The following is a 121896-nucleotide window of genomic DNA, read 5'->3' on the forward strand; positions in this document are numbered from 1 at the left end:
AAGAGCAGATTGATCAGAGCAGTGGCCCTCAACCTTTTCAGACTCGAGGCACCCCTGGTTGGAGTCAGGGCACCCCTTGAAAATGCAAGCTCTTAACTTTCACTTGTTTTTTGACTACAGAAAAATAACGGAGCCATTCTTTCACTGCAAGGAGCTCAGAAAGTCCACAGCAGGTGGAATGCTTTTATCCCTATGTATTCCTATTGGAAATCTCTGGATTTATCAGGCAAATCATGTGTGCTCACCTAATGGCACTAACACTGTGTGGTCCCCTGGGGAGGCTTTCAGGGTACCCCAGGGTGCCAGCATTACCCTGGTTGAGAATCACTGGTCCAGAGCTTGAAACCCGCGGGTCCTGTCCTGGCCGGCTCTCTGCCCAGTGCAATGCAGAAAAAGCATGCGGCAGCACCCAGCTCTTGTGTCGCTTGCGTTATTACTCACGGCACAATACTTACTTCTCACCCCATGTGGCACTAGAAGACACGAGCCCTGCACGCTTTGTTCTGTACTGTTAGCACCAGTTCAAACCAATGAGTCACTGCTGCGAGCCCGGGCTGCCGTTCAGCTGCTTGCAGTGAAAACTGGCTCGCTGGACTAGACAGCGAGCTGCAGGGAGGAGGCGGGGGCATGTCTCGCTTTTGGCGTAAACGGAGAGCATGAGTCACGGCAGGGGAGCCAGGCTCACAGTCCTCGCCGCGCCTCGGGATGTGCTGCCTGAAGGCCTGCTCTTCTCTGCTGGGGACCCAGAGCTGCGCCCTGCGCGTGCCGCGCGAGCGGTGCCCGGGAGCGCGAGCGGCCAGAAGAGCTGCCCTGTAGCCGGGCTCCAACTAATGCAACACCCTCGTTTCTCTTTCTTTTCCGTTCCACAGCAGGGCCTTTTTAAAACTGCAGCTCCCCTTTGCACAGGCTCCGTCTAGCAAGTCCTGCAGACATTGGGAGTTGCTTCCACACCCGGGCCCAGTTGCCCTAGGTCCCAGACGGTGGCACAGGCTGAGAAAAGCTCAAATACTCTTGAAACGTAAAAAGCCGCAGCCTTTCCCAGTGCTCGGCGCCGGAAACCCCCGTGTCTGACTTATACCTAGTTATAGACACAGGAGCCTAATGTCGTTACAAGATGCCAGCCTTTCTTTGTCCAGGTGCCTTTACACCCTCAGACATCACCTAGCCATGCAGTGTTGCCAACTCTTATGATTTTTGGCGTTGTCCTTGAAGTCTGTGCTTCAGGAATATGAAAAATGTAGCTCTTTCTTTTATTTATATTTATATATACACACAGATAAGAGAGCTAAGTTTTCCGAGGTTAAAAACACCAAAAATCATGAGTTCTGGCAACACTGGACATGGGCCATGTCCCAACTTTACATGCTGCCTTCCCTTGCCACCACCCCGCACGTACACCGCAGCTGCCGCATAGTCAGCTGATGGTGATGCCCACTCGCATCGGCCTGACACTTGGGCGTGGGAAGCGGGATCTCTCAGCTGGGAACTGTGCTGGGGTTTTTTTGCAGAAGTCACAAGCAGCTTCCTCTTTCCTTTCTTTCTGGATGGAGGCAACTTGCTGCACGGCTGCACCGGTCTTTGGAAAACAAAATCGCCCTCTACGCTGTCGCGCAGTGCCCAGCCCCACGGCGCATGGCGAAGTTTCGTGCAGGAAAACCAAGATTTCTCGGGATTACTGTTTGCTGACTCTTGTTGAGTCAAATCCTCGCCTCACCGAGCGCGATGGCTGAGTAAGATCACTGGTGCCTGGCCCTGTCATGACGCATGTTCTGGCCCTACCTTTCTATGATTTTATTAGTCTAAAATGGCTTGGAAAGGATGCTCTTGCCATGAGCCAGGGGTTGGATGAGATGAATCCTCAGGGCCCTGGCCAGCGTGAGGTTTTTATGATGCTTTGTTGGACCTAGATGCCATTCACCTTCCCGCAGGGAGGCAAAGCTGATGGTGGGTGAGGTGTGAAATGACTGAGAGGAAGGCAAATAGGAGCTTGATTTCCAAACACCAGACTCCCTTCTCCCAGGAAAAGCCCCCTATAACTGCTGTTTGGCGAGTCAAGGGGGCTCGGCTGGGTTAACTCAGCTCTGCTAGCTCCCCGCAGACTTCCGCTTGCTAGTGGCTGGAGGACGTTTCCCTGCGCGATGTTCTCCTTGCCTGAAAGATTAACATCTAGTGCTGGAGCCTGACCCCACAGAGCTTGGCCCTGGAAGTCCCGGGTGAGCACAGGTTGTAGGACTGCGCCCTGGTGAGTCACTTTCCTGCTAATGCTGTTGCGGAAGGCAAATGTGTCGGTGTTTCCCGGGGTGTTCCCTTCCTTATTTGCTGTGGAAGTGAAGCTGTTCCTTATTGCCCCGCAATTCTGCTCTAACACAACCCACAACAGACGATCGCATCACCGCTGCCCCTCCGTATCCAAAGACCGTTTTGCTCGCTCGCGGTTCAGTCGTTGATACGCCGCGCCCATCAGGGCCAACGGACACGATTCTCTTACCTGCTTCCATTCAGTGAGTGCAGACTGCAAAATGGGGGGCAGGAACCTGCAGCCCTTAGCAAGGCAGACATCACCTGGTTTTGGCTTGGTCACAACTAGGGAGTTGAAAACGGACAGATCCTGATTGCACGTGACTGCCAGGCGGGCACACAGGGCAAGTGGTATCTTGCTCTTTGCCAGAGACTGTGAAGGGCCGAATTTCACCCTCTCCCAGGGACCAAGGAGCAGTTTACCTCTCCCGAGAGTGCCGTTCAGGCCCTGAAGTTAGCAAGCGCATTCTGCATCTGCTTCTACTCTGGATCCATTTCAGAGAAAGCAAATGTACAAGGCCTTGTTTCTCAGCTTCCCGGTACCGTTTGGTGCTCAGGGAGGGACATAACGCAGCCCCAGTTGAGAGGGAAAAATAATAAAGTTGCGGCATAAACAATAAATCTACCTTAAGTTCCAGTTGTGCAATTGTACAGCAGGTGCTGTTGTCTGTCCGCTGCTACAGGCTCAGCCCCCTCTGTCTTCATGGCCAGCGCCCAGAGAACAATTTAGCTTTGTCTCTCTTTCTTTCATTAATACTGCATCAATATTGCACTCTGTTCTCCAGTGTTACCAGCTCGCCTGACTTTGCTGTGAATCTCACCATATTGCACGCTTTCCTTGAAGCGCCAGCTTGTGAAGTCATTCAAATATGTGAGATCTCAGCTTTAAAAAGAAAAAAAAATCCCATATATTTCTAGCCTTTGCAGCTACAGAGCAAAGCTTGGAAATGCAACCCCTAAAGGCTTAAAAGCCAAGAGCTAAATAAAAAGAAACCCAAAGCCCAAAATAAACAACTTCCATCCAAACATGTTGTTTTGACTCACAGAAAATTCAGGCTGGAAGGGAGCTCAGGAGTCGCATCCAGTCCACCCCCTGCTCAGAGCAGGACCAGCCCCAGCTGCATCGTCCCAGCCACGGCTTTGTCCACCCAGGTCTGCAAAACCTCCAAGGATGGAGAGTCCGCAGCCTCTCTGGGTGACCTGTCCCAGGGCTTCACCACTCTCCTAGGGAGAAAGTTTTTCCTAATATCCAACCTCAACTTCCCTTGCTGCAGCCTGAGCCCATTGCTCCTTGTCCTGTCGTCTGCCCTCACTAAGAACCATCCAGCTCCGTCCTCTTTGCAGCCCCCCGGCAGGGAGGTGAAGGCTGCTACTCAACCCCCCTCGGTCTTCTCTTCTGCAATCTCAATCAGCCCATTTCCCCCAGCCTCTCCTCACCAGTCCTGTCCCCCAGCCCCACAACCATTTTCACTGCCCTCCACTGGACTCTCCCCAACTTGTCCACATCCTTTGCCAAAAAAACCCCTCTGTGAATTCACATTTAGGTTTTGCAAAAATAAATCTTTCCAGAGAAGTCATGCCAGGATTCCCAAAAACTCAGGTAGAAACTATCGACATTTCCTTGCAGTGTTTGCAACTCACAAATCGCAGCTGCAACACAGCAGCCCAGCAGAAGTGCAATGGAGTAGAAATGGGCTAGGAACAAAAAAAGAAATTCAATCTATTATTTTTATTGCTCATAAAACACCCTCCCTAAATCTCCTAGGGACAAGTAGATGAATTAAATTTTAAAAATTAATTTAGGTTTAGGAAGCTAACATGGCGTTTGTAACGGGGCGTAGCTTTGCTTCTATGGAAGGTATGACTTTTAACCCACAATTTCCTTATAACAAAGCAACAATCGCTATCCTGGACGGTTCAGCTCTCTGTGAAAAATACAGCACTGACCTCACCAGTGTGAGACGGGGTACACCACCCCGCTGGGAGAGGCACTGCCGCCTACATGTACAGTGATGAGCCCACAAAGCTTGTTTTACATGGGGCAGAGACAGCAGCCGTAGGAAAGCTGATGGCCACTCACCTTTCTGAAGCCTCCAGCTTTCTCTTGGCAAATATTAAGAACATCCTTTGGCGTGTGGGGCCAACACACCTCCTGCCACGCTCTCCGTGTGCCTCCCACCCTCTTTTTCCCTGAAGGCCACTACAAGATTGCTCCCAGTGCCTTTACGTCGACCTAAAAGGGCACGGGGGATTTTTGCTTTATTTCAGGTAACATGTGAGTGACTCGGTTTCCCCACCCAGGTTTGGATGGCTACTGATACAGCACGAGGGGGTTCAGCCCTTTCCTGGGACGGGTCGTGAGTGGTGTGAGGCAGAGGCACGCTGGCTCTACCAGCAACGGTCCACAGGGGAACGGCATCACCTGGAAGATGTGACAACGAGCAGCAGCCAGGACATAGTGACCACCGGCCAAGGAGTGTGGCTGGAGATGGCGTCTGGCTGACCACCAGCCGCGGCCCTACCAGACTGCCGGCGGGGGCCGTGCCTATTAAAACAGCCTGGCTGGGACTTGACAGTCAATATCTGAGGCATGAAAAGATTGCAAAAGCAACCTGGCTTTCAGTGCAGGGGAGCTCGATCCACCGATCCAGCCAGCGTGACCGGGCCGAGCCGGGCAGCCTTAGTCTGCCATCCAGCCCGGCCAAGGTGCATCAGGGTTAATGCGTCAGGACCACGTTTCTCATTCATTCGACTGCACGTCATTCCCACTCAGGAGCCGAGACCTTTAATATGCTACGATGCCTCTTGGGAAGGGCAAAAAACATCTCCCTGAACCTGAGGCCGGAGAAGACTTTCCAGACAAGCGAATTGCCAGAGCTGTGAGTAATGTCCAGACAGCTGGGGACTCTCCCAGATTGTTCTTGTGAAAGGCAACACAACTGTCTGCGAAGTGAGAATCAGCCGTCTCATTAAGAGACACTTTAGCAGCCTTCCCGGCAAGGGAACAGGAGAGTGCAAAGCAGGACGATCTCCAGCAAGAACGAGTCCGCTCGGCACGCGGCCAGACAAGCGCCGGCCTCTTTGCAACACCCCTGCAACCTGGAGCCCGGCTAGCACACGCGTCCGTCACCCGACGGGCCACGTCGAGAAACCCCAGAGGCTGTTGTATGGGTTCTGCAACGCGGGGTTGTGAAACGTGTGGGCAGGGAAGATACCTTGGCGGACTTCTTCGGAGGTGTGTGCATGGGGGAATACCACCGCGACCGCTTAATTAGCGTGTTCGCATTGCACGGGCTTGCAAAGCAGCTCCAGGTCTCAGCTTGAAAACTGAGTTAATATTTTGCCAGTGAGGGACCCAAAGCAACGGCAGTCGTCAGTGGAGTTCTTGGGGCTTTCCACGCTAGCGAGGACAACAGAGTCCTCCTAGGTAATTGCAGAGGGGCTTTTAATAGTTTGCTTTGCCGTTTATGAACTGATTTGCCTGCCCTCCAGGGCGGGCAGTGAGGCAGGCAGACCCCCAGCTCCTCCGCTCCCTTGGCCCTTGCTCCGTTCTGCACCGCAGTAGCTTGCCCGCTTGGGAGCTTCAAAGGATTTCCTAACTGCACAATCTGGGAAGGACTGAACGCAGCCGCGGTGGAGCAAGCCAGCCCGTGGTAATCTGAGCCTGCTGCGCCCCCCTCCCCGGTCAGCTCCGGGTGCTCTGAATCCGGATTCCCGCGGGCGCCGAGATGCAGGCTGCAAACCGGAGGCGGGGGAGACAGGTCCACGCGTCCCGGGGGCCACGACGAAGGGCGAGTGCCAAGCAGCTGGGACACTGGCCTCCAGGGCTACTGCTCCCGCCCTGGGCCTCTGGCTGCCACCCACAGCCCCGGTGCACCTGGCATCCTTACTCACCCATCCCAATTTTGAGCCTTTCTAGCAGTCGCCAGGACTCAGCCACTTATTACGGCCTGCCCGCGAGCCCCCTCTGCTGCTCCCACATTTCCCAGTGGGTCTTTCAGACCTTCCTGAAGCCTCTTTATCTTGGAGAGAGGGGCCTGAACCCCTCCTAGGGGCACGGGCAGCGCTGACCTCCCCGCGCTGGGCCAGCTTTGAGCATCCCGCGCGTCATTTATACGGCAGGCCGACCGGCGGCCGGGGGCCCCACGTCAGCACCACGGGCCGGGCCTGGTCGCACGGCAGGCCACGTCCGCCGCGCCGGGGCTGCCACGGCGTTCCCACGCCTGTGCCCCGAAGCGTGCGCGACCGCACGCAGCCAGCCCGCAGGCCCTCTGCTCCCCACGTCCCCTGCTTTGTGCAGCCTTTTAAAATTCCACCAGGCTCGTCGCTCCCCGGCTGCCTCGTTTGGACGTCCTTTGAATGCCTCTTCATTTAATTTCCACGCCTCGCGCCACCAGAACGTCCTGATCGTTTAAACATGAGCTCTCCGCCGAGCGTGCCCGCTCGACACAGATCCCTGCGTGTTCCCCTGAAAGGAAATTATCCTTCATTATGCCGTGCTTTGTGGGGCGCGAGCGACGGACATTATGCCGCGAAGAAAAGCGGCTGCTCAAATAAGAATAACAGGGGGATAAAAGGCAATTAGCAGCTTCTCTGGGAGCGGGGTCCTCCGAGCCGCTTATGCGCCTGCTCCGAATCGCACCCGAGCCGTGCTTGGGGCGCCTCTGCGGTAGCGATGGAAACGGCGCGCCGGAGGCAAGCCGTGATGGCTGGAGCACAACCCCAGGACCAGACCTGGCTCTTCCAGTGGGGCAGACCCCCGAGAGGCCCGCAGCCTGAAACTTCGGGGCTCACAGCCCGGGTTTAAGTCCGAATCCTCGACTCCAGACTGAGCCGTCTGAGCCAAGAGAGTCGGGTCAGGTCCCACACCTGGCTGCGCGTGCCAGGCCTCGTGCATCTTATGGGGAACCCTTGCACAGTTGCCACCGCTGCAGGGAGCTGGGCGTGAGCCGGCGCGGTGCTACGGTGCGATGGATGTGACAAGGGCAGGTGGCTTCTCCGTCCTTCCCTTCCCGCTCACCACCTTCTGCCTGTCCTTTTACTTTCTCTCTCTGTCTTCCCCCGTCCTCCTCTGCTCCATCCCTCTTCTTCTTTGCTTCGCTGCCCAGTTGTGTCTATTGCCGGCAAACAGGATAATTGAATCCTAGCGACGTGGGGCTGGCAGGGACCTCCAGGGGTCACGTCTAGTCCAGCCCCCTGCTTGGGGCAGGGTCAGCTCTGTCCCAAAACAGACAAACCCGGCCGCTAAACCCTTTGCAAAACCGCACCAACCCCAATACAGCACCGGATATCACACCTGAACCTGCCACAGGAAAGCAGGGGGGCCACAGCAGCCATGCCTTGCTTTTTTAACATACATTCAGGAAAGGCAACCTCCCACCCCGCAGTCTGCACCAGTCTGACCATGGGGGAAAACTCCTTCTCAACCCCAAATCGGGCATCAGTCTGACCCTGGGTGCAGGGGCAAGACCCCTCGGCCAGGACCCTCCAGGTCTGAGTCCCGGCAGGAGCACGGGCACAGCCCCACTGAAATCCCCAGCCTGGGCTGAAGCCTCTTAGGGCCGCTTAGAAACCCCCTGACATGTAGCAGAAAAAGATGGAGGGCAACTAGAAAAAACACTCGTAGCGTATTCCGGCTGAAAGCTGCAGACGTTCAGACATGAGTACGTCCTCCGGTGTCACCGGGACTCATATTATAAGTTAAACATATGCATAAACATTTGTGCATGGTGGCAAGGTGCTAGCGTCAGCCATGCTGAAGTCCAGTGGTTTCCAGCAAGTCCGGGAAGTCTGGTTGGCACACAAGGGTGCCCGCTTCCAAAATCCAGGCACCCTGAGCTCTGATTTTGCAGTGTTAGGGCAGGCATCACCAGCTGGCACTGCTCTTTTTCTCAGCATGGAGCACTCTTTGAAGAAGCAATATTAGTTGCCATTTTGGCCCATGTTTTTTGCTGGATTCAAGTGGTAAGAGGGTCGAACCTAGGCTTCAGCTTGTCTGATCATGCCAAGTCTTGAGGCAAAGTCCCTCTCTTGGCACTGAGCTTTGATTGCAGGGAGAAGAGTTACCTGAAAGCACAGCCTGCATGCTGTTTGTGACCACCCCTGTTCCAGGACCGCTGCGTTTATTTGGAGCGAGCGGCATGACGAATAACGCCCCTGCTCTGTGTCACCGGTGCCTCCTTCCTGACCTGCAAGGCTCCAGCCATGCCATACTGCAGAGGCACACATACAGCGAGGGTGAAAGCACTAGAGAGGAGGAGGTTGCATGTCTGCAGGTACAAGACACCGTGGAGGAATTGCTCTTGTAACAGGAGTCCCTCTGCCTGGCCTGATGCTCTGCAGGGAGTTTCCCTGGCCGAGTCCGCAGGGATTTCTGCAGAGTGAAAGGAGACCGGGTCTTGGGAGAGGGAAGAGACTGGATGCTTCTGCTGCTACAAGGGGACCTGCCAGCCTCCGTGGGGAGAGGATGGGCGCGCGGGGATGCAGGCTGGGGCGGAGCGGAGCGTGCAGAGCAGAGAGCAGCTGGTCCGCTGCAGTGTGCAACGTTATCCTTGTTGGGAAGAGACGGCGCAGACGTGCCTGAAATGAAATCTTCAGCTCGCTGGCAGGGTCGGGGGGCAGGGAGCGGGCGCGGCGACGCAGTCGTGGGCTCGGGCTTCCTCCCTGGGAATGCTCAATTGCATCCGAGCTCAGGCCTTTCGCCTGCCAGCCTGCATCGCGCAGTGCTGGGGCGGGAGGGGGCCGGAGCCCACCCTGCCTCACTCGGGTGCTGCGCGGGGGGCTTCCTCTCCTTTGCTTTCCCGGGGCTTGCAGGCTGTGCTGAGGGCCACCCCGGAGAGTGACGCAGCAGCAGGAGAGGGGCCAGCAGCGTGGATGCAACTCTGGTGGGGACGGGGTGGTTCAGCTCACCCCCAGGGCCCGGCGGGCAGGCGGTAACCTCTCCCCGCACAGCGCAAGTGCCAGGTTTTGCCTGGCCGGGAGGGCTCCTGACACCGCCCGGCCCCTCGCTTAGCACAGAAAATGCAGAGGAGAGCGCGCTGCGCTGGGAAGCGGGGACACAGCCCTGAGCGCGCAGCCAGGTGAAGCCATGAAATGCAGCCGTGGCCTGCAGCGGGGCAGGGCGAGGGTCCCGCGAGGCGGCTGCGGCCTGCAGCCCCCGTGGCCGCAGCAGCGCGCTCGCAGCGGCCTAAGCACGCGCTTGGCTCGCTCCCAGCCCGTCACCGCTCCGTGGGCCGCGCGGCTCGGCAGGCAGCCCGGGGCTTCCAGATGGGCCGCGCGCCGTCAGCTGCGGATCCGGCGCGCCGGCGGGACGAGCGCGGAGGCTGCGTTGCACCGACGCCCGAGGGTAGCGAAGCGTCCCGGCACCGCCGTGCTCCCCTGCGCACGTCGAAATGCCGCGCTGGGTTTTCCTCGAAGGCTCAGAGAGAGCGAGCGGGGCTGCTGGGCACGCGGGAAAGCCTGGCTCCAACATCGACTTCGTTTTACAGAGGAGGGGCAGGGATAAAGGCTGCAAAGCCGCGTCCCAGGCTACGGCCTGCAAAGCCACCTGCCCAACAGGAGCGGTGGAGAGACATTTTGTTTGGGGCCATACCCGAAAGGCGGGTTTGCTCCACGAGATGAACTCCCCCCCGGCAAATGTTTTGTTTTGTGTTCGGGGTTTTGCTTCAGCCCGCTCAGGGGCTCGGTGTCGATCACTTGTGGGGTTTTGCATTGAACCCACTCGGTGTCGATCACTCGCTGGCTTTGAAGCGACACAAACGCCAGCGGTTCATTTTGAACGTCCAGAGGTGAGAGGCCGGCTCCGTTCCCAGACACCGGACATTGCTTTCCTGGCTGGGCGAGTCCCCGAGCTCCTCCCAGATTCACCGAGCGGCGAATGCGTGGCAGGGCGCCCTTTGGAGAAGGAGCGCTCCCCTGGACGAGACGAGACCGCAAGCAGAGCCGCCCGCAATGCCCTTGCCCAGCTGAGCTGGATCACAGCAGCACCTCCGTGCCCCGCCCCCTCCAGCTGAGCTGCTGCCCCTGTTTTCCCTGGTCCCTTCGTATCCCACGTGCAGGATGAGCAAGCAGCAGAAGCCTGGTGGGACTGGCGCGGAAGGATCCTCCGGCCGCGGCCGCGGTCTCTCCGAGCCACCGGGCTTTCAGGGGAGAGCCGCTCGGGCGCCGACCAGCCCGGCCTGGCGCAGACTCCCCCTTTCCCCCCAGCTTCTGAGTCACGCTCCCCTCCGGGCAGGGCTCGCTGGCAGCACGCGCGATTCACGGTCTCCGATTGTGACCCAGGGACGGGGTCGCTGCCAGCAGAAGAGGGAGGGCCGGGCTGGGGCTGCCGTCGGGCCCGGAGCCAGCAGCCAGCCGTGCAGCCCCCGCGCTTGGCACGGATCAAACCCTGCTGCGCCGGCTGCCAGGAGGTGAAGCGATGGGGAGTGGCTGGGGAGGGCTGGTTTTTTGTCGCCTTTTCCAGCTCCCGGGCACGCTGGGCGACAAGGAGGGGTCGGGCACAGGCAGAGAGCGTCCCCTTTGAAAGCATGGAGATCAGCAAAAGCCCCTTGCTCGCACCCAGCGGCGCTGCCCCTCGCCCTGGGGCGGGAAGCGCGGGACGTGGTGGCTGCCGGCCCTGGGAACAACGCAGGGCTGTGGAGGCCGCGGGCTCGGTGCAGATGCACGCGCCTGCACTCCTGTCCTTTGCACGCCCGGTCTTCGAGCGGCGACAGATCCTGGAAGGCGACAGCCCGAAGGGGCCGAGACACCCGGACCCGTCCCCTCTTTCCTCAGCCTGCTCAGACCTCCACGTGCCCGTTCTCACCACCCTGGGAGCCCTGCATGTGCCGTCGTGAAGGGGGACGCCTGTCTGGGCACCCCAGGCCCAGGACTAATGCAGCATCAGCCTTGTACGGCCTGGACCCCGGCAGGGCTGGGGATCTGGGATGCAAACACCCATCCCCCGAGCAGCTTGGAAACCCCTCAACAGCTCACGCTGAGATGGGGGAGAGCTGAGCGTGCCCTAGCAAGAGGGTGCCCGAGGGTCACAAGTGCACGCGCCGGCTGGTCCACCCCAGGGCTCGGCATTGCCTTCATCCCTACTCCAAACTCCCCCAAACAGCAGGAGCCGGGGATGGGGAGCAGGAAGGGCCTTTCCAGGCCCCGGGTGGTGTTTTCCTCCGGGCCGTGGGCGCCTGGGGAAGCCATTTTCCGAGGGATTTTACTGAGCTTGTGGCTTCATGAATGATTAACAGCGAGGGCGAGCAATGACTCACTGCATCGGCCGCTCCCAGCAGAAGCCGGCAGCCTGCAGCACAGGGGCAGGCAGCTGCCAGGCCGGCTCCGGCTCCTCCGTTTCTCGGGTAGCCGTGTCGGTGGCACTGAATCATTCACTTCCCCTTGACAAAAGCTGCTGGGACAGCCCGGTCCTTCCCCATTTTCACCCCCGCCATCTCCATCTGCTTTTGGCTGCGACGAGGTGCAGGGCTGCTCATCGTCTTGGCCTCGCACGGGGCACGAATTCACCTCTGCGGGCGCTGGCGGGGGGGAGACCTCGGGGCAGGGCTGTGCCGTGGAGTCGGTCCTCGCACGCAGAGCAGAAAGCAACGGGCCGACTCCTGCCATCAGGCTCCGCAGCCCCCGTCTCGGCTGTCGTGCCCTCCCTTTGCATCGCGGCGTGGACTGAAGGGAGTGCGCGAGCCCCTCGAGCAGCCTTATTAGACCGGGGAGTGCCAGCTCTGGCCTCTCACGCTTGTTTTACAGACAGATTAAAAAACGCAGTTTTTCCATTGCAAAGACAGACCACGGCTACTGATCCCTACGGAAAACCTCTGGGTTTCTCGTGAATCACGTCTGCATACCTGCCAGGGCCCCCCCGTCACCACCCGAGTCTGCAGAAGGCAGCCTTCCTGACTACCGAGGGCGCCTTCGAGCCCGGGGCTCGCTGCCGGAGACGCCTGGGTACCACCGCGCAAAGCAAAGCAGGTCGGGCCCGGGGGCACATCGACCCAGGGCCCCCTGCGACTCCGGCCGCCTTGTGCCTCCCTCCTGGCCCGCGTGTGCCGCAGCAGCTCTCCGTGCTTCCACGGCGCGCAGCGGCCCTGCTTCACCCCCGTCTCCCAGGCCAAGGGGCTGGCCAGGCACGAGTGCACGCCCAAGGCATCGCAAGCCCTGGCTCTGGCTCTTGCTCTCCCTAGCCCTGGTGCACGAGACTCTCTGCCACTACGCCCACCTTTTGCAAGGCGGACGCCGGCAGGAGGTCATTTCAGCCCAGGTCCCACGAGGCATCTCAGAGGAGGCAGGAGGGGAACGAGCTAAATGAATCCTGAACTTAAAAAGGAAACTCGATTATGCACCGTGGCCTTTCTGGGCTGATGCCTGCGGGGAACGAGCAAGCGTTCGATGGGGCGGACGGAGGTGGGTGGCAGCTCAGAGCCGGGCTCTCGCGGTCCTTTCCGCTAACCAGCTCTGGTGCTTGCAGAGCTCCTACAGACCCCCCGGAAAAGGAAACTCCGTCTAGGAAAGAGGACAGCAAGGGAGGGGGTGGCACGGAGGGTACATTTATACAGCACTTTCCCCCTTTCAATCACGGCTGCGCTGACAGGTCCCTTGGCGGGACCAGAGAGGAGCTGGAGACTGGCCACAGCAAACAGCAAAGGAAGTCTCAGGCTGCAGCGGGGAAGTCGAGGGTAGAGATTAGGCAAAACTTTCTCCCCGGGAGGGGGGCGAAGCACTGGACCAGGTTACCCGGAGAGGTGGTGCAGTCCCCATCCTTGGGGGTCGTTAAGCCCCGGCTAGACAAAGCCCTGGCTGGGATGATGCAGCTGGGGCTGGTGCTGCTCGGAGCAGGGGGTTGGACTACATGCAACCTCCTGAGCTCCCTTCAAACTTTCTATGATTTACATCCCCTTCCCAGGGTCCCAGCGCTCAGATACGGTCCCAGCCCCAGACAGACTGAGCCAGAGGCAGCAGCCGGGACGAGGCCAGGCGGGTGTGCCGAGCTCCGGGGTCACTGCTTGCCGGGCTCCACGTGAGCAGTCGATCCGGGGGGGTGGCCAGGGCACCCGTGGACCCGGGGACCGGGCCCTGCTGCTTGCCCTCCCATGCCCTGCCGAGTTCAGCACCAAAGGGAAGAGGGGCCTGAACGCAAGAGGCTCCGGCCAGACCCTGCAAGGCCTAACTAAATGCACTGCTACACCCCCTCTGCATCTGCCCTCCTCAGAGGGGTCCAGGCCCCCTGGGAGCTGTGGGCCATCTCTGCACTGCCCCCCGGCAGCTTTGGGATCCCCCCCATCCTCTCTGCAAAAGGGGAGCCCCCACAGCTGCTCTCCCGTGCACCCCAGAGCAGTGGCTGGGGCACCCCTAGGACGGCTTCATGCCCCGCCGGCAGGGTTGGTAGCATGCAGAGCCGGGGGGGCAAGGCAGGGCAGGCATCGACACGGGGTGGAGGGTGGGCTGGGCACGCAACCCTCAGGCTCCCTGGAGAAGAAGGCAGACTGGGTTTGCCCTCAGCGTCCCAGGGGAAGAGCAAAAAGGCAGGAGCAAAACTCCCCCTGCATCCTGCAGCCGGGGAGAGGCTGCGAGATGCTGCTGGGGACGTGCCCAGCCTGGGTCCCGTGGCACACGTGGCAGTAGCTGGACGAGGGAGGGGAGAGGGTGCTGCCATGAGCGACCCAGGGACCGGGCTGCAATGCAGCGGCTCACCTCTCCAGGGCTAGCGCTCCGGACCAGGCCCACCTCGGCCGCTTCAAGGGGGCAGAGGAGCAGGTTTCAGCAGGGCTGTCGCTGTCCGAACAACGCTTCCTTGGTCAGGAGGGTCCCAGGAGGCCTGGAAAACAGAGATCCCAGGCCAGGTGCCAGGAAAAATGATCAGGAGACAAGGCTTTGGGAGACAGCTTGTGGCACCCCTGCCAGGGGGGAAGGCCAGCCGGCCTGGGGCAGGACATCCTAGGGCATCCTTAGGGGTTGTGGGGCAGGTAAGGACTCCCGTCCGAGGCTTTAAACATCCTCCCAGGAGCCTGCAGTTAGACACGGCCCACCCCGCAGCACGGCTGGGGCCCAAACGGCAGCCTCGAGCCAATCTCTGCTCCAAGCCAGGGCTCTGCCCTTGCATAGCCAGCTCGAGCCTGGCGTCATGCCTCCGTGCTGGTGCCAAGCCCTTGCTAAGGTGGATGATGAAGCCAGGCTCTGGGGATGGCACCGGCTATGGGAAAGGCAGCAGATAATATTGAGGAGCTGATGATTTACATGCTCAGCGGGGCAAGGCAGAGACACCTCTGCAGAGCCTCGAGATTGCTGCATCCAGCACGGCGGCCGGCTGCCGCAGCAGCCACGGCAATGGTCTCCTCAGCCCTCAGCTACCACGGGCATCATTGGCGAGGCAGGATCTTGGGCCAGATGTGTGGGAAGAGAAAAAGTGGCCTATTTACCCAGCACGCAGGCCGCAGCAAATGGGCTCCTGGACCGCAGAGGCCTGTTCACAAGTAGATCTCCCTTGGACTTCCCCCCAAAGCTTCACCTGGCCTGGTGGATGCTAAGATGTCTGAACCACGGGTGGGGGAGACCCAGGGTGGTATCTTCGATCCTGCTCTTTTCCCTTGGAGTCCAGGGCAGACATGCATCAGCTAGGACCTTTCCAGCCAGGTTCCTTTGCAATTGCCCTCTCGCGTCCAAAAAATGCTTCTTCCAGCTCCACCCCATCGAGGCAGCGATGATCTTGCCATTGCCAAGCAGGGATGGATTGGCTACGTGGGGTCACGGAGACTGCACCACAGGAAACAGGCCAACAAGCCGTTGTCGCGGCAAGGAGCGCAATCAAACCGCCTGGCCTTCAAGTCCAGCGCGGGGCCATCTCCCTGCCGCCTTCCTGGTTTGAGGGGTCTGGCCCTGGTAGAGCCGGCATGGGTGCACAAAACTGCGGGGCACGCCGCCTTGCCTCCAGCAGCGTCCCCTTCGCCTGCTCCAGTCTGGGTTACACTTCCCCTGCCGGCGCGCAGGCAAGAGGTGCCCCCACTACCCCCCCGAGCTCAGACGGCACACGGGAGCCCGGGCTCGACTCCGGTTCTCCCAGGAAAGAGCACGACGCAAGCACGGCCTCTGTATCAGGTGCATTTAAGAACGGCGCGGCAGGCTAGCCTTTCCCCCCACGCCCAGCAAACAGGCTGGCCTCGCTCCCAGCCGCGGGTCTGCCCTGCTGTCCATGCGGGGTCGAAACCTTTGCGTCTCGGGCAGAGCTCCGTGGGAGGATTTTGCCAACCGAAACACGGGCCCCTGCGTTCACTCCCGCGGCGCTACCCGCCCTCTCGGAGAGGCTGCGGCTGCTCCAGCTTGCACATACCAGCTCCCTTGACTTCTGGCTTGGGAAACGCGAGAGATTTTTAGTTCTGTCACCAGATTAGTCGAGAGTCATTTATAGCCCAACTCATAAGTGGCCTGACACACAAAGGGAGCCAATTAACCTCCAGGAGTCAGCTGGTAAGAGGCCGAGGTAGAGAGAAAGTTATGTGATTTCTCTTGTGCCCGGCTGCCACTGTTTGTGCAGGCGGTGGCTCATTATCTGGGAGATGAAAGAGGAATGGGAACACGTTTCCCTTGGCATGGGGGCAGCGCTCCCTTTGCCGCTGGCGCGCTCGAGCAGCTGCCCGGCCGGCGCCAGGGGCTCGTCTACGTGGGCTCTGAGCAGCACGTCCCCCCACTGCTCCTTCATCCCGTGCAGCAAAGCAACAGAGGCGAGGAGCTGCACATGCTGTACCGTGGGCATGCATTTTGGGGCCGCCTCTTACCACGTGTCTGCCGCCCATTGCCCAACAGGACTCTCGACACCAGCCAGATGTGTCCCCCGTGCCCCGACCGCTGAGGGCATCTCTCTCATCCCCTATCCTATATATGCCAAGTGGCATTTTCCTCCGTGCCCCTTCTCCAGGGGCTGAGCTGGGATGCGGGCCAGCCTGCTGCATCCTGCACGGGTGCCTATGCAGAGCAGACGCACCACATCCCAGCAACTGGCCTGGCTGGCAACACACTCGGCTGCATAAGCATCAAGCGCAGGAGTGCTGGCTGTCCCGCGCCGCCTGCGGGACTCGTGAAACCCGCTGGTGACAGCCCCTCAGCTGGGCTGAACGGGCACGAAATCAACCGTCCAGTGGTGGATCCGGCCCTGGGAGAGCAGAGCAACCGAAACATTTGGGAGAAATGTTTCACCCAACCAGTGCTACTCACTTCTTGAGGTGACACGAATCCCCGGCTGCGGCTCCCTTCCCTCGGCGCTGTGATGCCAACAGGAATTGTGCGAGCTTCTCGGCCGTCATCCCAGCGGCAGGGTTTAAGGCTACTCCTTGCCCCTCTCCCTTCTGGCTGGTTTTGCAGATATCAAGTCTTGTTCCTCTTGAAGCCTGCGGCTTGTAGGTGGAGGGTTATCAAGCTGACCAAAGCTGATCACCGCTCATGGCAAGATGATTTCTGCAGGGTCCAGCTCATGGGTGTGAAGCTTCTGAGATGCTTTTCATCCCAGCAGGATCTAAAGGGACGTGGGGGGAGCTCGAGGTTGGCAGGATCTGTCCTCATCCAGGTCCCCAGCTGGGCTGGGCTTGGCTTGCACAGCAGCATTGATCATCACTGGCAGTCCCTCACAGTCCAGGATGATTGTCTCCCGTGATCGTCTTATCTGGGGATCTGGAGATGGCCGATGAGGCTGATCCGGGATCGACAGACTGCTGCAGCTCGGGCACGCGTTTCCGTGTGGGGTGGGCAGCTCTGGGCTTTTGACCTGGTCTGCGACACACTGCTTCTGCTTTTCTGTTGTCGTCGTGAGGTTTCAAAGCACTCTTGCTCCATTTGGGGCAGTCCCAGATGACTGTCACCCACACCTTCATGTCCCTGTTGAATTTTTTCAAGTTGGCCTTGAGGACATCTTGGAAGTGCTTCTGTGCCCTCCGCTTGTGCATGTACCTCGACTGAGCTGGGAGAATAAAACATGCTTTGGGAGCCTGGAGCCAGACATCTGGATGATGTGGCCGGCCCAGCGAAGTTGATGCCGGATGATCGTCGCCTTGATGCCTGTGGCATTCACTTGGAAGAGGACGCTACTCTCAGTGCAGTATTGACATCGGCTGTTCCTACACTGCAGGCAATAGGGGAAATGGGATACTGAGGTTTTAGCCAGGGAGGGGAAAGCCTTTTGCACAGTCACAATTGTCACACTTCCTGACTGTGCCAAGCTAAGACTTTCCCGAGGTGACAGTAATGTTGCTGCTCAGCTCCCATTTCAGCCCTGATGCTAGCAGCAGGGAAGAGCCCCAGGGCTTGCCTGCTGTTAAATTACCTAACACTTGTGCGCAAGGGGTTGCAGTGGTGGGGGGAAGGAGCTAAAAGTTCTCACGTTTCTGTGGCTCCCTTGCTACTGGTCCAGATCCACATCAGTCTGGATAAAAGGTGCAGGAAACAGCTGAAAAATCTACCTCCCTCCTGCAGACAGCGGCAGGACAAGTGCTAACCTCAGCCTTCCTTGTCCAAAACTTGCTTGGGGCTCATTCCAGTCCATCCAGTTGATGTGCAACTTAGACATGTACAGCTTGGTACTCCTTCTTCCTTAAACCAGGAGCTCTGAAGGAGGGTTCAGGTGCATGGAGTGAGATCTGATTTGCACTTTTTTCCTGATCTTCGGGGCTGAATCCATCTCAGCACCGCTCCCCGGAGTCCAAGGGTGTTCCTAGGAAGGAAGCGATGGTCTCCATCCAGTTGTGGACAGATGTTCGGACCACAACAGCCACCCCAACCGTTACACCCCCTGCCACCCTTCCATTTTTACTTTGCATCCAAGCAGCCAACAAGGGTTGAATGTGCATTGCCGCTGAGCGACTTTCTCACTCTTTAAGATTACCAGCAGCAACTTCAGGAGCACTGGCAAGAAATCCCCAGACGGAGATGGCTGGGCAAGGCCGGAGGTTAAGGGAGTGGGTCGCTGCCTGAGCTTCACCTGTGTTTTGGAGAGCAGGAGAAGTTCAGTAGCATCCAGCCAGGACCATGCGCTAGTTCAAGGACAATTCTGGACGACACGGAAAAGGCCTGTGTTACTACCCCGCACCATTCACGGGCTAAGGGATAAATTAATACACACATTCTTGTGCTACAAAAGGTGCAGTCATTTGAATCAAAATCAATTTATTCTTCATAGTAATCTTCCAATGCATAGTACTGATCGTCTCCCCAGTTACATCAGAAATTGGGTCAGAAAGAAACCAAGAAAAAAAAAATACAAAACCAAACATAACACACTATGTGTCTCAGAAGGTCTAAGGCACAAGAGAATCCAGCAGGCAGCATCTGGAAAGCTTTAATTTTATTTGTCTAAAATACAAATGTCTTTCTCGTGTCAGTAACTTCAATATGAGAGGCCTGATGCACCCAAGAAAAAGGATGCAGTAGCTACAGAATTCAAAATACTGAAGGTATTTTTCTGGAAAGAAATTTATTCTGTTGTTCTACGCATTAGATATAACATTGAATCAAATTTCAGTTCACTGTAATTTCTTTACATCAGAACCTTTAAAGATTGGGACTAATAAACTGGTACTTGAAAAGTCTTGAAAGGAAACTCCTATTAATGTGTAGACAGGGTCCATAAAAAACATAACCAAGAATTTTATACACTTTATTAAAAGATCAAAAAATAAACAATAACAATATAGAAGTAACATACTAAAATGAGTAGCATTATGCACAGTTCTAAAGCACATACAAGCACTACAGCAATATAATGTGGCAAAAAGAAAAATAAATTCAAAGCATACACCCTGTTGGTAGCAGTTGAGGGAATGAACTCTTGTGTTTTGGAGCTAAATTTTGCATTCGCCTAAGTCTGCCTGGATCTGTCGATATATTTTAATTTGTTACAATTCCACAGGGTTAACGGTGTTGTTGGTTTTTGACATCTAAAACTACTTCATGAAATTAAGTTGATATCTGTCTAGTATTTCCCTTATTTAATGTTTTACCAGAAATGTCTATGAAAATAAGAATGTGCTTCCAATATCTACTTTACACAGTATAGTAATATTAATGTTTTATTTAAATTAAAAATTGTCAATTTACGAGAACATTCTCTTCTCGATTTTAGTGATTGCCTAAAATACATTTCTCTATTTATTACAAAAACGGTGATCTATCGTCAGGCGGTATAAAGAATGGGTTTGGGGGGGGTGGGGGGGGAAGGTTGCCTGTTCTGTTTTCATGATTTAAAATGACGTTAAAAAAAAAAAGCTAATTCAAAAAAAAAATAAAAATCCCATCATCCAATCAAAGAATGGTCTTGTCATCCCCTCATCTGCTAGGATACAAAAGCCATGGCAACAAAATCATTTGGCTTCCACCACTATCAAATAGCATCTGTGTACAGTAATAAAGAACTGGAACCTTGTAATTCTGTGTCAGGTAATTCTCTCTGTTGTGTGTTTGGAAAAAATAACTTAGTTTTATTTAATAGTTGCGTTATTTTTGCATGTTTAAGCATCTCATTTGAGAGGCATATACAGTTTCTTTTTTGATGATGGAGAGTGTGACAGTAAAGATCACTAGCAAAGATTTCAGCGGTGCTGGTCGTGATGCCGGGGTCCGCTCTCATCCCAACAAAAAAGAGTTTCCCTGGCTGCAATTCATTTCAGATAGTGCAAATATCTTCCTTTAACCACCCCACAAATGAGAATGAGCTCAGTCGTACAAACAACAAGCAGTGCCCCCAGGGACACGCACTTCTGCCCGGAGCGCATGACCTAGGCGACGACCGTGCCCACAAAAGAGCCAGTCTCTCCCAAATGTTTTATCCTGGTGAGATATCCATGCCAGCCTGGCGTGGCTCCGAGCCCCGAGGCCCTCAAACCGCGGGGGACCTCACCTGCTTAGGGCTGGGCAGGTGCACGAGTCGCTTGGTGCACCGGGGTTGCACGAGGGCACCAGCTGGCCCAGCGACTCTCCGGCGGCCACGAGAGCCTCGAAGGCTGATCTGGCATTTCTTAGTCAGGCGAAGACCCCATCACTGCAGCCGCAGGAGGGAAGGTGCTTGCGGGGCAGAGGCAGAGGGAGAGCTATGAAAACTAATTGGGCATTGCTATGTGGCAGCACTGACTGGAGACGTTCGGGCTCAACGGGACCCAGCCATCTCATTTTGTGATTGGTGCTGCTCCTTGAAATGCTTTTGGGGGGGTTGATTTAGTCAGGTCTAATTAAAAACAGATGCCCTCCCACCGATACAATGAGCAGAGATCTCTCGGCAAGGAGAGGCCGAAGCATGTACATTCGGGTACTGTCCCCGGCCCCGAGAAGGGAACAAACAGGACGATGCTAGGGAGAGGCACCAAGACATTCCCCTCTGCTGGGGCCCAGCCACCGACTGCAGAAAAACAGCATTTCCAAGCACAAGCCTTCTACTGGCAATTGACTGTTTGACCTGGAAAACGATGCATTTGCTGCTCGCCACCGAAGGGCACAGGCAGCAGCCTCCCAGGTGGTGCAAGGCTTTTCTTTGAGCTCCTACCAGCAGGCTGAGCTGGGAGTGGGGTCCTGTTATGCTGACAGCCCGCTCCCCACCCCAGAGACATCAAGGGCAGCTTCGGTGCAGGCTTCCATTCAGCAGTACCTGCCGAGCCATCGGATTTCTGCACGCTTGGCCTTGATTAAGAATAATAGGGATGAAAAACACCAACCCAATCGGCAGGCAGCTGGCAACCTCTGCCCAGGCTCCTGGACACCGCCTCTCACTGCTGCTGCCCTGCAAGCACTTCTGCAAGGCGCCCTGGCATGTAGCAATGCCCAGCTGTACTGGGTTTTGATGGTGGCAATGACCAAAAGAGATTGGGGAGGAGAGATGGGGTGGGTGGTTTGGCACACCAAAGAACCTGTGCACAGGCAACTGCAAGTGGAGAAGAGTGGGATATAGAAAGGCCTCGTTTCCAGGACCCCCCTTGCCCACCTCTATGAGAGTCCATGGCTCGCGCTCATCCAGACCCTGCACAGACGGAAACCCAGACTGAGCCCCGGGGGGTCGGTCCCCCCGGGAACCTGCTGCACCTGCTGGGCTCTCAAGCGATTAGAGACAATTTCCTGTGCGTGCTCCAACTACCTTTCCCCCCACGGAGGCAGCTGAGAAGATGATGCCGAGCTGCCGTCCATGAGGACGGCACAGGGCATTGGCTCAGCCAAGGAACGGGGGACATTTTGCAGGAGCAGAGCTGCTCCGAGCTCAGGAGCACATATGGGGACTTCCCCTGCCTCTCCCTGAAGCCGTCAAAAGGCAGCGGGCCGACAGCAGGGCAGCAGCCAGCGTCCGTGGTCCCGCATTCAAACCCGGCAGGCAAACAGCGATCTGTCCACCCCCGGGCTGGCCTAGCCGGACTCCCGTCAGCATAACAGGACCCTTCCCCGCGATCAGCATCTCCTGCTCATTAGCACAAACACCAAGGCAGCTCCAACAGCAGAAGGCGAATGACCCGGTGCCGTCTCAGCGCTCGCCTTGCTGTGACCCACCGGTGCTCTCTCCGATTTCACACGCCGTGTGGATAAAAGCAGAGCAATCGGCTGCCCTTCGGTTCCCCACTCATTAAACACTTCCTGGGATGATACCTGCCTACGGCAGCTAAAACTGCATTGGCCAGAAAGGGGACTAAGTGCTAGCAGCAACGTACGGCCGCGGCCGCTTCGGAGAGGATGCGCACGCTTATCAGAGGCATGATCTGGAGCGCGTCTGAGAATGCAAGCTGATATCAAAGCAATTAAAAATCTTTGCTAGTGACCTTACTCATTAATTAAGTACTGTTTCCCATTTTCTGTGCTGCAGGTTGAAGCTGACCTGTTATCAGTCTGCTGTATAGTAAGCTATGGCAAACTACAAAGCTTTTACAACAGCAAAGCAACATCATGCTTTCAGATAAGTTTTATAGCAAAAAACTCCTCCTTTTTCAAAGCCTTAGTAATACCTATCTCTTTTACAAACTTTTCCTGTATTATTACAGACTTTTTATATTCAAAATAAGTTCCAAGGATTTCTTTCGTGGACTATGTACATAAGTGCAAAAAAGGTGTGTCTCACACATTCGTACACTAACTGAATCAGTTTAACTGCAGCATATTTGTATCTTCAACACTGTTACGGGGTCATTCCACAGTATTTTTCTTATGTACAGTTTTTGCTAATATAAATTAGTATTAAAATATCCATATGTTATTATTTAGCCCTGATTTTAACATAATCATGTGAGCATTCGATTTCAGAAGAAAAAAAAATTGCAGGCAGAGCTACAGGACTTAACCCAGTTAATTCTGAATACACACAATGCTAATAACATGAAATGAAATAAAGACCAGTTAATATATTGTAAATGCAGGCTGTTTTGTTTCAAAAGCTAAAATACTGTGGAATAACCCTAGCCACACAACAATTTCTACAAGCTATAAAACCTGACTCTAAATCCATGTGTTGTAAACTTCTTGACTGAAAAAGTGACATAAAGACACAAATTCAGCTTTCACATGGGACTTTGGGATTTTAAAAATATTCAATCATATCTTTATCTGACAGTATCGAACTGTACCTTTAACAAGCTCATACTGTTACACATCACTTTTAATTTACATGTGAAAATTTCACAAATAATGTATACAAAGGTAGCCATGTTGTAGTTTTGTTGCCATAGCAACAACAACTTAATATAATTAGTTAACAATGAATCTATCATTGTAGGAGTTACATACAAAGTTAATTTTGTTCTTAAACTGTAAACTATACAAACTAGTTATGGACTGTATTCTATACCTTATCATGCTTCAGTGTTGGTTTAGAATATAACTAAATGGGTTGAATACATGTATTAAAAATCTTAATCTTTCTCTAACTCTCCTTCAAAATTAAATTCATTAGTTACTAAAGATATCAAAAAAAGCAATAATGAAAACCTTAAAAACTAATGGTAAAGAAATGAAAATAGATGACATGAATTAACGCGTTGATGCCTTTTTAACAATGTGTCGTAACTATATTTACATTTGCATCAGGCTATCAACTAATTTTTTTTAAAGTTATTACAGTCTTTAACATACAGTATATACTCTAAGGCCTTCACCAGGCACATGGTAAAATCAGGTCAATATCAAACTAAATCCATTCAACAGGAATGGGAAATTAGATTTTCCTCATAAATTTCACCTTTTTTTTTTTTCTTTTTTTCAATTTTCATGTATGTGAAATGTACAAGGGATAAAAAAAATGAGGACTCCAGTTTCTCAATCATTCTGTGTACTCGCACATCCTACAGCCTGTGCTACTGCGTTGCGGAGGAATACGGGAGGGTGGGACCACGCTCGAGCAGATCCCCGCGCCTCCTCCCTCTGACCGGCTGCAACCGGCAACAGTCACGTATTCCCGTGCGTTGTTCTGTTATAAGCGTTTGTGCAGTGGAAGTCATTTTCACTGGACTCTACCTGGCGTCCTTGTAGCGGGCTGTCTGTCGAGAGCACCCCGCTACGGGAAGGGAGAGCGTCCCGCCAGCCACCTACGGAGCACGAAGGTCCTGTTTTTGCAGAGCGCCGACTCGGCCAGGCCGCGCCGTCCGTCCGTTCGTGAACACCCCGAGTGCAGCGCGACACGACACTTATGGCAAAGAGAAAAGTGCTTCAGAGCGTTCAGGAAGGGAGCGGAGCCGGCGGCTGGGGAGGTAACGATTTCTATCGCATCGCCGATGCAAAAATACAAAGTCAAAAATCATCAGCTAGAAATCTCCAACTCAAAAACATGGTTGATTGTGAAATCATGTTTCCAATTACTAAAAACACTATACTTAACAAAAATAATCTTAATAGTTTTATGAATCCATTTTATTTTAAATCCCTCTTTTATTGTCTGCTTATGTTACAGTTTAGTAGTAGTATTTTTTCTTCTTATTGAAACTACTAACAACCTTTTTTTTTTTTTTTGAAAATGATCCATCTCAGCTTTCATTTTCCCTCTGCATGACCCGTTTTATCCAAGTTTCAGCATTTCTTGCATATTGTTTGCATAAGGCTGAGAGAAATGGACAAAGAGAAATAACTTTGGATAAATAAAAAATATAGGTTCATGGAAAGTGGGAAGCTTATAAAAATGTCACTAAAATAATATTGATTTAAACAAACTTACATACATCTCTTGTCAAATAAAGGATGAAATCCATGCTTTCATGACATTTATTTAGAGTCACTAACGAGCTTGGTGACTTTGTAATAGAATGCATCTATTTAGGAAATTTATAGTCTGGCGACTGGTTTTCTTTCTTGAACAAAGAAAATTAGATCAAGTCATTGCACAACTAGTTTAAATAGTGCTACCTCAAAATGGCATTTTTGCCGAGATTGTTTTGAATTTGGTGAAGTTTTAGTGCTTCAAGCTTTTCTTTCCTTAAACTCATTTACAAATGAACTCTAAATTTGCCAGCAATATAAAAACTGTTGTGGCACCTAATATAACTACCCTGAACATCCCTCATTGGACCTCTTTACTAAAAAATAATCCTTAAATGTTTTTTTTTTTCTTTTCAGTGCTTTAAATGTGATGTGAAAACAGCTGTATTCTAGGTTTACATTCTATGTACATCTATGCCAGATGTTTAAGTAGTTAAATAAAATAGGAGGTTACATCAAAGTGTCAAGATATACAAAAATCCATTTAGCACTGAAAAAGTTCCAACCTCCTTTAACTCATAAAGCCATTCAAGCTTGAACGCATCCTTCCTGGCTTCAGAAGATCAGGTCTGTTCTTTGTTGAGGCACTGGCACATGTTGTGCAAAACCCATTTTGATACACAAATAATTTCAAACAGGAAGTACTCAAATCCACTTTTTCCACTAACAATGTTATGATTCTGGGAAACAGAAACTCGGTGGTTAAAAAGAACAGGTACGCCGTGGCCAAAAGACACAGGAGTGGCTTATTTCAGGCAATACTGTGTATGCTTCAAATGCTTAAATACATACGGACATGAGCAAATGTCAACACGTGAGGCTTAGCGGCTACCTTCCTCTGTCCCTCAAAATGAGAGACTGCGGGACCTGAACCTGTTCAGCCTTCACAAGCGAAGGCTGGGGGGGACCTGGTGACTGTCTATAAACTCACCGGGGGGACCAGAAGGGTTTGGGAGAGGCCTTGTTTCCCCAGCCCCCCCCGGCATAACAAGGAATAATGGCCACGAGTTGATGGAGAGGAGGTTTAGATTAGACATCCGTAAGAACTACTTCACGGTCCGGGCGGCTAGGATCTGGAACCAGCTTCCAAGGGAAGTGGTGCTGGCTCCTGCCCTGGGGGGCTTTAAGAGGAGGCTTGATGCCTACCTGCCTGGGATCATTTGAGCCCAGTTTTTTCTCCTGTCCAGGCGGGGGGTCGGACTTGAAGATCTACAAGGTCCCTTTGACCCGACTTCTATGATTCTATGAAAAACCCTGATCCAGAACCCGGTGCTGTAGATGGAGAGCTGCCGCGGACTCGGGACCTGGCCACCGGGCTCTCCACAGTCCGGGGGTGATAAGGAGCCCGTCAGGCTCCGCATGCCCCAGGTGGATGGCCACGCAGATGGTGGCCTGCAGAGAGGCACGTCAGCGGTCCCTAACATGCACCTGCACTGTGCCCCCTTTCTCATTCATGTTTGCAAACGTCTAATCAAGGGGACAGGGACGGGGCGGGGGAAAATCCACGACACAGATGGCAGGTGTCAAGACGAGGGTACAAGGCAGCTGTCAGCTCTTATAATGCTCTTGGACTGCCAGGGGAGTGCAGGGGGGCAGTCTGCAGACCCAGGATGGTGAAAGCCCGATCCTGGGATCTCTCAGCTCTGCTCCCCTCAGTGGAGCATGCCAGGGTGACTTTCTGCCAAGCCTTTACCCTCCCAAAATAAGGACAGGCTGCATCATCCTCCAAGGGGAAGCCCAAGCTCTGGCCTGCAGCATCCAACTTCTTAGAAAGCCAACTCACAACTCTCATCCTAAGCTTGGCATGGTCGCAGCAAGCCTATCACTGTCCTGGGGCTTCCCTCTTCTCATCTCACTGTCAAAGATTACTGGTTCCTTCTACTCGCTTCTTCTTGCGTTCCCTTAACCATTCTCCTCTCTGTCCTTGCTGCTTCCACGTTTCAGCTGATTCAGGCCAAGTCCATCTCTGGTGTCCCTCCACCGAGGTTGGTGAAGCTGTGCTAGAGATGAATTCAGCTCTCATCTCTCCCCATAGCCAAGCCACCACCTTTTCCTAGCAGTATGGGTAGTCAGCAACTCAGCAGCATGACGGCCCGTGCGGTGCAGGGGGTGGGGGGTAGGAAATCAGTAATTTTGCTCAGTTCAGTGGGGACCGGAGGTATCGGCAATTAGCCCTTGCTGTGTGACCAGTGTCGGTCTTGATCAAGCAGAGAGGTCTTCTGCTGATCCAGGGAAGGATATATATTTTTGGGTGGGGTTTGGAAAATCTGGGCATGGTGAAGTGATAGGCTTGGATTTTCCTTTTTTCTTCTTCTGTGCAAGTCTGTTTTAATGGTCTAGGGCTCTTGGGAAACAGCCCTGCCTCAAGGACACGTTACCGGCACATGCCGATGGAAAGCCGTGGAAAACATGCACAAAATTCGGGGCAGGGATTCTGCAGTACAGTTTTGCACGATGCCGTTTGTGGTCTCGCTTTCCACGGGCAGAGCCGGGGGCTTTTAATTTGCTTTTAATATCAGAAAATCAACATTTGCCGTCGCCAGCCTGGGTTTGCTGCGACTGGGGGAGGCGGGTCTGTGGGTGACTCAGGTGTTTGGTCCTTTTGGCTGGGAATGCAACTTCGCGTTCGTCCCGCTGTCTCCCATGTTTGCCTGGGGTTTTGACTGCACCATTGAAGTCGGGAGGAAGATTGTGCGGCACTTGCAGCTGCAGATGGCACTTGGCTGAGCAACAAAACTTCAGGCTTCCTTACTGTCCACAATCTGAGTACGTCTCCCCCTGTAGCTGATACGTAACTGCTATATTGAACATGTTTTTCTTCCTTTTCTGATCATCAAAGTTTCCTCTTCAGGAAACCAGAATCAGCTTGCTTGACTGGACCCCTGACCTGAGCTAAACCAACAGCTGTCCCTCCATAGCGCTGGAACAGAAAATTTTGGGGACTCTTTCCAAAGGCAAATTTTCACTTGTAAAAGGAGCCGTTTAAAATGAGCCACTTCAGTTAATTTAAAAAGCAGCCAAAATATAGAAAAGATCCTAACATTCTTGTGTCGTGTTTTTCAAGCACGTTATTCCTGTTTCCCACTATAACATTTTGTTTAAAAAAAACCCATAAAACCTACAGTATATGAAAACTTAAGACATAACAATAATGAAAAAAATGGTATTGAGTATACTTGATAATGATGTACACTTTAAAACAAATCAATAGACTATGATGTAAACAAAACAGTAAGATAACACTTTAAAAACGAGACAAACATTTATCCATCGATAGTATACAGTAAACCAACAGTCCACTGTGCAGATGCACTTATCATGATGGTAGTCATAAAATGATTAAATGTGTTAAAGTAATGTGTTATAAAAGTCTATTATAATTTTCTACTTGTATATCTCATATAACAGAGCGCTGTTTGTTAATTGTTTCTATAGTGCTTTTTTTTTCTTTTTTTTTTGACATTCCCATTGATCAGTTTTTGGTTAACATGTAGGCTGCAACAGGCTTACTGTAGAGGTGGTAGAGGACGAAAGGAGGGAAGAGGGGATATATACAGAAAGGCCATGTGCAGTTCCCCACTGAGAAGTCCTAGTACTCCGTAATTTTACTGTTCACAATTTCAACGTGGTCGGCTGGAGGAGGAACAAAAACAAGGAGTGAGAAACTGGAAATAAAAACACATCATGCTTTTTTGTTCTCTTTATAACTTCCACTGAGCTACGAAGACACGGTGCACACGCACTTTCTGCCAGTGTGGGGGGAAGACGCAATGTTTTGTTCGCTCGATGCTCTGATTGCAAGTGAAACGGCTAATACTTTGGGCTTTGTGCTTTCAACGGGCTCCATAAACGCTGACAAAATGATCTGCAGCCAAAGCCTGTGAAAGAGAGAGGGGGCTGACACGAGTCTTGTTTCAGAGATGAGGCGGTCGTGGGCGGGGGCTCCATTGTGCAAGCCATGCTAGTCTCCTACTGAATTTAATGAGCGCTGCGGATGCTTGGCAAATCTGGTTACAAGGGACATACCACAAACCAGGGAGGGAAGTCCGATGGGAGACAACATTAGAGTCAGGCCTGCTTTGAAAATCCCTCCCGGAAAGCTTTGGCCCTACAGCCTTGTGGTGCCTGCCTGACACGGAGCGTGGGCATACGGCCACCTCAGCAGGAGAAGCCTGTTTAGGTGCATCGGGTGCTTGGGTGAACTATCCTTCACATCCACCTACACTTCAGGGCAGTGTCACTTCCCAGACGGCATCCTTTGCAATGCTGGTGAATCCTACTTATCCAGCCACGCACAAAGCTGCAAGCGTTTCAGTGATCCCCTGCACTTCTCTGCTGGTGCACACTCACGACAGAGAGCCTTGCTTATTTGGTATTCAGGTTGTAGCTGCATTGGTCTAGAGGCAAAAGGAATCAAAATTCATGGACGAGATGATCTCTTTTACTAGACCCACTACACATTTGCAAACAAACTCTTGTATTTGTTTGCAAATATCTAGTTGGTCTAATAAAAGATATCGCCTCTTCCATGAGTTTTGATGTCTTTTGTTTATTTATGCTCCCCTCAAGCTGTGAGAGGCAGGGAGAGCTTTCCTGAGTAAGGATGGATCAAGAACCTGCTTCAGCCCTTCCCTGAAGCGAGGCCTGCGCTCAGTACTGCTCGGTACTGATGGCACAAGTCTGGGAACACTGAAAAATGAGCAAAAGGAAGCAAATTAAAAAAAAAAAAAAAAGGCATACTGAAAAAAAAAAAGAACGTTCAAATTAATGATAAGGATTTTGAGGAGGAGGTACAGTTCTCCCACAACGCAACTGAACTCGCACCAGGTGGGACCTGCCATATTGCACACGTGACTGTGTCGGGTGTTTCAAAACTGCGACTTGCAACATCGTCACTAAGGCGGAGATCGTGGCCACGAGGCAGGCGCTAACAGGGATGTGCAGACCTGATTAGCGAGCCATCCACATCTATGACTTAAAATCAGCAGAAATAAGGGGCATGAGTTCATGCCAGCTCTTTAAGAACGGGTTTCCAAATTCATTTCTAGCGCTTAGACAGAAGCATTTCCTTTAATATTTGACCTCAGCAAAATAATAATAAAAAAAAGGAATCGCGTATTGGCACATGAAACAACTTCCATCAGCCCAGTCTGTTGACCCCTTTCCTTTTTAATTAACTCAGCTATACTTTAAGTCTCTCGGTGTTATAAGCACAGTGGAGAACTGAAAACCCATTGGGATTTTCTCTCGTAAACATGTGCCAGTACATACAAGATGCAGAGAGTGAGAACAAGAGCTCCAACTGTGAAGCCATATCATGCAAATCCAGACAAAGGCCAGTGTCCTTCACTATTGCCCACAGCTTTCAGGCCAAACTTTATAGCAAATAAGAAGTTTTACAAAACCCCAAGACAGGCCAAGTCCTGGGCTGGGGTAAATTTGCCCAGCTGCACTGAAACCAGGAGAGCAAGGCTGGCTGACAGCACCTGACGATGCACGGTCCTGTTTACCCAAGTAAAGGAATTATGCCCCTAGCAGCAACCCAAAACTTACTTAGACTTTTTATCTGGCTCCTGCTGACAAAATACTCTCTCTTGAGCAGCACAGACCCCACAGCATAATTTTGGGGCTGTACTCTGGAATCTGCTAGGTCGTGGGGAACGGTTCAGTACAAGAGCGGCAGTGGGGACCGTGGGAGTTTCACACTGGAAAGCAGGCGTTTCAGACGATGCACAAACAACCGTTTACCATAAAACCTAGGCGCAGACCTTCCCCCTGCCCCTCAGCCACCCAACGAGTAGGTCGCAGCTGCCCACTGAGAAGACAAAGTGCCTTCCTACAAAGACATCAACAGCAGATATCAAAATGGAAAAAAAACTTACTGTTCTATTGGAAACTTCTACATCTGTGAGACAAACATGCTGCTGCTCAGTTCATCTACTGATAACTGGGATATCTATGGCAAAGAAAACAGATCCCATTAAAATGCTTCCCTGGGAACATTCCAGTCATTCTCCCCTCAGCGCTTGTTTAAGGTTAGTCAACGCACATAATCCCCGGGAAAGCAGGATTTTAGAGGGCGCGGACCATTCCCAGGATCTCTCTCGTTTTACAGGCATAAATAGCAATGCAGTCGCATCGTTACTGATGCCCGGTGATGTACATGGTGATTGTACTTGGGAGTCCAACTCCATACACTGTAAGGCAGAGAAATGCCCTGTAAATTGCCAGTTGGGAAGAAGGGGTATCCCTTTTGCAAGCCACGCGTAGCCATACAGTAACGCAGCTCCAGAGTGAGTGCTTCATGGTGACCGGTCCGTTATTAGCGGCCCGTTGCACCTGAAACTACAAAAAAGGCTGAGAACAAGCACAGCAATACCAACTGCAGGTAGCAAAGCATTTGCAACAGGCCAATTTGATCCCAGTCCTTCTTTAGGCAAAATTCCCATTGCTTCCCTTAAAACCACGTCTCCGCCTGAAGGGTGAAGACTCTAGGACTTGCCCTCTGAAATGATCAGGGTACTGTATGGCGATCAGTGTGTGGTGGAGGAAAGTGATACCCGCTTTTCCTGGGGGTGGCTCTGAACTCGAGCCCAGTGAGGCACTAAATAAAAATGCCGACATTATAATTGGAAAAACCCCCCACAACATTGCCCGAATCTCTACTCTGGCCTAATACGAAGAAGATTGTGGTTTATGAAATATCAGGAAGCATTCCTAGAATAAAGATTGTGTGTATACAGTTCAGGACTGGTGTGGAAGCAGCAATCATGGTTTAATACCTTGTGAGCAATGTTTTGGGCAGGATCGTACCTAGGCAAACATGCATGAAATCCTTCAAATTCATGGCACTGGCGAAACAGCACACGGATCGTATAAGCCGCATCGTCTATACGAACTATAGGCACTGAGTACTGGGGGGATGGATGATGCGCTCCTGGTTCAAAGAAGCCTGAACTCTGCCCCGCTTTATGCTAGGATCCAGGCTTGGTTTTTGCCTTCCGCTTTCCAGGACGTGCCAAAATACCGTGGGAAAGCGCGGTATTTCTGGCTGGGACGGAAAGCAGAACAGCCACCAATCTGGTATGTCTTTCTGTGCGAGTTTTTCAGCCCCGTTTTGCAAGACTCTGGAGGCTCGGAGAAGCCAGACGCCCTTCGCTGGACGTGAACTCGAACTCCGGATCACCCATCCCCGGGTGACTCGAGCGCCGCCCGGCGCGACGAGCCGATGCCCCCTCACCAATCCCAAAAGTATACGTGCTGCCTTGCCAGCAGCCCGATCCTGGGCAGGGTGGAGCGCCTTGCGGGAGACGCCGAGCGCCCTCCGCCCCTCGAGAAGACGGAGGGAGGCAGAGGGGCTCGGGGCCTGGCGCAAGGTGCTCTGCGCCATGCAGGATCCGGCCGCCGTACCGTTCGTCTAGCTCTGCACACGTGAAAGAAAGCTATTGAAAGGGCAAACCTGATTGGCCGTAGCTGTTGCAGCGAAGGGGACGCTGGTGGCAGGTGTTGTTGCTGCAGACACAGTGGTGGGCGTAGCACCGTGCATCATGGGCACTTTCAGTAGGGAACCATGGAAGCGACATACGGGAGGGTGGAGCGTTTATGTAACCATGGCAACATGTGGTGGATTTTTGGGGGCGTGGCAGGTATCACAGCAACAAGCCATGTGACATCGTCATGAAGGAGACACCGGGGCACAGCATGCAATCACAGTGCAAAGCAAGACAGCGTTGGAAAAAAAAAACCAAAAAAACAAAAAAACAAAAAAAAAAAGAAAAGAAAAGAAAAAAAGAAAAACGAGAGAAGGGGAGAAGCCAATTACAATTGTAATTAAGGAAAAAACTAAAACATTCTCAACACTTAGTACATTTATAAGCAGAACAATGATGTATTAGACTCCGAGGGCCAAATTTCCAAAGGGGGTGGGGTGGGGAGAGGGCAGGGTTTGCTAGCAAAAGCCCACATCAGCGTGCCCCCATGGGGAGTTAAGACACACGGCCAAGTGCACGGCCTTGGGTAGACCCACGTTGGCAAGCGCGCCCGCCCCCCCAGCTTTGGAAGTTTGCCCCCCAACTCATGACTTCAAAGTACATGGTGCACGCCGGAGCAAATCGCCCGACAAGACGTTGTCGTCACGGCACAGCGTTACAGCTACGACCCCCACTGGGTAACACGGCTAGCAGCGGCAACATCCCCGGGAAATGCGTTCTCTCGCCTCCTGACAACAAGGGCCTTCTCCTCAGTACAGTACAGAGTTGCTGGCACTGGGCATGCGTAACGGGTTGCCTGACGTACAAATTCACCATGTTTTCTTTTCTATGCAATGCTAGAGGATTTTGCAAAAATTCCCTCTGGGGTCAGGGCGGCCGGGGGCAGGGGTGCTGGAACAATAATAGTAATAATCAATTCCAAACGTTGACAATGCAACTAAACAGAACGAGTGCCAGAAACCATCTACGGACAACCGTGACACACAGTAGAGATGTGTCATCTTCCCGGCAGACTAGAGACGCTTGGCTTGGATACAAGGCAGCGGTTAGAAAAGGAAGCACTACCAACACATGCACTTGCATGCCAGGGGACAGCGCTCTGGAAGGGGAAGGGAGGTGCCCCACTCCTGAGGCCCCCGCGGAGAGGGGGCTTTACAAGGAGCATCCCTTGTGAGCGTCTGGGATGAGGAGAAGAGCGCGGGAGCCTTCTCCCCACTCCAGACGCGGTAGCATCAGCAGGAGTTTGAGGGGGTGCAGAACAGAGCCCTCTGTCCCAGTCCTAGCTTGGCCTGGGGATGCTCTGGGGGCCCAAAGTCCACTCAGAAAAGCATGCAGGAATTAGTCTCGAGAGCCACGAGGTCCTGATCCTGATCCTAGCTGTTGGCAGCCCCCCTATTCACAAGCAGCGAGCAGGCTCGTGTATAGGACTCGGTGTCATAATCTAGCAGCGTACCAGGCTCCATCCATTTTAGGATTCCAGCTTTCCTCTTCCCAACTGCAACTGGCACAGGAGAACTGGAATGCACTGGTCTAGCTTCCTCCCAGGAGGGAGCCCGCCTTTAACCTGCCCCGCTCAGCCCGCCTCCTGCAAACGGGGGACAGTGGGAACTCGGTCACGGGTTTCCAGAGCAGCGGCTGCCCCCGACTAGGCCCTGGGCACTTGGGATGTGTGCGGTTACCCACTGTTTTTGCACGCTTGTCCTGAGCCCCTCTTTTCTGCACGGGGTCCAGGCCTGCTGTGCTGCCCCCTCGGCACGGTTCTTGTTGCCTACAAAGCAGGCAGCTCATTTCCTCCACAGCAAAGCCAGGTTTTCAACTGGTGCAACGCAGCCTGACTCGGTGGCCTGCCCAGAGCCATGCCGACTTACAGCAGCTGAGGGGATGACCCTAAGGATCTCTCATGGTAGGATAATATGCCTGAAAAGGAGATTAGCCTTTTAAAGGATAAATGATCCTCAGAAGCATGACTAACATCCAGCTTGTAACAAGCTGCATGCCTGACATAAAAGAGCCAGGAAGCCTCCCACTGCTCTTCCCTTGTTCTGTGCGACTGAATTGGGTTGCAAAGATCCTTGCATGCAAGATCTTTGTCTCGGCAACAGAACGCACAAGGTGGGCACTTCTGGCTGGGGCTCGCTCTTGTTAGTCACATAAATCACTGCACTGCACAGAAATTAAAAGGACACAACCATTTTAGCCTTCAAGACACAGCGGATCATCAGTCACACCACTCAGCCACCCGAGTTCTCACGGACGCGCAGCAACTCGCTGTCTCTTTCAAGTTAGGAAAAGTTGAGAAGTTTGTGTAGAAAAACCTACCAACGCTTGCAGTGGGTGTCATGCACAGTACTGACCCTGCACACCATGCAGTGAAGCGTGGAAAGATGAACAAAAGGGATATTTCATTAGTGAAGCTTTAGTGTTAGAAATAACTTTAACTCAAAGCAGGTACTTTCTTTGCAGCATTCATTACCTTGCACATGCAAAACAGATTCTGCATATTGATACATCATTATTTTTAAACTGAGTTCTAAGGTCACAGCAAACCAAAATAATTCTTGGCTTCTTGGGCAGAGAATATGTTTCCCTCTCTACCCCCCACCAGCAGTTAATGAGGGGCTCCACTATGAGGAACAGAGCCAGATCGGATAATTTGGTATCAAGCAGGCTGATTTCTCTGCGTGGGAGGGTATCTCAGCTCAAGACATGCAAACCAATGGTGTCTGAGGCTGCGGTGTCACGACTGCAAGACCTGCGGGTCTGCTTGCCTTCGAACAAACTTTTCAAAAGGAATTTACTCAGCCAGCAGGTGTTGTGGTTTCCAAGTCTCTACTTGAAGCTGAAAGAGGCAGTTTGGTCTTGAAATAGTCCCCGTCGTGATACGATCTCAGACGTAAGCAACGGCCTTCCCCAAAGGAGACAACCATGCAACCGAACTGGGAAAAACTCCTTTTGAAGCAAACATTTCTCTGGCCTGCCCCCACCCTGAGACAGTCTGCCCTGAAGGGTGGAGAAGGGTCTTTGCAGCCCTGAGGGAACCTGCATTTCCCAGACTCACCTTTGGGGCAGGAGAAAACCATCCCGTTTATTTTGGGGTGGGTGGTTAGGTCTGTCCAGGCCAAGGCTGCAGCAAGTGGCAGCAGCCCCAATGCTACAAACAGGGGATTTGAGGGTGTGGAGTGGACAAAAGCTGGATTTACAGCTAGTCTGCATCGCTGCACAGATTTTGGTTCGTGCGTCCTCTGCAGAACAGGCATAAGCAGCCAGGCACAGCAAATGGGTTTCGGGATCCTCAGTCCTGGCTGAGGAGAGACCTCTTTAGGGTCTGACCACGCTGACCCCTCAGGAGGGGAAGCGCGTCCTTTGGCATCTACCGGAGCCATGCAGGGCACGCGCCTTCGCTCCGCCTGCGGGACATGAGCAGCGGCTGAATGGGAAGAATATGCCTCAGCGTGCACCGAATGGCGAACATTCATGGGATAACTACGCCCTCCTTTTGCCAGCACCTTTGGGGATGCATGAGCCAGGGGCTTGGCTCCTGGATGATGGGTTTTAGGTTCAACTGTCCTGCAGAGGACAAGATCTGGCTGCCAGGGTCTCTCTTGCCTCTGTTTGGCCACGGACATGATTGGGCCCGCTCTGCCTCAGCTGAAAAGGTGCTGACTCAGGGCAGGATTTCTGCTTATATTCCAGCAAATCTCATTTAACGAGCAAACGAGGCATTCAACATTAAAAAAAAAAATTAAAAACCAGGCAGCGATTTTTAAGCGATGCTTCAGCAAGGGAATAATGACATTGCCAGCAGTCTGCAGACTCCAGAAAATTCCTCAATCAGCCATCAATAATACCTACAATGCTGAGCAGATTTCCGTTTTTCATTTGACTGCCCTGAATACATGTTAATTGGCTAGTTAGGAATCCTCCCCCCGAGTCAATAGTCCTATTTGTGTCTGAATTACTGAACCGCATCTTTCAATTTTGCTCTGAGACCTGAAAGGCACAAGAAAAGCCTGGGAGTGAAATTGCTTTTAAAAAGCTTGGGCTATCACACCGGCAAGAGAGAAACATGTCTTTAAGGATGGGTGCAATTTGCATTTTATTAAAAACAAGCCGTTTCCTCTCTCAACGTCGTGGTGGCTGGAGCGTCTGGGTCACAGAGATGCAGTCACGAAGACCAGGCACCTGCTGCTTTAAAGAGGAGAGGCTCCTTCACCGTGGCAGGGCATAAAATATGTCAAAACATGCGCATGACAGCGCTACCCAAGAGTCAAGGAATTAATTTGGGATTAACCAATTGAACCATAACGAGGAGAAACAGGAAGCGTGAATTTGAGAAACAGGTGGGCTATTTCCTTAGTTTGATTACCCAAAGGGGGCAGGAAGCTTGAGAAGGTATCTTTAAAAGCAAGCAGCTCTGAATAGTTGCTGGTGACAAACATTAAGCGGGGACATGTCTACAGGAGCAGACCGCGCCGCTGCTTTGCACGTATCCTGAGACTGGCTCTTACAAGCCTGCTCCATAATTCTTATCTCCATATCAGAAAAGACACGAGAAGCAACAGGGAAATGCACCAAGAGACTTACCTGTCGGGATAAACGTAGGCTGTTGCAACTGCATGTTGGCTAGAGCCTGTTGGTAGTGGAAAACGCTCGGGTTAAAGACTGTGGTGGCACCATTGTTTTTTTCAAGTGCTGGCCTCTTTGGTAAAGGTTGAAGTGCACCAGGTGGCAGGGCCTGCGGACGAGGGAGTCATTAAAGGCGAGTAGCAAAACCAGGAAACCCAAGTTAGACAAAGCATGCAATAAATAATATGGAGTCAGGCCTGCCAATCACCTGCAACTGGGTCAACTTAGCAAGACAGGAAAGAGCAGCTAATCACGGTGAAGTCACAGGGTCACTAGATAAGCAGTTAGTAAAGACGGAAAGAGAGAGAGAGAGAGTCCAAAAAACAGGAGCGCTAGGAATACTATGGAGGCTTTTCAATAGCACCGATTTATGCGTGTCGGAAAAGGAAGGGGTTTCGTCTGGGCTGGGCCCAACAAAAAAAGCAGTGGCAGGCAACAAGCATTTTAAAAGCATCCGCTCGCAGCAGCAGAGTCGACTCTTTCAAATGAGAAGATCGGCAAAAGCAACGAATGCAACAGAAACCCCCCCCACGAGGTGCTTGCTAATGTTGCTCATTTAAAGACCTGCCTGCCTGCCTGGGCATCGGTGTGTTGGTACGTACGGTGACTAAATGGGACCTGCTCTCAGCTACAGGCACGAGATTACACACTTTTCTTCCTAGAGATACTGACCCATATAGCCAAGAGTGGGCCCATCTTTCTTCCAGCCTACAACAGCGTTACTCGCAGTAACCCAGACTTCCTCCTGCTGTGCAAGAAGACAGGAGTATTTCCAGATTTCTTGCTCTTTTGTTTCCAGGAGCAGATCTGGTATCTGCAGGGGTGGATCTTCCTACCCAGCAAACCTCCTCCTTTTGTTCGGTCAGACTGCTGGCGTCCCTAGACAGTCAAACCTGTTTCTTGATCAGCAGTGGGAGCAAGCTTTAACTGGGCTCTGTAACTTTTCTCGGGACGTTAATCATCCTTCGTAAAGCATGTCTCAACAGCCAAGCAGTCTGTCGAGCTCTGAGGAACGCTGCGAATGATTTGCAGCTCTCCGCTGTACCCATACGGAAATGGCATTCACTCTTTTTTTTAAATAAGGTGAAAAAGAAAAGATCCCTTTTAATTATGCTTTGCAATCCCCTCACTCGTAAGTGCCCCATGGACTGCAGTAGGATTTATACCTGCGGAGGGCATGCAGGATCATAGCTGCCTCGCTGTGTAAGGGGTCAGGTAGCAAAGCAGCGGCTGAGAAGTCGGGTTATCTGCTTCAACCGCTCCTCTGCCTTCAAATGAATGCCAGCAAAGGTTAGGCCACACAAGGAGCTTTAACTAATGAAGGGTTCACGCTACACACAGAGTACCCTTAGGGAAGTACGCATGGAAAGTAGCTTATAAAATGTCACGGATGGAAACGCACAATAGAGCTCCATTCAAAACTTGTAATACTTGGTCACTGTCAAGAAACAGGTTTCACTTCAGTTTTAAGCTGCTCTAGGAGACTGCTCATCTCAGAAATGTTAAGCGAGTTTCCTCCAGGCCGAATGCTACTGTATTGCATTTTGGTTTTGATCTAATCGATTGGAAAGAAACACTTCTACGTGCAAAACCTGCCCATTGATGCGCACGGCTCCCAGAGACGCTAGCACGTGCTGGGGACAGAGCCGCTCGTCTCCAGACGGTGCCTGCTCCGGTTGAGAGACCGGCAGCAATTATGCTTCGACCGGACTTTTCAAACGTGGGTTCTGACACTTCGGTGCCTAACTCCAAATGCGGAGAACCTAACGCAGCAGCCCGATTTCCAGAGACACTGCTGCCAATGGCTTCACGTTTTCACTAGTGGCTCTATCACAAGACAGCTTTCTTCCTGGAGCCCTGCTGCAACGCGCAGCACCTCTCTCACCCTTTCTTTGTAAACACGTCACTTTTTGTGTCCGTGCAAGGGGCCGCGCACCAGTGTGCTAGGCTGGCGTAGCTCTCCGCCTTTCAGAGGTGCCGCACCAGGGTGTGTTAGTCATGCACATCCATACACAGATCTCACTACAATGGAAACTCCCTTTCACTGATACTTCCAACCCCCAGAACAGGAAATAACTGGAGTGAATCACAGACAAGGAGGCTGGAAGGGAGCTCAGGAGGTCATATCTAGTCCAACCCCCTGCTCCAAGCAGGACCAGCCCCAACTGCATCATCCCAGCCATGGCTTTGTCCACCTGGGGCTTAAACACCTCCAAGGATGGAGACTGCACCACCTCCCTGGGGAGCCTGTCCTAGTGCTTCATCATCCTCATGAGAAAGTTTTTCCTAATATCCAACCTCAACTTCCCTTACTGCAGCCTGAGCCCATTGCTCCTTGTCCTGCCATCTGCCCCCACTGAGACCAGCCCAGCTCCGTCCTCTTTGCAGCCCCCTGCGGGGAGTCGAAGGCTGCTATCAAATCCCCCTCGGTTTTCTCTTCTCCAAACTAAATCAGCCCAGTTACCTCCGCCTCTCCTCATAAAGCAAAGCTTGCTGTGTGCCAGGCAGGGCATGTGGGCCACTACTGCTGTCCCCTTGGCAGCTAGTGGCTGTAAGGAGCAGGGAGGGCGTCCCTGCGGCACTGCTTATAGCTAGGCTGGATCCAAGCAGCACAGCAGGGGCAAGCAGAGGGGGTGGGAGAAGGGCTACGAGACCTCCTGTTGCAATGCCGGGCTCTTTACAAAGAGCAGGCCACATCCCAAGCAGCGCAGCAAGGAGCATTTCAGCATCCAGCGGCCATCCCGGCGCAATGCGAGAGTGAGAGCACTGAGCTGTGCGTGGTCGGTGTCTCCCCACCAACCGTGGGACACCTGCATCTGCCTCCACCTGTACCTGCATTAAATCTCCAGGGGAAGGGGAGCACGGGCAGGAGAAGCCTAGAGCCCTGACTCTTAGGTGCTAGAGGAGCGGGAATCCCTGTGCTGCTAAAAGCTGTGAACTAGAGAAGTAAAGAAAAACCGCAACCACAAACACTGTGGGCTCATTTGGCTGAATCCCCTCAGGCAGCTGCTTATTAACTCAAATCTCCAGATGGCAGGGGGCTTGGTGTGAGCTGCTGCTGTCCTAGCCCTCCCTGGCTTGCAGGTGGGAAAGAGAGCCTCCCTGCTGTCCCAGAGGTCCCTTTCCTGAGCACCCTGGAGGGCTGTTGGGCTGAACAAGGACTGTGACTTTGCTCCGAGGACAGCTGAAATTTGAGCGGACCCATCAGTGCATCCTGGCACGCGTGACACTGACCCCAGCCCCAGGCTTCAACCTTCCAAGGGGAATCTTTCACTCAGGCCTGAAACGCAGCCACTTCTGGGGTGAAACGTTGCTTTACCGGCACGTAGCAAGGCAGCAACAGCACATAGGTGAGTTTAACAGGCCACAGTTAAGAGACATGCTGACCAAATTGGAGCTCAGACGGACAAGTCGCTCAGGGCTGGGTCTCATGAGAAGTGGGACTAGGTCTTCAAGTCTCAAGGGCTCCCGACCTGGGTTTCTAATGATCGCTGCAAGGGGTTGCTTCTACCAGAACCCATTCTCCTGGCCTCGAGTGCCGATGCAGAGAGGACAGCATTGCCTCGGTGTCACGGCAGAGCTCGAGAGCCTCTGGGCACCTCCAGTGACGATCACGGCCGCAGGACATGCTGCTTTGCACAGACACAGGTGCTGTCATGCTGATAGGGAAAGTCAAGTCTGATGCTGCCTGTACTGTACCGCCACCCGCGGACTGCAAAGCTCGGGGACCGTGGCATGGCCCCGATACTGTGACTGTGTGCCCCTGACAGCTGTGTTAAGGGAGCTCCTTTAAACCCAAACTCCAAGTCTTTCAAAGCCCCTGAAAGGACCTTGCCCCCTAAAATTACACAACCACTGCTGGAGGACTCACTGCAGAGAGGGTTTAGGTAAACAGGCTCACATCCCAGCTACTAGAAAGGCTGAACAAACAGCTTTCGAGGGCAGTGACCTCAATACCTTCCCCCCACTGGGAAGGGGACCATGCGACTGGAGGCGAGGAACAACACACAGGGGGAAGAGGAGGACCAGTGCATGCTGTGAAGGGCCAGGGAGGTGCCTCCTGCCAGGGGGACTGAGTGGAGCGGCCCCTGTGGCAACAGGCTGAATGCATGCCCCGCGTGTCAAGCCCTGGGCTCTCTGTGCCCATCCTGCCCTCTCTCCTTGCAGCAGCTGGGTTTCTGGGACGCTGCGGGTCTCACCCACGGCCTGCTCTGGGAGATCTGGAAGGAACTTTTCTATTTGAGCCCCAAAATGGCAGAAGTCAGGCGAGTCTTTTTGCTGTTCTTGCAGCATTCTGGAAACACCATTAGGGAGACCGCAGCATGCAGCAGGCCTGGGAGTCTCCTGCTGCATCCTGAGCCTTGAGGACATTGGACATGGTGGATCCCCTCTGCCCCCCCACCCAGGGTCGGTTTGAGGAGCTTTTGCTCCAACTTGTGGGTCATACAGTGGGAGACCCACATAAACTCCTAGCATGTCCTGCTGGTAAAGTGTCAGCCTGCTGCTTAAGTGCACCTCTGTGCCGATGTGCCGTCAGCACGTGTGTGCACAGTTTGAAATCTGAGCTCTGTCAATCTGGATGGGATCCCTCCTTCCCAAGGGAAAGAGCAGCGGTTTGTGGGTTTCCTGTTTGTTTTGCTGGCCAGCTAGCATGGTCCTAGCCCAGCTCCAAAGGAGCGGTGCCTTTTACACTTGCTGCAGCACCGGCCTGGCGAGCGCAGGTGCAGTGGTGGCTATCACAGTGCCCCAGTGCGGGTGGCTGGCCGCTGCAAATTTTTGGAAATTCAAAACATGGTGGAAGTGATTTAAAAAAAAAACAAACCCCAACCAACCCACCCCTCTTTCTCACTGAATCATAGAAAATGAGGGTTGAAGGGAGCTCAGGAAGTCACATCTAGTCCAACCCCTGCTCCAAGCAGGACCAGCCCCAGCTACATCATCCCAGCCACGGCTTTGTCAAGCCAGGTCTTCAAAACCTCCAAGGATGGAGACTCCACCACCTCTGTGGGTAACCTGTTCCAGTGCTTTACTACCCTCCTCGTGAGAAAATTTGTCCTAATATCCAACCTCGACTTCTCTTACTGCAGCTTGAGCCCATTGCTCCTTGTCCTGTCGTCTGCCCCCACTGAGACCAGCCCAGCTCCATCCTCCTTGCAACCTTGCGCAGGGAGGTGAAGGCTGCTATCAAATCCCCCTCAGTCTTCTCTTATGCAGACTAAATCAGTCTCTCCTCATTGGTCATGTGCCCCAGCCCTTCCCACACTTATGCCAAAATGATCATCTTGCCGTACAAACTGTGCACAGAACAGAAGTGCCAAGAGGAAGCCATTGGCAATGCCCAGACAAGCCTCAGCTATTAGGGCTTCTAATGGAAAAGCAGCCGGACCCTGGACAACCGTGGTGCGAGCAGCGTCCCTGTCTTGTTCTATGAGATTCCTCCAACACCTCTGGCACGTTTCAGGCCTGAGGTGTGAAAGGCATCCAGCTAAGGCACCGCTGTCCACCGTGCCCCAGCTGCTGCTGTTTGAAAACAGGCTGATTAAAAACAGGGTGATAATTAAACAGCTCCCAATCGCATCTGGGCTTCCTGAAGAAAAGCTCAGCTCGTTAACAGTTTCCAAATGCCTGTGCAGGGAGATGTATCGCTTTGGCATGGACCGGCACGTCGGGAAAAATGGCATAACATTTCCGATCGCGATGGGCAGTCTCCTGATGCGTCAACACAAAACAACAAATGAGAAAAGCGTTCAGGCAGTCTAAGATGGTTACGTGCAAAGCAAGAAGGTGAAAGGTCCAAGTACCAGGTCAAAGGTTGCCTCGAGGGGTCGCTTCAGTGATCTGACAGCTGGCTGAGTCTTAATTAGCAGGCAGCGAGCACATGATGGCAATGGGCCAAAGGGGGATTTCAAGCATAACAACAAAAAACAGCAAGCAAAAGGTGCGTCAAAGGAGAGCAACATTGTGGAGAGGTGAAGAGAAAAAAAAAAAATGAATGCATTATACAACATATTAAAAAGACCAGGCATGCACAACACGGGGCGGTCGCTAGCATGAATTGGACTAGCTCTATTAGTCAGCTGGTTTATCTCAGGAAGCTTCGAGGCAAAAGAAATACCCTCATGGATGGTGGATTTAGCGTTTGATCTAAAATAATGGCACTGTGACTCACCACCTATCAGGCTATAAATACTTTAAGAACTAGCAGGTTTAGCAGGGGTTTTGCTATAAAAATAAAATAGCATTGGAATGCATTATTCAAGTATAAGTACCGGCTGGCTGGACCTCAAGCTGATTTCTGCATCTACTTAATACACATGAGTCCACAGCAAGGGAAGCATCCCTAATCCCACACCTGTTTGTGTGCTGTCCCAATCTGGAGACCAATAACCCCATTACACTCCCTTGATTTGAACGGGAAACCTCGTGTGGAGTCGGACCAGGCCAAGTGGGGTAAGCGTCCGCAAACTCAGGCCTTCCAGAGATACCTCCCTAACCTACTTAGTCTCGAGTGGATCCCAAATCTATGTGCCAAGGGATTATTAAGCTGATTTGTGTCGCACACGATTCCTGATGGAAGATCAGACCCCATTCTTCCCTTCTTAAAGCGTTTGACTCAACAGATGCAATAAATGCATCAAGCCTTGAGACGTTAATGAATAATATAAACTGTTTTGGTAGCCAGGGTGTTGCAACATGCAATCAATAAATATTTTAAACGTTCTAGTTAATGGCACACAAATAGGGTTAACTACATTTTTGACAGAAGCCAGGAGCATAAATAAAACACGCGCTGGCTTCAGTTAAGTATCAGTGTCCCAGGGAATTAGCGGAAAGTAAAACTTCATGTGTCATGAACGTGGGGGTTCTCCTTTCAGAAGGTTTCCCAAGACGTAGACTGAAGTAAAGCTGTTTCTTCCGACAACAACAGAAATAACATGAAGAAGCTGCTACTCCCTTCTCTTCTTGCAAATAAACTGTGCAGGCCAGAGAAACCCCGTAGCATCAATCAGTTCCTCATAAGCCTTTCCAGGTACGACTGATCCTACCAGAAGGATAGCTGCTTTATTTATATAACTAAGGGCACAGCATGAACATTGCTTGATGCCTGAAAGATTATTACGCCCAGTCTTTGTTTCATCTTGGATGGAAAACACCCGTCCTGCTTTCTGCAGGGAAAGCGATTTAGTAAAACCCCATCAGCCTTATACCGTGAGAATTTCTGAACTGGCAAGAGTCCAGCCCCTTTTGAAACATTCATTTTCCACACGGGAATTTACACAGCAGTAACTGTCCCAGGCCCCAATCAGCTCCTCCCTGCAACTCGGACTTGGCTGCCGTTTTAAATGCATTGAGGAAGGTGATGCCAACAGATGCGGTTCCACTAAGCCAATGGGGCTACATGCATTTGCACAAGCTGGCAATGATGGGAATCCCTTGACCTGCCTTCTGTCCTCTACCTGTAGCTGTGCTGATTTGGGGAGAAGTAACTGAGTTCAAAGGCACCTGGGAGGTGGCACTGTACATCTATCACCCGGGCTGGAGGTGCTCCTCACTTCACGGTCTGACCCCCAGAAAAGGCACAGGGCTGCTTGATTTTTCTAGACTCAGTAGGAGACATCTCGTCCCCACTGAAGTCGCTGGGCCATGATTTTACTCCTTGCGTTAGACTGGGTTGATTGCTAGCTATTTGGGATGATTGTAATTCATTCTTCCTGATGCTGTGTTAATCTCCGCTGTGTTTCACCCCAGAACATCCTGGCGGAAGAGCACGTGCTTTGTCATCTCGCCCCTAAACAATGAGATGTGATGCATCATTCAGTGCATCATGCCACAATGATTACAATGAAGGGGTGGAGAGATGGTATTCATACCACACACACTCTCAGCTCATCATTAAGCCTCTTCCAAATGCTTTGCACTGCTTTTCAACTTATTGCACAAATAAAACCTTTTAGCAATGGCTCTACGGTTCGATACGGTCAGTCATGCCCTTACCATTGCAGCTGCAGCTGTCTGGTTCACCTGGTGTTGAGCTGCTTTGATTTTGGCTTGCAGGTGTGCAGGGGGGTGAAAGTACTTGCATTTCTCCCTAGAGCATCGCCCTTTGATGTAATCCATGCAAACTGTAACAGTATTTTCATTTGTGTCTATCATTGCAATATCTATTGGGTGAGCGTAACGGCAATCGTTCTCACCACGTGTGCAATTTCCACGCTGAAACTCTCGGCAAACCTTAAAAGAAAGTCACATAATTGAGTACAACGGTTAGTTACCCTTCGCTCAGCATCTTTGTCGAAGGGCGTCAACAAAGTGGGACGCATGACAGTCATCGGAGCCTGGGTCCTGACCCTACTCAACCTTGCTCACATTCAGAAGCACTGGGGGTGGGCGACTCATGAGCAGGGGCTACTCAAAATCAGTCCCAACACAAGGTAGCTAAGAGCGCTAATGAATGCAATGGGAAGTATGGAGCAGTGTATGTGAACAATATAAAGCTTCCTGGGTGACACTTTAGCCCAGCAAAGCCACTGGCTGCAAGGGGCCAGTACTTCATCCCTCCCTGTGTGCTATGCTTTATATTAATGCCTCTGCCATTTTAACCTACTGAGGTCACAAGGTTTAAAACTTTGGGTTAAAAGATGCAGTCTCAAGCAACACGCTAAATGTGCCAAAAGCAAGGGCAGGGGGAAGGCTCTCTCCTGGGAATGGGCTGAACTCTGACCTGTGCGGTGCCTGATCCTAGCTCATCCTGACTTGACAACGCACTCTTTAAGCTGTTGCCAGAATCACCAGCTTGGTGACCCACTGACAAGGCCTTAAGCTCTGAGCAGGAAAACGTCAACAGCCGACAGCAATGTTTCCATCCGAAGGCCCTGGCACATGGCCTGAACTGAGAAGAATCGCAAGGGGATACGCCAGGCAGAAATCCAGCTGCCCTGTGGGCAGGTGGGATAAATCAGACCGGCAGAGTGTGGTGCAGGTTACATGCTCAGCGAGCAGAAGGCATGTAGCAGGCTGGAAAAGCAACCAACGGGTCAGTATACAGGCGCAAGGGCTTTGAAATTACAGCATCTTATGCTGGCATCCTGAGTGACATCTCCCCATCCCTGACGGCATGCCTGGATCAGCCCACATCCACCCTGGTTTCCTATGCCCTATTTCAGCCTACTCTCTAGGTCTCAAACAGTCACAGTGCATCTGCTAGGACTGCAGCTGACAGCTCCCCAACACTGCGTGCCTAGATAAGGACTGACCTCCCTAGGTTGTTGTTTGTTTTTTTTTCTAATTAGGAAAAGATTGCTTTTACACTCAACATGTTTATTTAGTGTTATACATCTCCACTATTCCCATCACCAGCCGGCCACCTCTCACCTCCTACTTCCCAGAACCCAAACCAAGACCTCAGGGAGCGTCTTTCCATGGGTTTCCAGGGGGCCAGGATCAGGTCCTGCTCGAGTTCAGGGTAGTAGCCATAGCTTCCTCCCTGATCACACTGTTATGGTGACACACGTCCAGCCTAACTCACTGGAAGGGAAGTTCTGCCTTGGGCTGCATCACCCATTTGGGTCTCAGGCTGCCACAGCTAATGTCTGCCGGTGTCTACCCGCCTCCCCACCATCAAACAGCATTATATCTGAGAGTCCAAATACCTCCAGTTTATCCGTACGCATCAGTTTCTGACCAGCAGAGCCTCCTGGCACTGTAACAGTAGGATTTCCGGACACCAGGACAGGCGTATTTGGTAAAAGCTCTGCAGGGACCAAGCCCATCCCAGGAGAAACATGACTTAGGTAGGGACTAAAAGCCATGGTGGGACTTGTTGCAAGCGATGGAGTCACAGGAAACGTAGTCTGTAGGTAAGGAAAAAAAAGACAAAAAAGGAGATAAAAAAGTGTTACCATGGTGCTCAGTGTTAGTTTTGGCCGGTGGAAGGCTAGTGCGTAACACCAAACGTGCCTTCAGACAGCGCGATTAGCAACACCGAGACGTTCTGCTCTGCACTTAATTCATTTATGGCCATTTTGCAGGGATCCATTCATTCCTACTGACTCACAGACACGTGACTCACTCTGACCACAAGGCATCTTGACTTGTAAGAACAACGCGTACCCATGACCTTTCTAAGTTTAATGACCTAATTAAGAAACCATGCTGGCAAAGACAGCAAAGCCACGTTAACCAGGCATCGCACCCCAGTGAATTCATCCTCTTTGGTGCATCCATCCTACACACTCAGGGGAGGACATGAGGAAACTGGTTTGCTGCCATGGCTAGACTGCTTCTGAACCCCAATCTAGCTCACTTAAATCTAGCATGGGCATCTCTACCCCATGCTGCATTGCCTCACTGACCGTGGGTGGCACTTCTGCCCCCAAGCCAGGACGAAGGCAGTGCACCAGAAGGCCGGCAGCAAGAGGCGATGGTTTTCTGTGCGAGATATGAAACAAAGGTCTTGGCTGCACTTGGCCATGAAAGACCCTACAGCAGTTTCTGGCCAGGGAAACTAGGTTGTTATCAAAAGTACCCAGGCCAGTTTCCATCTTGGGTATTTCTGTTCTGCCTACTTGGATGCTTGCAGCAATACCAGCAAGGATACCAGTCACTGCCTTCTTTATGCACACATCTAACGAGGGTGTAAAGCAGCTGCTTGCTGAATAGTTTGACCAAATTCAGTGGGATGATTTGCTTGCTTGCAGTTAAGCACTACTGTATTTTGCCCCAGAAACAGCTTCATTTTAGTAACAGTATTTTTGTGTCCGGTTCCTACACGGCGGTACCACGCCGTCTGGGGCACACTAAGGCAATGTTTCTGGGCTGAACTGCAGTGCTGCCATCCACCCTCCTGCTGTCTCAGCACTCGACACTGCTCCCGCAGCACATAGAAATTTCCTGCCATTATGTATGAATCATTTGGCCACAACCACGGGTCGTTACTAGCACGGATGCACTATGCACTTGTGCAGCCTTAAAACTCTCTCAGGACCATGCCAGCCCCTCCTCCATGCATAAAATAAAACAATCGATGTCAAAAGAATCTGCACTCAAATTGGGCCCTCAGCTGGCAACGGCCTTGGATTAGGGCCAGAGCTATGGCAGCGTGTAGCTTGTCACTGCCATCATTGGCATTATCCTTCTCCGTGTCTGTCTCCAGTGTAAAGTCGGGGTTGCAACAAAAGCCCTCTTTGCACAGTTGGAAATTTGCATTCCACTTCAGGCGGCTCGAATTCCCCGTTCAGCCGCAGAGATCGAGGCTGCTTGCAAAAGGATGCCAGAAATCACAGGGGTGCCTCCATCAGCAGATGTCTCCAGATTTATTTTTACACTCGCTCTCTCAGTCATGAAGGGGTCTGAAAGAAGCCGCACGCGTATGTTGTGCAACTTGCCAGCTCCTCCTATCACCACTCTCCCGGGCTAGGAAACACCTAGATGATTTGAACTGGAATAAATTATCTCCTCTCCTGCGCCCAGCCACACGGCGCCTATATTCTCAACCCAGCAGTCCCCGGAAAGATTGCAGCTCCCCATGGCGGGAGAGCATCTTCTCTGGGATGAAGGGGTTGAGTTCTCGTTCCCAAGCATGCCCTGCACTTCTCTCAAAAGGATCATATCCAGCGACCAAGTCAGGGAAGCAGCCCCCCTCGATCTGGCAGCACTGAATAATCCTCGCTCACCGAGAGGCGCTCCCAGTTTTCTCCCTGAGGGCCTCAGCATTGCTGGTGCCCAATCCAGGACCCGGTACGTCGATGGAAGAGTGGAGTTATTAAAAGCTCGAGCATGCAGCCCTTTATGAAATCACTCGCTTTCCCCGAGCACTTCCCTGGGGCTCCCAAGCACCATTACACCCTTTGTTGCTGGAAAAGCTCTTTAAAGTCTTAACATACTCAGCTTCCCCCACCCAAAGAGCTGTGCAGGTCAGCAGGAAGTCGGCAAGCATTGCAGCCTGCTCCTCGAGGCAAGCGCTAGCAATTAGACTGGCGTCTGCTGAACGGCTGTCATCATTTGCGTGGTCAAAGCTATTTTCAGAGGCTCAGAGCCTGGCTGGTTCTCACCACATTGGATGGGCACCTGCCACGAGCTGTCCGAGCTCGCCCGATGCACCCACTCCTGCATGGTGGCCCAAACTTCCCCGCCCGCTTGCGCGGTAGGATTAGGCTGCGCTCCAGGAGGTCCAGGGCTGGCCGAGCCGGCTCTACATCGTGGCCATGTCTTCACCACTTCCCAGTCAGCCTGGGGCCACTGTCAAGAAGCAAGCACTGCCCACTTGTTCCTGCTCTGCTTGGCAGATGGCATTTAGGCAGAGGAGCTTGCCTCAAGGGTCCTGAGCACAAAATCTCCCAAGGCAGAGAGTGGCACTGGGGCATGATCCCCTCCAGCCACTTCCTTGGTCTACTTGCTGACCCTGAGCGGGGACGTGATACCAGACATGTCTGGTGCCCTTCCCGGAGCCCTGGGAAATCTGACATCGAGGGAATACAGAAGTGGTGTCACGCCACCATGGATACATCCAGGACTTTAACAAGGGGAGGCGGAGAGGGTGAGATGCATCATCACACATAAAACAACACCTATTTTCCTCTGGTTAAAAATAAGCTACAAGCTTTACTAATGTGCTAGCAGTCTAGGGCTGTATTAGTCAGTTTAACTGAAGCAAAAACAAGCAGAACTTCATAGGAATGAGTTAAAAACAGCTGGCAGGGCTGTGAAATAGGAGCTCCATGACCAGGAGCAGCCAACAGACATCAGGTTGGCAGAACAAAGGTGAGCTTGATTGGCTGAGCATCAACACCAGTAAAAAGATGAGAGGGTTGTTCGCATGAGTGGAACGAAGAGGTAGATGACAATGAGCTGTGATGTTAATGGTCATTGCTGCCTGACTATGAATGCCCCCGCTCCTGCCATCTAGTGTTAAGCTTTGGGTGGAGCAGGAATCAAAGGGAGGTACAAGCGCATCCTCCTGGATCCTGCCCTGCCCAGCTGAGCTCATCTGGGCAGGAGCAACCTCCAAACACATGCACGTAGGAGGGAGGCCACAGCATGTGTGCCGGCTTGGCTCAGCCCTGGTCTCGAGGTTTTGCAGCTCTCTCCTCTGCCCGTGTCAGTTTGAAGCCCCGGTGCCACTTACTGAATGCAGCTGCTCTCCCCTGCCCTGCCCTGCCCTGCCCTGGGGTGCAGATTGAACCTCAGGAGTTTCATGCTTGCTTTTCTCCTGCTGCTCGCCTGGTGCCAGCTCTCCTCCAGCTGCTGGGAGCAAGCCACAGCCTCGGCTTCCAGCACAAATCCCAGCCACAGCCTCTCCTTCTCTGCAGCCCTCTGTGAGGCCTCTCTGTGGGCTGGCGACCAGAGCAGCTACTGACACTGCCAAGCCCACAGGGTTTGCAATACAAATAAGAAGGGGGGGCCTCAAAAATCAGCAGGATATCAATCCAGGAAAAGGCCATCAGGACCGACGGTGGTTTTTCTGGTTGCCGGCCCCGTCTCCCTGCCTTGCGCTGGGAACTCCCACTGATGGGAGGGGGCTGCTCCTTGCTGCGACACTTGGGTCCACTTTGGGATCCACCCCCAGCGACTTCACTGTATGCTGGTGATGCCAGATGGGAACTGCTACTTTGGTGGTACTAAACCCCAGACCCGTACTCTCCTCCCTGACCCCATCATCCAGGCACTGTCTTCATCCCCTGCAAAGCAGGGCAGGCCACAAGGCTATGTCCACAGTCCATTTTACCTACGTGCTATATCTTCTTATGTTCCTTCAGCACGCAGGCAGCTAGGCCCTGGTAAAACCTGCTGCCCCAAGGCCTAGGAGAGGGCAATTTTAGTGCAGGACATGGGGACAAAGCTCGGACTTTCCCAGTAACACTAATGGCAGCGGCACAGCGCAGCTCTCGAATGCACTCCCCTGCAGGTCTGGTCCAAACTCTTTAGCTTGGTTTAAAGCACAGGAAAAACCCTAACTTGCTCCTGAACTGGGTCCACTGATCAACGTGGCTTATAAAAGGGCTTGTGAGCACTCTGAGTGTGCAAGACAATACAGCCTATTTGGTTTGCAAGGGCTTTTGAGTTGAAGCTAAATGGGCTTCAAAACTAGTATATCCCCATAACAGCTCTGATATGCTGAGTCTTTTCCAGCCTGCCGGGGTATGGGATCTGCAGGGCTCTGGGCCTGGGAGATTCAGGGCCTGAAGGACTCCAAAACGCAAAGGAAACCTGGGAAGTTCTTTAGATGACAGCAACCAAAAGCAAAGGATGCCGAGATGATGCTGGAAGTAGACACGTGTCTTTCAAGGGAGCTCATTCCCTGCAGAACCCCTGGCACGTTCTGCAGCAATGCAGCTCGAGCTGCAGCCCCGGCCTCTGCAGATCTGTTTCCTTCTGCACAACTGGTCTGCGATCTTTCAAGTTTGGGGCTGTCTGTAATAAATGCAGCAGGTGCAGCCAGTAGGAGAAAGGCTAAAAATCTAAGGGAAACAGGTTACAGGCTGGTGGCAGGGCATTAGTGGCTGGCTGCAGTTAGCAAGATCAGGTCATTGATAATAAAAGCAATTACAAGAAAGGGATGGAGGAAAAAAAAAAGATGATCTGAAATAGCTGAAGTGGATGCAGCTAAGACAAGGTGGAGGCAGCACCCAGCTTCTTCACAACTGCTCAGCAAGGCAGTGAAAGGGAAGAGCGGCTGGGATTAGCAGCTAAGCAAACACGACAATGGAGGGGACCGCCTAAAATTCCTCAGTCTCTGGTTGAACAAAATCCACGCAACACAAGAGCAGGGCAAAACGAACAAGGCACTAGGCCGTGCGTGACGGCAGGGTGGGCAAGGTGGCTGGAAAGACCAGCAGCCCTGGAGAAATGGATGAACCGCGGGTGCTTGGATACCCCCAGGAACTGTACTTTACCCAGAAGGACCTGGGAAGGGAAGAGGGGGGCATGACTGGGACCAAAACAGCAGGACACAGATGCAGGGGACAGGGCGAGGAGTACAAGTGTAGCAGGCAGTGGGGTGCCTGGATGGAAAAGCAGCAGAAATGCACCCCCACCAAGATGCGAGCCCAGCCTGCAGGGCACTGCGGGCTCCATCTGCAGCAGCGGGGATCGGGCCCGTTCGAGATCAGGCGCTCCTTGCACGTTTCTCCACTTCGTGTAGCAAGTGGCCTGCTGCTACGGGACCCTCCCACGGCTACGCGTGGGCACGGGAGCATGGCAAACAGACGGCAAAGCTGATCGTCCCGGGGCTGAGCGTCTCTGCTTTGCCGGCTGCGCTTGGCGGGGAACTTTGATCTGTGCCGCGGCAAGGGCTGATTTTCTTAACAAATTGGGAGCTGTTTTGAATTTGCCTAATTAAAAACGTGCTCAGGCTGGCAAATCAATGCTGAAGGAGGGAGAAAATCAGAGGGGAGGGGAAAGCAGGAAGCCAGCAGGAGGTCATGATGAATGCAGCCCCAATGCCAGCTCCACCTGGGCCAAAAATGCTTGTTACTGCATTGCCTCTGGTCCTTATAAGGGAAGACCTTGAAAATAAGTGGGAACCCCAGTATGAAATGCAGACACACCTTTTGGTAGTGCTCAGACATGATGGTGCCACGGCCTCTGCAAGACAGAGGACCTGAAGGCAAATGGGTTGGGCTAGAAGGGGAACAGAGGCACCAAGAGGTGAGCTGCCTCACCCACGGCCATGCAGCACATCAGTGGCAGGGCATGGACGGGCACTGAAGCCAAGTGCCTGGACAGATCCCATGCTCTATCTCTTGGCCTTTCCCTTTACCAGAATTAACGCGGCCAGAGCTCAGAGAAGCACAGCTGGGCTTCTTCAGCCGACCGGGACTGCCCCAGACACCCGTCGGACGCCCGCTCTGTATTGCCAGGATGGTGCAAGCCAGGCTACGCCGGCTTTGACAAGACGCAAAGGCAAGCAGAAAGGATAGGACTGATAAGAAACAGGTGACAGTGTTAATTGGACCTGTCTGTCATATTGATCAGCCGCTGCCCCCATCTCCGCCAGATGCACACCTCCATTTGTAACAGAGATATCAATGTAGCCCCCGCGCCGCCTCCAAATGAAAACATACTGCAGCTACACGCCTTCCTTCTCGGCCTCCCTCAAAGCCAGCGATTAAGGCTTGGTTCCAGTTTCCCAAACTTGCCTTTGGTATCACGCACCACATAAAACAGCCGAGCAGTAAGACTTTTTAAATACTGTGAAATCTGCTTAATTGGCACCTGCCTGATTTCTTTGGGGTGAGATAGCCAGCGGCTGAGATACGTACACTGCGCTGGTAAACTCACCACTTCGTGTCAGGACTCGAATGGCTGGAAAAGCAAGCTCGGTAGAAGGCCCGGCTTGAAACGAGATTAAATGAACCAAAAGCATTCATGTGCCTCAGCCTTGCTGCAGAGCACCCAAGCGACTTCAGTGCAGGGAGTTTCAATAAGCAAGAGCCCATTCACACCTGGTCAGTGCTGTGTCTACGTTTGCAGGCTGCATTCAGAGCAGAGAGGGGATGCTCCATTAAAATGGCAACATGGGGCTTCCTTTGTATTGATGCTGCAGGAAAATGACCTCTGGGATGTCAGAAATGGGTGCAGACTGGTTTAGGTGCCAGTCCACAGTCAAAATGCATTCAGTACTGGTCCACGTACCATGGTTCAAGCCCGAGGTCCCTGGTGCCCCGTTTACGTGGTTGCCTTTCAGAGTGGAACCGCACTTCAAAATGTTGAGGCGTGCAGTTCTCACGGACCTCTCTTTCTAAACCATCCCAGGCCTGCCCTGAAGCTGGTGCTAAGAAAACATCTTCACAATGGGACTAGTGAAGCAGTGCAAGAGATGCCTAGAGACGCTGTGGGCTCTCCATCACTGGAGGGGGAGCAAGAAGAGGCTGGATGGCCATGGGGTGGGGAGGATCTAGACATAGCGATGCCTGTGTTCATTCTTCCATGCGTATTTCCCCTCCTTCTGGGCTTTGCTGGTTGCTCCCACCCATCTTCCCCCATCCCTTTTTCTGCTCTGGGTCCCTTCCACGCCCACTTCTTTAGGACTTCAATGATTTCTAGGATCGTGGATTTGTCTGGGGTGGTTTGGAGGGGGTTGAACCTGCCTCAGGTAAGGGCTGGACTAGATGTGACCTGCGCAGATCCCTGCCAGCCCTGCTGGTCTGCGACCAAGTGGGGCCGCAGGAATTCGAACGAGCTCCAAGAGCCCTTTGGGTGACATGGAGGGGAAAAGGGAAGTCAGCAGGTTTCACTTCAGGCCTTTCCTTGGAAGCCGCAAGCGAACAAACCACAACCTCTTTTCACTTCTGCCTTCAAGATGCATTTCTCCCCCACTGCATTACCAAGCATCTGAGGATGCTCCTCGCTGGCTACGGTTACTTCTGCAATGAAGCCATGAAGGAACCCAGGCAGCTTCAGAGACCCCAGAGAGTTTGCACTAGGTATGAATTGGGCCCCTGGGTTTTAAGCAGGGCAAGATGTGACCTTTCCAGAAGGGAAAACTGAAAGGTGTTTTCACAAGCTGAGCCATAAAATACAATACAAAATCCCCGCAGAGGAAAACCCAGCTGGGGACATGCCAGCCTCCGAGAGGCTCTAGGAAACCAACCCTACTGTTCTCTGGGAATTCAGGCCTTTCTTCTCTAGCACCTTTATTGAGCTACTAGCTCTTCACTTGTCTTCAGAGGTGCCTCTGAACAAACTTCTCCTCCTCGCACCATGGGGAAAGGGTCTTCACTTCAGGAACAGCAGCTGGTTGGTACCCAGCCTTCTCTGAGGATATAATACCAGGGCTTAGCCAAACAACCCTCACGGACCTTATGGGGCCAACACTCAGGACATCGGGGTTCAGTTCCTGAGCTCTGCCATTGCTTGGGGCATCTCTTTCTGCATCCATCAATCCCCTGTTCAAGGAGCAGGGCACTGGGAGGAGATGTTTGTTCAGAGGCAGCTGGGTTCTGCATTTTTACTCGGTGTCTTTAGCCCAGCTGTACGGCATTGACACCACATTGGTAGGTCATGCTGGGGAAACAGCCTTCTTACTCCAGATAACGTGTTCAGCCACCGTTATCCCTCCGAGCAGGGAGCACATGCCACCCGCGATCAGTGCTTACGCGGATCTCAACGACTGTCACGATCAAATCACAGATCAACAGCAGAGACCAGAGATATTTCAAAGGGCGGCTATTTCACAGATTTCATCCCTGCCAAAGAACTATACCCAGCCCACAACGGCTGTCTGAGCTCGGAGCGCATTTTTATGGCAATAACCAGTCCTGATGTCAAGCCTGGAAATGACGGAGAATTCCCCACTTCCCCGAGCCAGTGTTTAATCACCCTCTCTCTCTAAAACCCAGGTCTGCTCTTCATTTCTAAAAGTCACTCAGGCACTTCTTGCTTTCTTTTGAAATGCATGCATAATAATAGGTATAAACCATCCACCCAGCCCCACCGGACTCCAGAGATAACTACGGGCACACAGCAACACCCCGGCCAGAGAGCCAGCTTGCCATGGCGCAGTCCTGTGCCATCCTGAGAGAGTGGAGGAAACGCATGGGCAAGAAGCAAGGGTTTCTCTGAAACCAGATCCCGAACACACATCCTGGTTTTCCCTCCCCTACATGCAGAGGCCAATCCCTTGCCGTTGCCCCTGCTAGCAGTGGCAACACTTGGTAGGAGGATTTAATTAGTGCAGGCCAGCTGGGCCTCTACAGGGAGGCACCTAAAGAAAATATACTGATCCATGCACCTGAAGCCAAATTTCTCTCTTCCTCCAGCGGTGAGCCACATGAGGAAGGGCTGCCTTTGAGTGGCAAGCAGGTCCAGCACCCAGAAGAATGGGCTCTGGCTCTTCTAGGCACTATTACAACACCAGCAAGGAGCAAACAGTCATAGCAGAAGCCCAGCATGGAGACATGTACAGACCCCAGACGCATGTGTGCGGGTCAGAGACTCGGGGAGTCATGGCTTTTGAGTGCACGCTGTTGCAGCCAAGATCTTTTTAGATACCATATTTGCAATAACCAAAGATAGCCACTGCCTGCATCCATCAGGGACCAGGACCTTCCTTCTCTTAGCTTGCTGGACCGCACGCTTCTAAATAACATCAGCCGCTGCAACAGCAGGAGCAGGGGAGTGCCGGCCGTGAGGAACATGCGAGCTTGCAGACTGCTGCAGGTGGGGCCTGCATTGCACTTATCTTGTCCAGTGTCAGCCCTCACCTTGGGAAGCAAGGGGTTCACAAGCCAAGGGATGGCAGGATGGAGACTAAACAGCTTCAGAAAGCTGCACGGGGATGTCGGGAGAGCCCAATTTCCAACTCAGTTTTCACACAACCAGGCCAGACCTTTCTCCACACTACACCCAAGGGGCACCGTGTCAACCAAGATGGTTTAAGGACATTCATGTACACTGTGGACTCTGCAAGGTCTCCCAGGGGACTTGGGGCTGGTAATAGTCTTTTCTCAAAGCTTCCAGCCTACAGCAGGAGGCACGCAGCTGGTGCCTTATGCCCACAGGGATGCCACCGAGGCATCATGCGGGCACAGGGGCTCTCTCGCCCGAGCCTGAGCACAGGATAAATGGGGAGGGAACCAGCAGAGAGAAGACCCGGCCGTCGTGTGACTTACAATTGGCTGTAGCTGGGCGCCCGGGAGCATGAACTGCATTTGCTGTGCAAACATGGCTGCCGCAGTCTTCTGCTGGATCAGGTTGTTGCGTCCATTGATTTCGAGCTGTGTTTTTAAGTGTGGGGGAGGGTGGAGATATTTGCAGTTCTCTCGAGTACACCGGCCCTGGAAGGGAAAGGAAACAGCACGTCAGTGAAGGCAGCACTCAGGGGCCAGGGAGACGACGCGCTTGCTAAGCCTCTAACAAACGCCAGCACCTACATGGAAGCTTTCTGTTCAGCTACCTGCCTCCTCTCCCCCCGCTTTGCTTTTTTAAAGGCACCTGTGCAATTTTTACGGTAGCATCTTGCTCACGTGAAAAAGCCTCCCACAAAGCCTCCGGAGGTTTTGTTCAAGGGAGCCGATCAGATGAAAGGTAGACTTGGAAAAATAAGCAAAAGACTACTGCAAATAGAAATGTTGTTGTGATGGCTGTTGTGAATGAACTACACCACCACACCAGCAAGAGCCACCCGTTTCCTTATTACTTTTAACCATTGCTCTGCGGGTCCATGGACCCAACGAGCACAGCGCCAGACTGCTGGATAGCAGCTGGAAAATGAAGTGAACTAAAAACAAAGTGCTGAGGCTGGTTGCCCCCTTTCTTTTCCCCCCACTTCCCTTTCAGACCTAATCCCATTATAGGAGGTAACGTGACATCAAGAGAAATGCATTTGATTTGCAAAAGTCATGCCTGCTGCTTTGCTGAAAGTAGCATGAGAACTGCAGGGATGGGTTTAAAACAACCATGCTTTCTCCACCACAGCATTACCTTATGTGAAACAACAATACAGCTTCACTGCCACTAACGCTCTTCATACAGCCACTAGGTCCCTTGCATCCTTTGCAGTGACCATGCCCATTTCCCACCTGTGAAATCCTGCCTGGTTGAACTCTGAAGAGGAGGAGGAGGAGGAGGAGGAGGAGGAGGAAGGAGGGTGTTGCCCTAGCTCCTGTTACTCTGGATGGCAGAGAAAAGCATCAATAAGATCACCAATCTGGGGAAAAAAGCATTGCTCCAAATATATAAACAGCACTGTCAAAAGCACAGGGCGCCCCTGCCAGGCCACTTCTTGCTCCGTGCTTAGAGACATCATGATCCCAATAGATGGTGAGGTTTTTGGGGGCAAAGACTATCTCCTTGGCTATGAGTAGACATTGCTTGGCTTCACATGCAATCAGTCTGCCACTGGGGCTGCTAGTTGCACAGCATTACCTTCATTATGCTGCTCAGCAATACTATTGATAACGAGCACAACATTTCCAGGGCGGGTGTTCTCCTCTTCAGGAACCTGGCTTTGGAAACTGAGTTCCCAGCTGCATCTTAAATACTGGCTTTAAGGAAAGGAAAACATGACCGTGTGATTCAAGGCCCTGCCTGCTCAAGAAACCAAGCACGCTGGCTGCCAAACTTTAGTCCTCTAGGGAGGGGCACAAAGCCCGTCCAGACCCACAGCCCAGCATTGAGCACAGTGACAAATTCAGAACCAGGGGCCCAAAGTCGAGCTCTTACTAGGAGTTAATAGCCCAGGTGAGCCCGAGTCCAGCTAAGCACCTGGAGGAGAGACATGGGAACCTGCTGTCAGTGCCCGCTGCAGCTCCCATCAGGCCCCATCCACAGAGGATACGAGCTATCGCTCCTGCTCTTGAACACAGGCTGCAGCTGCCTGTGCCCACGCCTCTCCGGAGGGCACAGGTCACATGATCACAGAAAATGAGGGTTGAAGGGAGCTCAGGAGGTCACATCCAGTTCAACCCCCTGATCCAGCAGGACCAGCCCCAACTACATCATCCCACCAAGGCTTTGTCTACCCGGGTCTTCAACACCTCCAAGGATGGAGAGTCCACCACCTCTCTAGGGAGCCTGTCTCAGTGCTATACCACCCTCCTCATGAGAAAGTTTTTCCTAATATCCAACCTCAACTTCCCTTGCTGCAGCTTGAGCCCATTGCTTCTTGTCCTGCCATCTGCCCCCACTGAGAACAGCCCAGCTCTGTCCTCTTTGCAGCCCCCGGCAGGGAGGTGAAGGCTATCAAATCCCCCCTCGATCGTCCCTTCTGCAGACTAAATCAGCCCAGTTCCCTCAGCCTCTCCTCCTAAGTCATGTGCCCCACCCCCTGAACCAACTTCGTTGCCCTCCACTGGACTCTCCCTTCAATGCTTTCTGCAGCGGGGGGCCCACAACTGGACACCGGACTCCAGATGTGGCCTTCCCAGTGCAGAATAAAGGGGAAGAATCACTGCCCTGCATCTGCTGGCAACGCTCCTACCGATGCAGCCCAGGATGCCCTTAACAAGGGCACACTGCCGGCTCCGTGCCACACAGGCAAAGGAAACTCAGAGCCACCTCCATCCTCGCTGGGGAGGTTTGCCCAGCCCATGGTGCAAGTTAGGGCTGCTCTCACTTATGCCGGGCAGTCAGTGTTACAGCTTCCCCACAGGTGAGGACTGCTATCCCAGACCTTGCATCTCCAGGCCCGGTGAGGCTAGAAGACAGAGGAGCTGGCTCTGTCCCTGTTGCACACCCTTGGGGACCACGCTCGGCAAGTCTCGAGCTCACAGCTCTGCAAGGCATCAGGCTGGCCCTGCGATGCAGAGGCCTGAGGCTGCAGAACAGCCTGCTCTGCTCAGAGGGTGGGGAAGGAAGAGCTGGGGATTTGTTTTCTAACCACTCGCTCTCTTGCTCCCACCCCAACTCAATTCGAGCTGCAGCGACACCTCCCGCCCTCTGCATTAAATATGCACGCCAATAAATATTTAATCACTGGATGGAGAACTAGGCAAGGCATTTGGTAGCTGACAGCTACAAAACCTGAATTTAAAAGCCTGCTCCTGCAATTCATGCCGGCCAGGGAGATGGGCCTGGCTCATCTCTCTTCAGGAGGGGCACGGGGCAGAATCAGCCCTTGGCTGGGGCAGGACCGTGGTGGTGCCACCAGGTTGTTTTTCCTTCTGCAGCTGCCTGGCAATGCCCGGGCCATGCCTTGGACGACAGGGTACCAGGAGAAGCCAGCACTCTCCTCCCTGCTCCAAGAGGCAGACAGGGATAAAGCTAACTCCGCAGGTCCCTGCGTTACTAAACCCATGTCAGCCACAGCCCCCCCAGAGTCTCCTCTGGCAGGTGAGGGGGGGGGTGTGGGGCTGCCTTTAACCACAGGAAACGTTGGAAACACCTGGCTCAGCTCCTCCACCAAGAAGGTGGCCAGAGAGATGCATCCCCAGCCAGAAGCAGCTTGCATCAGTGCAAAGCAAGGGGCAGAGGGCACTCTTTGGCTCGGGAGAGCCTTTGCCCCAGCCACGATGGGCCAAAGGGTTGCAACGGAGAGCTCACCCCGGCACCCACAATCACCCGGCTTGGCGCAGCCATTCATCTCGCCCGTCACTAGACTGCCACGCAGGCGTGGGACCTGCATTGGCACGATGGCAGGCAGCTGAGAAGCCAGGCAGCTGCTCTTTGACAAGCTAATATTTACAAAGGTGCTCTATCAGCCCTAAAAATTCCTCTCCGCCAAAAGCTGGCACGCAGGCCTCGGACTGGGGAGACGTTCACTCCTACCAAATTTGGAATACATTTGCGTAGATGTTTTTTTTAAATATATTACAGGAATGGAGGGGGGTGGGGGATGTGCTACTGGTTTTGTAAACAACATTCAGTGCCCTATTTTAACTTGAAAATGGGCTTCTTGTTCCAACAGAGACGTCTCGGGTCATTGATTTGTCATGTAGAGCACCCCGGTTAGGGCTGGAGCACTCTATTTTAAGGGTGGGAACTACTTTAATTACAAATCGGGGCGTTGTGCTCTTTGGTGCCAATAAATTAGCATCAAGCCTTAGGCCCTGATGTTGAGATTGGACCTGGGTGGGCAGAAACTGGCACCCACGCAGAGCCTTGGGGCTCTCCGTGGACTCCACGCCTGTGATGGGGGCTGTCCATGCTGATCTGAGGGCCGCAGCATTAATGACCGGTGCCCTGACCATTCCCACTCCCTCGAGGCATACCAGCAAAGACTAATTTGGAAGCATCACAGCACAGACATCCAAAACTAGACCCCTCCTGAGGCTCATATGTGGATCAGAGGTACTGCTGAGTCTCCCTGCCATGGATGCATGTGAAAAGCTCACCAAAGTCAGGGTGGGTTTTTGCATCTCCTCTATCAAATGCTGGGGACTGACAAGAAAGGGACCTGGATTACAGGGACTGAATGTCACAAAGCACATGCCTGTGATTGTTCAAAATATCCCTGATAAGATACCTGCCCTTTGAAAACATCCCTTAGGCTCTATAGCAACATATCCAGGGCATTCATAACAGGATCTGAAATCCCACATTTCCACAACAGTTTTGTCCTTTTAAAGCTTTCAGCAGGGTACGAAATATCATGACTATTCGCAAGGGAACATCTCAGCTTATTTTGATCAATTTTGAAGGCTGATTTCAGCCTTAGTGGAAGGGGTTGGGACATTATTTGGCCTTTAATTATCAACCTGTTGCATCAGTGAATTATCCATAGACACGGGAGGTGTTGAGGGACCAGGTGTGAGGCAGGGCCACCTCTGCCAGATGTGGAGGCAGATGCAGCTAACAGAGCAGCCGGCGGGACTGGGCTGGACCCTGGCTGACCCAGGAAGGCAGGGAGCTACAAGGTGCCACGCAGGACTCGGGGGACAGCACAGGACTGGGCCGAGCCTCCTGCCCACGATCTACAGGAGTCTGCAGGCTTGCAACATGTTTTTAATGAAACACACTCGTTTCCCACCTTCCCGGACACCTTGCAAATATTGACTCCAAGGCTACACATGCGCTCGCTCCCTGGCCCGGGGCCGGACATGAGCAGGAGAGGAAACCCTAGGCTTACAGCAGATGCTGCTGTTGGTTGCAGAAACGAGCTCCCTACAACGATCACTTCCAGCTCCTCACAAAATGGAAGCAGCTTGTGATGGCTGGCAGCGAACGCTTCTGAGGGCCAGAGGGTTTGGAGGGCACGCGGGCAGTGCAGGTCTTTAAAAATATACCATTAACAAGCCTTTTTTTAAAAAAATATATATGTATAAGACTCTCCTCACCCCTCTTCCCACATGCTCCCCCCCTCACTGGAGGCTGCTGGCTTGTGACGCACGGTGTGCTGCCAGCTCCAGTCACGCTGCTCTGCTCCGTCCTGTAAGCAGCTGGCATCGGAGGCTGGCGACGGGGGGCGGAGGTGGCTGGACAAGCCGTCTCGCGCTCATCGGACCAGGCCAGATGCTTCTGCAGCAGCCAATTCCTAGCTCCCACGGCACGCGGGCTGACCCCCGTTGTTCCCACCCAAGGAACGATGTGCATCCAGTGGGTTTGAAGCGGTTGGCCCTTCTCTTTGGGCTATGCCCCCGGGCCAGGCTGGGTCATAACAGCACCCTGAGGACCCCCCTGCCTGGGCAGCTGGAAGAGTGGCTGCGAGAGGCGGTGCAGCCATCTCCGGGCTGCTGGCTGTCGGCACATGGGAGCCGTCAGCATCACTGATGTGCGTGGTTCAGCGATCCCTGCCACCTCCAAGGAGGCTCTACGCGCTGGCCCTGATCCTTGTTTGGGCTGCGCCGCACACAGAGCTCCCTCCCTGAAGGCCTCTTGATCTGCGCTAGTGACCCAATACAAGAAGCGGGTGAGACGCAAGCAAGTCGAGAAGGGGAAACGCTCAGGTTTGTATGAGCACTGCTTTTCCCTGCAGAATTGCATGTGCTGGGCTCCCAGACAAGCTATAGACCTGACGGCTTCTCTTGAAGCTGACACTTGCTGGAAACCTGAGCAGAGAGAAGGGACCTGGCCCCTTTTCAGGACAGCCAGCACATGCAGAGAGGGCTTCATGCTACAGCACTGGTGAACTCCACACCGAGCCTGAAGCTCTGCATGGACAGGCCAAAAGCAACCCAAGGCAAGGACCGGAACAGTGCCTGGCACACAGGGGCCAGACCCGTGACCACAGTCCCATGGCACAGCGGCAGAGCAAAGCGCCTGCAGCAGCCTGCTTGGTTTGAGAGGCGCTGGGGCAGGGCAGCGAAGACATATTGGTGCAGTTCGACAAGCCGGAGGTCAAGCTGGCCCTGGTGACTATGGAGGTAAAATGACGGCCACATCCCTTTCTTGCACCCCAAACTGGCCTGCCTTAGCTATGCTTGCTGCCAGACTTGGGAAGACTCTAACCTGCATGTTTTCACGGGCAGAGCAAGGGTCTCTTCTGTGCTGCTGTTTCCTCCAAAATGCCCCAAAATAAAACTGCGAGCGTGGAGAGACAACATGCCACCTGGCTACCACACTGCCTCCAGCTGGGGCCATGGACCCCATGTGCCCCCACACTGACAAACGACATGTATGACCAGGGAGGACCCCACCTGATTTCTTTTGGGGACCATGCTCCAATGTTCATCTAACCAAACCTCCAGGCTTTGCAGTTGAAGCCCAGGCGCTGCATCGCTCCAACCTGCCATCCTGTCCTGCAGCCAGATGCAATCCCAGAGCTACGCTCTGCCCGTGCCTCAGGGAGCAGCAAAACCTTGAGATCACATGCTCTGCTACCAGCACAGCAAGACTGGCTCTCCTAGAGACTTCAAGGGCCTTTGTCACCACAATCTGGAGACCTTGCAACCTGCCCTCTCCTACCCAGCCAATGTATTTCTTCTCATAGCATCTCAGCAAGGGCAGCGTAATTACTTCCAAGCCACAGACAGGGAACTTGGGTGCTGAAAGATTAAGTGACATGCTTAAGGTGACTCAGGAAGGCTGTAGCAGAGGAGGGATTTGAACCTAGATCTACAAAACCCTGCCTCTCCTCGAAAGAACTGGTCTCAACCCCTTTCTAGTCCCACTGCCTGCTTGCTCCTTTCTCCAGGCCCTTGTTATAGGACCCTATTTGCCATAGCTAAGTGGCTCATCCCACACGACTGCTTTCCCACCCGGCGTGCACTCGCACATGGGGCTGGAACAAAGTTGATGGTGGGAACAATCAAAACACAATGCAAGCAGAGCTTTCTCCCAGCTTTTTCAGCGGAGGATAAAACACCTCCCCTTATCCCAGCCTGATTTGGATTCTGCCAGGCGACAGACAGCGTCAGAAAAGGAAAAGCATTTGGTTCTCTTCAGCACGGCCAGATGGTGATTGGAGCTGCAGGGAGGAAGTCAGCATGGATTACTAAACACGCTGAGGTTTTGATCCACGGAGCATGAAATGCAGCAGAGTTCAGATTTGTTTATCAAATAACGGGACGGGGACGAGGACGAGTCATGCGTGGCCTGGCTGGGACACGGGTAGTGGTGCCATGCACAAGACAACCCCTGAAAAACGCCCTTTTGAGCAAATATGAAGTGGAATGTAATGGAAAGCACATGCCATGTGGATTTTGCAATATCTGAGTGGAAGGCTGCTATGTGCCCTCACTTCTGCAAACCTCCCACCCTCTTGGCTCCCAAAAATATGTCCGTCTCAGGCTGACAGGGCAGACTAGAGAAGCTGACTACCTCTGCAACGGAGACTTTCAACAGCCTCAGTGCTGGCTCCTGCAGCGACATGGGTGGGGGAGCCAGACACGTCCCTGCATACTTCCTTGCCCTGTTTTTGGGTTCAACTCTCTTAAAGGGAAGCCCTGCTTTGCAACTGTGGCTGGGCTTTGCAAACTGAAGTTTTAATTGAGCTCTGTTAGTGGCAGAAGTGACTTGCTGATTCAAGCATGCTGGTGTTTCGATGCAGCGTGCCGAGGCCTTCATTCCCTGGCAGAAACATTTTCACCTGGCCCCATCTTGCAGAAGAAATGAATGGTCACGCCCTGCCTGCGATTTGGAAAGGGCACAGCCCAGCGAGGAGCTGCAACTACCGAGCAGCTCCCAGCAGCCGTGCACAACTTCAGTGGCAAAACCTGCCTGCCTCGCACACCCCTGCAGGGTGACACGCTCCGCCTTCACATGCCTCAAACAGGCTTCATACCAAGGGATTGAATTTCCACCAGCTTCAAGGGGTTTGCTCCCTGAGCAAGCCTGGGGTTGATTTTGAGCGAGAATGACTGAACTCTGCCATGAGCTCACGTGAAAGCTGGTGAGACCGAGCAGTGGGAACAGTGATTTGAGCTCCTTTGAACGGGCCGGCTCAGAGAGCAGCTTGGGGAGGTGTCTGCGTGCATCGACGGGAACCAGAAAACTCCCCTGAAACAAGAATAAGGGGGATCTAGGCACGAGCCTCTCCCAGCTGAATCTGCAGCATTCAGGCAGGCAGCCTGTTCTTCCTTCTAGGCACTGCGCGCTGAAAGCTAGGAGCCTGCCAAGGAGACAAATGATGAATTGGAAGGATTTGATTAAAACTTATCCTGCCTTTAATTTCCACCTAGCCCTGGGGAAGTCAGGGAAATAACATCTTTGCAGCCCAGGGAGGTGTTCTACCATGTTCGGTAAGTCAGGAAAATGCAAAAAGCCAGGAAGAAGCAGACAACACACAGGTCCCTGCACACTCGTTAGTTCCTGCACACTCATTAGCCTTCCTTTCTCACCCAGCCCCATTTGACTTGGGTATCTGTGCCTCAAAGGGACACGAGACTCAGAGGAAGAATAATACGAATATCATCTTTGCAAACGTATCCGAATGGAACCTGAAAGCTGCCAATAACCGACTGGGTGAAACACCACCACAAAAACACCAGTAACCCTCCACTTGTTCTGTCTTTCTACTGCTTAGGCCTACATGTAACACTACATATAACATGGCAAATCAGCACCGCTTACGTGCACCGAGCACCGAGGAATAATGAGATTGTACAGCACCTCCGAAGCGTGCTCGCATCTTTAACTCAGTGCATGTCCTTATGGAAATCCAAGGCCTAGACCGCAGTAGAGATGGGTGCCTGCCACTGGTTTGATTGAGAAAAACAAAACAATAGTAGGAAGCTGAAGCTTGGCTCTTAGTCGCTGCATTTTCTAGCCCACAGTGAGTTCAGCACTGCACAAAGTGATGCTCTGTTTGGAGAGGTGCATCCTGCCGCCATTTGCTCATCTAACCGAACCCAATGACTGCAGCAGAACTGCTGCAATTTTACAGTGGTGTGCAAGAGAGAAATTCAGCCCCTGAATTAAATGGGCCTGGGAGACCAGGGCCGGAAGTCCCATTCAACAAGAATATAACTAAGAAGCAAAAAGGAAACCCCTGTGTGACTTGTTCAACAGTGAAGCTATTTCCTTACTGCCAGCGCAAGGGCACTTCTTGAGATGGGACGTGTGTCAAGTGTTGGACGTGTGCCATATAGTGCCCAGAGCAAGGGGACCCCAGACTGGGGCACCAGGGTTTTTGCAAACTCCACCTCTTTTGGACAGTGCAGGCAAAAACATTAGGCACCAACTTAGAGGGTTTGGTAGGAAATGGACTCGTGCTGCAGGGATGTCAATGCACTTATCTGCTGCTACTTTATAAGGTCTTTATCCTTGAAATATTTGCCTTGCTCACATGCATTGCATAGTGTCCTGCAACTCACTGCAGAGAGGCAGCAGCAACACAACACAACCTGCTTTTCGTGCACAGCATTTATGGTGCCACCTCTTCTTTCCCAGACCCTCCTTTTTACAGCGGAGAGTTGCTTCAAGCCGTTAAGCTGCGGCATCGAAGCAGTGAACTCTTCCGATCAGACTTGTTCAGCGCAGCCCAGACTGCTCATCACCATCAGGCGTAAGCATATACACAGCTAACACCTGCCAGAGCCAATGTTTTCTACACGCAAGAGTGACAGGAGTTTCCTGCATTCCCGCAGTGGTTCAGGCTCTCGACGAACACAAGGGATGGGATAACTTAACACCCCAAGTCCGAATTCACCTTGCAATTTGGAAAGCTGAGTTCCTTCCAGGGCATTTACTTCTGCTGAATACAACGGTGCTCTGCTGCAAATCTCCAGGGCTCGGCAAATAGGCAATAGCTGCCCTGCTGCACTTAGATGCACCATTTTCATCCAAGCTGCTGGTTATACTCGAAGATCCTTACAAATTCATAGCGCTTATTCTGTAGTGGAAAGACCGGTAGTCCCTGCATGACATGTTTACAACCGGCAACTCTTTCCACCCCTGCTTCCCTGCCAACCTCTCTTCATATGCACCGTTGATAAAGCCTGTCTACAGTCAATTAAAAAACATGCACTGAATTTAACCTATCGAGTATGTGCAAAGTGCGTTCCTGCTTTGAGCAATGGGCAGTGTTCACCGGATCCAGGGAATATCCTTTGACAGAAGTGGATTTTTCTTTTTTTGGGGGTGGGGGAGGGGGGCGGGGGCAAGAAGGAGATGAATTTGAGAGTCAAAGATCTGGAAAACATGCTTGTTAGCAGCCAGATTACCACTTGGAACCAGCTGAGCTCCATGAAAGGAGGCGAATGAAATGTTTGTCCAAGTCTTCTTTTTAATTCAGCACTATTACATGCTAATAGTGTGGGATTTTGTGACACAAGTCAACAGAATAAAAATATCTTTGAACTGAGGACACAACACATGCACAGGGATTTTTGTGAACAGAGCAAGCAAAAGGCTTGGAACTATTTTAGTCATCGTTTCTTCCTTTCAAGTACTACTCCACTACGCTCCTAGCATCTGGGAAGCTGAAAACGCAACTAAAATAGCTTTTGTGAATATGACACCAAACACGACTTGTCTCCAAGCAAATACTTCCATCAAACCCTCCTTGTCACAATATTGCTGGAGCGTCTGGTCAATAATCATTAGGAACGGCTGCAATAGCATCACCCAAAGGCCTGTTCCCCGCTCTGTGATGACAAAATGCATTTAGGGCAGATAGGAAGCATGTCCTTTTGCAGCATTAATATTCCCAAAGGGTGTGCGTGTGTCTCTGGATGGCTACTGCCAACCCTAAAAGTACGGAAGGCAGTTTTAGGAGGAAATCCTGGAATTTCACTGATTGCCCTGCTGTCATCGAGTCTGATAACTGTGCCAATCCTCAGAGCGGCATCGCGCTGGCTTATGTATACAAAACTTGTAATTTCTTTCAGTCCCCTTTGTCTCCTGCCGTATTGTTCCTCCAGACTGCTATTATTCAGGCTGGCTTTTTAAATACCAAACACAGTTTTCTCTTGTCCCTTGAACCACTTTTTCATTGCAAAGCCCATAATCCAATTCTACAACTTTCACTGGCTGATTGAATCTCCCCCCAAGGTCATATGGGAAGTTGATGCTTCTGACCTTCCTCTACCTACAGTGTCTGCTGAATATTACAATTGAAGCCGGCAACTCCACGTAGACAGAAGCAAGCAAAGTACATTAAAGCCCGGGAGAATAAATGTTACGGCATTATGTTCATGAATACAAATGCAAGGCATGTGGCAGCGATGGCTGCCTCTCTCCTTGGGGGCACGCAGAGGAAAAAGATAAACGGAGAAGGGCACAGCTGGGAACGGCCCGGACCCCAGGACTCAGCTCCTGCATGGAGCGAGTCCCGATGGTGAGGGGATTCCCGCTATGGTGCCACATTGGGGGAGGTTAAAAAGAAAGAGGAGTTATGTTTTATTTAGAACTTGGCAACCCACCGCAACCACCATCTGAGAACCAGCCCCGTTTCTCTGTGTGTTGTTGCTCAGCTCAGAAAACAGCAGCTTAATGGGTATAAACAATGCCTCGGGTTTTTTTAATTATTATTATTTTTTTTTAAACAAAAAAAACAAAAAAACAAACCACAATCCCATCTGGGCTGACAGCTCACAAGGAGCCTGGGAAAGTCCCCTGCGGCTTGCGCCCTGGGTGCACTGGGCACGTCACCTGCTGATACCCAGGTGCTCTCGCCAGGTGGGCGAGCGCGGCCCAAAGGCACGGAGGGAGAAAGGAGCCTCTCCCAGGCCACACGTGCTATTTGGAGCAGCACCTAGAAAGCCAAGTCCGAGGCCCATGCACCATGGGATGTGCCAGCTCCACTGCCTCGGCCATCCACCCAGCCCTGCTGCGGTTTGCACTTTGCAGAAACCCATTTGTGCTGCAGCACCATGCCCAGGTGAATGCGGAGACCTAGGCGGGCGCACCTACCAAGGAGCTGCCTCTGCTCAGGACTTTCTAGTTCCCCTCGCCCAGCCCGGTAACCCTCGGACCCCCCTGCAGAGTGCCAGGAGGTCACTGGGAAAGCCCAAGCGCCTCTCAACTCCCCTCTCAGGTCTTCTGATACCAGCGGTGAGCAACAGCCTCCAACAAAGCGGCAGCCAAAGAATACCCCAACCCCGACTCGCGCGGAACAAATATCCCACCTGGGTTTGCTTCTAAAACCTTTGCTATTTGCCAGCCTGCTTTATCATCAGCCGCATAAGCAGTCTAATGCATAATTAGAAGAGCTGCATAGGGCTCACGGCTGCCTTTTCTTCCCCCCTTCTCCCCGGTCCCTCTTCCACGTGCTCTTTAAATAGAGCTTGGCAGCGGAAAGCAGCAGGGCGGCCAATCTTTGTTATAATCTGCAGGGAAAGGCAGGAGCGGGCCGTGTAAATATTTGCCATAGTTTCTTCCGTGGAACAGGACATGCTGTAGCGTCCGGGGCAGAGGACTAGTGGAGCGCACGGGCACCAGCGAGAGGGCAACAGCTCTGAGAAACGCGGCGCTGCAGCAGGAGTAGCAGCAGCAGAGGGCAAGGGAAGGCACCCTGTGCGCCAGCGGCACGTCGAAGCCCCATGCACGAGTAGATCTGGGCCCTAAGTGAGGTCAACGGGGGACATATAGGCTGCACACGAGCATGTTTTTAACCAAACCCCATAAGCGCCATCACATCCGGCACACAACGTGCTGAATTCTGCCGTGCATGGATTTCAAGCCCTGCTGCTCTTCTGTGCTGCGTCCCTCCCACATGTGCAGTGTGAGCACAACCTCTAACGATCCAGCCTCGTTACAGAATTCCTGACATTCCCAAAATTCTCCCAAACTCTCATGAGAGAAGCCCTGCTCGGCTCAGAGCCGCCTCCCTATTCAACCAAGCAAACCTGTCCCGTTAGTCTCAAAGGAATACAGTGCAATATAAAGCCTGCATGCTGCCCAAGCTGGCACAAAGGCTTCAAGGCACGTAACGAGGAAGCCTCATGTCTGCTTGACCCACGGCTCAGGCTGACCCACAGGCCTAGAAAGAGAAAGGAGCCGCACTCGCAGGCCCCCAGTCTAAAAACCATGTCTGAGTTGCTCTGCGTGGTGCCAGGAACGAGGATTAGCAGCTAATGCCGTTCATAGAAACCGGCACTTCAGATGCTGAGAGGTTAATTCCATGCACCCGCCGCCTAAAATCTGTTCCCAAGCCTCTCCCATAAAGAAACAGGCAGGATGCAATCCCTCAGAGTTTGCCGGGTGTTGTTTTGGAAGGACGCTGGCTTTCTCGCCCATGGCACGGTGCCTGCTGTGCCCTGCTCTCTGCTGCAGATCACAGGAGCGATGCTGGAGGGTTGGACTGATCCTGAATTTCCAGCTGAAAGATGAGCCCCATTCACCGGCAGCAAGTAGGCACTTTGCTAAGGCTCTTGGTACCCTCCGGGATTGCATGATTGTTTACAGGAGGAAGAAAAGAGGAGGCCCCAAAGTCCCAGGCAGAGGGAAGCCCTCAAGCCGACAAACCCGCCAGCTCCTTAGCTAAGGGTTGATCAGCCGTGCACAGCACAGCTGCTACAGCCCTACGCAGCATCCTGGATCCCTTCCCCTTGTTTGGGATTGCATAGTGTGTGCCAAGGCCCGGAGGCAACCAAACAGGCTCACTGGAGCCCTATATTGCACAAAGTGCGAGGACACACACACGGGTTTGAAACCACCGTTGCGGTCAGCTTAAATTCTCCTTCCTTGGACGAGCCTGCAGGCATCGGACCCCTCGCGGGGTTGCTTTTGGCTGCGGGCAACCCTGGGGCTGTACTTACATGTGCAGCAAAACCCCTACAGTCCCTTCCTCCTTTCAGCTGGTGGAGATGGATCCGCCTACGCCTGGATCAGGTGCGCGCAGCCTGGAGGGCAGTCGGGAGGCTACCAGCGATTCCCATATGTGCCGAGAGCAGCTGATCTGGTGAGGATGGCTTTTTCTGCCAGGCTGCGCTGACCTTTCCTGAGGACATCTGCGGCGTCGGCAGAGGAGCTTCCATGTCTCTTGCCCAGCTGGGATGCAGCACGCCTGGCACTGGTGCCCACGCTGGGGAGCATGCACCTGCCTGCTGGAGCAGATGGACCCACTCCTGCTAGAAAGCCCCGTCGTGTGCCTCTGACACAGCGATGCCTCCAACTCCTCCTGGGACATCTCTCTTCCTCCCAGGACTGGCCCCCCAAAAAGTAGCTTAAATTATACATTCTTCCCGGCACCCACCTGCTCTCAGGGGCTTTCCTGTACTGACCAATATGCAGCCTCCCCCTGGACAAAGCCGTTTCAGGGCTCTGTAGTTCCTGTGGCCTGCTGTAAATACATGCCCGTGCTCTGCTTACCCTGAAGTCATAGGTCTATTTAGGCTAGAACATATAATATTGGTATGGCAAGGGTCTTAATCCATCCTTGTGATGAGAAACGATCAGAAGTGATGACAGTGAGGCCCTGTGCAACACAGAACATGAGAGAGTGAGGAAAAGGAAGCAGAGGTGAAGAGAGTTGACTAAAGCCACACAGCACATCAGTGTCAGATGAGAACAGAGCCCAGGTCCCAGCTGGGACCCACCTGCTCCTACGCTGCTCTCCTCCCAAGCGACCGGATCCCCAGTGCCAAGCTCCTAGCAAACACATCATGACAAGGAGACAGGCAGCACGAGAGACCCCGCTGCCTGGCACAGCACAGAGCCCAGAGGCGGGGTTGTAACATCCCCACTGCTAAGACTGTGCTGCGATCTGCAGTGCTGGCCATGAACGACATCCCCTGGGCAATGCTGCAGGGCCCGAGTTTTAATCCCTCGGCTAGATGTACGGATAAGGCAGGGGACGGTTTCTCTCCCTCTCCCCTGCAACTTCCAGTGCCGGCTGGTATCGTGGCAAGCCGCAGCACGAAGAGGAAGCACATGACAGGCTCACGATGTTTGGCCTCCCTGCCGGGCTGTTTTTTTAAACCGCTCGTGTGCAGCCGTGATTCTGCAAAGTACTCATCTCTGTGCACCTGCTCCAGGGTACTATGCGCTTAGCAAACCATAGTCCACAATGAGTGATGCTCTCAGGTAGGCTGCCCACAGCGCCAAGATGTCTGTGCTGCTGCCAGAGCCCTGGCCCCTGCGGCTGGGCTTGCAATACAGCATCCTGCTAGGAAGAAGTCCACCCGTTCTGCTCGCAGCATCCTACGGCAGAGGAGACAGGGAGCTAGCCACTGCGAGTAGTTTCATGCTTGGAAACCCCTTCATCGAGCTGCAGTGTTTACGCCACATGAAAGCCCCTCAGGTGCGCAAAGTGGCCAAGGGACAGCTGGTACCCACTGCTGCCCGCCCGCTCTAGATGCACTGGGTATTTCTGACAACGTGGAAGCCGTTCTCCAGGGGCTGCCCTTGAAGTTAGCAAATGAAAAAGGCTTCGTGTCATATGAGAAACAGAAAGGCCAGGGCAAAGCACGGTCACTCTCTCCCTTCTCCAGGGCCACATTCTCAGGCTGGGCACCGTCACTGAGACGGGGGCCCCATCCTGGTCCCTCGCTGTCTACAAGAGTTCCCCTCCTGGAGGGTCTCTCCAGGCAGGCAATGACCCGCTGGGCCTACGTCAGGGCTGCGGAGCTGCAGTAGCAACGTGGCTTCCCTGGGAGGATAGCCTGGGAATTGGGCGTGTGCCCCAGGCCGGCAGAACCACGCACCGACTGTGCCCAGACAGCAAAGAGGGTGCAGGCATGAAGCCGGGGCACTCTCAGCAGCCTGCCGCTGCTCTTACCCTGGTCCTGGAGACCAGCTTCGCCTTTGATCTCCCTACGGCTTTGTCGTAGGCAATGCTTTAGGGCTCTGGATACACAGTCTGCCGTCCCCGGGTCATGCCTCTCCGCAGTGCTGGAGCAGGGCACAGGGAAGATGTGGCGTCACAGAGCGAGGGGCACACAAATTGCTGTGCTGAATCACCAGCCACGCGTCGGGGACTCGCATCAAGGCCACGTGGCTGACGTCAGGGGATTGATGCCGGCTCAGGCCCTGACCCCTCTTTCTTCTCAATGATGCTGCAGTCCTAAACGGGGCTGGCTGGCCCCCGCAAAAGGTCTCAGTGCCATCCCAGCTACAGACACGCGAGGCCAGGCTGCCTCTGCCGGAAAACGTGCAGCCGCGTGATGATGGGGAATGAGGTCACGGCATCAACATGAGTGCCGGGCGGTTGCAAAGCAAAATCCCTCTCCCTCGGCACACAGGCTGTCACCTTTCAAACCGGGTTCAGCCACTGACCTTCTCTTCCACTGTCAGTGACCTTATTAGCACTAATCGTGTTTCTAATAATAGCGTGCATTGCCAGCAGACCATCTGCTGCACCGTTTGCCTGCGAATCGTTAGAAAAGGCAAAAGGGTTCACTTCGAATTTTTTCCTTTTTTTGGTTCCCAGCAAACAACGTTTCCTTTCAGGAATAATAAACCTCTCAGGGCCCAGCTCCCAGCTGAAGCCACGTGTGCGGAGTGACAGCACGACCACGCTCCAGCTCTGCAAGGGAGGATTCAGAGTCACGGCGGCACTGGAGCTCCACCTCCAGCCCCCTCCAAACCCGGGAAGTCACGGAGTAAGCAGGTACCAGGGGCAGGACTGGGAGATGTCAGAGGCAATCGACAGCTGGAGATTTCACTGAGCACACAGACTCAAAGTCCTGAGATGCCCTGGTAGCAGCATATCACAGACTCATAAAAAATGAGGGTTGAAGGGAGCTGAGGAGGTCACATCTAGTCCATCCCCCTGCTCAAAGCAGAACCAGCCCCAACTACATCATCCCGGCCAAGGCTTGGTCTACCTGGGTCAAAGAGAGAGTCCACAACCTCTCTGGATAGCTTGTTCCAATTTTTTTCTCTATCAACCTCTTCTCATATTACCTACTTTCTACTTTAGGACTGAAAGTACACTGCTATGCCATAGCATGAAATAACCAATCTTTAATAGCATTGCAGTTGAACACTTTTACCTCTGTCCAGGGAGATTCTGCCTACGTGCCCCATACCAGCTTTCAAGCACAACTTTTAAAGGGTCTGGCTGTGCCCAAAGCCCATGCACACAGAAGCAGCTCTTCAGATGTGGGTATGCTGACCCGCAGTGACTTCCAGGGCATTGCCACCCACTGCACTTTACAGTGCCCATTACTGTAGTGTTGGGGCACTTGACAACCTTTATTGCACCGGTCTTGGCAACACCCCTGCGAGGCAGAGAACGGTACCACAGGGCTGTCTTTATACAAGGCAGGAGGTGCCAGCAGCTGTTTTATGAGCAACAGCAAAATAATACTAATACACAGCAGTAAAACTCTGCCTGGATTGGGCAAGACTCTCCAAGCATGAATTTAATAGCGAGGAAGGTTTTTAACTAGGCTCGGCTCCTCTGCAGAGTCCTCTCAAAGCTCTGGCCAATAAAAACTAGATGCTGACACGGGCGAGGTCAGGAGACAGGCTCTTTTGTAAACCTGGCCTGTTCTCCTTGCATGTACTTAGAAACAGCCAAGCAGGCTGATGGCATAGGCATGTGTGATTAAACGTGTGCACCTTTCAGAGGGGCAGGCTACACACCAGGACATTACAGCCTTCAAGGACTGGGTCACATGGGCACAGATAGCTGTGCCCATGGAGTTGCCTCAGCTCGTGTTGCTGACCCACTGCCGTTACTCTTGCTTGCATGGCACCATCCATGGACCACTGGAGGATGCCTTCATGTGTGCAGATGCAGGAGGCACTTGCACAGGATCTAGCGACCTGCTCTTGGGTGCAATCTATGCACCTACCTTTTACAGGAACTGGGGAGGGAACAGGACCCTGAGCAACTGTGCATGCAAAGAAGACAAAGCCTGTAATGCAGGGAGCACAGGTGAGGGAAAACCATGCCATCAAATACACCTGGTGCTTGGGAGGAGGCAGAGGGCGAGGCTTCATTCATGCACCCACGACCTTGAACCCCAACTCAACAACGAGGCATCCATCTAAGCGCTTGGCTCGTGTTGACGGGGCGCTTCAGCTTGCCGGGCAGTGCCCAAAAGCAGCAAGCCCTGGGCATGGACCGCAGCACGCTACCCACAACATTATACTATGCCTGTAAAAGGTCTAAAAAAGCATCGGTTCAAAAGCAGATGCAGGAACCCAGGAGGGTTCAGACTCGCATCCCAAAAGATTTTCTCTGCTGCTTCTTTAGGCAACTGCGAACAGCCGTCAGCACTTCGCCATCCTCCAGCCAACCAGAAAACCAAGGTTACTCTTGGCTTCGGTGAATAAGGGAAATGCTGCCGGCTCTGTCCCCTCGGGACAACGGTTGGCTCATGGCTCAGAAGCCAGAGCTGGGCACCTCTAAGCACATGCCAGGGCTCGCTGGCTAGGGGAAGAGATGCCGGCAGGGTGGAAAACCTCGCTCCTGGACAGTCCTGCTGAGAGGCCATCCTCAGAAAGACAGCCAAATTCCAGGGGGTTTAGGTGGAAATATGCACACAGACCCAAAGGCTGAACTAGGTGGTGGCTGGAAGGGAAACACCACTTGAAAAACCATGGGCTGGCCAAGAGGACGGCAGTGCCACGAACCTCCTGCCCATGCACATGTCCAGTCCTTTTGCAAATCGAGCTAAGCTCTCAGCTTATTAGCAATGGATGCCCTTTTCCTCCAAGCACATCTCCACTGCTAATAAGCACAAGAGTGAGGGGCACGGCCTCTGCATCAGAACTTCCTAGCCCTTAAATACTGGAGGCTGCAAGCAATACGCCATGTCACAGGCTTGGGGTTTATGGAGGTCACCAGAATCTGCTCCTCTTCTCTTCACCAGTGGAGGGGTCGCAAACGGCTGTGGTTGCTGGGTTATTTCCCATGGGCCAAAAGGGGCTGAAAACATCAAACCCCAGAAAGGAAATCTGTGACCCCTGAAGCAGCCAGGCAAGAAGCACATCGGAGAGGGACATGCCCAAGAGATGGCCTGGACCTTAACCAATACAAGCAGCAAAACGCAAAATGCTTCATCCACCCCAAGCAGCAGGGAGGGGAGCCCAAGACCTCAGGGAGAAGCAAAGCCCTGAACTCTGCTATTTTGGCATGGTCCCACCCTGGCAGCAATGTTGCAGGGGGTCGGGGGGGGGGGTGGCAACTCTGGGGATTGCAGCTGTGCCCCCACCCGTGCCAGCTGCGGATGCAGTCTCTCACTGCCTCGGCTCCAGGCTGCCGTCTCCCTCCGGCCACATCACAAATCCTGAGGTCTTTCCTCCGGCCAGAGGCCCCTCCGCTGCCCCACGATGAGTCCTGAAAGCAGATAGGGCCTGTCTGCCCTGTTGCACCCCAAGGAGGAAGCTGGAGCCCAACAAGAGCCAGTGGCTGCCTCGGGCTGTCCCCGAACTCGGCACGCCCACTGATCTGTGCCTGCCAGACCCAGCCAGCTCTCTGGCATCCAGACTACAGGGGCTAACAGGCACTGAGCACTTCACTTGATTCTGGCATAGGCAGATCCTGACATCCAGCTGCCCAGTCCCATAGTGCAACCCTCGAGCCAGATCCTAGTATATCCGTAAGAGCCTTTTCCATCCGGCGCAGCAGAACAGGGCATCCGCAACCTTTCTCCCTGCAGACAGTCACGGCCCAGAGAAGCGCACAATGCCCCTGGGAAGTGGGTCTGCTCGCAGGTCCCTTCTGCTCACATCATTGCACCAGGCCTCCCTCCCCCTGCTGCTTGGTCCATGCTAAATAAACCCAAGCCACTGCGTACAGTGCTTCAATGGGACAAAAGTGGGCATATTAAGCTGCTTAAAACAACCATATGGGTTTTTTTCTTGGCACAATGTTCAACATACCCATATAGTGTCTATTCTGTGTTCCAACATCTCGCACCATTATAGAAGTAACTTGCGTGGCTACAGTCAAGCATATGGGCACAACGTGCAAGGTATTCATTCACAGCACTGTTGGAGCAAGCCAGTGCTGAAACACAGAAGCCAGTAATAGCGGCTTCTTCACAAGCAATCTCATTCCCTTAATTGCAAGAGAACAGCCCCGGGGGTGTCACCCTGGAGACACAGCATCCCAAAAGGAGCCTGAGCCCTGTAGTCCATCAGGCCCTTCGCAGGAGCGCTTGGTTTGATGGCAGCTGCTGGGTCAGAGCTATCCTGAAGCCTGGTCCACCTCATACTGCAAAGAAAGGTACGGTATGTATGTGCTGGCATGATTATTAAGTTACCAAGCACATTATTGAGGAGTACATGCACACAGAATCAGACCCTCTTATTATTTTAAGTCACTTTAGTTCCTTTATTCAAACTACCACCCTGGTTTTACTGGCACTGCAAAAATACCCAATAATGACAGTTTTCATACACGTTCCTCTTGCAAGCTGCACTGAAGTACATGCCAGAAGCAACACACAACACCCAGAACACCTGTCAACCTTTTAGTAGTAAACTGCTTGGTTCTTGGTCAAAAATGGTTTCAACAAGGCTAAAGAATATGAGCAGTCCCATGTCAGACAACAGAAAAGAAAGATTGCAAACACTGCTCACCATTATGCATATGACTGCCTTGCTGTGTGTGCAAAGTGCAATGCCCCAAAACAGGCTCTAAGGCTCAATCACTACACTCCTCTAGTTGCGTTTCCAGAAAAAATTCGTTTTTAAAGAAGAACCCAGCCAAACTGAGCTCAGTGACATGTGTGATGCTTCTGATAAGTTCTGCAATCTTTAAATGAGAAGCCCATCTCAAACAGGAGGAACCCACTGCAGGCAAGATAATGTGGTATAAGATCAGTACCCAAGCTGCAAGGGATGGCCTGGCATGTCCGAATCCCATGATCAGCGAGATTTGGGAGGTCAGAAGGAATTTTCTACACTAACAGCAGGTGCCAGGTGCTGCCAGTCTGTTATGGGAAACAGAAAATGTGGATAACTGGTTCTGGATAACCTCGGCTTGTTTCTAAATTGCAGCCATTATCAACATCACACTGCAAACATGGAAGCTTGTAGTTCAGCCTCAGCTACTTTACAAATAGGAACAACTCAACATTGTGCTTTGTGCAACTCTGTGCTTTTGTTAAAAGTTTGGACAAAACATTACTTCCATGTTATATATATTTAAACATTTCAAGGCTGTCAAAGAGCCGACCGCAGCAGTTTGAGAGAGTTACGTTTTCGAACTCGACCTCCGTAAATCCAAGTCTGCCCACCTGAGATCTTCAGCACGCTGCTTTTTGGCTTCTGATCCTCTTGAATGCACATAGGCGAACAGTACATGCCCCAAGTAAACAAATCAAACCTGGGCATTAATCACTTTCTGGGCACCCAAAACCTTAGTTGCACAGACCAAAACCTCTCTGAGAAGTCCCACTGTCTGCACATTTTTAATAAAATCCATTAGCATGATTCCCTGCCTGAGTGACATCACTTATCAATGCATGTTTCTAGTAATCCAGCAATGTCTTTTTTAAAGCTTGTTTAAAGATGCAAAGCAGCAGCAAAGCACTCGCACTGACAATTTCCTGGCAAGGCAATTAAAAGCTGATAGGTTTGCAGCAGGCAGTTAGCAAAGGAAAGGTTTAGTTACTAACTTAGTGGCAGACTCCTAGAGCCCTGTGGTATGGCTCTGCAAAAACCAGCAGCCCAAGTTCGGCCCCCAGAACAAGGCCCAAGGGTTTGCGTACGACAGGCCTACCGTCATTTCTGATAACTTCTAATTAAAATGCAAAATTAAACTATTTTCCTTCATATCACTGTTATTTACCCCAGAATTAGAGCAACCAGTGTTGTAATGGATGGATGGAAGGATGGAAAGGGCAACTATCTTTTATAACACTGTAAGTACCTTTCTCTCCTTTGCTGAAATTTTATTTTCTATTTCATAGCTTCTTAAACTAATACCCCTCAGTGAAACATAGCAGATATCACCACGCCTCATAAACCAGCAATATGCTGGGAGAGCATTTTTTTTCCTCCAGTGCAAGCTGAACAGCGTTATCCCCAAATGATACAAAACCCCACCAGCTATTACTGCACTGATACCCACCAGTCTGGCCCATTAAGGACAGAGATAACAAAAGGGAAGCCCAGACAAGGATGAGAAAATGCTTCAAAGGTAGCAGTTACCAAATTCAAACAATCCCACTCGTCTTATGGAATAATGAAGGCAGGCAAGGGGTTGGGGGGGAAAAGTGCAGTCCTGGTATCCAATCCAAACCTATGAAGAGCTTTTAGAAACCCCCCCCCCCTTTTTTTTTTTTTTTTTTAAATCTGCCAAGGAAAAATGTCCTTCATTGCCCTCGCTTGGGAAAGATTCCTTCCCAAAGAGCCAGACTTGCAGGACCTTCATACCACACTGTGATGTCTTCCATATGTCCTACTGACACGACACGCAGGGGGAAGATACACTCACACCCAAGAGACGTGCAGAGCGTTTTGCGAGTCCTGGGCCACTGAGTGCCCTTCCTGTGGCTGGGATTGCTCGGTCCTAATGTAAGCACACGGACATACAAGCATTGCACAGAAGCTGCATGCCACCCGCTCACCGCCATGACGCTATTATGTGCCGAGTTATAAGGACAAGCATATTCTTCTAGCTTAATTGGGGGCTGCGACTTGGCTTTTTTTTTTCCCCCTCCAAGCGGAGAAGTAACGCCACTGGTCCAGATAAGCAACTACTGAGCAAATACCTGGGGCATTACAAGACAACAGGGGACACCAATCAGCTTCCAGCATCCCAGGTTCAGTCTCCAATAAAGAGAAACAGCTGTTTGGCAAAGCTGGAAATGGTCAAAAGGACACAAAACCGTTTCTCGGAGCAGGAGAGCAGGCAAAATTCAGCAGAAACCAGGGGGCAGGGGGCTTCAAATGGCTTCCTTCCCACACGCCTGGGCTGCAAATACGAATAACAAGTTGGAGAAGCCACAGAAGTTAAGTTAAGAGGCCCCTGCCCTGAGGCTCTTCACAGTAAGTGCAAAACAACAAGGTCCATGGATGCCTCCCAGGCATAGCCCTCTGACGGCAGAGTTGGCTGAACTGGAGACGAGTAACTTGGGCGCCATGAGCCGTAATAATCAAGAGCTTCAAGAGAGGAGGTGGCTTTGGCCTTGCAACTTGGATGGGAAACATCTCTTGCCCGGAGCTATGGAGTGCCAGCGTGAGCTGAGACGTCCCCACAAATCGCTTCTTGCCATTCCCCATAGGAGCCTGGCAAGCTCCCCCATCACTCAGGAATACAGATGTGATTTTTTCAGGTACAACGTGATAATTTCACAATCAAATGTGCTAGGGAGAGAGCTGGGAGCTGTAGACACATTCCTGAACGCCTCTGACAGCAGTTCTGTGGACCAAAGACCTGACCTGACATTTTTCACCCGTCAATTTGATATAAAAGCCCATCCCAGTCTCATCTGAAATGTGGACTGTGATTGCCAGAGCAACAGCTCAGGATAATTAAGGTTATGAGGACAGAGTAGCTGAGCAAACACGTTTCTCAGCTCTGTCACCAGTTCAAGAGGGACTTTAGTGCTAGATTTTTTGATAGCATTATGACCATGATCCCTAAAGTGCTGCATAAAAATGATAAAAACAAAACAAAACATGAAACCCATTTAGGGATTGAAATCCAATTTTTATAGGACTCAGCTGAAGAGTGATGCTGAGGATCTTGGGAAAGATTCCTCCTCAAAGATGTTGCAAACGCTAAAATTCAGGCCAAGTTAATAAAGCACACTGCATTTGTGGCACAGGAAAACACTGGATCTGAGGAACAAAGCAAGCATAGATTTGTTTAACGCTGAATGGAAAATACTACACATTCATTCTAGAGCTGGAGGGCACATCTACATGTGCATTAGGGTGTTTTTTCAAATGCGCATTAAATTTAGTACCTCCAATGTGAAGTACTAAAGAAATATGCACTGAGCTGCCTTAATGCACGGTAACAGATGTGCACAGTTTTTACCTGATGCTTAAGGTGCTGTAGCCTATTTTACTGCACATTAGCTTAGCACTTTTTTTTAAGTGGTGCCTTAATGCTCAGTAAGACTATTGTGCATTAAAGTGCATGTGTAGACAAACCCGTGGATCTGAACCAGGATGCTGTGAGACCCTGTCAGGGGGTGCACACAAGGAGCCCAGCTGCATGCGACTCTGATAACCTGAAAGCAGATGGCTTGGGCTGTCGTCCTTCCTAGTTCACCTCTCCCTCCGCCTCTAAAAACTTCTCTTGGAAAGGGAGGCACACGGGACCATTAACAGCAGTTCTCAACTGGGGATGCTGCCATGCTCCAGAAAGCACCGGAGCAGTGCCCTGGCACTGAGAAGGTAGAAAATCACTGCCCTAGACCCTTTTTCTCATTTCCCAGAGACATCTTTACCAGGAGATACTACAGCCAACTGGGTGGTTGTACCTGCAAAGTCCATTTTCACTAGACATGGTGCATCTGACCTGGGCATGTCTGACAGCGATGCATAGCTTAATGAGCACTATTAGGGTCTAGACATGCGCCTAAAATGAGGTTAGGGTCTAAACATGCACTTGAAAGTGCCCATTATCCTCAGGCTCCAAAAAAACTGGTGGAAAATGGAGTTACAACACAAAGTGGATGTTGAAAAAGACTGCAGCGTCAGACCCCAATCGTATGACACCAGCAAGCTGCAGCTTGTCATCTATAGACGGCTTCGCTGGGATGCTTTCACCAAAGAAGTCATGCTTGGGGTAATGGCGCATTTGCAGAAACACAGACAGAGCTTTAAAAAGCACCTGGCCATTTTGGGGTGCCAGGAGCTGCCCCCACACCATGAAGAAGATGCCGTGTCTGTCTGAATAAGCAGAAGCGACAAGCAGCAGGGGTGTCACCTGCAGCTGCCTCTCTGGCCTCTGAGGTTGGCCTCACTCCAGCTGGCAGCTTCCAGAGAAGGGGCACAAAGTTCATTGTTTTGCCTGAGAAAGTCTTAAAGAGGCAACAACCACAGTGGGTTAAGGACCAGTAAGGCCCAGGACTGAGCACTGCCAAAACAAAGGAACTATCCAGCTCCTGACACACTCGTGCTCGTGTTTCAAACCCATATGACAGCTCTGTGCTTCCCAAACTGCAACTGCACCGTTTTAGTACAGCCACTGAACAGGCTAGGTTTGACCATCTGGTATCCAACAGTACAGACCTGCCCTTGGCTAATGGCTGGTTTTATGCTTAATTTTACTTTTGGATATTCTTTTCCCTGGTTTACTTATTGCTATTCCTACCCCTGGTGGGGAAAGGAAGAAGTGGTGTTGGGAACTGCACCTTTCAGCAGCTTGGCCTCCTAAACCTAGGGAAGGATGGCTGCAGAAGTTGCTCTGCAAGGCACGATTCGTGGAGGGGGGGAAAGAGGGCCTCTTTTCAAGCCGCTTAAGGCTAGAGTAATCCCTGAACACCCTGGCAGGTAGAAAGCTGCAGAAATGCCCCAGTCACCTCATATGGATAGACCCGGCCTTCCTCATGTAATGCCCAGCATGGAGCTTTGCAGGGGTGTAACCAGAGTGGGGCAACTAGGGCAATCGATCGAGGGGTGCATGAAAAAGCTCCCACCGGCAACCACAGAATTGCCAGCAGAGCAGCAGCAACCTGAAGTCACTGCTGTCTTGGGTGCCTCGCCACATCACTAGGCAGTTGGGTCTTTGGGCCCGTCTCAGGTGCTGGCTTGCTTGGAGAGTCTCTGAGTTGGCTATGGGAAGCTGGTGGAGGGAAGGACACTTTCCTTCGGCTCAGCTGGCGGAGAGCTTGGGACGGTCCCTGTAGACCATCCTCCTGGACGGGCACACGGTGGGCTCTGCACAGACGCAACACCCTTCACCCCAAGCTCAGGCTTCTCCCTGGAGCCTGCAGGGATGACTGCAGTCGGAGATCCCTTTCCCTTGCAGCTCAGTTGCTCGCCAAGCTGACCGTCTGTACAGAGCATGTGCTCAGTGTCGAGACCCGGCTGCAATGCATGCCTTATGTATTCAATCCCTAATGACACCTGAAACACGGGCTGAGCAGGGATGTAAAGCAAGATGCAGCCCATGCTCAGCAGCAGCTTGGGTCTCCTTCCCCCCCGCCAGGCTCCTCATTACCTGGTGCATCCCTCATCCTTCACCAGTGGGAAAATGCGCATTACTGCCATTAAGGGGGCCCAGCTCAACCTTCAGAGAAGGATGGATGACTGTGGGATAGATAAAACCAGGCCATGTGCACAAGGCATTTGGTAGGGAGCCCTGGACCAAAGTCTCCTTCTGTAGCTCTCAGACGTGGTCCAATAGGAGAAATACTGGCTCCCTGCACACACCACCCATTGCTGCGCTCCTTCTAGCTTGCAAGCGAATGTTAGAAAGTTTAAAGTAAACACATTAATCTCTTTACCCAAAATATTTGTGCTGCTGCTGGCTGCAGTTCAAAAGTTTCAAGGGCACGAGAAACATTCACTTTTTTTTCTTTTTTTTTTTTTTTGCTGATAAAAATATTTCGGTCTCTTGCTGTCAGCAGGCCACTAATGTCAATGTACATTTGAAAGTCACTACAGAACGAAGGGATCATCGAACAAACAGGAGCAAAGCTAAATGCAAATGATGTGTCTGAACTTCCAGGACTCGCCCTCTGCCTGAAGAAGGGCGTTTGTGCCCAACAGCTTGCAAGGAACAATTTTTCCAACTATTTAGCTGGTCTAATACAAGATATCACCTACACCCAAAGAACCCTGTCTGCCTACGAACTTCCTGGAGAAAGGGAACAAAAGCAAAAAGACAAGAGGTAAAACTATGACAAAGTAGGCCTAGTTGTGGCCTCAACTCAGGTGCAAGCAGTCCTCTTAACTCTCGGGCCAACAATTAAAATGAACCCACAGCATACCTGGCCAAAGTCAAAATTCAAGGAAAACCTTTTAAAGATCACAAAATTACCAGCTCCACTTAAACAGGACAGTCCTTCTAATCCAACAACACATGCAGAGGTTTTTCAAAGGTAACTCGTGGTCTTGGTCACTGCATATATTTTTCGTGCCCAACCTAAGATGCTTTTGTAGATTCATAGAAAGCGCGGGTTGGAAGGGACCTCAGGAGCTCACCTAGTCCAACCCCCTGTTCAAAGCTAGTCGACAGAAATAAAAAAGCAGTCGAGTTCTCAGCAAGTGCCCAAAAGGTTGTAAGAAAACATTTTTTCCAACTATTTATTTGGTCTAATAAAAGACACATTGCCTTTACCCAAAGAACCTCATCTGGCTCTGAAATCCAGGCACCCTTAACACATCTCAATGTTGGCAACTCGAAACCAATACACTGAAAGCCTTGTGCCTCTGTAAGTATCAAAGTCTTCTCTCAAACTTTGCGACTGGGAATAAAGCAGCGTTTGCTTCCTGCAAAGTCAACCACACGCGATAGATGATCTGCAAAAGCCTTAACTCTGACTCAAGCCGCAATTTGCATAGCATGCGCCTTCATCCCGTCTCCCCCCGCCTCTCCCAGCACGTCCGTCCTCCGTCCCCGGCTCTCTCAAAGCACCAGGCCTCAATGTTTCAGCCGTCTAGCTGGTCCCGCACGGTGGTGCGGCGTGCCTGGGTGATGCTGGGAAGCCTGGTTAATTAACTAAAACGCTGGTTTTATTTCTATCGACTGTGACCACATTCCAGAGACCTCGGCAGCCAACGGGCTCTGGACATGCACCGAGCTTCGGCCGTTGTTTTCAGCTCTCCACTTCCCTCATTTCACTTTCATTTCCCGTCCGCAATCTGAATTCTCCCATGTCGGAGACAGTCGCACCAGACAGTCATAAAGGACTCTCCCCTCCCCGCAGAAGCTTGACAGTCACATCTGCACCTGGGTCTGACTCAAATACATGAAATACGGCTCAGTTCAGGGCTTTCCCCAATTTGCTGATATCCTCTACAAGGATACGGGGTGCCTCCATGAGACTGCAGGAAGCAAATGTGGGGCAGCGGGTGGTCGCTGGTCCAGACCTTAGGGGCTATATTCCACCCAGACAGCATCCTCCCGGCAGACACGCACTTGCAACCGGTTGCTATATGTACCTTTCCCATCCCAGCAATCGGAACGATTCGGGAAGAGGAGGAGAGCAAAGGAGGCTTAAGGCAATGCACATGTTAGACAGTCCTCACCTTGAGAGAGTCAAAGCAGGCAATAACTCGACCATTTTCCACATGGCAACTCCGTGATGGGTGGGCAAACTTGCACTCTGCATCAGATCGAGAACAAGTCCCCCTCTGAAATTCTCGACATACTTCCAAAGTCAGCCATTTTGTATCACGAACCAGGGAAACGTTTACAGCCATATTAAAAACAAAAAAAAATTAAAACGCAAGCAATCACACCCTTCTTTAGGACGATATCACGGCTGATTTTTCTTTTCTTTTTTTTCTCTTTCTTTTTTTTTTTTTAAAAAGGGTAAAAAAGTGAATTCAAGTTAAACGTGAAGAAAGAACTAACTTGTTGCTTTGGTAAAATTTCTATTCATCAGCACTTAGGTTTTCATTTAAGTCAAATTGCGTTTGATTAAACAAGGATTAAACATAAAGCCAATCATAAAATAGAAATCTTATCAGAAGAACTGAAAATTCAAATTAGAGACCAGCTCCTAAAAGTGCAATTGTAGAAGTTAAAATATAAGTGTTATATTTTGTGCCACTGCCGAAGTTACTTGGAAATAACTGGCAGACTTTCAAAAGAATTCTGTGCTCTCCAGTTAATGGTTTCAATTATTCTTGCAAAAAAAACATAGGCTGTTGGCAGCACTTCACTTTGTGGAATGGTCTCGGTCCTCGGGGGGAAAACTTGGGTCGGTTTGTTGTTTTTTTTCCCTTCTATTTCTTGCTTCTAAAAATGACAATTCGCAAGCATCAAAAAGAGCAAAAGGATGGTACAACGGTGCAAAAAATTAAAAAGTATTTGCTACATACTCGGGGAAAGGAAAAAAAATGGCTGAGCAAACTGAGTGTAAAAGGTGAGGAGAGGGGCCGGGGGGGGGGGGGGGAGGATGGGCGAGTTGCCGTCAGGGGATGAACTGCAAGCGAACGCCAAATTAAAAAAAGGGGGGGGTGCGGGGAAGAGAGAGGCAGCCCCAGACAGAAATCCAAGCAGCCGTGGCTTCAGGAAAGGCACTTTTCAGCAACCTGCGGGGAAAAGAGAAATAGAATCAGCTAAAACAATACCATCTCCCCCTTGGCAAAGTCTAGCGTTCAGAAACAAACTGCATTCATCTCAACAGGAAACCTCCAGACACTGACAGTGCGGCATAGTGCAGTCAGCCATTGTAGATAAAAAAAGGGCATTTCCCACATGAAGCTGCGCATGGGAAGAGGAAACCACCAATTAGATCGACTCTTGCAGCTGAACGTCTGGGCAGCCGCCCAATGCAAGGGAGCGTCTCACATGGCTCTCTGTTGGCAGGCATTCGTTTTTGTGCCCAATGCACAGAAAATGCCTTCGTCTGACGCCGCGGCCTCCGGTGCGTTCGGGAGCGCTCTCGGCGCAGCCCAGCCCCGGCGCCGCTCCCCCGCGGGAGCCCGGGCGCGGCCTACCTGCTCCTGCATCCGCGCAGCGCGAATCCCCACGCAAGCTAGCCTACCACGAGCAGCGACGGCATTGCTCCCCCCTCGTGCACGCCACGGCCACAACGCAGCCAGACAGAGATAGGGGAGCCCCGAGAGCAGGGTGGAGCGCGGCGGACGGCATGGCGGCGGGGTGCAGACAAAGAAGGAATAGATTCTCCTTCTGCCCTTTTTAAACACGACGACAAGAATAAGAATATTTAATTAATTAAAAGAAAAAAAAAATAAAACCAAACAAACACAGACACGCATTCCCGCTCCCTCTGTAGGAAGCTCTCGGCCCAGAGAGCGTGCACAGCGTTCGCAGCGTGCACGGCAGAGAGAACGGCCTCGCTTCGGCTCCCCTACACTAACGGCTATGCATCCTTACGGTGATTTGCTTAACCCGTTCTTCCCTGGGACACGGCCGCAGCCGCGCACGGGGCCGGCTGCGTGCAAAGGCGAAGGCCTGAGTCACCGTCGCATGCCTATAAATCTGGACTCCGCAAAATCAAAAGCAAAACCGCCATGGAAACTTGAGACACACGCACCGAGCAGGGAGAGGAATTAACTCCTTGTGACCAGCTGCCTTTTACAGCCAGGCAGAAGGCGATTTAAATGGCTGGATGGATTTGGAGAACCGGCGCTCCGGGGTGCTGTGCGATCAATGACTTCCAGCTGCTTTTTAGCCTTTGTGTGAGGCAGCACATGAAGTCTTCCCTGGCATTTCCCAGACTTATATTAGATGCAATTAATAAAGCCTGATGGGATTAAGCTCTTTCAGAGTTTCTGAAAACAGCTTTTTCTTTTTTTTTTTGGGGGGGGGGGGAGGGGGGGCATAATATATTGCATAACAATATATTTATTGAAGTTGAGATTAAATATTAGGAAAAAACTCTCTTGCTAGGAAGGTGGTGAAGCACTGGAACAGGTTACCCCGAATGGTGGCGGCATCTCCATCCTTGGACATTTTAAAAACCCGGCTAGACAAAGACTCGGCTGGGTTGGGGCTGGCTCTGCTAGGAGCAGGGGTTGGACTAGATGTGACCTCCTGAGCTCCCTTCCACCCTCATCTTGTATGAACTTTTAATTCACACAGGGAAGCTACATGCTGGCCAAGATCAAACTTTAAAATGACAAGGAATGGAAACCTGCTTTCCCCCAAATTTTGATCCGTGCACCGTCATGACTTGTTAGCACGCTGCAAGCGTGCTGCCAGGCCAAGCACACATGCAGTGAAAGAAGGGCAGGAAAACACCCCGGTGACACTTCTGTCATTTGCTCGACATTAAAAACACATGCACACAAACACATTCAGAAGCAAAGTCCAAGTCTGATCTGAGCCAAGTGAAGCCAGGGGCAAAAGTACTGGAAACCAAACAAAACCCTGCTCTTTGCAGCCTGAGGTCTGGAGAATCAATAGGCCAGCAGGGCCTCTGCATTTCTGCACATCAGGTGGAGAACAGAGGCAGTGAAAGTCGAGATTTACTGACATCTTTTAAACTTCAAAGGGAAAGGAGACAGAAGGTCTGGCCACACTAATCTGGTCCGGGATGGAGAGGCTCTCTCCCTGCCAACTGTGACGTTGCACTTTTGTATTTGCATGGGGCTTGCTGACGGCTGCGCTCCCGATCCTGCTCAGCTCAGCACGTAGGAACAGGCGTGCAGACACCTCTTCCCAGACAGCTCCGAACAAGCTGGGTGCAGCTCCCAAAAACAAGCCGGCACAGGTCGGCCACGGGTGGGGTCGGGGTGGAATGCTCTTAGGAATGATCCTCTGAGCGCAGCTGCGGCGCTCGCCCCAGCCCTGGCTGGCAGTGGATGCGAGCTGTCTCATACTCCTTTATGGACCGGAGCATCATGGGCCCAAACCGGCCACTTGCAATTACCCAGCTAATGAATGCCATCTGTTTACACAGCTCCTTTCAGCCTGAAGATCCCCTAGCATGCAACCGTGCCCTTAAAGACGCACATGTAGTGCCCAAAAACGTGCAAAGAACAATTTTTCCAACTATTTATTTGGTTGAATAAAAGAGATCACATCTACCCAAAGAACCTTGCCTGCCTATGTCTACACACACGCACGACAAGTCATTTGTCTCGTGCTCTTCCTAATGAAAGAGCGATGTAAAGGGAAGGATATTACACGTTCACGTGGGCATGTACGACATTAGGGAGGGCAGCACCATTCTTCTGCTGCCTGCTGAAGACGCACTAGGTGCTGTAGCCAGCAGTTTTCTGAGAAATTCATGTCGCCAGCATTGTGTCTGCCTGTCGCTGGCTCCCTGGCTCAATCGACCCAGTTGCAGCTAGGTCAGCCGGGGACAGCCTTTGATGCAGGCCCAGAGCTGGGCTTGAACTCACCCCTCCAGAGCTGCAGCAAGATGCTGGCACCGCTCTGCCACCACACCCTGAAGCAAGTGCAGTAGAAGCCACTCCAGATGCCTGCAGATACAGCAGGCAGCTTTCAACCGTGCAAACAGAACCAGCCACTTCCCAAACGTCACTGATCTTGACAGCAAAGGCACCGCTGAAGCCAATGTAAACCAGCATGCTCGTTCCTGCCTAACAGCCCCCTCTCGGCTGTTTCCACTGCTAGTTACACGGTTACTCGCAGTCAGCACTTGGGCTCTGCTCAGCTGTTCACACCTTATTAAGGCTTGTTACCTTGGTGTTTATACCACTGGGTCTACAGCAGTCCCCATGACCTTGATAAGACCAGCCTCAGACCTGTGAATAGCATGGCATGAATGCTGGTGAAGATGGACTAGCACAGTACCTCTCAACCTTTCTGGACTGGAGGCACCCCTCCCTTACTAGTGTGAGTTGAGTGGGACCCAGTTGCAAAACCTGATTTATATATTACTGTGCTCACCACCTGGCAGAGGGGCTGGGCACTGGGGGTAAGAGATCTGCCAGGCAGGGACAAGCCCGAGCCTGTGCTCACCTACTTAGCCTCTTCACACCCTGCTCATCTCAGCACCCTTCAAAGGATCTTTGTTTCCTCCCCTCTGCAATGTGAGGGGTAAAGCGCTGCCCCCCACAAAGGTTCACAGAATGAGAAAACCAGGACAAGTCGTAAGGCACTGTTTTTGGTAGCTCTCACTTTGCCGAGGTTAAGGAGCTGCTGCTAACTATGCCAGGCTGGGGGCAGAGCTCTCCTCCCAGGTTACCCAATGGACTGATTTGAATGCGACTGCCAGAGAAGAGGACGAGGACCCCAGCGAGGAGGTCAGGTGGCAGGCTTTATTGCAACAAATGAAGGTCCTCCGGGCTTTGCAAGAGACCGCGACCAGCCAAAATGCGGCAGGGGGCCGCAGGCTCGCAAGGGAAGTCAAAGGCCCCAGTCTGACCGCCAGTGGAGTGCGATCTGCCCGAGCGGGAGTCAGGTCAGGGATGCCTTCGGCAAGATGAGCACGCGACAGCCGCTCGAGGTGGCACGAGGACACAGAGCAGATGGCTCGGCGGTCAAATCCTCCTGTTCTCCATGTAACTGATCCCATCCCAGGGTTCCCCGCACCCTATGCCCCCCTTGACGGACACTGGCTCATGTGCACGTTTCCCGACAGCGGAGTTTGCGGAGACCGTGATTCATGCAACGGGGCTGATTCAGGCAGCTCCCCTGCGGACGCGACGCCGTTTAACTTGCCACTCGTCCTGAACAAACACCACAGTGCAAACTGCCTGGTGGGGTTCCCTATTTACCATTCCTCCACCATTTCCAGGTCACATTTGCACTGTTTAGAAGAGACGAGCAATTTATCCTAATTGCTAACCCTACCAGGCAGAGCTGTTGAGATTTTTTTTTTTTTTTTTGTCAGGCGGAGGAGAAAAGCCACTGGGGGAAACAAAATGGGGAATGAAACGCAAAAGGCATACTGTGTGAGCCACTTCATTAGCATCTTTAATCCTCGAGTTGACACATCTTGTCAAAAGGAATGAACGACTTCAAGCAAAACACGGGAACACAATGGCTGAGAACCCATCCTACCAGCTCGCTAAGATCGGCTTTTAGACCTGCCTTGAGACAGACACACAGTTTTTATCCACTTCAGAGTTTCTCTTCGGTGAAGAGTGTGGACCAAGCCAACAGTAATGGGTTAAACGCCCACTGACACCGAAACAAAAGACATTCCCAGCTTTTTTGTTGACTCCACTAACTGGTCGGGTCACTACCTTAATTACTAGCCCACATCAGAGCATCACAGCTTGGGTTGCGCTGTTCTTTATAAAGCATTACAAGTAGCTCAACCAGCAAGGGCTCTGCCTGTTCCCCAGGGCTGCTAGACAGCTCTACAACTCTATTTCATCGCCTTCTCCTGGGCGCACACCTCTCCCCGAAACCTTGATGCTCCCGTCCCTTCTCCTTTAACATCCCCGAACAGTGAAACATTTCATTTGCGAACTGCAATAATGAGACTTTAATGTTTCCAGTATCAGAAAAGCTTCCAAATAAATGCTAGGTTCTTGTAAATACTTCCCAAGGCCGCAGATGCTTTAGAGAGAGGAAAGATTAAATAGAAAATAAAATGGTTTCTTCTTCTTTTTTTTTTTTTTGGTGGGGGGGGAACTGAATCTAAAAAGACTCAACCTCAGCCAAACAAAACTTCAATGAGGTTTGCATGCCTCCATCACCTCCTCCCCCTGGTTGCTGCCTTTGCTGCAAAAGTCTCCTCCATGCCAAAATACTGGAGATAACTGTAGCCTCCTTTTCCAAGTTGTACCTCCTTGTGAGCCCTCGATGGGATGGGCAAAGTGCAATGGGGCAGCATTTTACTTGGGGAACCTGGTTATGGGTGAAAGCACTGGCTCGGAGGCCAGAGAACAAGGGAATCCAGGTGCAAAGGGAGAGTCCAGGTCAAGTTCGCGGGAAGGGAAAAAGCACCTTTCTTCCCCGCCACCTCGGCTCCCTGGGACCTGACAGGCATGCAACATCCCAGCACCATTTGCTGGACCCGTTTCTCACTAAAACACAGGGCAAAGCAGTCAGGATCTCAACAGTTTCGGAGACACCAACTGGTCAGGCCCAATTTTGCAAAACACTGAAGCCGACACTGAAGTTATCCTGCACCTGGGGGAGGCTTAGGCCCACGCTAAAGCTTTTTAGACTTCAGTTCCCTACAGACCCCTTGCAAACAGACCTCCTATTGACTCAAATAGGGTTGCAACGCCAAGCGTGCACAGTAGCACCGCCGGAGATTTAACACCAGCTCCCCTATATTTAGAAGATATTTGTGGTTAACGGTTGGCCTGTGTACATATACGGGGCAGAACCAGCTGCCCCTGCCTTTGAGAGAGGGTTTTTGTTGTTGTTACTGCTGCTATTAAGAGGGGAAATCATATTCTAACTTTCTTTTTTTTTTTTTTGGTTTAAGCCAACACTTTAGACACTGGAGAGACACTTTGAATATTTCCTTTGTGAACATTTTGTACCTGGACATTTTCCCCCTCGGGGAACAGTTTACTTAAGGTAGACCTGAGCAGTGAACAAGACATAAAACCTCTTTTGTTCGCCAAGCAGCTCCCTGTAAAAAGGAACAGATTTGCAACTTTCTCCTCTGCGGCCCTGCCCAAAAAGTTTTCGTTCAAGGTCTAACTGCAGTGGCTGGGGGCTTTGAACGGTCCAATCCAGCCCACAGCTTTCTGCACGCCCAGCCAGCAGAAGTACAGTCTTGCCATGGCAAAGCCACGTGAGCAGGACATGGGCTGCAGAAACCAAAGGGGCAAACGTGGCCTCCAGATGCACCAAGCTCAGAATCGCCTTTTTTGTACCCGCTTGCGACTCCACGTTCAAGGAGCTGCTTTTCCAACATGCGGCTTCCCAGGGAGCTGGCACCTTGTGAAGAAAAACCTCCTCCTTCCCCATGGGAAGAGACTGGAGCTCCACACAGCACCACGTTTCGGAAGGTCCCACATAAATGCCTTGTGAAAGCATTCACAACCCTCTTCAAGATCAAGGCTTGGTGCTCTCCAGGGTTGCAGGGCTGCATACTCAAACCCAGGAGAAGACAGGGGAGCAAATCTGCCATCCCTAAGGCTCCTGCTGATTGGGGCAATGCCAAAATGATCCAAGGGAAGCCGGACACCCACCTCACCTAGAAGGATAGGAGCTGGGGAACCGCAGAGATGAACACCATCGAGTGCGCATGTGTGGAGAGGAAGCAGATTTCCAATGCAGATGCAAAAAAGCATCCTGGGGAACTTGGATGCTTTCCCACCTCACAGGAACACACGGGCACCGTATTCACGGACATGCCACAGCAAACAGTCACCGCAGAAAACACCCAGGAAGGGAAACACAGGGCATTTGCTTCTCGGTTGCTTCCGGGATCCGTGAGTCCAACTGACAGGCCGGGCCACTTGCAACCCATGAGCCTGCTCATCCTGCCCCTTCCCGAGCACAGCAAAGCTCAGGATACGGTAGCAGAAAACTCTTCTCCCTCCCCAGTCAGCCTGTGCAAATGAATCTTCTCCTACATATTTCCACAGGCACAACGTCAGCAACTGCCTGGCATGATCTGCTTTAATGAAGCCAAATATTTTGCAAGAACATTGCTATTTCAGAAATGACTTAGTCTCATTCTAAACAAGACCGCAGGACCCTCTGGAGTCCTGGATCGACTCGTGGGGTCCTCTGCAACAAGACGCCCTCGTGCAGGGAAATGTGGCGGGTCCGAGCGTGGCTGGTTCAACCCAATTTCCACGTCTTTTGCTAAATTGGGTTTCTTACAAGAAAAACAAAAACACACACACAACAGCAGAGTTCGTGCTCCTTCCGGTTTAGGATTTCCTGCCACAAATTTATTTTACAGACTCACGGAGGGCTTGATCCTGTGGGGAGCTGAGCACCTCCCTGACATGGCGATGCCGGAAAGGGATGACAAAGACTTCCCTCACATCCACCCTCAATCTTTTTTTTTTTTTTGCTGCAAATTGAGCCCGTTTCTTCAGGCCCTCCCCTGTGGGGCAAAGGAGAGCAGCTTTTCACTGTCCCCTTTAAAGCCACGTCTCACCCGCTGCAGCTGGGCCTCTCCTGTCACCCATATCTGAAGTGAGCCTGGCGGTCCTCAGCAGCTGTCACCCCACCCCGTCCGTGCTGCCTGAGACAGGATTGGGCCCATGCGGACCAGCCACGTGCCATCCCATCCTGCACACAGCACCCGCCACGCACAGCTCAGACATTGCTTGCACACAAGTGTGCGCAGAAGAGGAGAAAGACCAGGGCCCACCCAACGCCTGCCTGGTAATCACAGGAAATAGGATCAAGAGGCTGTATCCTACATAATCCATCTGATTATCCCTACTCAGTGCTAGAGGATAGCAAGAAACACCCCCCCAGGTCCTCGCGGTTAGCAAGGGAGGTTCCTTGAACCGCACCTCCTTGACCATGATCTCCTGGCGAGACACAAAGCTGGAAGAGAAGAGTCAACCTCAGCAGACTGGGGTCTGCCAGCGCAGGGCACTGGGCTGACAAGGGCTTGGAGAACGCCTTCGGTCTGCAGCTGCAGGGAAGAAGGGGACTGGAAAGCCCAGAGAAACTCTCCTGGCCCCTAAAGCCACCTGGGCTTTGACCTGGTATTTCCCTGTGCCCAGCCAGGAGCTCCTGCAGCCCAGCTCTGCTGTGCCCTGGGTACGAATGGGAGACCAGAGCAAACATCAGGCAGCCACATGTGCTGCAGCATTACTCCTCTGCCTCAGAAAGAAAGCAGGGGCCAGGGGGCTCCTCCTGTGATAGAAACCCCAGATAACCAACCTCGATGTAAGGCTGGGTGCACCCTGATACTACTGGCTTTCTCCAGCACAGACATGATGGTGTTCAAGTCCGTAACAACAGTCGAGGCAGATGGATCCGCACTGCAATTCACTGCCTACGGTGCTTTTGCATTGACCCGGTTGCATGAATATTTCGTGCACCACTTTCCCAGGCACCTTTGGCCTGCGTGCTCATTCACACACATTGGAGTTCGCTCACCAGGCAAGCCAGTTAATAATTTGGGCTGGTAAACATGCCTGCAGAGAAAGGAGATGGTGACTTGGGCTTTGTTTTGGATTATTCCTGGGCTGGATATATTCACGGCAAAATAAAAATAGTTCATCTTTTTAGCATTCTTTCTTCAGAGCATTTGGGTAAGCAAGACGCAACTTGGCAGCAAACCCATTGGTACAAACAAACCACGCCAGACTACAACGCATTCATCGCAAAGCCATTTCTCTGGGCCAGACCATAATTTTCCCCTTGGCAAGGGGCACGTGGCTTCTGCCTCATTCGAGTCCATCTGAAACACAGGAAGGTTGACGAAGGGAAGAGTCCTGAAGAAGAGCTGGAGGCATCTGCTTGAAATGCTCCACCGGCGGGTGGGAGAATTCAGGACCTGGGGAAAGGAAGCTGCTAGCTCGCCGGTGCCCTTCACCCCAAACCGACTGCCGAGCCTGCAGCTGCAAAGGAAATTCTGCGCGGGTCTGGCAAGAAGGAAAACACAGGCCAGACGATGAAAAACTCCAGCTATCGGGGGGGGGGGTGTTAGTCACCTCAGACAGCTCATGGCCTGTGGGATAGCCAGGGGATTGATCAGGGACCCGGAGCAACAAAGCATGCCAGCTACCTCCCCGCTACTCCGGAGGATAGGAAGGATCGCGCCTCACAACTGCCAAGCTGCAAAAAAAAAGTCCATGCCAAGACACCAGAGCCAGATTTCATAGTGCCTTATCCTGCTGGGTGCACCTCTTGCCAACACGATTTGGTAGATAGGAGCATGGCCAAACTTGCCAGTACCCGTGGTACTGCCATCCTCGAATTCTCCAGTTTCCTTGGGCCCAAGAAGGACCCAAGTGCTGCATAACATGACTCATTGGAGCTGTCACATGGGATCTCAGGGCACAAAGGATGGTTTACTGGACAGACACTAGGATAGAAACTCTGGGGGCCCAAGCTCAGTCCCTGCCTCAGTTGTGGCCCTCCCCATCTGTAAAATGGGCGCAATACACCCGGAGACATGCCCCAAAGTCACTGTAGTTCTACGGGCGAGAGAGAACAGCGCAATGAACCATGACTTCAGCAGTCCAACAAGAGGAAAGACAGGCCCACCCACTGCAGTCTCCCTCCCATGGTCACAGAGACAAGACACACTGCTCAGGTTTGAGACCCCGATGCCAGAACGACTGGGGTTGCTCTGACAGACATCCCTTTGGCCGCAGGGTGCAGCTTTGCTTCAGAGAGGCGGCCCAAAGCCATCTGTCTCAGCTTCACAGCACACCCAGCAGCCCATTATTTATCCTTCTCCCTCTGCCTGCCAGGTAGGTACATGGTGCTCGCAGAGGTTGAAAAGTCCTTTGGCTTTCGCAGCGAGGACTGAGTCACAGACATCAATTAAAATCTCCAGATCTTCAATTTTCTTCTTAGTTTCCTGCCGCTGTAATGCGATGGCTCCCAGCTTCCTCTCCGTGGAAGCCATAGTGACTTGAATCCCTTCCAATTTCCCATTTGTGCCTGCAGCATGTTTTCTTGCTACAGCAGAAAATGTCTGACTTGACGGGCAGGAACGGTGAATTCAGTCCAAGGTGAAGGTGGAGACGTTTGGCTGGCTGGAGTCCAAATACGAGTCAGCAGGGCCCCTCCCCACAGCCGACCCCCAAATGCCACTTTGGAGATGAGGGTAGGGCAAATCCACGCTTGACTTGCTGCAATCCCATAGGGACTCAACTAAGTCTGCTGAATTTGCACCTGGGAGCATGCACGAGAGATGGTGAAAGCGTCAGCAGGGGAACAGTCTTCACTAGGGATGGAGAGGCTGTAGGTGTCCACAGGCCAAACTAAAGGAGCCCGCACACATGCTTTCAGGTGCTGGCCAGAAGTGCAGTGCTTCAGAGCACCTCCCTGGGCCCCTCTTCTCCTCCCCCATGCCTACAGGTTGGGAGGTCAAATGATACCGGACCCTGAACACCACCCAGTCTGCACCTCAGGCCAGGGGCAGCAATCCAATGCGATGCATGGTGAACGTAAAACTCACTGAGTAGCGTGCAAACTTAACACTGCCATGTGACAGCCACGTACAAGGGGTATACAAATACATGCACACACAGACAACTCTGAAAACCAACACACACCTCTGAAAACCATCCCTGTTCAGATGACCCAAAGTAACCGGCATTTTGCTCTTGTTTAGTATTGCAAAAGATTTTTGCTTCTATCAAGGGGTGAGAATCAATGACAAAATATTTGCTGCTACACAGTGTGTGCATATGTGGGGGGCAGAAATCAATTCTGACAGAAAGTAAACTGCAATTCTTCTGAGCATTAAAGGCAAAGAGGTATATGCAAAGCAGCCTCGGTACGGACTCAGTAGGGAAAAGCTGGCCTCTCGCAGCAACCAGTAACATGGACGTGTTTGTTCCAGAGGAAGTCCAACGACCTTGTTTTTACTGCACGGCTAACAGAGGTGTTCCATGGAAACGTGGCAGGGGGAAACTCCAACAGCAACAAGGGAAAACTTTGCTGCATTTTATTTTTAGCATGAGAATACTGGGGAAGTTCTGCAGGAGCAAAACTGCAGCTGTACAACAACGTGTGCGCTGCTCCTGTACGATAACATTGGGTCCTCCAAGTCAATTTGCAGCATCCCTGCCCTTCTGGGTGAAGTCAGCACAAAGGTCCCAGGCAGGGAGGAGGGATGCAGTACCTGGACTCTACAGCTGATGTAACAAGGGATTGTATATAAAGCAGGGATGGCTACTCGCTACGAGAGCTCAAGAAATGAGAGGAAGACATAAGCCACCAAAATGCAAGCAACTTCTGTTGACATACAAAATAAGGACTCTTACACTACTGCACTGTGAGTTAAAACGTGGCAGATACGAGCATCAAGTGTGCTTCATGGCTAGAAGTAATCCCTGAGGAGTGATGTGAGCATCACAGGAGCGGTGACCTCCCATTTCTTTATGCCAGGCAACATGGGGCTTGCAGGGCGAAGACAGCACATGGCACCAGTACCCACCATGAGCAATGCTGAGCTGGGCTTCTCATGGGGAAGGGCTTCTTGCAGCAGAGGCCCTGCCAAGAGCAAAGGCTACATCTGGGATAAGGGACTCAGCTGTGACTCCCTGGGACTGGGGCATGATGTCCAGGCGCAGCAGGACAACGCAGGTGAGATGTAACCCACAATAACCAAGACCCTATGGCAAATGCAGCAAGATGTAATCACAAGGAGAGAAGGAAACAACCGCCAGGAAAGGAACGGAACGGAACAGCAGAGAGACGGAGGAGGTTTCAGCTCAAGTAGAAATCAAGGAGGGGAGTGCTCGCCCCATCTCACCGAACAGGATGAAGAGCTGAAGGGACCAAGGCTGGAGATGTTTTAAGGGCAAACGCACCACTGGGTGTTCACTGTCTCGTGTGCTGCATTTGGGGAGGAATAGGACTGGGACTGGGTCTGTTTTTACCTAGCTAGGGCACACTGCCATTCCCAGCCTAAAATACTGTATATTCTTGCATGCAGCAAACCCTGGAATATAACACACATCTTATTTTTGGAAGGCCCCAAGAAAGGATTAAAAAAAACAAAACCCAACCTTGGAATATGAGATCTGGGATCGCTGGTCCAGGGTTGTGCACTGGCTCCAACCTCAGCCTCAGCCACAGACCAGTCCAAAGCATGGGGCTGCATCACCTGGCCAGGAGGCTCCAAGGGGCCAAAAATTTGGCAGCAAGAGAGTGGTGAGAGCATTAATTCCCATGGTTCCCAGAGTCATGGCAATCAATGCTGCCATCAATCCCCCACCAGATTTCTGGACCCTTCAGGATCTGTATTTCTTGCATCTAAGTGTACACCCCAATTCCCCCCAGCAGGTTTTGGGGGAAAATATGTGTTTTGCATGAGAAAATATGGTACTCTTTGAGGCCCCAGCAGAGCGATAAGGCTGTCGTGAGATGGTCGAGAGGGGAAGTTGGGCGAGTGCTGCTAGAACTGGGCTCATGAGCACCTTCATCTGCCCAGCAGCTAACTGCTGCCCAGCGCTGAACTAGCTCCTGCCTATGTGCAAAGGAATTTGGGAGGCACAAAACACACAGGAGCCCTGAGAAGGTCTCTGGATCAGTTCATCGGGCTGCAGCTCTGCACACTGGGGGGAAGAAGGACGTCTCCACTGCAGTGATACATGCACAAGCAGCAGAAAAGGGTCCCTTTGGAAGCAGCCTCATTTACTGTCTGCGGTCCACATCCCCCACAGAGCACAGCCCTGCTGTGGAAAGGACCCTGGCTGCTTGAGCAAGGAACAAGCCCCAGAGAAGAGGAGCAGGCCAGGATACAGGTTGTGAACTGAGTCAAAAGTCCTTTGAAAGGATTGTCAACAGGTTTAAGGATAAGTAAAAGTGGCGATCCCAGGCCGGCTCCGAGGATGCTCCCAGAGCCCAACACCACCCTGAGACGCTCTTAGAAAATGCTACAGACAGAACATGGGCTCGAGTGCTATCTGCCAAGGGACTGTCCTTTTGGGGTGCTTTTGCATGTAGCATCACGGAAAAGTCAGGCAGCTGAAAGGGACCTTAGGAGATCCCATCAAGTCCAACTGTCTGTTCAAGGCAGGATCATTTCTCGCTAAACCATCCCAGCCAAATGTTTGTCCAGGCAGATGTCCAATATCTGGGCAGAGATGCAATAAAGAAAAGTTTTTAACAAGTTGAGTAACTTTGTCTTGAGAGAGATGAGTGTGTGGTCTACCCTGGTCAGTATAGGCCAATCTTGGACAATGGACCTCAGCCCATTTCCAATCCTTTCTGTTCATCCAAAAAAAAAAAAATCAGCAAATTTCCTGTTTCAGTCTCAGGCCTGGGAGGAAGTCCCATGGCTAGAAAACGAATAGCGACCTTGCATGCAAGAGCTGCAAATCCAACTCACTGGTGACGGAGGAGGCTCTTCTGCGGGCTCCGGGCACAAAGGCACTTTCACAAAGATCAGATTTCTTCTGCCCAGTGACACCACGGTGGAAACTTTAGAGACTTCATTCGGTGGTGGCAAGAGAATACTGCCCTGCCTACGCTGCAGAAACTCCCGACCCAACCAGCTCCTGTTTCCAGGGGCAGTATGGGTTACAGACTCACAGAAACATGATTTACAATTAAGCAGTAATGATTCAAAACCGCACGGGGTGTTTCATAGGGATTAACGACTGACTGGGAGGAGTTACCGTAAGAACCATTAACCTAACCAGCTTTTAATCATCTGGAAATGCCCCGCTGCCATTACAAAATGAACAGAGATCTTTTTTAACTTATCTTTTTCCAGGATTCAAAGCAGCAGGCAGTTGCACTGACATCACAGCCCAGCACATTGCAGGCCTGGGCCACATGTAAGAAATGAATACCTAGCACCTCAGCTAATGGGCAGCCTTGTTATCTGATGCAGCAGGGGTTTATCTTTTGGCTCCTCGCCCTCCAAAGGCGCAGTGCCCAGAACAAAGCTGATGCTTACCCCACGTTCTGAGTCAAACCCCACGGGGCGATAGAGCAAACATGATGCACCTTAAACATTCACCAGAAGCACGGAAGGGAGGACCTTTTTGTGCTTCTACTTTTTTTTCAGCCCTCCATCTTCCCTGAAGCTCATCCCATACCACTCAGCCTGCCCTAGTGGAACAATACCACCGCCAGGACACTCCCTACTCAGCGTCCCATTTCTTTGGACAGCTCTGCATTGCACCAATTTGGGCCAAGACCCATAAAACTCAACAGCACTGGATGTCCAGCTGGGCCCTTATCCAGGGAGCTCTCAGGGACAAGGTCTCCCGTGCCCCCGGTCACATTAGGCTCCTATTCAGCGTGGCTTCTATGTCCAGGTGGAGCCCTGACCCCTTTGGGAGTGTCTGGGGACGTGATGGGTGCTGTTTTTTCACACACCGTCCTATGCATGGAAGTAAAGTGCAGAACAGTTCTGCATTCTTCTGGCAACGTACATGACCAGCTGGGCAGAAGTGGTGGGAAGTGGCAAGGAAGAACATCCAGCAAGCAAGGAGAAGCACAAAGCAAAAGCCTCCAAGTGCTCAGGGGCTTGGAATAGGATTCACGATACTGGCTGGAGTTTGAAGTGTCACATTCACCTGGCTCCATAACCGCCGCTCCATCCACAAGGGCATGGATCATGGGTCTTTGTTTTTACAGGCCCACTTTTAACCCTCTCGGCAAGCATGCCATCTTCAGTTCAGGAAAGCAGTGTAGATTTTTAAGCCTGGCTCCCCCCGGCCCAAAGAGATGGGGGAGCTGGGATACTGTAGGCATCTTCATTACACAGATGCCCTGGAGTGAGTCCTAGAGCCAGGAGCCTCCTAGTGCCATCCTGTCGCACACTAAAGCATTTCACAGCAAAACGACCGTGCTAGATGCATCTCGCTATCAGAGGTGACCACAGTGGCCGCACGAGCCTAAGCAACCCAACTCCAAACCCTCCAGGGCTCCTGCGGGTGCATCGCTGGTGCCCAGAGCAAGCCAAAGGGTGCATTGGCATGACACGGCCAGGCTAGCAGGTGCTTCCTTCCTTTGGCTCCTGGAGGAGGATGTGGTGGTCAAGGTGCACAATATGCAGAGGTGCCCCAGGACGGGCAGCTGGCTTGGCCCTTCCTGTTTCTCATTCCTAACACAGGATTCTTGTGGTCATGGGTTCATTTGTGCAAACCACAGGGAGCCTCTGTGCTTTTCCAACTTCATGTGCCTTGTATTCTTCTCCCACCCAATGCCTCCTCCCTACCTGGTGTCTCCACACACAGGCCATTCAACGAAAGCTGATTATTGTTCAGGAGTCTGCCCACTCCAGAAACAAGCTCATCTGCTGCTTTCCAATTCCCCACTTCAATAACGCTCAACGCTTTGGGCTCGTTAGCAGTGTTTGCAACAGGCCAGCCAGTCTCTGGGCAGCAGCAAAGCCAAGCCCTGTAGCCCTTACTCAGGCCAGACCTACAAGCACAGTTTGTCCCTAAACAAAAAGTTTTGGGTCTGCACAGTGGCACCATGATGGTAAAGCATTGGCACTTGGCCTTCACCAGCTCCAGCACACACGGGTCCCTGCACAGCCCAGAGACACATGGCTGGTGCCTGCTCGTGGAAAGAAGCTGCCGTCTCATGCTTGGCAAGCAGATGGGCATGGAGAAGCTGACCAGGAGCATGGGGACGGGGCAGAGTTTGGGCTCCCTTCATTTCCCTACCAGCCAGCCTTGATAGCACCTCCGACAGCCTGGGTCATGGGCTGACTGGACATACACCAGCACATGCAGGAGATTCACAGAAGAGGACACGCACCACATTGCCCTGATGCACAACACGAACCCCCCACGGGGACTCTCCTGGCACACTGGAAAGGCAGCCTCCCCACGGCTGAAGACAAGAAGCCCGTCTTCTCCAGAGCACATTTCTCCGGTATGTTAAGCACGAGTCATTCTTATGCGAGGTCTGCCCTGTACAGACTGCCAAGGTCAGGCAGTCCTTGCTGCCTCTGCTGCAGAAAGGACAGTTGCGCAAATTTTCGCTGGCGCATGTGGCTTTTTTCCCCATGCGTTCTCCCCACTTTGTTTTCCCCTGCCGCCAAAGCCCGTGCATCATGCCCATCGCCAGATGACGCTTCTCTCCCCGGACTGCCGACAGCATCTGACCCAGAGCCTAAAACCCCAGCCTCCCTTTTCCTGCCAGGATGGCCAGCATAAACTTCCTGAGCACCCTATCAAACCAGCTGCAGTCGGAGGACCTTCGGGGCAGAGAACCTCAGCCCACACCCATGTAAGTTTGTACTCACGCTTGCACTGGGAGTGGTAGATAAAAAGCCCGTCTATGCAGCTGATACGTTGTGCACGCAGCTATATGCACCCCCTGGCAGCCACCACCCAGGCAGGGGTGGGGTTATGCCACCTGAATGGGCAGAGTATGCGCACTTGAAAAGCTGCACAGATGCCAAGGAGATGGGAGGGAGGGTGGCCCAAGGACTGAAAGCCACATGCGCCGTATTTCAAACACAGCTGCACATTTCTTGACGCAGGCCAGGGTCAGGGCACAAGGCTGAACTCGGGGACAGAGAGACTGCGGGGGCAGCAGTCACATTCAGACCTTTAATCAAGGCCAGGACATTAATACTTTGTGAACCACGATGCCCTTCCCCAAGGCATTTTGCGACCACTAAGTAAATCAGCGTGCTTCACGCAGCGGTGTGACGTCTATCTCTTTGCACACGGAGAAGCTGAGGGACAGGCAGGAAAAGTGTTTTGCCTGGGGTCACACATGTGAGTCAGTGGCAGGTCTGGGAGCTGAACCCTGGGAACATGCCCTGCTGTGCTCAGTAAACTCACTGCCTATCTCCTCGGTGGTGGGACGGGAGCATGGTATCGGTGTCAAACAGAGGGGAATAATGTCGTTGAGATGTAGTTTAACCACAGGCAGAACATGAGGTTAATTCTTCCTGGTTGCTGGGGGACTTCCCTTTATGTTCAACATGGCGAGCTCTCTCCATGGCACTCGGAGCACAGCGCTGCATCTCTGCTCACCCACATCAGCCTCAAACAGAGAGGACTGGTCTTCTGGATACAGCAATGAGCCCAGACACCAGTGCCCTGCCCCACCGCAGGGTGCCTGTGGGGAAATCACTTCAGTTTCTGCACCTCTGTTCTCTACTCCAGACTGGGGATAATTCTCCCTGCCTTCTCTTAGAGGCAAGGACTCTATACAGGGCCAGCAGGAGGGAGCCCATCAGTACAACTGGATTACGCATCCTCATCAAAGCAGCAAACAAATTATTCTCACTTTCCTTTTCCTCCCAGCATGGCAGAGACTTCCAGGGATATTCAGACATGCTGCTGGTAAAGGATATGGAGCTGGATGCTGGGCAAGCACAGTGCACTACACGGGAAAGGGCTGGCATCATTTATGGGTGCAGCCTGCTGGACTGAGCATGCTGCCTTTGTGCCAATGAAAATGGCTCCACAATACAGCAGGGTCTCTATCATGTATCGTGTGTGCATGCACATGTGTGCATACACGCACACATATACATAAGATATATTATCTGTATATAAAAGATATATAGATTATATAAGATACAGCTGCATCTTACATTTGGGGGCCCAGGTGGAAATCACAACTGAAAATGAGTTCAGGGACTCAAAGGAGAGAGCCGCAATCATTCTGTTCAATCATCCCCCGATTGCCTGCCTCCTAGATGGAGAGGCCCAGAACCCCAGGCGGCGGGTTGAGTATTTATGCTGTTGTTATTTCCCCTCGTATCAAAATTATTAATGGCCTGATGTGAACAGCCATCACAACTATCAGTGCTATTTAACCGGAGTGAATGCTTGAACTCGGAGAACCTTCTGGCACAGCCTTCTCAATCAAAGAGATCTCATCACGTCAATGCCTTTAATCAGACCCATTCTCCAGCGAGGACTTAGTGGTGTGTACTTGATGACACAGGGTTGCACAGATTATACACCCTTACATAAATGGAAGCAACCAGTGACAGGATTCAAAATGAGATTTTCATACTCAAGAGATACGATAGGCCCATTTCAGCCCTGCTGAACACTAATTATGATCCTGGAGAAACAGCCAAGTATGAATTTGGCCCAGCAAAGGCTATTCTACCTCCAGCATAAACCCATAAAGTCAGACAGAAGTGGGGCTGGAAAGGACTTCCAGACGTCCAACCCCTTGTCTGAGGTAGGACCGTCCCTATCCAAACCATCCTGTACTCGGAAGAGGTGGGGGGGGGTTTTGTTCTGTTTTCACAGAAATTTTTTCCATTGAAAAACCAAAAATCCTCAGGTTTCACAGAGGGAGTGGTTGGGCTGGGGGGGGGGGGCGAGCGGGGGAGGTGTTAGTGTGTCAGGGGGAGTTGGCTTTTTGACTCCCAAATTCTGAAGAAAACAAAAAAAAGTTACATTTTCTACACCCCCCAAAAAATTTCTGTTGTCAAAGAAGCTGTTTTCTGCCCTCAAGTAGAACATTTTCCATCTGTTCTGCTGCCCTAAAAAACTTGCAGCAATCAGCACTCCCATCACACCCCCCCGCTTTACCCCTCTAAAAAATGGGTAAGAGTTTACTGAGGTAGGGACCATGCCGAGTCCAGCCCTCCTTTCAGACACCACATCTTGGCATCTTCTCTCCCTCTAGGTCAGTCTGCCCAACCTGAGAAATGGGAATAATGGTATCTCCTTCAACAGCAAAGGTCTTGGAGGTCTGCAGGCCAGAGGGAGGCTGCAAGGGCAATGATGCTGACTTTTCATAGTTTCGCTTTCGATCCTGAAGCTTAAACTGCAAGAGGAAAAGGAACTTCCCTCCCCACCCTCGAGTGCCACTTTCATTCCCTTACTTTTCCTGTATCAGTGAAATGCAGGCGTTAGCAGCAGCCAGGAGGACACAAGATGGGGGTAAAGGAAAGTGGGCTTGGAGAGGTCCACGGAAGCAGAAAAAGGTTTTGCAAAGAGGTTCTCTTACAAGTTGCTCTTAGTGATTCGGGGCTCAAGCCAGCACTAAGCAAGAGGCCTTCATGTCTAACCCTTCAGCAGGCCAGAGGACTAAGGATCTGCAGAAGCCAGAGCTGCCTGGAGGAAGTTGAAGGCCAAGGCTTCAGCCAGAGACATTTGACTGAAGCCACAGACGAGGGGGGTGGGAAGAGAAGGCCGAGCAGCTGCACCCAAGGAACTCAAAATGTAGAGAAGTCAGCAGAGGCTGCAAGTGCTTCAGAGGCAGTGAAGGATGCAGGGCACAGCAAGGGAGGGAGGCAGCAAGGGCCAGAGCCCAACTCCAAAGGGAAAGGCCAAGTGCAGGCCCCTGCCAGCCATCATCTCTAAATCCTCTTTGCTCTGCGGAGCTCTTCTTCACCCTCATTCCCTTTTAATCAGACCTGACCTACAGATGTCAGCCTGCTTTGAGCTAAATCAACACAACTGCCATGTCCAGGAGGCTGTTACAGAAAAATCTGACTGACACTGTTGGCAGGAGTCCACAGCCCCCCTCTTGGTCTGGCCCTGACCCCGTTCCTTTGCTTGCAAGCTTAATCCTTTACCTTAAGGGCATGGAGAACACGCCGGGTCTCCAGCGCAGGCTTGTCTATAGGCCCTCACTCCCGAAGCTGCCACAGCTCTGAGATGCTCTTTTGATCACATTGTGCAAACACCACTATTTATTGACTAAGGGCTCTCCAGAACCCAGAGCCCTTTAAAAATATATTATACTATATACACACACTTCCATGTGTATGTATGTGCATGCATATACATATGCATGCACACACGCACGCGCACACACACACACACACACACACACACACACACATATATATAATGTCAGTGCAATAGAATGCAATATTCCAATTGTGTGTATATGTATGTGTGTATACATAGGTAGACAAGGTTCTTAGGTAAATGTGATATCTTTTATTAGACCAACTAAATACCTGGAAAAATTGTTCTTTGCAAGCTTTCAGGCACACCCTTCTTCAGGCCTAGGGAGAGCCTGCTGGGGTTTGTGTGCTCTCCTGGGTAGAACAGAAGCTTAAGCCAATATGCAAAATGCAGGTCTGTGAAAATGCAAATGCTGGCAGCGAGGATAAGAGACAACAGGTGCGAGACAGGTAGGTGGGGGGGGAATGTTGACCTGGGGAAAGAATGTAGCTGGTAGAATATAGAGAAGTTACCTGGTGTTACTGGATGTTAGGCATAAATCCAATGTCTAGATTTAATCCATGATTTTTTGCATCCAGTAGATTTATGAAGTGAAGTTTGTAGGCTTGCCTATGAAAGGTGTTTTGTAAATGTGTGTGTATGTGTGTGTAAGTAAGTAAGTAAATAAATAAATACACACACACACACACACTACACTATACTACACTCCCCTCTACTGCATCTGGGAGAAAAGCCAACTAAGACTTTCACTTAGGACTCAGGGAGGTAAATCCAAACTCCAAGCATAAGCAGCAGGGCACAAAGATGTGAACAGATGCAGCAGTTCCCCAGCTACTGTGCCAGCACTGTGCTGAAATCATACCCGGCACTTCCTATCCAGCTTCCCTGAATGGAGGAGCCAGATTATCAGCACCGTACCTGATCCACATACAAAAGGACCCTCGTGTGCCCACCCATGCCACTCCCTGGCTATGGCCCCTGAACAAGGAGAGCTCTGCTTGCAATGAGAGGACTTAACAAGGCAGGGCTGGACTGTGGCTCACCCTGTGTGCCCCTGCCTCACCTTAGAGCCAGAAATGGGGAAGCCATCTCTAGAGAACTGCTATTTGCTTTCTCGCACCGCTAGGAAAGGTGCAGAAGGAGGAAAATGCTGCTATTCCAATGCATCAAAGGACATGTGCTTCTGGGGTCCCCTGGTCTGGAAGCCAGAGCAGCATGATGCACCCCACAAGGCCTGGGGTGCTTTGTAATAACCACAGTGCTGGAGAGCGTGACAACCTTCCCTAGTAACGCTTGCAAAATTACATTTCCCAGCTCATCCTCTGCTTAAAATATGCATGGCCTTAAAACCTCGGTCCCCTGATTCCAAGCCATGGCACCCAAGGGGGGTCCTCTGCACCTTCCCTGAGCTTTGGATGAGAGGCTAAATGTCCACAGGCAGTAAACTGGTGTTGGAGGGATAGAGATGGGATAGAGATGGGAAGTCAGAGAGAAGGTAAATGTCAGCTCCTCAGCTGGTGTTTAGCAACCAGTACCAGGAAAGTCCACAGGGCTCCTGCAGCTCACAGAACCGGCATCTGACCCAAATGAGCCAAAGAAGTAGCGTGCAGAACACGTTACCTGGAAAATAACAGGAGCTTATAACATGCAAGGCCTGCAACAATTACAGGTGGGCAACACTTTGGAAAGCAATTTATTCATCTCCAAAAAACTGCATTTTGGGTGGGACCAACTGAATTCAAATTGTGAGAGGTTTCCACTGTGAAAACCAAGCAATTCAGGAAAGACAAAATATTCTGTTGCAACGTGTTTGAAAAGGGGCGGCTGAACCTCTTGTTTTGAAACAATGCCTCAAACACCAAACTTAGCTATGCCTAAAAGATAAAGGGAAAAATAAACCTTAAAACTATAAAACAAATATTTGGCAGGTGTTTGTTTTGGTAGGGGAAAAAAAGAAATCAAACCAATTTCATGTGGGGGTTGCTCTGAACTGAAAGTTCAGGGGTTTTTACCCGCCCCCGATTTCTCAGTTCAGCCACCAACCTGCTAAATCAATCATATGCAAAGCTCTGATCACGATGTTACAATGAGGAATTAATCAGGGCATATAGCTGAAGATGCCAGATTACCACTGGCATGGCATTAACAAGGGATCCTATTAAGATACAATTTATATGGAAACACTGACACAGTAAAAACTAAATTAAACGGATCCAATGAAAACCTACTGTATTAGTCTAAGAACCACTTTTCAAGTTAATTCCTTGTGTTAAAAAAGAACAAAAAGGAACTGAATCCAACCTAAAATTAAATTAAAGGCCTCATCTAAATCCAGGAAAATACCATTCCAGTTAAGACCCCGATTCAGAAAAAGCACGTAAGCATGTGACTAATTCCCTGGCCTTCAATTGGATTTAAGCCTGGGCTCAGGTGCTTTCGTGAATGACCGAGGCAGGCCGCCACGTGTTTCTGCACTAGGGCTTCCCACAACTGTGAGCTAGCCTGGTGTGCCTTATAGCCCACGCGTGCAACCACGTTGCATGCAGCAGGGCTAAAATTGAGCCAAGGCACTGTTGACAGCCAGGTCCCTACCTAGGGTGCAACACTGCAGGCTAGAAAGGGAAGGACTCATTTTCTTGCAAGAAGATTTCCTATGCAAATTCCCAGATCCCACCCCCTGCTCGACCCTGCCTGAATCAGGGGATTCTCATACTCATGCCCCCTCACTCTCTGGGTGCATTCTTGCAGGCATTTAAACTAAAACCCAGCAAACAGGTGCTGCCAAGTACTGCAGGGTGCTTTGCTGCAGAATGAGACACAGTGACAGCACCCCAGCTGAAGGCAGGTGTCGGCACCAAGCCCCCTCGCCCCCAGCACATACATTAATGATCCGTATCCCTGCCCCAAGAATCCCCAGGTCAGTCTCTCCAGAGGCCCTGAAGAAAGGCCTTCAATACGACATCTCTCCAAACTACTCAGTATTGCCAAAAAAAAACAAACCTTGCTTCTCCCATATTCCCTGGACCATCACGGGGACACCACTCCAACCCCATCTCAGTGGGTTGCCAACACCTTCCCAAAAACCACTTGGGCTGCTGGATTCAGGTGTTCCCAACAGGTGCTTCTGCTAACGCACGCAGCACCTGCAATCCTGCACCAGATCTCACTTGCTGAAGTCAAGAGACTTGCTTTCGGAAACCGCTCGGCTGTGGTTCAGTTGAGAGACACGCAAGGAAAGCCGCACTTCTCAATGCCCTTAAAATGCCAACACATCCTGATGTCAAATTGAGGCCCATTCCAGTGCTTCAGAGAGCACCCTGAAGGCTCAGCGCCTCCCTAAGTAAACTATGTGTGCTACTCTATAGATATATGTCATATATTAAGTATTAATAAATATACTCATCTAGTGTTATTATACAGAGGTTTGGGAAAGGAGAATCACCAGCTATTCTTCCTGACAGTCCCATTTTTTAAAAGGGAAACTCAAGTGAAACAGCTTAAAATCCATGCCCGTCTCAATAGCATGCAATGGCCAACAGCACTCAGCTGCTAACATGGAACGCACACAAAACACACGCTGTTACGATGCACAATTAGCTGCTACAATTCATTGCACTTCCATTTTTGTTTGTAGCTGGTTTCAATTTTCCGAGTCTCGTACAAATGGGCGCATCTTTGCGGCTGTGTATGACAAACTTGTGAGGCAGGGGGAGGAAGGGAACATTTTTGTTCCTGGTGCTTTGTTTTGTTTTGTTTTTTTTATTTACAAGCCTTCTCACTGGTGGTTTTAAAGCATATCCTCTTTTTTTCTTTTTTCAGAACTCCCTGCGTGACTTGGTATCTTTGTTCTCACAATGGCAGCAATGAAGATACCCGTCAACTGGAAAGCAAACAAAGTCACCAGCATCGTTTCCCTCATTTCAAGAGGAACCAAATGTCCTTGCCTTTCAACCCTGGATTAGGAGAGACAGTCCAGAGCACCCAGGAAGTACAGTCCTATTGTGGCCCAAACTAGGGGTTAGACAGAGAGCAACAAACTCACTTCACTTGTAAATGAAACCAGTCCTGCCCAGGAACCGTGAAAGGCAAGATCCCAGTCATCTAACTGTCCCACTCCACCCATAAGGGATTATTTTACAGCTGACATCGGTGAATCTCAAACTGGACCTGGAGCACAGCGACAGCAGCCAAGCCACCTGAAGATTTTCTTTACAAAAGAAAAGACAGTTTCCCCATTTCGTCATGGAAAGGATCAGTGATATAAACTCCCCTCTCATATAAAACATATAAAACTGCCCAGCTTTTCACTGCAGAATGACAACCCCAGTGTCTTAAGCCAGAGAATCAGTGCCATAGGTTAACAGATGAAAATCAGGAAGATCCAAGCAAAGAGCTTCCCAGACCTGTTTCCATCCATATTCTCCTACAAGAACCTGGCAGGGGGCAGCTGAATAACTACACTGCCCGTGAACTTGAACTTGCAGATCTTTGCCTTCCAAGCAAGGACCCCAATCGTGGACGTGAACAGAGCCCCTGCCAGAGGGACGGGGCAGCCGGGACCATCTTGCGTTGAGCGGCAAGGAAACGCGCTTCTCCGCCCAAAGCGCCGGACTCTGCAGCCCATGCTGTGGATGTCCTGATTTCACCCGCATCAGTAATGAACAATCAGTCCTACAGCAACAGGGTTGGCTGTTCTGTCCCTTTCAAATTTATAGCTATTGCTGATTAAAATGTATCTGCCCTTGGCTTCAACTTCATCTTCCGGATACATTAAGCATTACTCTTATTAAATCAATAGGTTACTCTCTGAGTTACACTGTTGCATGGAGGGAAAAGGGGGGACAAATAAAGACACAAACAGCAAAAGCCAGTGGCTTGCCAAGAGATGTCAATAACTGCTCGATACTGCCTGGCGCTGAGCATCCAGCTGCGGTCCTGAGCGCGCTCACGTAGTGAATAGTTGAGGGCACATCACAGGAGCTCCTCGGACTGGCCATGCCCTCTCAAATGCCCCTTCTTTCAGGGGTGCAAGATTTCACAGTGAACCGGGGTTGTCGCATCACCCAAGGGAAAAAAATTGGACACAGCTGATGGCAAAGCCCCTGGGAGCAAACACCAGCTGGTTTTAAATCTAAAGCTGACTCTCCGGCACCTGACAGCAAACAGCTCAGAAGTTGGACACACAGAAGACTACCTAAGCAAACCCCAGCACCGAAGACCACCTAAGCAGACTCGAGCTCCTTTTCCAAGCATCTCTTTCCACTAAGACATAGAACAATTTTAATTTGCAGCCACAGAGAAGAAATCAGTACTAGGCACTGCTCCTCACACCACGTTGTTGGCTTAACCCTCCAGAGAAAGGGCATTTCCTTGGGAGAAGACCACCAGCCAGGCATGAGGGCTGCAGGACCAGCATGAGTGGCAACTATGTCCTGCCAGCTCTTCTGGCCAAGTGAAAGCCTTGGAGCGAGAACACTCAGGGGGACATAATGCTGCACCCTCTACAGGGTAAATTAAACATATCTGCATAAATCAAAGCACTTCCTGGAGGGTTTCCCCCACCCCCTTTAATCCGGGGCTCGTCTGTGTTCTCACCGTAACAGATTGCAACAGAGTCTGGGTTCTGAAAGGGTGCAGGGAGTGCTACAGGATGCTCTGAGGTAGGACAACTCGAATGGGGGACAGGTACAAGGAAGACAGTGCAGACACCTCCATCCTACAGACCAGGAAGAAGGGGCTCACTCCAAGCATCCCGCTTTGCTCAAGACTCCCCACTTGGAGCAACTGACCCCTGCAAAGAGTAGCTCCAGGACCAGACAGTAGTGCTCCTCATCAGGACCAGACCAGACCGGGTCAGCGGTGCCAAAGCCGATGTCACAGAAATGACCCAAAGCCAGAGACAACCTGGGAACGCCGGCTTTCCTGGACTGGATCAACAGGCAGAGGCACGCCCCTGACTGCCACTGAAGCTACACCGCCCTTTAACAAAGATCTGGAGTAGGGCAGGGATCGTTGCATGACTGAATATCAACCTCAACCAGCCAGACAGCTAACACACGCCTAACGCGGCCTGGGTTTTGTGTGTTGGGGGCGAGGGAAGGGATATGTGTGCCCATTGATGTGATCTTTGTGTTCCTTGTTTTTTGGTCTTCCTCTTTCCAGTTAGCTGAGCTGCAACTTCTTCCCCTACCCCCACCCCCATAACACATTAAAAAAACTTAACTAAAACAGATCTGATCTTGCTTATCTGGATGCTGACTCCAACTGACATCCTGCCCCTTGGGCAACGGTTGGACCTGATCATCTCTCTCCCTTCTAGCTCCAATATCTATGAACCTATGATCTTCAGGTTATCAGGTGAAGAGCTATGTCACATGGACTACTCATTGCTCAAATTCATACAGCCATCGCTAATCAAGACAGGTCTGTTAATTAAATACAAGCGAGGAGATGCTTGAAAAGCAACACGTTACCTAAAAGAAGGTCTTGGCCCTCTCCGTTCAGTTTGTTGCTGTGCATGAAGACAGCCCAGAACTGAGGAGTGCGCTTGGTTTAAAAAGGGAGACAAATTTTTCTGGGACCCCCTCCCCCCCCCCCCCCCCCCCCACACAATTTTTAAAGAAAAAATAATCCATTTTAGCCAAAAAGTAATGATTTTTTTTTGTTAAAATGTCAAGATTTTGACTAGCTCTATTATGAAGAGAAACCCAGTGCTCTCAAAGATGTCACCTCATTCATAAATGTGAATCTGAATAAGGGCACAACGCTTTATTTTGAAATCAGGTGGCTTCATGAGCAACCTAATGAGGGAGAAGGTATTTGAGTGGGATTAAAACCCGGGGCCAGTCGCCCCTGATGGATCAGTCCTCTGGGCAACTCCTATTCTGTTGGGTCCTAAGCAGAGAAACGCACGGCTCCTTGTTCTCTCTCTGCCGGGTGAGGTCACCCTCTCCACCAATCTTGCCATTTTTGTTTTGCAGCGTTCACATCTCCATTAATTGCTTTAATGACCAATCCATCAACCAACTGGGAGCCCTGGCAACGGGCCGATAGTGCTGCTTCGTTAAGGACTGAAGAATGTGGCCCAACAGCAGACATAATCTCCTGTACTTCTATAGCACCTTCCATCTCTAGGGACCACAAAACAATCCACAAATATTAGTGAATATAGGTCCAGCACCCCTGCAGAGGAAGGAGGTACTGTCCCCAACCAGCACAAACTAATAAAAGGGACTTGTCTACCATCTTGCCAAGTCCAAAAACCAGATTTCCCCCTTTCTCCCCCATCCCGACTCCTTTCCAATGCTGGAGCTCCTGACTAGGTTTCCCTCCCAGTGCCATTTCAAAGGGCCTCTGCTAAAAAGTGAGTTTTCTGCAGTCCCAAAACAGCTCCTTTAGCCCTGCCCCTCCAAAAAGCAGGTCAAAGCAAAGAGCAAGGCACAAACAACAGCTTCACCATCCAAAACTTAGGTCAGGAACTGCACTACAAAGCCTCCAAAATGCAAGAAACACGCTGTTCTTGGTGTCAGATTTATTGCTGCCTTGCAGAAGGAAGCCAAACATCTTAATATGGAAAAATGCAGCCGCTTCTGACCCAAACAGATTGGGAACAGGAAGTAAAAGCAAATTACCCAGCTGCGGCCTCCTCAACGTATGAGCAGAAGCAGAGACCCAGGGTTTCCTGCCACTGCCTCCCCCAATTCACAACTGCCCCGGGCACTTTCCCCTCAGGCCCAAGCCCAGTCCCACCACAGGCAGGAGGAACTGGATGTGAATGCCCCCGAGAAACCGGGAATCCTTTTACAAGCCCAAGGGAGCAAGGAGAAGGAAGGAGAACCTCCCCAAAAAGCTACGCTATGCTACGCTCTGCTCTGCCTGCCAAATGGTGCAGCTCTCAGGAGGATGGATTCTCGGCTGGAGTAAGCCAATGGAGCAATGCCACCCGCACAAGGATCTTGCCCGCTGACTCTACATAGGTGCATCTGAGACCAGACCCAGGCACCAGGAAACTGGGCCAAGATTGAAAAATGACAAGTCAGGCCTTAAATGGTTAAAAAAAAAATAAATCACAGGCTCTTAAACCAAGATGATGAGCTCTGGATTCTTTTTTTCTTTGTTGTTTTGTATCCAAGACAAAGCTTTCAAGTTTTATTCTGCTGTTAAAAGGACTAGAAACCTGATTTTTTTTTGTTTTTTTGTTCTAAATGAAAGCTAGGAACTTTGTGCAATCACCTGACTCCCGGAGCTGGGGGTTGAAGAAAATGCAATCCATTATTTCCCAAAGTCTGCAATACTCATCGTTAGAGCCAGCCACACCGAAAGGGCCCTCTTTGCAAAAGACCCTGACTGTGAATGCCAAACATGCTGGCGTTAAAAGCTCAGCAGAACAAAACGTGACACACCAGCCACACAATGCAACAAAAATGGCATTTTACAATGAGCACATGCTAAATGAAGCCTTTCCATCCAACCCCCAAATTAAAACCCAGCTTTTGTGAAGGTTTGCAACTATTATTTTTATTACCTCAAGCACCTATCGCTACAAGACCTTAAAAGATCAAGCATCAGGTAGTAAAATATTTAACAACAGAGAACCTGAGTTTTTGAAGTTTTTTTTGCTCCCAGCAGGAATAGGCCAGGTTCTGGTCTGGCGTCCCAAGTGAGATCCACCAGGTTGAGACTGGCATCAGGACGGGCAGAATCTCACCCCAAAATGCACACAGCTTTTCTGGGGGAAGAGCTAGAAAGAATCAGGACGAGGGAGTAGGCATATATCTGTATAGCTACCTCTCTCTTTATATCTATAGATAGATAGATAGATCGATCGATCGATCTATATAGGTGTCTAGCTATATCTAGACATATAGATAGATATCTAGAAATATAGATAGATGTACATAGGTAGATATCTATATACAGATATATAGCTATATAGAAGAATATAGATATATAGATGGATACCTATATAGATCTATCTAAAGATATCTACAGATAGACAGATACATCTATTGGGTACAGCACAGGCTACGGCTTTTCTGAGGACATTTTGTACAGTACATTTGCAATCCTGCCCCCGAGTGCGCGCACGAAGACGCTCTTCCGCACACGGCAGTGTTGAGCTCCTACCTCATATTCTTTTAAATCTGTCAGCTTCTCATTCCCAAGAGCTGCTTGGGCTGAGGGGCTGTGCGGCGAGGCAGGAAACCCTCTTTGCACTCATGTTATCGCCGCCCAAAATCCTCGCTGCGCCCAGGAAGCCTCCGGAGCAAATCCGAGTTTAGAAAGAACAATACACGGGTGTCAGGAAAGGCAGCCGAGTCGGTCAGAAGTGCCGCCAAAATCTCGCCTCTTTCTCCAAAAAGGCCCTCCCTTCAGCCGGCTGCCAATCAAGCCCTGATCACGAGGCCGTTCCCAGAGCCTGAACAGAGTTCTTATTGACACAGCTTATGTCTGCGGCACGCAGCCCTCTGCCAGGCTTTCAAGAGCAGATCGGATTACACAGACACATTCTCCACAATTTTCTGCATCTAGAAGCCTTTCAACATAAAACGCCGGCCTCCAAAGACTGGAGGGGTTTTTCAGCTCAGTGCCCCTGCATGTCCTTGCTCAGAAAGAAGCCCGGTTCTGCCACCTGGACTCGGGCTAAGGAGACCTTTGCTCCTGCAGAAATCCCAATTAAAGGGGGTTTGGGGGTGGAAATCAATCCAAAGGACTACCCACAAGGCAGGGATATCAGGCCTGCGGTGGGTCTTGAGCAGCAAGAAGAATATTTGCAGACCCAAGTTCAAACTGGGGAATCACCCAGCCCCCAATTCTGGCCATCGCACGTTAACCCCGGAGCGAGCGGACTCAAAGCACAGGCCTCTCATCTATTTATTCACCAGGCGCACCGGGAAGGGCAGTCCCCCAAGCCGCTGACACACGAAGAGGCCTCTCCCCATAGGCCAACTTTACAATCAGAGCGTAAAAGGAATTAGCAAAATGCTTTACACCGACAAAAGCGCTCTTTGCCAAAGATGTTCAGGTCCTACCAGAGCAGGGGGACTTTGGCCTTCATATTCCAGCTATGCAGAGGAAGACGCACACCTTTGCTTCGAGGGCTAAGACGTGTTCGTTTTTTAAAAAACTGAATAAAAAAAATCTAGGAGGAAATGTGGAACCTGTAGCAAACGAGCCAATGCATTACGCACAAGACATTAGTTTCCCTGCCGAGAGAGAGTCATCCCCAAGTCGCTTCACCGGGCGTGACTGAACGTCCCTGCTGAAGTCTGACTTCTAGAAAGCAGGCACAAATCAAGGGAGATTTGAACTCGGGGGCTTTTTACGTGGTTTTCAGGCTGGCGTGTTTTCCGGTAAACCAGGCGCCTCTCCCAGCCTCGGCTGGTCGTCGTGCGCAGTCCGAGGCCGGTGCTGGAGGGGCGCCGCGGGGGCTGGGCGCCCCCAAACCTCGGCGGGGTCCAGCCCACGCAGACCCGCGCGCTGCTTGGCGCTCCCGCCTGAACGAAGCCGCCGCTCCCCTGCACCCCGCGCGTCTGCGTCACACACCCGGGCCTCGCGGACAAGCTGAGCTTTAGCCACACAGCGGAGAAACCTGTGGGAGAGGGATGCGCTGCTGCGGTACCCTTCCGCCCAGGCAGCCTGGAGGTCCTCACCGGTGACGACCGTCCGGCGCGAGCCCGCGAAGGGGCAGCGTCTTCCCACGGGAGTGTCGCCCTGTGGAGACGCGGGGTTGGATCGCCGCCCAACCCCGCAAGCAGCGCACGGACGGGAAGCCGGCATCGCCCGTGCGACCCCCGGCCCCCGCCCCGACGGGCCTAACAAAGGCTGGAAGCCTTTCCCCGAGCGCCCCACACCCCTCAGCACCGGGCGGGCGCACTCACCTCCCGGGGCCGGGCCGGGGCCGGGGCCGCTCAGCGGCGGCAGGCGCCGGCCATGGGGCGCGGCCGGAGCGGAGAAGAGCGCGGAGCTCAGCACGGCCCGGTGCGGGGGAGCGCCGCCATCTTCCGCGCCGCGCCGCCCCGCCCCCAGCCCCGCCCCGGGCGCCGCCGCGCCCCTTCCCCACAGCCGCGTGCGGGAGCCTGGGGCGCCGCGAGCCTGCTCCCCTCAGCTCCTCGCTGACACCCGCGGCCCGCCCGTGGGCGCGACCAGGCCGCGGCCCGCTTCGTCCCCACGCCCGGGCGGGGCGGCGCTGGGCCTTGCCGCTGCCCCTCGCGCTCCGCTGAGGGCCGGCGGGCGCTCTCCCGCTCGGCGCGCTCGAGCTCAGCTGTCACCTCCAGGCCCGGCCCTGTTTGCGTTATCGTGTGCCCGGAGAGATCCGGAACACGCCACCGCGGGCCCCAAAGGAGCTCGTAGTTTCCGTGGCAGGAAGCTTGGAGCGGACGGTTTCCCCCGAGGTGCTGAGCCCTCACCGCCGCCGGGAGGGGCTGGAGGCTGCAGAGGGGGTGGTAGCGGCCTTCAGCTCCCCGCCGGGGCCGCACAGAGGCTGGAGCCGGGCTGGTGGCAGTGCGGGCAGGTGCAGGACAAGGAGCAGTGGGCTCAGGCTGCAGCACGGGAAGTTGAGGCTGGAGATTAGGAAGAACTCTCTCACGGGGAGGGTGGGGAAGCGCTGGAAGAGGCTCCCCAGAGAGGTGGCGCAGCCTCCATCCTGGGAGGTTTTAAAGTCCTGGGTAACCAGCTCTGGCGGGGATGATGTAGTCGGGGCTGGCCCCCTTGGAGCAGGGGGCTGGATAGACGCAGCTCCCGGGCCCCCTTCAGCCCTCCGCTCTGCGAGTCCATGGTCAGTCGTGCCCCTGAAGAGCTGGGCAGGGTGCCACCACGGGCAGAGCCAGGCTTTAGCCAAGGGGGAGGCACATGCCGCGGGCATCACCCCCCAGAGCACAGCACCTATGTTTCTCCAGGTAAAAAGAAACTAGCAGCTTTACTCATCAGCCGGGGCAGAGTGATTCAGCCTAAGATGGAAGCCAGCTCAAACAGGGCTTCATCGGGCTGCAAAATAGGAGCTGTATGACCAGCAGCCGCCAATGCAAAGCAGGACACAAGAAAGGCTAGCTGGCCTTTTCATCAAGAGCTTTCAAAAGAAGAGAGGGTGGTGAACAGTTTAGCTGGAATCAGGTAGATGCACTGGTATGATACAGAAGATAAACCTAAATATTTCCATAGGAATCTGCAGTGTCCAAAACACCCTGCCCTGCTGTGGTCCAGCTGAGCCCTTTGCAAGAGGAGAATGACTCAAGGATATTTTTGTCATAAAAGAGTGACAGTGAAGAACTGGCATGCTCCGAGGGTGGCCTTGAGTCTAACCAGATTGAGCTCTAGTGTCTTAACCCCCCAGCCCATCTCACAGCAGCTCTGAATACAAATGCATAAAGAATGCGTATTTTTTTTAAAAGTTCAGTTTCAGCCTCAAATTCCCCGTGTCTCCTCTAAATGCGATGCGGATCCCATACCCGGAGGCCTGTTAGCACAGAAGTGGGGAAAGCTCTCTGGTATGTTCCCCCTCCACCTTGCCAGCATTGCTGTGTCGTTTCAGCTATGGGAGGTAGTCTTGCTGCCACGGTTCACTGCCATTCTGGTTTTGCTCAACGAACTGCACCCACGATGACGCGAGAAGGGGAACCTATGCACAGCATGAAGCAGTCCTAAATCCGCGCAACCTGTTCTGTGTGCGGAAGGAGAAGCTGATTTCCTAGCCCGCCTAGCTAGGTGGTTTCAAAGCAGGCTTTCCAGTGCAGCCCACAAAAATATCCCGTGGCCTGCTTGGGTTGCATGTTCAACTCTGCCTGGCCTTTGCTTTATAAATCATCGGGTTTGAACTCCCACCAAAGATCGTTAAAAATGGCTGCTAGCCTGGGACCCGAGAACAAGTCACTTTGCTTCTCTCCCACACAGAGGCACGGTCTGCATCAATGTGCCACTGTTTGCAAAGTTATTTGCAGATGGAAATGGCGGCGGCAGCAGCCTTATCTACTGCCAGCCAGGCTGTAGCAGTCCCAGCACTAAACACTGAGCATGGAAGAACATGCAAAAAAATAACATTTGTGGAAATTTCCCATCGATTTCAAGGACAAGGGCATAGCACGAAGGAGAGGAAAGAGGGTCAGGCCGGTCAAGACTGGACTGGCCCTCAGGAGATTTGCCTCCTAATTGTGGCTCTGCCACAGAGTCACCGTGTGACCCTGGGCAAGTCCCTTAGGCCAGTGATTTATTTATTTATTTTTATTTTTTGGTGGGGGGAGAACCAGGTTGAGAGCGTCTGGGCTAATGATTCAGACTGAAGTCAGCCAAAGCCACCGGCCACAGGTGGAAACATCAGCCTTAGTCACATGGCGTGTCAGTGTTCCCGGTCTGCCCAATTGAGAAAATAACATTCACCTGCTTCACCAGGCAGTTACGTGCATCAGTTAACTAACAAATGCAAGCAAAGCCTGCAAAGACACGGGCAGAATAAATCCAAGTGTGTGCCTACCAGGCCTGCAGGTAACTCTCTTGCCCGACCGAGCAGGAAGGTGAGGGGTAGCATCAGCGCAGCACAAATAGTAATAGCACATGGACACGTGTGAGTAGAATATAAAGCGATCGGTGGCAAAGATGGATGCCTGATGCTTAGCGGTGAGCCTGTCCAGCAGAGGATGAAGGAGGATGCTCTGCAAGGAAAAGGCTGTGGTACCATTCACAATATCTGGGTACTGCAAGAGGAAATAGTGCATGAAGCACAGCAGCCAGGCAAGACGCTCCCGCTGGGATCCGACATGAGCAGGTTGCCTTGGCTGTACCTGCGTGAGGAGCGAAGAGGAGAAGCCCAGCTCTCCGTTGGACGTGAGCTGAGCCTGAGGCCAGAAGCACCTCTCGTTCCTCTTCCCTTTAATCTCCCTGCCCTTTGCAAGGACCATCCCTTCTCCGAAACCTCCATCTGCAGTCGCCTCACGGAAATCTGATGCTAGCCGGCTTTGATTAGCATCAACTGTTGACACCGGAATGCTGAATCATGAAACCAAAGTGATAAACAGGGTTATTTATACCCAAGGAAATTAATCCCACGCCATGCAGGGGCTGAAGCAAGGGACCGGGAATCGAGATGCTTGAGTTTCAGTCCCACTTCTAACACCCAGCGTGACAGTAAGCAAATGGTAATCTCTTGGCATAAGGTGGGAGGAAGAGCAGAGGATCTGATCTGCTCTTCCTAGGGCACCCAACACTGCCTGCAAAGTCAACATTATTGTGTGGAAGAGCTGGAAGTCTCTTGGGGCCAACCCAACACTGCAAGATGGATTTCCACAGCTTCCTACAATCACAGAAAATTAGGGCTGGAAGGGAGCTTGGGAGGTCACTTCTAGACCAACCCCCTGCTCCAAGCAGGACCGGCCCCAACTTCCCTGCACCATGTCGTCACAACCACCCAGGATGAGTGAATACAAAATACAACCGGCAGAGATCTCTTCAAATTTCACAGCCTTATGGAGCATAAGGGCAAAAAGGCATCCGCTACGTGGGCCACCTATAAGTCACAGGTTATGGCCCTGGGACTCCGGGATTCAGCTCAATACTTCCCGCTCGACTGAGGTTGGAGTTGACCCAAAGGAAATTCTAAATATGGATCATTTCTAGCACCAAGTAGCATGTTTTATGCACTTGCTGCTGGTCTCACCACAACGAAGATGAGCTGTGGATGTGGGGGGGTTCGGTCTAAGCACGTTTCCAATCTGACAGCACTGATTCATCAAACTCAAGCTTTGCACGGGCCAGGAGAAGCTCCAGGAAAAATAAAACCATTTCCCAGGTTCCAGGCAGCTGATGAAAATATGAGAGCGTGACACAGTGCCCCCAGAATAGCCCGGTGATGGAGGTCCTCTCCTGGTCTGTGAAAGACCCTGATTCAAACCCTGGCATCGTGCAGTCAGAGTACGGCCCCCAGGCTCTTCTGGAGCAGGTGTATCTCAGGATTTCCTGTGGGAGCTGTTCCACATTGGAGGCAGAACTAGCTGTACATTGGGCCAGAGAGACAGGTGTTTTCTCTCTGTCTCTCCCTGGTGAGTGCACAAAACTCTTAGAAAAGGCTTGCATTTCTGTGCCAGACAGGATCATTTTTTGCAGTCCTCAGCCGGTGGGAAGGCCAGCACCCATCCAGCTCCCAGCTACCCCTGACAGGTGTAGGTCCACCCGAACCTCACCAGGCTGGCGTGGTTAAACCCTGATGGCACCAAACTCCTCGCTCCTGATGGGAGAGGGGTGCTGTGAGCCCAGGCTCCCTCACGCCGGTGGAGCCCAGCATAATCCATAGATAAAAGGCACTTCCGCAGATGCAAATGATGGTTTTCCTTCGTGCATGGGCTCCTATTTCTCAGGTGCCCTGCAGTTTGATTACACCTGCACCCTGGCAGGGGGAGGGAGGCTGCTCTCCCGGTTAGTTTTAGAGCCACTTCCCAGCTCGGTGCGTCTGCATTTTTCAAAGCACAGGCCCAGTTCCTAGTGTCCGCCTGTGGCAGCCTGACAGCAGGGCTGCTTGTCAGGAAACGCTGCTTCCTAGCCTGCAGCTTATCTCAGCAGATATGTACCAGCAGCTGCACAGGAGGCGTTGGCTAGGGGCTACACAATCTGGGGCTTGGACCCCCGAGGGCTGCAACCACAACGAAGGCACCAGCCCCGGCAAAACCGGCCCTCAAACATCAAGTTGCTTGGGACTTTCCAGGCCAGAAACCTTTTCCCAGTCAGGCAAACTGTGGAAGAGCTGATGCTCTGAGGGTCACAGGCCATTTGGACATGCACTAAATCATCCTCAATGGCTACCGTGACCTGACTGCATCCTCACACTGGGCCCAGTGCCTTCGATCTGGATGCCACCCATCAGAACACAGACTAAACGCTCACCTACGGTTTCCCCCCCACCACGAAGGAGTAAGCTCTAGGGGATCTGAAAGCACCAACCTCTTACCCTAGCAATGTCAGGTGCTACCTTCTGTTCCGGCTGGTTATGTGGCTAATTCCCCCAAGAAGCAAGCTAAATAGTCTGCCATCTATCTAGCTATCTATCTGCTGCATGTATACATACAATGCATGTACATAAATATATATTACATACACACACATAATATAAAGGAAATACAGTGACCGTAGCTGCCTGCAGAACTCAGACCAGAGGGCGCGAGACCTGGGCACTTTTTCAGGAAGTTTGTTCGCAAACAAAGCATGCCCTGGGAGGGGAATCTCATCCTGTCTGCAGCTTTCCAGGTCCAGGTACACCCCGTTATCACAAATTGGCCAGTGCATCATTGGAGCAGCCCTTGTGGCCTGAAATTCCCATCAGGAACCGGGGTGAGCGAGGCTGGGAGCACTGGAGGCAATTCCAAATGGAAAGAGGGGACCTGCTGCAAACTCCAGTCCCACCCCTTGCTCCAGAACCCACCACGCCCATCGTGCTCCAGCCTCACTGTCTGTTCTGCCATCCCCTGGCCAGGCCTGCTTCCTCCTTTTGCTTGCTAAACCTCATGCACAAAATTGTGGCTCTCCATTAAACTCCCTCTGATGTACCGGAGTCATCTCCAAGCCAGAGCCCCTCCCAGTACAAGCTCAGATGCTGTGCACCAGAGCTCACAACAGAAGAAACTCAGACTCGGGTAACTCAACCAAACCAAATCCTGCACCACTGAAAATGTCTGCAGCTTTTTTGAATGGTCACCACTGGAGGAGAGTCACGCATGTTTTAACCAAAGGCAGGGGCATCATTTAATCTAATCTCCTAGACAACCACATATTTTAAATCCCTTGTTTCCAAGTCACGGTAATTGTCACCCCTGCAACGAGATGAATGCCCCGGAAGTATAAAGGTGGCCTATTTTTATGACTGTATTTCAGCAAAACCCATTTCTCATGGTCACAAGTTAACACTGTCAAATGCATCTCTCCCGAATCTTACTCACTG

The 121896-nt window shown here is 51.9% G+C and overlaps 1 protein-coding gene across 10 annotated transcripts; it reads right to left on the reverse strand.

The window, feature by feature from the left end:
* Positions 1-18908: 18908 nt before the first annotated feature.
* MBNL3 (muscleblind like splicing regulator 3) lies at positions 18909-116018 on the reverse strand. 10 transcript variants are annotated; one of them, XM_090061495.1, is made up of 10 exons: positions 115862-116018; positions 84408-85418; positions 56204-56368; positions 46244-46444; positions 44589-44825; positions 42395-42448; positions 36552-36702; positions 31937-32031; positions 30360-30433; positions 18909-28110 (listed from the first exon to the last, which is right to left on the reverse strand). In XM_090061495.1, exons 2-9 carry the CDS (start codon positions 84579-84581, stop codon positions 30377-30379), a joined length of 1134 nt encoding a protein of 377 aa, XP_089917621.1. In that variant the 5' UTR covers positions 84582-85418; positions 115862-116018; the 3' UTR covers positions 18909-28110; positions 30360-30376. The 10 variants fall into 10 exon arrangements, 7 of the variants coding, with proteins under 7 accessions (XP_089917621.1, XP_089917623.1, XP_089917624.1 ...); XM_090061497.1 differs by lacking the exon at positions 115862-116018 and adding an exon at positions 114108-114320; XM_090061498.1 differs by lacking the exon at positions 115862-116018 and adding an exon at positions 86227-86437.
* Positions 116019-121896: the final 5878 nt, after the last annotated feature.

This window comes from Crocodylus siamensis, chromosome 8, assembly GCF_052110815.1.
Source record: "Crocodylus siamensis isolate JL-2025a chromosome 8, ASM5211081v1, whole genome shotgun sequence".
NCBI lineage: Eukaryota > Metazoa > Chordata > Crocodylia > Crocodylidae > Crocodylus > Crocodylus siamensis.

Bases quoted from the DNA above. Each gene is read 5' to 3' on its own strand.
- MBNL3 (XM_090061495.1), bottom strand. From the start codon at position 84,581: ATGGCTGTAAACGTTTCCCTGGTTCGTGATACAAAATGGCTGACTTTG. The intron at 42,449-44,588 runs GTAAGGGCATGA...CTGCTAATTAAG, and splicing joins AGACAGCTGCAGCTGCAATG to ACTCAGCCAGCTGTCAGATC. The intron at 30,434-31,936 runs GTTTGCCCTTTC...TCTTTGCCATAG, and splicing joins CAACAGCTACGGCCAATCAG to ATATCCCAGTTATCAGTAGA.